The sequence below is a fragment of the Mobula hypostoma genome, chromosome 4, assembly GCF_963921235.1.
Source record: "Mobula hypostoma chromosome 4, sMobHyp1.1, whole genome shotgun sequence".
NCBI classification, from domain to species: domain Eukaryota; kingdom Metazoa; phylum Chordata; class Chondrichthyes; order Myliobatiformes; family Myliobatidae; genus Mobula; species Mobula hypostoma.
Window position 1 is genome coordinate 199,581,232 of NC_086100.1, and position 144,179 is coordinate 199,725,410.

Genomic DNA, 144,179 nt, shown 5'->3' on the forward strand with positions numbered 1-144,179 from the left:
GGCAGACGTGCACAAAATGGAAGAGATACAGGTGAAAGCAGCATTAATGGTGGAGGAAGGAAACACCTTTCTTTGAAAAAGCAGGACATCTCATGAAGTTTGGAAAGAAAAGCCTTATCCTAAGAGCAGATGCGGTGGAGATGAGGGAACGATGAGAAGGGGAGGGCATTTTCACAGTTGACAGGGTGGGAGGAGGTATAGTCCAGGTAGCTGTGAGAATCAGTGGATAGACTTTCTCCAGAGATAGAGACAAATCAAGAAAGGGGAGGGAGGTGTTGGAAATGGACCATGTAAATTTGAGGGCACAGTAGAAGTTGGAAACAAAGTAGGAGAAGTCGATGAGCCCAGCACGGGTGCAGGGGGCAGCACGAATGCAGTCGTCCATGTAGCATAGGAAGAGTTGGGGAGCGGTACTGGTGTCGGATTGGAAGATGGACTGTTCCACATAGCTGACAAAAAGACAGGCATCGAGGACATCTTCAAACGGTGATACCTTAAGAAGGCAGCATCCATCATTAAGGACTCTCAGCATCTGGGACAAGCCCTCCTCTCATTGCTACCATCAGGCAGGAGGTACAGGAACATGAAGACCTACACTCAATGTTTCAGGAACAGCTTCTTCCCCTCTGCCATCTGATTTCTGAACAGTCCATGAACCCATGAACACTACGTCACCATCTTGCTCTCTTTTGGCACAACTGTTTTGTTTATTAATGTAACTTAACGTAATACTTTTATGTGATGAGTGGTGTACCACGGGGATTGGTTCTGGGACATCTGTTGTTCTCTACTTATACAAACAACTTGAGCATATCGAGTCAACTCTGCCATTCCATCCTGACTGTTTCACTAATCCATTCAACCACGCTCTCCTGCCTTCTCCCTGTAACTTTTGACACCCTTACTGGTCGCCATGGTGGCACAGAAGTTAGCGTGATGGTATTACAGCTTGGGGTTCAGAGTTTCATGATGGCATCATTGTCAGGACTCACTGTACACCCTCCTGATGGGATGAGTGGGTTTCTCCCACAGTTAGACATACTGGGTGGGTGAGTTGGGAATTGTAAATTGTCCCGTGAGGTGGATAGGGTTAAATCAGGATTCTCGGGTATTACTAGGGTGACCCACCTCGACGAGCTGGAAGGGCCTATTCCATATTTTATATCAAAATTAATCTTTTGTACCTTGGCCCCAGAGGAAGGCTGTCTCATTCGGCTGTATCCATGTATGGTTTGAAAGACAATTATACTTGATTTGGTTTGAAATAAATAAAATAACCAAGAACCTGTGGATCTCCAGGCAAAATGCAGGGAAATAGGACAGGCTCAGATGGGAATCTTGTTCGGGATGGACAAGTTGGTCCGGAGGCTCTATAACAATATGATGCTGTGCAGATTTGGGGAATTAAGAAGGCAGCAGAGGTGAGTGAGGAGGACCTGGGGGAGAGCAATGGGACAGACCATTGCATATTTAGAGCCCACCTACCTTGTCGAGACCATTGGAAGAGCTGGGGGTGATGTCACCATTCAGGAAGTGATATGTATCAGTGGAAACAGCTGATTGGTGAGCAGCAAGGGTGGATTGTTCACTGAAATAAAGATAAAGGCAGGGATGTTACATTGTAACAGGCAGTGTTTATCGACAAAGAATCTTGCTGGTGGTTTCATTCTCTCCATTACTTTCAGTGCCACACACTCCTGAGTGTAGGAGAACAGGAGGATAGGTCAGATGAACACAGCTGAGTGATGGTATAGGAGAGAAGGGTTTAGATTTAGAAACATAGAAAACATAGAAAACATACAGCAAAATGCAGGCCCTTCGGCTCACAAAGCTGGGCCGTACATGTCCCTACCTTGGAACTACCTAGGCTTTACCCATAGCCCTCTCTTTTCTAAGCTCCATGTAGCCATCCAGGGGTCTTTTAAAAGATCCTATTGTTTCTGCCTCCACCGCCGCTGCCAGCAGCCTATTCCATGCATTCACCACTCTCTGCATAAAAAACTTACCCCTGACATCTTCTCTGTACCTACTTCCAAGCACCTTAAACCTGTGCCCTCTTGTGGCGGCCATTTCAGCCCTGGGAAAAAGCCTCTGACTATCTGCATCACTGAGAATGTTTCGGAGCAATGCGGGACATTTACAAGCCGAGTGGTTTGTGTCCAATCCAGGATGGAGTCAATATCCCTACAGGGAGTTTACTGGTGCTGCTAGGGTGGGTTTAAGCTTATTTGACAGGGTGGGGGCACACAGAGACTATGACCAGGAGGAGAGATGATACTGTCAAATATAAAAAGAAAATGAGGTCACTCTAGTGGGCAGATCACAGCTGATAATAATGCTCGGGGCGGACTGCAGGGCTAAAATGCTCTGAGTAAATGCAAGAAGACTGACTGGTCAGGCAGATGAACTGATAAACTGTGTCCAGGAGATATTTTTGAGTCTGTCTGAAGATGGTTCTACAGGAGATGCAGCCACACTTAAGCAGCTGTTGGGGAATATCCCTCAGCATGGGGATGCTGTGTCCATGAGGGAGTGTTATGGGATCAGATTCCATAACAATCACAGGAACAGTCTGGTGGGCTTAAAAGCAGAAGGGAAAGGTGGACAGGTGGGAGGAGATAACTGATCCTAAATCAGTAGAAGCTTCCTCCTGTGTCTGTGATTCCAATCACACTGTCTCACCGATCACACTCTGTCAGAAATAACATGTGGAATGTGGGTGAACTGAATTCCAGAGACACAGTGAATCAGTCTAAACCAAACTAAAACAGCAAAAGGCAGAGTGAGTGATGAACCAGCTGTTTCTGTCAGTGACCCGGCCAGTGACTAACTGCTTCAGACTCTCAGTGTGACCTCTGTTACTGTACCCTGGTTTTATAGATGTAACTGGGTCTTGGTTACACTGGCTGCTGAGGTGTCTAAAATGGCTTCTTTGTATGTTATATAAAATGGCTTTTCTGTAATAAAAACTGCGACGTAAGGAGTTCTCTCTCTCTGCTTGTTTGGGTTATATTATTGATAAGGAAGAAAAATTGATCCAATGAGTGTCCATGTTATTCTTTTTGTGAGTGATATTCTGTCTCATATGGCTGGGAACTGTGTGGCTTGGCGGGTTTTCGGGAGGAGAAGCGAAGAGGAAGGACGTGCTGGACGCGCTCTGGTCGACCACCGTGGTTGGTCCCAGGCGGCGGATCGAGGAGGTCGGAGGAGATCAAATGGTGGAAAAAAGACTCTGTTAATTGAGCTCCAACGGTTGTGCACGAAATGGTTGAACTCTGATAAGTTTGGCGCCTTTTACTTTCCTTTTATATTGTATCTCTATTAATTACATAGTTCCAGTAAGATCTATAAATTGTAATCTGTAAATCGTACATTGTGTACTGTCTGATATTTGAGGTGTGAGTTTGAACCAGGGTGCATTACACAGCAACTACGCGAAACGTGAGACACGGTTTGACGGGCGGATGAGTTTTCCCCGAGATAAACACGAGCCGATAGCCTGAGCGTTACATTTGTGGGGGCCATCGTCCGGGGTTGAATTCTGTGGAAGCTGTGTAAATAGTGCCAAGATTAAGTAGTGCGGATACGGACCAGGATAGGATTGTAAACTGGTGTGAGTTCAAGGACGTACCGATTAATCATGCGTGCGTGTTAAGTGGGGTGGATTTCCGCACTTCGGAAGAAGTTCTAGAGCGAGGTTTGAGTCTGATTAAAGCTATCGGCAAGGTAGAACTGATAGCTAGAAGGTGCAGTAAAGAAGTGGAATCCGGCTGGGTGTTGGATCGTATGAGTGCTGACGTCATGACGTTGGAACTGCCAGCGATGGTCAGTGTCCTGGGGGAGGCGGGGCCATGGGGCCTCCACACCCCCCCCCCCCAGGAGGACGAATGTGAGGAGACACCGGAGGAAGAGTTTGATGAGGCACTGGGGAGGTGCAGGTAGCCAGCGGTGGAGGGTTGAAGGAATTTGTGAGGAAATGAGTTCTGAGGGTAATGAGGGAGGAGGGGCAAGAGGGGTCAGAGTGGGAAGGATTGGTCAGACCTGTCCCCCAGCTAGAGGTGGGATCTCCGAGTTGGCAGCCGCCATTACCTCCCTGGTGAGAAGGACCGAGGGGCCCCTCCAGAAGCTGAGAATTTTCTCAGGAGCCACGCCTACCCCGGAAGGGCAGGACGATTATGAGACAAGGATGGAAAACACGTCCCAGTTGTTAGGGGAGCGGCCAGGCTCAGATGAGGAAAGAGACAGCAATTGGTGGAAAGTTTGCGGGGAGAGGCGGCTGGTGTCGTCCGGGGGCTGAAAGCTGAACAGCCCCCGGCTTCCCTGGCGGAGTATCTGGAAGCTTTGGAGGGTGCGTTTGGATTGAGGGGAGGTTCCTGGGAGCTTTTCAGGGAGTTTCAAAACATACGGCAGGGAAGAGGGGAAAAGCTCTCAGAATACATTTTTCGGCTGGAGATAATGGTTACTGGGTTGCTGCGCCAAGGGGTAGTGAAGGTGGAAGAGATGGCGAAGTTGAGGATGAATCAGATATCCAGGGGTTCCCTGGAGGAGGACAAGGTGGCATGGAGTCTCCGGCGGTCCTATAAAAGGAGCCCCCCTCCCCCTCCATCGTTCAGTCAGCTGATTAGAGAGATGCGGGAGGATTAGAGCGCGTTGGGCTGGAGAGAGGACTCTGTCCACCGGGGACGATTCTCAGCGGTACGGGAGGTGGTGGCAGAGTTGAGAACCGAGTGACCCAAGTGGGTAGGGGCCCCTCACATGAGTGGGTTGACAAGGAGAGCACCCCTTCAGGGGACGGGCCGCGCAGAGGGCTGAGAGTGGCGGGCATCCTGGGAGGAGAGGGGCGGCGGGTAGTGTGTGCTATAACTGTAGGAAAGAGGGGCATTTCCGGCGGGAATGTGAGCGGCAGGAGGTGTGCTACAGCTGTGGGGAAGAGGGACACTTCCGGAGGGATTGTGAGAGACAAGACGCTCCGTGGAGGGCAAGCCCCCCAGGTGACTAAGAAGGGAGAGGTGTCAGGAAACTTAGGAGAGACTCAGTGAGGGAACGGACTGGAGTCTCAGGAGGAACAGGTTCCCCGAAATCTACCATGGGACCCCTACAAGCCCAAGCCCTTATTCCGGACGGATTAGTGAGACCCCGTTCCAGCGTGTCCCTACGGATAGAGGGAATCTTTGCAAGGGCCATCCTGGACACCAGGTCACAGGTTACCTTATTGTACCGGTCGTTCTACAACAAATATCTAAAGCATTTGCCTGTAACCCTGTTTAATGCCCTGGATATTGGGCTGTAAGTGATGGTGATTACCTGTACGATGGCTACCTGTCAGTGAGACTGGAATTCTTGAGGGCGATGTGGGAGTGTCGGAAGCCCCTGACACGTTGGTGTTGGTTTGTCCGGACCCGGTGGAAACATGGCACTGCCCTTCTGGTGGGGACTGACTCCCCTCTGGTGCGACGGCTCCTGGGAGCCTGTAAGGAGAAGGCGGGGAAGAACTTTCTGGAGACTCTCTCGGTACACCCAGTGGTTTGAGCTGCGTTCGAGGAAGTGGGTGGCCACAGGGGGCTGGATCCTGAGTGCAAACGAGGGACGGTGTGGTGCACTCAGGCGAAGCCTAAAGTGGTACGGCCAGGGGAGGTGGCACTATTGATGGGGACCCCCAGATTCCCCGGAGTACCAGCGGGCAAGACCCTATTAGTAGACGCACCGGAAGATTTGAAAGGGTGTCCCAGTTCACAGCTGGGGTGCTTGTGAGACCTGAATTGCAGAGGCCCTCGGCTGTACAGGCACGGCGGATGGGGGTGATTGTAAGGAATACGACGGAGAGGGAGATCACCTTTCAGCGCGGGATGCCCCCCTCGCACTTGTTCCTGGTGACGGTGATGTCTAGCGCCCCCCGTGAGGCCCACTGCAGGAAAACGATTGGAGAACAGGGGGCGGCTGACCGAGGAGGCCTTTAATTATGAGGACGGGCTCCCCTGTGCCACCGGAGTGTAAGAGAAGGCTGGTGGAGAAGATGCTGAAACTAAGGGATGTCTTTTCTCAGGGAGAGTTTGATGTGGGTTGTTCCAAGAGCACTCGGCACACTATCCAGGTGACAAATGACACCCCGTTTAGAGAAAGGTCGCGGCGGCTGGCCCCGGCTGACGTGGAAGATGTACGGCAGCACTTGCGCCAGTTGAAAGACGCAGGGATTATCGCGGAGTCCCGGAGCCCCTATGTGGCCCCCAGAGTGGTGGCCAGGAAGAAAAATGGGAAGGTACGCATGTGTGTAGACTATAGGACCCTGAACCGCCGCACTGTCTCCGACCAGTATACGGTCCCGAGGGTTGAAGATGCCTTGGCCTGTTTGAGTGGGGCCCAGTGGTTTAGTGTATTGGATTTGCGGAGTGGGTATTACCTGATTCCGATGAATGGGGCCGATAAAGAGAAGACGGCATTCATCTATCCCCTGGGATTCTTTCAGTTCGATCGAATTCCCCAAGGCATATCGGGGGCCCCAGCCACCTTCCAGCGGCTCATGGAGCGGACAGTGGGGGACATGAACCTGCTGGAGGTATTGGTGTACTTGGACGACCTGATAATGTTTGGATCTACGTTGGAAGAACATGAGGAGCGGCTGCTGAAGGTGTTAAGCCGGCTGAAGGAGGAAGGGTTAAAACTTTCCCTGGACAAATGTCAGTTCTGCAAGACCTCTGTCGGCTATATCGGACACATAATCTCGCGAGATGGAGTGGCTACAGATCTGGCTAAGATAGACGCAGTGACCACTTGGCCAAGACCCCAGACGGTGAGCGCCCTGCGCTCGTTTTGGGGTTCTGATGTATTATCGGTGCTTCGTGAAAGGATACGCTAAAATGAGTCACCCATTGAACCAGCTTTTGTGCAGCTATCCCCCCGTGGGGAAGAAAAGGAAGGGAGACCAAGGGCAGGAGGATATCAGAACCTGTCAGAACCCTTTGGATCGAGGTGTGATACTCAACGTGAGGAGGCATTCCAATCGCTGACATAGGCCCCGGTGTTGGCTTTTGCTGATCCCCAGAAGCCGTATGTGCTACACACTGATGCCAGTCACGACGGTCTGGGGGCTGTCCTGTACCAGGAACAGGGAAACGGATTGAGGCCAGTGGTGTTTGTCAGCCGCAGTTTGTCGCCTTCTGACAGAAACTATCCCACTCACAAGTTGGAGTTCCTGGCGCTGAAATGGGCGGTGATGGACAAGTTGAGCGACTATCTATACGGGGCCAAGTTTGAGATGAGAACGGACAACAATCCTCTCACTTATATTCTGACCTCGGGGAAACTGGACGCTACAGGGCATCGGTGGTTGGCGGCCTTGTCTGCCTATGAGTTCAGCCCGAAGTACCGGCCGGGGAGCCGGAACGTCGGTGCAGATACTTTATCTCGTCGGGTGCATGAGGGATCGGGCACGGATGAGGGGTAGGAGAGTGTAAAAGTGAAGGCCTTGTGTCAATTTGTGAATGACGCTAAAGCTGGGGACCCAATGGGGCCGGATTGGGCAGTGGATCAATTGGGGGCTGATGATGACGCGCTACCCACTATTTACTGTAATTTTGACTGCTCTGAAGAACAAGCAGTTGCTGGAGGTGAGCCCCCAGGAAGTGGGGGCGGCTCAGCGTGATGACCCAGGCATTGGCACTATCTGGTACGTGGTTAAACAGGGGGATATGGCTCAGGCAGAGAAGGTGAAGCACGCCTCAGTGCCCCTATTACTGCAGGAGTGGCCTCGGTTGAAGCTGAAGAACCAAACCTTGTACCGGGTCACGTCGCCTCCGGACCACCCCCGGCGCTGGCAGCTGGTCATGCCTGAGAAGTATTGAAAGGCTGTGCTCCAGGCTCTACATGATGACTCCGGGCACTTGGGGGTAGAGAAGACCTATGGATTAGTCAAGGACCGGTTTTACTGGCCCCGGATGAGGGGGATTTTGAAGAATACTGTAAGACCTGTAGCCGTTGCGTCAGGAGGAAGACCCTGCCTGTGCAGGCGGCTCCGTTATCCCACTTGCAGAGTGCGGGACCCATGGACCTGGTGTGTATGGATTTCCTGTCTATTGAGCCGGACACCAGCAATACTGCGAATGTCTTAATCATCACGGATCACTACACTAGATATGCTCAGGCGTTTCCCACTAAGGACCAGAAAGCGACTACAGTGGCGAAGGTGTTATGGGAGAAGTATTTTGTACGTTATGGCCTCCCCCAGTGGATCCATAGTGATCAGGGACGGGAGTTCGAGAGCAGGCTTATACATGAATTACTGGGTATGCTTGGGGTTGAGAAATCCAGGACCACGCCCTATCACCCGCTGGGTGATCCTCAGCCCGAGAGGTTTAACCGGACCCTGTTGGACATGTTCGGGACTCTGGAGATCGGTCAGAAGAGTAAGTGGAGTCAGCACATCGGGCATTTGGTTCACTGTTACAATTGTACTTGCAATGACGCTACGGGGTACTCGCCTTATTATCTGATGTTCGGGCGGAAAGCGAGGTTGTCCGTTGACCTGTGTTTTGGGACTGAAGCGGGTGAAATACCTTCGAAGCCCTATCTGAATTACGTGTCCGATATGAGGAGGGAGTTGAAAAGGGCGTACGAGTTGGCTGAGGCAGCGGTCACCAAGCAGAATCAAGGGAATAAGAGGAGGTATGATCAGAAAGTGAAGTTCACCCAACATATGTCGGGAGACCGGGTCCTCATACAGAATTTAGGACTACCTGGTAAGCACAAGTTGGCGGATCGCTGGGCAGCCACCCCCTATGTGGTAGAGCGCCAGATGCCGAATCTCCCTGTTTACGGGTGAGACCAGAGGATGGGAGGGGGCCTATCATCGGAACCACCTATTGCCCCTGGGTCAAGGGGTGCAGGTAGACCAAGAGCCCGAATTCAAGTGTACGCCTAGTACGAGGACTCTGCGAGGGCGCGGGGCAAGAGACGGGGCTGGGCCCAGCCCTGGAAAGGAATACTAATTTGGAAGATGGTGATTCGGATGTGTGGTACCTGCTTCCATCCGTTAATTCCCCGGTACCGGGAGAAGAGGCTCCTGACCCTTCTCCCACTGAGATAGGTGAGAGGAGGGAGGGTGTTAGGGGGCAACCTGGGATGCAGCCTGGGATACAGCCTGACTTGGAGGGAGAGAGGGTGGAACCAGAACCCGAGACAGAGGGCTCCGAGTTGACGAGGGGTCTCAGTGAGGGAGCGGGCAAGGGTTCGACAGGTAGACCCGGGGTGTCTCCAGGGTTGTCTGAGCCGGAAGGGTCGCCAGAGGAGGTACGGAGGTCTCAGAGAAGTAGGAACCCCTCGGAGAGGTTGACCTATGTAGCTCCGGGAGAACAGGGTGTGATCTCTACCGCTCTGGGAAGTTATGTCACTGCTTTATGCACCTGGGTTGGGTTTTGTGTTTTGCAAGGAGGATTGGTGAACTTTAATGTCATGAGGACATGACTTTATTTGGTGGGAGGAGAGTGTAACTGAGTCTTGGTTACACTGGCTGCTGAGGTGTCTAAAATGGCTTCTTTGTATGTTATATAAAATGGCTTTTCTGTAATAATAACCGCGACGTAAGGAGTTCTCTCTCTCTGCTTGTTTGGGTTATATTATTGATAAGGGAGAAATGAACCAATGAGTGTCCATGTTATTCGTTTTGTGGGTGATATTCTGTCTCATATGGCTGGGGACCGTGTGGTTTGGCGGGTTTTCGGAAGGAGAACCGAAGAGGAAGGACGTGCTGGACGCGCTCTGGTCGACCACCGTGGTTGGTCCCAGTCGGAGGGTCGAGGAGGTCGGAGGGGATCGACTGGTGGAAAGAAGACCCCGTTCATTGAGCTCCAACGGTTGTGCACGAAATGGTTGAACTCTGATAAGTTTGGCACCTTTTACTTTCCTTTTATATTGTATCTCTATTAATTACATAGTTCAGTAAGATCTATAAATTGTGATCTGTAAATCGCACATTGTGTGCTGTCTGATATTTGATGTGTGAGCTTCAACCAGGGTGCATTACACAGCAACTACGCAAAACGTGAGACACGGTTTGACAGGCGGACGGGGTTTCCCCGGGATAAACACGAGCCGATAGTTTGAGCGTTACATAGAGAGATTCAGAGCTTTCACTTTCAAATCCTCACAGACCACATCCTTTGCTCTTCAGGGATGTGAGTGTTTGTAAGGAGTCAAACAGACCTTCAGTCCAACTTATTCGTGCTGATCAATAACTACCTGTCTGTACTGATCCCATTAACAGCAACCCTCCTCGAGACATCTCTGACTCCCCTCTCCCCACCCACCCACCTCTTTCTCGTGACTCAACACTCACCCACTTCTCTCCTCCCACACCCCACTCCCTACCCACCCCTCCCTCTCCCCCCACTTCCCACCCACCTCTCTCTCCCCACCCCATCCACTCTCCTCTCTTTCTCCACACTTTACACTCCCCACTACTCACCCAACCATCTCTCTCCCTACCCTCTTCTCCCTCTCCATTCCTGACCCACCCACCTCTCTCCGCACTCCTCACCCACCCACCTCTCTGTCCCCTCTCCCCACCTACTCACCTCTCTCCCCCCACTCCACACCTACCCACCTCTCTCTCCCCACTCCCCAATGACCTCATTCCCCATGAACTCTTCACTCTCTCCCTATTCCCCACCCACCCCCTTCTCTCTGCCCACATCAGACTCTCAGTGTGACCTCTGCTGATACTGCTGTTACTGTACCCTGGTTTACAGAGAGATTTAGAGCTTTTGCTCTCAAACTTTCCTTTTCAAAGAAATCATGTGACTGTACGGAGTCAAACAGGCACTCAGCCCAAAATATTCCTGCTGACCAGTAACTACCCAATGACCAGCCCAAATCCTATAGACATCTCTCACTCCCCACTCACTTCTGTCTTCCCACTCACCATCCACCCAACTCATTCCCCACACTCCCCACCCACACACCTCTCTCTCACCACTCCCCACACACACCTCTCTCTCCCCACTCCACACCTACTCTCCTCTCTCCCCACTCCCCACCCACCTACCTCTCTCTCCCCACTCCCCACCCACTCTCCTCTCTCCCCATCCACTCTCCTCTCTCTCCCCACTCCACACCCACTCTCTCCACTCCCCACCCACTCACCTCTCTCCCCACCCACTCTCCTCTCTTCCCACTCCTCACCCACTCTCCTCTCTCTCCCCACTTCCCACCCCACATCTCTCTCTCCCCACTCCCCACCCACTCTCCTCTCTCCCCACTCCCCACCCACCCCTCTCTCCCCACTCCCCACCCACTCTCCTCTCTCTCCCCTCCCCACCCACTCTCCTCTCTCTTCCCACTCCCCACTCACTCTCCTCTCTCCCCACTCCCTACCCACCCCTCTCCCCACTCCCCACCCACTCTCCTCTCTCTCCCCACTCCCCACCCACTCTCTCCACTCCCCACCCACTCTCTCCACTCCCCACCCACTCACCTCTCTCCCCACCCACTTTCCTCTCTTCCCACTCCTCACCCACTCTCCTCTCTCTCCCCCACTCCCCACCCCACATTTCTCTCTCCCCACTCCCCACCCACTCTCCTCTCTCCCCACTCCCCACCCACCCCTCTCTCCCCACTCCCCACCCACTCTCCTCTCTCTCCCCACTCCCCACCCACTCTCCTCTCTCCCCACTCCCCACCCACTCTCTCCACTCCCCACCCACTCACCTCTCTCCCCACCCACTCTCCTCTCTTCGCACTCCTCACCCACTCTCCTCTCTCTCCCCCCACTCCCCACCCCACATCTCTCTCTCCCCACTCCCCACCCACTCTCCTCTCTGCCCACCCACTCTCCTCTCTCTCCCCACTCCCCACCCACTCTCCTCTCTCTCCCCACTCCTCACCCACTCTCTCCACTCCCCACCCACTCTCCTCTCTTCCCACTCCTCACCCACTCTCCTCTCTCTCCCCACTCCCCACCCACTCTCCTCTCTCTCCACTCCCCACCCACCCCTCTCTCCCCACCCTGGGCCAACTCTGCTTCCTCCATCCACTCAGTGGGCATTTCTCTCCCCAGCCCACTCTCTACCCCCCCAACTCACCCATCCCTCTCGACCAGCCTCTGCCCCACTCCCATTACACACCACACCCCAGCCCTCTCTGACCATCTCTTTCTTACTCACTCCTTATCCCCGTCTCCCCACGTCTGTTCCCTGATTCAATCCTCTCCATCTCCAGCACTGACTGAGAGTCACTGACTTGAATCACAATCTTTGTTTTTCTCTCTGCAGATGCTGCCCGACCTGGTGAGTCTGAGCAGCAGTTTCCAATTTTACCTCAGATTTCCAGTGTCTGCAGTTTCCTGTTGAGCTGCCGTTAGCCGAAGGTTCGTGGTGTGGGACACACAGGTTGAAGTGATGCCACCAGAGAAATGAAGTCAGCTTTCTTCAGTCTGGAGAAATAATATTTGGTAGGAGGGTGAATTGAATTCCAGAGACAACAGTGAATCAGTCTAAACCAAACTGTAAAACAGCAAAAGGCAGAGAGAGTGATGAACCAGCTGCTTCTGTCAGTGACCCAGCCAGTGCTGAGCGGTAACTACCTGTCTGTACTGATCCCATTAACAGCACCCCTCCCCTAGACATCTCTGACTCCCCTCTCCCCACCCACCCACCTCTTTCTCGTGACTCAACACTCACCCACTTCTCTCTCCCTATTCCCCACACATCTAACTCTCTCCCCCCAGTCCCCAGCCACCAAACTCTCTCCCCATTTCACAACTACCCCTTTTCCCACTCCCACCTCACCCACCTCTGTTCCATTGTCCCACAGCCAACCCACCTCTCTCCCAGTCAGCCCACCCACCACTCTCCCATCCATCCACCCACCCAACTCTCTCTCTCCATCTCCACCCACCCACCTCATTCTCCCCACTCCCCACCCACCCACCACTCTCACCCACCCCCTACCCACCCACTTCTCTCTCCCCAGCCCCACTTTCCACTCACCTCACTCTACCCACATCCACAGCTCTCTCTCCACTCCCCACCCACCTCTCTCCCATCTTCCCACAACCAACCCACCTCTCTCTCCCCACTCCCCAACGACCCATCTCTCTCCCTCATTCCTCACACACCCTTCACTCTCTCCCTATTCCCCACCCACCCCTTCTCTCTGCCCATATCAGACTCTTAGTGTGACCTCTGCTGATACTGCTGTTACTGTACCCTGGTTTACAGAGAGATTCAGAGCTTTTACTCTCAAACCTTTCTTTTCAAAGAATTTGTGTGATTATTTGTATGGAGTCAAATAGACATTCCGCCCAACATATTCATGCTGACCGGTAACTACCTGTCTGTACTGATCCCAATGAACAGCCCAAATCCTATCAACATCTTGCACTCCTAACCCTCCACCCACACACACTCGTCTCTCCCCACTCCCCACCCACCCACTTCTCTCTCCCCATTACCAACCCAATCACCTCTCTCCGCACTCCCCACCCCCACTAATCACCCAACCATCTCTCTCTCTCTCTCCCTACCCTCCTCTCCCTCCCCATTCCTAACCAACCCACCTCCCTTCACACTCCCCACCCACCCACTTCTCTCACCCCACTACACACCTCCCTGTCCCCACTCACCACCCATCCACAATTCCTCCCCTCTTCCCACCCACACCTATAAAGGTAGTAGGGATAGTCCGGGTAATTATAGACCAGTGAGCCTTACGTCTGTGGTGGGAAAGCTGTTGGAAAAGATTCTTAGAGATAGGATCTATAGGCATTTAGAGAATCACGGTCTGATCAGGGACAGTCAGCATGGCTTTGTGAAGGGCAGATCGTGTCCAACAAGCCTGATAGAGTTCTTTGAGGAGGTGACCAGGTATATAGATGAGGGTAGTGCAGTGGATGTGATCTATATGGATTTTAGTAAGGCATTTGACAAGGCTCCACACGGTAGGCTTATTCAGAAAGTTAGAAAGCATGGGATCCGGGGAAGTTTGGCCAGGTGGATTCAGAATTGGCTTGCCTGTGGAAGGAAGAGGGTGGTGATGGAGGGAGTACATTCAGATTGGAGGATTGTGACTAGTGGTGTCCCACAAGGATCTGTTTTGGGACCTCTACTTTTCGTGATTTTTATTAACGACCTGGATGTGGGGGTAAAAGGGTGGGTTGGCAAGTTTGCAGATGACACAAAGGTTGGTTGTGTTGTAGATAGTTTAGAGGATTGTCAAAGATTGCAGAGAGACATTGATAGGATGCAGAAGTGGGCTGAGAAGTGGCAGATGGAGTTCAACCCGGAGAAGTGTGAGGTGGTACACTTTGGAAGGACAAACTCCAAGGCAGAGTACAAAGTAAATGGCAGGATACTTGGTAGTGTGGAGGAGCAGAGGGATCTCGGGGTACATGTCCACAGATTCCTGAAAGTTGCCTCACAGGTGGATAGGGTAGTTAAGAAAGCTTATGGGGTGTTAGCTTTCATAAGTCGATGGATAGAGTTTAAGAGTCGCGATGTAATGATGCGGCTCTATAAAACTCTGATTAGGCCACACTTGGAGTACTGTGTCCAATTCTGGTCACCTCACTATAGGAAGGATGTAGAAGCATTGGAAAGGGTACAGAGGAGATTTACCAGGATGCTGCCTGGTTTAGAAAGTATGCATTATGATCAGAGATTAAGGGAGCTAGGGCTTTACTCTTTGGAGAGAAGGAGGATGAGAGGAGACATGATAGAGGTGTACAAGATAATAAGAGGAATAGATAGAGTGGATAGCCAGCGCCTCTTCCCCAGGGCACCACTGCTCAATACAAGAGGACATGGCTTTAAGGTAAGGGGTGGGAAGTTCAAGGGGGATATTAGAGGAAGGTTTTTTACTCAGAGAGTGGTTGGTGCGTGGAATACACTGCCTGAGTCAGTGGTGGAGGCAGATACACTAGTGAAGTTTAAGAGACTACTAGACAGGTATATGGAGGAATCTAAGGTGGGGGCTTATATGGGAGGCAGGGTTTGAGGGTCAGCACAACATTGTGGGCCGAAGGGCCTGTACTGTGCTGTACTATTCTATGCTCTATGTTCTATGTTACCTCTCCCTACCCATGGACCTCTCTCCCTGCTGCCCACCCATCTCTCTCTCTCCTTCTCAACCCACCCACCACTCTCCCCTGTCCCCACTCCCCACACAAATCTCTCCCCACTCTACACACATCCACCTCTCTATCCCCTCTCCTCACCCATCTCTCTCTCTCCCCACTCCCCACTCCCCACCACCCACCTTACTCACCACTACCCACCTCATTCCCCACTCCCCACCCACCCACCTCTCTCTCCCCACTTCCCACCCACCTACATCTATCTCTCCTATCCCTCCCAACCACCTCTTTCCCCTTACCCCACCCCTCACTACCCACCCACCCATCATTCTCTCCCCACTCCTCATTCACCCATCCTTCTCTCTCCTCTCCCCACCCACCCACCCTCTCTGCCCACCCAAGACCAACTTCGCTTCGCCCGGCTACTCAGTACTCATTTCCTCCCCTCCACAATGTACCCGTAATGGGTTCGGCCATGTCTACGGCTTTTTGTGGACCTTTCCATTCTAAGGCTTTGGTGTTCCCATACCAAGCCATAATTCAACCAGTCAATATACTCTCCACCACAAATCAATGGAAGTGTGTCAAAGTTTTATATGACAGGCCGAAACTTCACAAACTTCTAAGAGAGTACTGAGAGAGAGCACGAGAAGAGAGCTACCTTTTCAATCAGGTCCTCTCTCAAGATCAACAAGGCAGAACTCCATGGCAGTGTCTCAGAGTTGGACTGAAACTCATCACTGAGCGGGATTCATAAGAGAGGGTGAATGAAAATAATTCAAGCACAAGCGGAGTGGCCATTGTTGTGAGTGGGTCAGTGTTCAGAATGGCTTTGGCTCATCGGGCTTGGATATGGTCAGCATCTGTTCAGTTGGAGGAGGCCATGTTAAGCATCATGGCCTCCTTCACCGTTGTGATGAGGCCACACTTAGGTTGGAGGACCAGCACTTTATATTCCATTTGGTTAGCCTCCAACCTGATGGCATGAACATCGATTTCTGAAACTTCCGGTAATGACCCCCAACCCCACCCTTCACCATTTCTCATCCCCTATTCCCTCTCTCACTTTATCTCCTTGCTCACCCATCACCCCCTTTTCTTTCTTCCATGGCCTTCAGTCTCTCTCACCTATCAACTTCCAAGCTCGTGACGTCATCCCTCCCCCTCCAAGTTTTGCCTATAATCTGGTGTTTCTCTCTCCCCTCCCCACCTTTCTAATCTACTCCTCAGCTTTTTCACTTCAGTCTTGCCGAATGGTTTTGGCCAGAAACGTCAACTGTACGCTTTTCCATAGATGCTGCTTGGCCGGCTGAGTTCCTCCAGCATTTTGTGTGTGTTGCATTCTGTTGAGTTTCTCCTTTTCTTCTTAATTGTTCATTCCTCGTCTGTTGGGACACAGTAGTGCTGAGAGAATGGCTCCAGAGACAGTGTTTTGTTCTGTGTGTGAGATATGGGAGACCTCCATTCTCACAGATAACCACATCTGCACCAGGTGCACTGAGCTGCAGCTCCTCAGAAAAGGCGTTGACAAACTGGAGCTGCAGTTTGATGACCTTCAGCTCATCGTTGTCATCATGGCTATCCCTCTAGGTCGAGGATAATGGTCTTCATTCTGAAGAAGTGGCCCACAGAGTGAAGACGCCCGTGCATGTGTTTGTTTAACGTGTACTTGGTGTTGCACTCCAAGAAGCACACCATACTTCACAAATCAACCCACTGATTCCATGGCATGGAAACCACGATGATTGGAGCTGATGGATTTGTTGCAGCCTTCCTCTGCCTTCACAGCCGTTGATTTCAAAGTAATTTTGTCCGCCTGTTCCACCGTTGAAGTCTTGGTTGGATTGTTCTTTGTCAGGGACCTCACCCTCGACCTTTCCACCATGGGTGACCCTACCAGGAGCATAGCTCCAGACAGCATCGCTCTCAGGATCACAGGACCACACAAGCTTCTCCACCACGACAAGGTGACAATCCACAGAGAAGTCAGCTCATACAGGAGAATGAGGAGGTGATAGGCAGGAGCTACAGGGAGGCAGGGACCCCTGAGTTGCAGGAAGCAGGTACCTGGGTGACTGTCAGGAGGGGGAGGGAAAATACACATTGTATTGAATGGAGAGGTGGGTAGGCAGAGGGGGTGGCTTGGCTCAGTTGGTAAAAAAGAAATGTCACATCATTGGAACGAGGTGACGTAGGGTCAGAAATGTTGAATCGCTGTGGGTAGAGTTAAGGAACTGACAGGGTAGAAAGACCCTCAAACAGTAGTAAAAATATGGTTTACACATTTCAATGTGAAGTACAAAATGCATGCTAATAATGCAATGTTATGATCGTCATTGGGGATTTCAATATGCAGGTAGATTGGGAAAATCAGATTGATTTAGGATCCCAAGAGGGGGAGTTTCTAGAGTACGTATGAGATGGCTTTTTAACCAGCTCATAGCTGAGCCCACTAGGAGATAAGCTGTTCTGGACTGGGTGTTGTGCAATGAACCAGGATTAGAAAGCTTAAGGCAAAGGAACCCTCAGGAGCCAGTGATAACAATATGACAGAAATCACCTTGCAATTCGAGAAGGAGAAGCTAATGGCAGATGTATCAGTATTACTGTGGAGTAAAGGGAATTACAGAGGCATGAGAGAGGATCTGGCCAAAATTGATCAGAAAAGGAACACTGGCAGGGTTGACGGCAGCGCAGCTGTTGTTGGAATTTTTGGGAGCAATTTGGAAGCTTCAGGATTCCTTCCCAAAGGGAAGAAATATTCCAAAGGCAGGATGACATAACCATGAATGACAATCTAAGTTAAAGCCAAAAACCAGTGGGAAGTTAGAGGACTGGGAAACTTTTAAAAGCCAACTTAAAGTAGTCACAAAGAAGGAAAAGATGGAATATGAAGGTAAGGTGGCTAATAATATTAAAGAAGATACCAAAAGTTTCTTCAGATATGTAAAGTGTAACAGAGAGGTAAGAGTAGATATCAGATTGCTGGAAAATGATACTGGAGAGAGAGCGGGACAAGAAAATGGTGAATGAACTGAAGAAGTATTTTGCATTTGTCTTCACTGTGGAAGACACGAGCAGTATGCTGGAAGTTCGAATGTGTCGGGGGCCGAAGTGTGTGATGTTGCCATTATTAGAGAGAAGATTCTTGGGAAACAGAAAAGTCTGAAGGTAGATACATGGAAACATAGAAAATAGGTGCAGGAGTAGGCCATTCAGTCCTTCGAGCCTGCACCGCCATTCAGGATGATCATGGCTGATCATCCACTCAGAACCCTGTACCAGCCTTCCCTCCATACCCACTGATCCCTTTAGCCACAAGAGCCATATCTAACTCCCTCTTAAATATAGCCAATGAACTGGCCTCAACTGTTTCCTGTGGCAGAGAATTCTACAGATTCACCACTCTTTGTGTGAAGAAGTTTTTCCTAATCTCGGTCCTAAAAAGCTTCCCCTTTATCCTCAAACTGTGACCCCTCGTTCTGGACTTCCCCAACATCGGGAACAATCTTCCTGCATCGAGCCTGTCCAATCCCTTTAGGATTTTATATGTTTCAATAAGATCCCCCCTCAATGTTCTAAATTCCATCGAGTATAAGCCTAGTCCATCCAGTCTTTCATCATATGAAAGTCCTGCCATCCCAGGAATCAATCTGCTGAACCTTCTTTGTACTCCCTCTATGGCAAGGATGTCTTTCCTCAGATTAGGGGACCAAAACTGCACACACCAAGGCCTTATACAACTGCAGTAGTACCTCCCTGCTCCTGTACTCGAATCCTCTTGCTATAAATGCCAGCATACCATTCGCCTTTTTCACCGCCTGCTGTACCTGCATGCCCACTTTCAATGACTGGTGTTTAATGACACCCAGGTCTCGTTGCACCTCCCCTTTTCCTAATCGGCCACCATTCAGATAATAATCTGTTTTCCTGTTCTTGCCACCAAAGTGTATAACCTCATATTTATCCACATTAAATTGCAGCTGCCATGAATTTGCCCACTCACCTAACCTATCCAAGTCACCCTGCATCCTCTTAGCATCCTCTTCACGGCTAACACTGCCGCCCAGCTTCGTGTCATCTGCAAACTTGGAGATGCTGCATTTAACTCCCTCATCCAAGTCATTAATATATATTGTAAACAACTGGACCAGATGGCATACACCCCAGGGTTCTGAAAGAGGAGACTGTAGAGATTGTGGAAGCATTGGTAGTGGGAACAGCTTCTTTCCCTCTCCATCAGATTTCTGAACGGTCCATGAATCAGGAACAGAATCAGAATCAGAATCAGGTTTATTATCAACGACATGTGTCCTGGAATTTGTAAACTTAGCAGCAGCAGTTCAATGCAATACATAATATACAAAAGTAATAAAATAAAATAAATTACAAATAATAATAATAATAATAAGTAAGTAAATTAATTGCGTGTGTGTGTGTGGCCTCCGTCGGTCGTGGTCGACCATGGGTACTGGGCCTCTGGTAGTCACTGGTTTGTGGCCTTTCCAAGGTGCAAGCCAGGGCAGAGTTGATGTGGAGATCCGTCTGTTGCACATGCATTGGGACCCCCGTCTCCATGCTGATGACAGGTCCAAAGGAACGACGAAAGTCGGTACAGTTTGGTGCCAGCAGCATCGCAGGAGTTGCCGTGCCGGTGCTGGGTACAGCAGTCAGCCACCCACGGGACTCCGACTCCGGATTTTTCCTCGGGGTTTACTCCGAAAGTCTTTCCCGTTAGCGGGTATAGCAGCAAGGCTGCGGAGGTTTCAAATCGGCGTTTTCCCTCTCTGAGGTGAGCCCCATCTGCCCGGAGCAACTGGTTTTAAGGCACCTGTGGCCCACCTTTGCCCCTTCTCCTGTCAGTGAGAACAGCTCTGCTGGGCATCAGAACTATGCTACACGTGAAGGCCAGGAGTTGGACTTGGTTGTCAGAGGCTGTTTGAGACGCACGCCATGAAGAGCAGTTGTTTAGCAGTGGGAGCTCGTCTCCACTACCACCTTTCGGCGATGACTGCCTTTGGAGCCAAGTAAATTAATATCAGTACAGGTATATTGAACAGATGAAAAATCATGCAAAAACAGAAATAACTGAAACATAGAAAACCTACAGCACAATACAAGCCCTTTGACCCAGAAAGCTGTGCCGAACATGTCCTTACCTTAGAAATATATATTAAAAAAGTGAGGTAGTGTTCACAGGTTCAATGTCCATTTAGGAATTTGATGGCAGAGGGGAAGAAGCTGTTCCAGAATCGCTGAGTGTGTGCCTTCAGGCTTCTGTACCTCCTACCTGATGGTAACGGTGAGAAAAGGGCATGGCCTGGGTGCTGGAGGTCCTTAATAATGGACGCTACTCCTTGAAGATGTCCTGGGTACTTTGTAGGCTAGTACCCAAGATGGAGCTGACTAAATTTACAACCCTCTGCAGCTCCTTTTGGTCCTGTGCAGTAGTCCCCCCCCCCCCACCCCCATAACAGACAGTGATGCAGCCTTACAGAATGCTCTCCACGGTACATTTACAGAAGTTTTTGATTGTATTTGTTGACATACCAAATCTCTTCAAATTCCTACTGAAGTATAGTTGCTGTTTTGCCTTCTTTATAGAATCATACATAACACTCAGCTATACTGGCTCGTATTTATGTAGGGGAAACCCCGCCTGCCGCCCACCTGGTCTCCGGGTTATGTCGGTTGCTGTACAACTGTCACCGGATTCAGCTTCAAACATCAATCATCAGCCAGCACACAATGTACGTTTTACCAATTACACTTTATAGATGTTACTAAGTCTATGAGATTAATAGAAGTTCCATACAAAAAAAGGAATGGAAAAGGCGCCAGACTTATCAAAGTTCAATTTCTTCGTGCACACGTTGGAGCTCGGGGACCTCTTCGGGACCACTCTGACCCCGTTGACTCGCAGCTCGAGATCACCCGGGGTGATCAGCCTGAGCTTTCCCTGTCCGTTCGTCGTCCTCACGGTCTCTCCTCCAACCCCCAGCCGAAACCCCCTGGTCCCCAGCCATATGATACAGCATGTCACCCCAAGAAAGAATAACATGGTCATCCATTGGTTCACTTACTCTGTTATCTGTTATAACCCAAGCAAAGTGAGAGCTGGAGACTTTATCATTAACATAACAAAGAAGCCATTTTAATTAACATATGCAGTAACATAACAGAAGAAACCCCTTACACATAGAAAACCTACAAAACCTACAGCACAATACAGGCCCTTCGGCCCACAAAGCTGTGCTGACCATGTCCTTATCTTAGAAGTTACCTAGGGTTACCCATAGCCCTCTATTTTTCTGAGCTCCACGTACCTGTCCAGGAGTTTCTTAAAAGACCCCATCGTATACACCTCCACCACTGTTGCTGGCAGCCCATTCCGTGCACTCACCACTCTCTGCGTAAAAAAGCTTACCCCTGACATCTCCTCTGTACCTACTTCCAAGCATCTTAAAACTGTGCCCTCTTGTGTTAGCCATTTCAGCCCTGGAAAAAAGCCTCTGACCATCCACACAATCAATGTCTCTCATCATCTTATACACCTCTATCAGGTCACCTCTCATCCTCCATCGCTCCAAGGCAAAAAGGTCGATTTCACTCAACCTATTCTCATAAGGCATGCTCCCCAATCCAGGCGACATCCTTGTAAATCTCCTCTGCACCCTTTCTATGGCTTCCACATCCTTCCTGTAGTGAGGGGACCAGAACTGAGCACAGTACTCCAAGTGGGGTCTGACCAGGGTCCTATATAGCTGCAACATTACCTCTCAGCTCTTAAACTCAATCCCACAATTGATGAAGGCCAATACACTGTATGCTTTCTTAACCACAGAGTCAACCTATGCAGCAGGTTTGTGTGTCCTGTGGACTCGAACCCCAAGATCCCTCTGATCCTCCACACTGCCAAGAGTCTTACCATTAATACTATATTCTGCCATATTTGACCTACCAAAATGAACCACCTCACACTTATCTGGGTTGAACTCTCTCTGCCACTTCTCAGCCCAGTTTTGCATCCTATCAAAAGGACCTGGGAGGAATACTGAATGGAAAGAATTGAGACGAAGAGAGTCGGGAGAGAGAAGGATAAAGGTGCCGTTAGAGGTCGGTATAGGATATGGAACCAGAATGAGATGGGCTCAGAGAGTTGCATGGGAGACAGTGTATGCCCATCTCAAAAAAGACACGCGCATCCCTCTTCCTTTTCTCTCTTCAGCTCAGATGGGAGAGATGTGGCTGCCCCCTCTAGTAGTCCAGCTACAGTACATCCATCCTTTTGACCCTTCACCTTACCCCAGTTCTAACCCCAGCCGTCCTCATCATATCCCCCACATCAAATTTTAATCAGTATTGTCTGGTCTGGCGTTCACGGCCTTTAGGAAGCCACTGTTCAGAGCTGCACTCCAAACTGAATCCACAATTTATACTCAGATTTGAAGACTGGTGGCCCAAGTAATTTGCTAAATGTAAATGTTTAAACAGAAAAAAAATCTCTCCAACTTCAGAGAAAGAAGTCTGAGAATCGGAGTGGGGGTGCGGAGGAAGCCACTTTTGAATTTTTCGGTTTTTTTCCATCGGCGTTCAGAGAGGCGGGACTGCGCAGGCGTGTGACATCGGGCAGTGAAGCGCGGAAGATTTAAAAGGAACAGAGCCTCATACAGCGGGCAGTGCAGTGAGCCAGGAGCAGAGTGAAGGCTTAAGGGCTTTGGCTCAACAGGCTTAGGCAGAAACGGGCGAGGCGAAGAGGGTTTGGTATTCATTTTTTGTTGTTATTTCAGGAGAGGGGCAGTATGAGTGTGAGGGCAGTTTGTTGGTGCCGGATATGGGAGGTCCTGGAGTTTCCAAGCCTCCCGGACGTCCACATCTGCGCCAGGTGCGCCGAGATGCAGCTCCTAAGGGACTGCGTTAGGGAACTGGAGCTGCAGCTCGATGACCTTCGTCTGGTCAGGCAGAGTGAGGAGTTGATAGAGAGGAGTTATAGGCAGGTGGTCACACCAGGGCCACAGTAGGCAGACCAGTGGGTCACGGTTAGGAGGGGGAAGGGGAAGAGTCAGGTAATAGAGAGTACCCCGGTGGCTGTGCCCCTTGACAATAGGTACTCCTGTTTGAGTTCTGTTGGGGGGGACAGCTTACCCGAGGGAAGCGACAGTGGCCGTGCCTCCGGCACAGAGTCCGGCCCTGTAGCTCAGGAGGGTAGGGAAAGGAAGAGGAGGGCAGTTGTGATAGGGGACTCGATAGTAAGGGGGTCAGATAGGCGATTCTGTGGACGCAGTCCAGAGACCCGGATGGTAGTTTGCCTCCCTGGTGCCAGGGTCCGGGATATTTCTGATCATGTCCAAGATATCCTGAAGTGGGAGGGTGAGGAGCCAGAGGTCGTGGTACATATAGGTACCAATGACATAGGTAGGAAAAGGGAAGAGGTCCTGAAAGGAGAATACAGGGAGTTAGGAAGGGAGTTGAGAAAAAGGACCGCAAAGGTAGTAATCTCGGGATTACTGCCTGTGCCACGCGACAGTGAGAGTAGGAATGCGATGAGGTGGAGGATAAATGCGTGGCTGAGCGATTGGAGCAGGGGGCAGGGATTCAAGTTTTTGGATCATTGGGACCTCTTTTGGCGCGGGTGTGACCTGTACAAAAAGGATGGGTTACACTTGAATCCTAGGGGGATCAATATCCTGGCAGGGAGATTTGCGAGGGCTACTGAGGTGACTTTAAACTAGAATGGTTGGGAGGTGGGAATCAAATTAAAGAGACTAGGAGAGAGGAGGTTAGTTCACAACAGGGGGATGGGAACCAGTGCAGAGAGACAGAGGGGTGTAAAATGAGGGTAGAAGCAAAAAGTACTAAGGAGAAAAGTAAAAGTGGCAGGCTGGCAAATCCAGGGCAAAAATCAAAAAGGGCCACTTTTCAACATAATTGTATAAGGGCTAAGAGTGTTGTAAAAGCAAGCCTGAAGGCTTTGTGTGTCAATGCAAGGAGCATTCGTAACAAGGTGGATAAATTAAAAGTGCAGATTGATATTAATGAATATGATATAGTTGGGATCACAGAGACATGGCTCCAGGGTGACTAAGGATGGGAGCTCAACATTCAGGGATATTCAATATTCAGGAGGGATAGACATGAAAGAAAAGGAGGTGGGGTAGCATTGCTGGTTAGAGAGGAGATTAATGCAATAGAAAGGAAGGACATTAGTTGGGAGGATGTGGAATTGATATGGGTAGAGCTGCATAACACTAAGGGGCAGAAAACACTGGTGGGAGTTGTGTACAGAACATCTAACAGTAGTAGTGAGGTTGGGGATGGCATTAAACAGGAAATTAGAAATGCGTGCAATCAAGGAACAGCAGTTATAATGGGTGACTTCAATCTACGTATAGATTAGGTGAACCAATTTGGTAAGGGTGCTGAGGAAGAGGATTTCTTGGAATGTATGCGGGATGGTTTTTTGAACCAACATGTTGAGGAACCAACTAGAGAGCAGGCTATTCTAGTCTGGGTATTGAGCAATGAGGAAGGGTTAATTAGCAATCTTGTCCTGAGAGGCCCCTTGGGTAAGAGTGACTATAACATGGTGGAATTCTTCATTAAGATGGAGAGTGACATAGTTAATTCAGAAACAAAGGTTCTGAACTTAAAGAAGGGTAACTTTGAAGGTATGAAACGTGAATTAGCTAAGATACACTGGCAAATGACACTTAAAGGGTTGACGGTGGATATGCAATGGCAAGCATTTAAAGATCGCATGGATGGACTACAACAATTGTTCATCCCAGTTTGGCAAACGAATAAATCAGGGAAGGCAGTGCACCTGTGGCTAACAAGGGAAATTAGGGATAGTATCAATTCCAAAGAAGAAGCATACAAATTAACCAGAGAAAGCGGCACACCTGAGGACTGGGAGAAATTCAGAGTTCAGCAGAGGAGGACAAAGGGCTTAATTAGGAAGGGGAAAAAAGATTATGAGAGAAAACGGGCAGGGAACATAAAAACTGACTGTAAAAGCTTTTATAGATATGTGAAAAAAAAGATTGGTTAAGACAAATCTAGGTCCCCTACAGACAGAAAAAGGTGAATTGATTATGGGGAGCAAGGACATGGCAGACCAATTGAATAACTACTTTGGTTCTGTCTTCACTGAGGAGGACATAAATAATCTTCCGGAAATAGTAGGGGACAGAAGGTCCAGTGAGATGGAGGAACTGAGGGAAATACATGTTAGTAGGCAAGTGGTGGTAGGGAAATTGAAGGGATTAAAGGCAGATAAATTCCCAGGGCCAGATGGTCTGCATCCCAGAATGTTTAAGGAAGTAGCCCAAGAAATAGTGGATGCATTAGCGATAACTTTTCAAAACTCTTTAGATTCTGGACTAGTTCCTGAGGATTGGAGGGTGGCTAATGTAACTCCACTTTTTAAAAAAGGAGGGAGAGAGAAACCGGGGAATTATAGACCGGTTAGCCTAACGTCGGTGGTGGGGAAACTGCTGGAGTCAGTTATCAAGGATGTGATAACAGCACATTTGGAAAGCGGTGAAATGATCGGACAAAGTCAGCATGGATTTGTGAAAGGAAAATCATGTCTGACGAATCTCATAGAATTTTTTGAGGATGTAACTAGTAGAGTGGATAGGGGAGAACCAGTGGATGTGGTATATTTGGATTTTCAAAAGGCTTTTGACAAGGTCCCACACAGGAGATTAGTGTGCAAACTTAAAGCACACGGTATTGGGGTATGGTATTGATGTGGATAGAGAATTGGTTGGCAGACAGGAAGCAAAGAGTGGGAATAAACGGGACCTTTTCAGAATGGCAGGCAGTGACTAGTGGGGTACCGCAAGGCTCAGTGCTGGGACCCCAGTTGTTTACAATATATATTAATGACTTAGATGAGGAATTAAATGCAGCATCTCCAAGTTTGCGGATGACAAGAAGCTGGGCGGCAGTGTTAGCTGTGAGGAGGATGCCAAGAGGATGCAGGGTGACTTGGATAGGTTAGGTGAGTGGGCAAATTCCTGGCAGATGCAATTTAATGTGCATAACTGTGAGGTTAATCCACTTTGGTGGCAAAAACAGGAAAACAGATTATTATCTGAATGGTGGCTGATTAGGAAAAGGGGAGGTGCATCGAGACCTAGGTGTCATTATACACCAGTCATTGAAGGTGGGCATACAGGTACAGCAGGCGGTGAATAAGGCGAATGGTATGCTGGCATTTATAGCGAGAGGATTCGAGTACGGGAGCAGGGAGGTACTACTGCAGTTGTACAAGGCATTGGTGAGACCACACCTAGAGTATTGTGTGCAGTTTTGGTCCCCTAATCTGAGGAAAGACATTCTTGCCAAAGAGGGAGTACAAAGAAGGTTCACCAGATTGATTCCTGGGATGGCATGACTTTCATATGATGAAAGACTGGATCAACTAGGCTTATATTCGGTGGAATTTAGAAGATTGAGGGGGGATCTTATTGAAACCTATAAAATCCTAAAGGGATTGGACAGGCTAGATGCAGGAAGATTGTTCCCGATATTGGGGAAGTCGAGAACGAGGGGTCACAGTTCGAGGATAAAGGGGAAGCCTTTTAGGACTGAGATTAGGAAAAACTTCTTCACACAGAGAGTGGTGAATCTGTGGAATTCTCTGCCACAGGAAACAGTTGAGGCCAGTTCATTGGCTATATTTAAGAGGGAGTTAGATATGGCCCTTGTGGCTAAAGGGATCAGGGGGTATGGAGGGAAGGCAGGTACAGGGTTCTGAGTTGGATGATCAGCCATGATCATACTGAATGGTGGTGCAGGCTCGAAGGGCCGAATGGCCTACTGCTGCACCGATTTTCTATGTTTCTATGTTTCAATATTCCTGGATTTCAGTGCTTTAAAAGAGATGAGGGGCGGGGAAGGGGAGGAGGTGTGGCATTACTGGTCAGGGATACTATTACAGCTACAGAAAGGGTGGGTAATGTAGCAGGATCCTCTTTTGAGTCAGTATGGGTGGAAGCCAGGAACAGGAAGGGAGCAGTTACTCTATTGGGGGTATTCTATAGGCCCCCTGGTAACAGCAGAGATACAGAGGAGCAGATTGGGAGGCAGATTTTGGAAAGGTGCAAAAATAACAGGGTTGTTATCATGGGTGACTTTAACTTCCCTAATATTGATTGGCACCTGATTAGTTCCAAGGGTTTAGATGGGGCAGAGTTTGTTAAGTGGGTCCAGGACGGATTCCTGTCACAGTATGTGGACAGGCCGACTAGGGGGAATGCCATACTAGATCTAGTACTAGGTAATGAACCGGGTCAGGTCACAGATCTCTCAGTGAGTGAGCATCTGGGGGACAGTGACCACCGCTCCCTGGCCTTTAGCATTATCATGGAAAAGGATAAAATCAGAGAGGACAGGAACATTTTTAATTGGGGAAGGGCAAATTATGAGGCTATAAGAGTAGAACTTGCAGGTGTGAATTGGGATGATGTTTTTGCAGGGAAATGTACTGTGCACATGTGGTCGATGTTTAGAGATCTATTGCCGGATGTTAGGGATAAATTTGTCCTGGTGAGGAAGATAAAGAATGGTAGGGTGAAGGAACCATGGGTGACAAGTGAGGTGGAAAATCTAGTCGGGTGGAAGAAAGCAGCATACATGAGGTTTAGGAAGCAAGGATCAGATGGGTCTTTTGAGGAATATAGGGAAGCAAGAAAGGAGCTTAAGAAGGGGCTGAGAAAAGCAAGAAGGGGGCATGAGAAGGCCTTGGCGAGTAGGGTAAAGGAAAACCCCAAGGCATTCTTCAATTATGCGATGAACAAAAGGATGACAGGAATGAAGGTAGGACCGATTAGAGATAAAGGTGGGAAGATGTGCCTAGAGGCTGTGGAAGTGAGCGAGGTCCTCAATGAATACTTCTCTTCGGTATTCACCAATGAGAGGGAACTTGATGATGGTGAGGACAATATAAGTGAGGTTGATGTTTTGGAACATGTTGATATTAAGGGAGAGGAGGTGTTGGAGTTGTTAAAATACATTAGGATGGATAAGTTCCCGGGGCCTGACGGAATATTCCCCAGGCTGCTCCACGAGGTGAGGGAAGAGATTGCTGAGCCTCTGGCTAGGATCTTTATGTCCTCGTTGTCCACGGGAATGGTACCGGAGGACTGGAGGAAGGCGAATGTTGTTCCCTTGTTCAAAAAATGTAGTAGCGATAGTCTGGGTAATTATAGACCAGTGAGCCTTCAATCTGTGGTGGGAAAGCTGCTGGAAAAGATTCTTAGAGATAGGATCTATAGGCATTTAGAGAATCATGGTCTGATCAGGGACAGTCAGCATAGCTTTATAAAGGGCAGATCGTGTCTAACAAGCCTGATAGAGTTCTTTGAGGTGGTGACCAGGCATATAGATGAGGGTAGTGCAGTGGATGTGATCTATATAGATTTTAGTAAGGCATTTGACAAGGTTCCACACGGTAGGATTATTCAGAATGTCAGAAGGCATGGGGTCCAGGGAAGTTTGGCCAGGTGGATTCAGAATTGGCTTGCCTGCAGAAGGCAGAGGGTGGTGGTGGAGGGGGTACATTCAGATTGGAGGATCGTGACTAGTGGTGTCCCACAAGGATCTGTTCTGGGACCTCTACTTTTCGTGATTTTTATCAATGACCCGGATGTGGGGGTAGAAGGGTGGGTTGGCAAGTTTGCAGACGACACAAAGGTTGGTGGTGTTGTAGATAGTGTAGAGGATTGTCGAAGATTGCAGAGAGACATTGATAGGATGCAGAAGTGGGCTTAGAAGTGGCAGATGAAGTTCAACCCGGAGAAGTGTGAGGTGGTACACTTTGGAAGGACAAACTCCAAGGCAGAGTACAAAGTAAATGGCAGGATACTTGGTAGTGTGGGGGAGCAAAGGGATCTGGGGGTACATGTTCACAAATCCCTGAAAGTTGCCTCACAGGTAGATAGGGTAGTTAAGAAAGCTTATGAGATGTTAGCTTTCATTAGTCGAGGGATAGACTTTAAGAGTCGCGGTGTAGTGATGCAGCTCTATAAAACTCTGGTTAGGCCACACTTGGAGTACTGTGTCCAATTCTGGTCACCTCACTATAGGAAGGATGTGGAAGCATTGGAAAGGGTACAGAGGAGATTTACCAGGATGCTGCCTAGTTTAGAAAGTATGAATTATGATCAGAGATTAAGGGAGCTAGGGCTTTACTCTTTGGAGAGAAGGAGGATGAGAGGAGACATGATAGACAAGATAATAAGAGGAATAGATAGAGTGGATAGCCAGCGCCTCTTCCCCAGGGCACCACTGCTCAGTACAAGAGGACATGGCTTTAAGGTAAGGGGTGGGAAGTTCAAGGGGGATATTAGAGGAAGGTTTTTTACTCAGAGAGTGGTTGGTGCGTGGAATGCACTGCCTGAGTCAGTGGTGGAGGCAGATACACTCGTGAAGTTTAAGAGACTACTAGACAGGTATATGGAGGCATTTAAGGTGGGGGGTTATATGGGAGGCAGGGTTTGAGGGTCGGCACAACACTGTGGGCCGAAGGACCCGTAATGTGTTGCACTATTCTATGTTCTATGTGGTACCAGTGCGGAACAAGCTGCCAACAGAAGTAGTGGAAGTGCTCCATGGTTTTTAGCCTCTGTTGAAGAACTTGGGTCACTCCTATTAGCCTGGAACCCATGCCATTTTATACTCCAGGTTCCTGATTCCAGATTGTTTATAATTTCCAGTACACACGTGTAGATGAGAATGAAATAATTGTTACTCCAGTGCAAAAACCACAATAAATATAAATTCACAAAGTGCCTTATACAGTACACATAGATTGATTGTATGTCCGTAAAGTGATGTGAGGCACAGGGGTGTCTGTAAATAAAGTGATCGACAGGAAATGATAAAGTTGTGGTGGTTGGAGGTGTGGAGGGATGGGTCAGTGGGTGGAGGTGTTGATCAGGCTCTCTGCTTGGGGAAGGTCACTGTTTTTGAGTCTGGTGGTCCTGGTGTGGATGCTATGTAGCCTCCTCCCTAATTGGAGTGGGACAAACAGTCCATGGGCAGGGTGGGAGGGACCCTTCATAATGTTACTGGCCCTTTTCTGGCACCTTTCTGTATATTTGCTCTTTAAGGTGGGGGGTAGGTTGGTGCTGGTGATACACTGGACAGTGTTGACTACCTGTGGTAGAGTCTCCGTTTCCATCGCAGTGTGGTTTCCACGCCACACGGTGATGCAGCTTGTTAGGATGTTCTCTACCACACATCTGTAAAAGGTCATGTGATTATTCAAGGTGTCAAAGGTTACCAGGAGAAGGCAGAAGAATGGAGTTGAGAGGGACAGTGAATCACTCATAACCAAATGGAGGAGCAGACTCGATGGAACGAATGGCCGAATTCTGTTCCTGTCTGTTACAGTTCCAAAATCAAGCAAAGACGATTGAACAGACAGTGCCTGGGATGGGATGGGTCGCTAATGATGTTACAAGAACGTCATAGCCATTGAGAGTTGTAGATTGTCTCCATTTCATTCACATTGCCAGTCGAGACCCTTCGACATCCTGCTTAGGGCTTGGATGTCAACTCTAACCAGGTTTTATGTGGGTAGCAGCCACTGACACAGCCCAGAATCCTTCTCCATGAACTATTTCAAAATGTAAATCACAAGCAGTAATGGGTTTTGTGTTGAGGAGAACGTGATGTACTCAGACAGGAGCCTGCACAGCACGAACCACTGGCCCTCGGCAGGAGACTGCTCCAGAGATATGGTTTCCAAACTGACACAACGACTGGCTCAACAAACAGAGAATAGAACTATGTTACTGAAAGCAGGCATCAGGTAATCTTCAGCTCAGATGTTGTACAGCATTGTGACAGAGATCAAAAGAGGTTCCAGTCTGGGTGTTTGATCATTCAGCTGCACCAAACATTGTCAGCAACATATTTCTTCGGTATTTATGTATCGAGAGTATTTATGTATTTACAATATGTGTTCAGGAAAAAGAAGCGAAAGAAATTCCTCCTCATCTGGTCTAAATGGCTGTGCCCTCTGGTCCTAGACTTCCCCACTAGAGGAAACATCCACTTCACATCCACTCTATGAAGGATTCAATTGGTTTCAGTGAGATCCCCTCATTCTTCTAAACTCCAGTGAGTACAAGGCCCAGAGCTATCAAATTATTCTCAAACATTAACCCTTTCATACCGAGATAATTCTTGTGAACCATTCAATTTCTTTAGTATACACATCACCGAGGTCCTCAGTTGGTCTGTACATACCGGCTGTGGGTGAAAAAAAACATAACAGTGCCTCTTTCACCTGAGACAGTTCAGCATGAGTCCCCAAGTCCAAAGGTCTTTCTACAGGGGCACAGTTGAGAGCATCCTGACTGGCTGCATCACCACCTGGTATGGGAACTGTACTTCCCTCAATCGCAGGACTCTGCAGAGAGTGGTGCGGACAGCCCAGCGCATCAGTAGATGTGATCTTCCCACTATTCCGGACATTTACAGAGACAGGTGTGAAAAAAGGCCTGAAGGATCACTGGGGACCCGAGTCACCCCAAGCACAAACTGTTCCAGCTGTTACCCTCCGGAAAATGGCAGTGCAGCATAAAAGCCAAGATCAACAGGCTCCAGACAGCTTCTTCCACCAGGCCATCAGACTGATTAATTCACACTGACACAATTGTATTTCTAAACTTTATTGACTTCTGTTGTATATCTTACTGTACATACTATTAACATAGAAACATAGAAAATAGGTGCAGGAGTACGCCATTCAGCCCTTCGAGCCTGCACCGCCATTTATTATGATCATGGCTGATCATCCAACTCAGAACCCTGCCCCAGCCTTCCCTCCATACCTCCTGACCCCTGTAGCCACAAGGGCCATATCTAACTCCCTCTTAAATATAGCCAATGAACTGGCCTCAACAGTTTGCTGTGGCAGAGAATTCCACAGATTCACCACTCTCTGTGTGAAGAAGTTTTTCCTAATCTCGGTCCTAAAAGGCTTCCCCTCTATCCTCAAACTGTGACCATTCATTACAAATTACTATAATTTGCTCACTGTACATTCAGACAGAGATGTAACATAAAGATTTTTACTCCTCATGTATGTAAAGGATGTAAGAAATAAATCGAATCAAAGCCAATCCAATCTAAATTAATCCTCTTGCCTCCAATGGCAACACATCCTTTCTTCGATCAGGGGCCCAAAACCTACTGTCAATCTCCAAGTGCGGTCTGAGCAAAGAAGGGTGTGGACCAGCACAGGTACATGGGTTTAGTACTGATGGGTAATCAGTATGAAACACCAGCACTGATGAGATGGACTGAAGGACTGAGTACAGGGGTTTCTGCACAAACATTGATATGGCACTGTGATGTACAGTCAATGCAGATGCAAGAGTGGACAGAAAGCAGCACACACACAATGCTGGAGGAGCTCAGCAGGCCAGTCAGCATCACTGGAAAAGAGTAATCAGGCAACCTTTCAAAATGAGTCCCTTCATCAGTACTGGAAAAAAAACCTGAGAAGTTCTTTTAACAGTCCTGAAGAAGGGTTGCAGCAAAGACATCCCATGTCAAAGTGAGCAGGGTAGAATAATCTGCAATGGTTAAAAACAAAGAACACAGAACAGTACAGGCCCTTCGGCCCACAATCCTGTGCAGACCCTTTGATCTCTCTGAGATCAATCTAACCCTTCCCTCCTACATAGCCCTCCATTTTCTATCATCTGTGTGTCTATCTTATAGTCTCCTAAATGTCCCCAAAGGTACTGCCTCAATCCCCCACCCCTCCTGCCAACACGTTTCACACACCCACCACCCTGTGTGTAGAAAAAAACTACCTCTACCCCTCTCCGGGAACGTGTTCCACACATCCAACACTTCGTGTGTAGAAGAACTCTACCTCTACCACCCCCCCCCCATACTTTCCTCCAATCACCTTAAAATCATGCCCCCTCATTCTGGACATTGCCTCCCTGGGAGGGAAAAAGGCTCTGGCTGTCTCCTCAATCTGTGCCTCTTATCCTCTCGTACACCTCTATCAAGTCATCTCTCATTTTCCTTCACTCCAAAGATAAAGGCCCCAAGCTCACTCTACGTATCCTCATTAGACACGCTCTCCAGCCAGACACATCCTGGAGGATGAGGGGAGATTTGATTCAGGTACACACAACTATGAGGGCTACAGATGGGGTAAATGCAAGCAAGCTTTTTACACTCAGGTTGTGTGAGACTAGAACCGGGGTGGTGAGTTAAGGGTGAAGGGCAAAATGTTTAAAGGGTACATGAGGGGGACAGAGGGAGGTGAGAGAGTGGAATGAGAAGTGCTGGGTGTGGGTTTGATTTTAATATTTAAGGAAAATTTGGACAGAGGGGATGGAAGGGATGTGGAGGGCTATGGTCCAGATACCGGTCAATTGCCAAGGCAGATTAACAGTTCAACACAGACTGGATGGGCCGAAGAGCCTGTTTCTGTGCTGTAGTGATCCATGACTACATGTAATACGATGTGGTGTTCATGGATTTCAGCAAGGCATTTGATAAGCTACCCCATTCAAGGCTTACTGAGAAAGTAAGGAGGCATGGGATCCAAGGGGACCCTGCCTTGTGGATCCAGAACTGGCTTGCCCACAGAAGGCAAAGTGTGGCTGAGGACAGGTCATATTCTGCTGATGATACAGAGGTTAGGGGTGTTGTGGACAGTGTGGAGGGCTGTCAGAGGTTAAAGCGGGACATCGATAGGATACGAATCTGATCTTAAGTCCCAGGATCAGATGGGGAATGCCAACAAGGACTGGAGGAGGGAGTGGAGATTTCCCGGGATAGTCCGGGTTCAGGAGAGTTTGTCACTGGTGGAGAGTGGGAGTTGGGGTTGTCCTCAGTTAGGGAGTGACACAAGGACTGGAGGAGGGAGTGGAGTTTTCCCAGGATAGTCCGGGTTCGGTAGAGTTTGTTCACTGGTGGAGAGTGGGAGTCAGGATTGTCCTCAGATAGGGAGCCACACAATCCGACAATACAGAAACAGACCTTTGACCCATTTGGCCCATGCAAACCAAGATTCCCATTTCCCAGACAACAATCCCAGTGGGATCATCAACCATCACTGGCACACCAGGGGTTAAGTGTGCAGACGGTCTCAGATTCAGCCCAATCCAAGGAGTACAGTCCTGCCTCTGGGGTCCCATCTTCAGTAATTCTGAGGTCCCACATCCAGGAGCCCATCTCTGGAAGGGCCAGTGTGCCACCTCTGGGATTCCACCTCCAGTATCCTATCTCTAGCGGACCCAGACTCCCATCTCCATGGCACGGGATACCCTCCTCCACTGAGACTACACAGAGCACCAGAGATCAAATGAAGGAAGCACAATCATCCTTCCTTTCATGTGTTCTCATGTGTTTTGTGTACTACTGTGCTTTTCACCCTGCTTCGGGGAAACGCAGTCTCCTTTCTATATTCATTTTATGAGTTATATACTTTAATGTATGTAGTTAAATAACAATAAACTTCACTTGACTTGACTTGACAAACCATCCTGAGAGTGAGGGAGGAGCAAATGTGGAGATGTTCCCTCCAGCAGGGACAGTCATTTCAGACATAACTGTACGGGAACTTCTCCCTCAGGATCTCTCAGCCCTAGAGGCTGGTGAAGACCTGGGGGTGGGGCAGGCGAGGAGAGTCTCAGACAGGCAGAAGATCAGCTTTGAACAACTGGAGGATTGAGGACTGTGGGGACTGTCATACTGAAGATGGGACAGTCTCAGACAGGCAGAAGATCAGTTTTGAACAATTGGAGGATTGAGGACTGTGGGGACTGTCATACTGAAGATAGGGTCTGTGGCTCATTGAATGGTGGGTCAGGTTAGAGGGATCGAATGGCCAACCTACCATTCTGGCTGTGCCCACTGCAAGTGAGGACACCGCTGATGTCCTTGTAAATATCCTGGAACTCACCCAGCTTGCCCTCAATCTCAGCTGCCTTGTCGAGCACTCGCTGGGACAGCTCGGTCTTGCTCCCCTTGCTCAAATCGATCATCTCCGTGGCCAGGGAGTAGACGTCCCAGGCCACACAGGCTGAGGACAGGGCCAGCCGAGCCACTTGGGCGCTGCCTGATACCAGTCTGGGCGTGCCACGCAGCAGGGTCTGCAGGCGGCTGGCACCCTCCAGGAGACGGCCACCCTGCAGGCTGCTGGCCATGGCTGACACCTCTGTGGCCAGCCGCTGCAGGCTGGACATCTGGGCCAGGGACTGGCTGGCCAGAACACTGCTCACAAGCACATAGCCGTTGTGCCCCACAGAGATGGGCCGAATGCCCAACCGTTTGGCCAGGCCGACGGCGATCTCCTCCTGGCTAAAGCCGGCTAGGCGCTGGATGGCCCTGGAGGCTACCCCAAAGCAGTCCATCAGCTCCCAGCTACTGCTGTTGTATCGTTCCAGGATCTCATCCATTTTCTGCTGGTGGCCCCTGTTGAGCAGGGTCTCGGTCACGCTGGCAGAGGAGGCAGTGAGTCCCCCGACCATGGCGGCCCCCGTCAGGAGGAGGGAGGTGCCGCCTGTGAAGGGCGCGGTCAGCAGTCCTGCTAGCAGCATGCCCCCTCCCAGCGCGCTGGTGCCAGTGCCCACGGCTGAGGCAACGCTGGCTCTGTGGTGAACCTTGTCAATGCTGGCCGCCACCTCCCGCAGCTCCTGCACACTTCGCTCGATCTGTTTCTCCAACATGGGGAAGATGATGCAGAATCGCTCCAGGTCCGCGTAGCTCTTTTCCACCTCGGTCGAGGCCAGTTCATCCTTTGGGCTCCTGAGGGATCCAGACATGGATTAGTGGACACTACAGCTCAGGAATTGACACTTCTCCCCCAATATTGTGCAAGATAACTAAATCACTAATCAAATGCCAAGAAAACCTTTCTGCCTACACAATGTCCTTTATCCCCCCTTTCTCAGAACATTCACATGCCTGTCTATGAGTCTCCTGAACACCTCTTACATATCTGTCTCCACCACCACAACCCCCAGTAGCACATTCCAGTCACCCACCACTCTCTGTAGAAAGCTTGCCCCTCACATCTTGTTAGAACTTTCCCCCTCTGGTATTTGACGTTTCAACCTAGGAAAAAGATTCTCTCTGTCTACTCTATCTCTGTCTCTCATAATCTTACAAACCTCTATCAGATCTCTCCTCAGCCTCTGTTGCTGCAGAGAAAACAACCCAAGTTTGCCCAACCTTTTGCTGTAGCACCTGCCCTCTAAACCAGGCAGCATCCTGGTAAATCTCTTCTGCACCCTCTCCAAAGGCTCGACATCCTTCCTCTAATGGGGCCCCCAGAACTGAATGCTGTACTCCAGACGCAGCCTAACTGGAGCTTTAGAAAGCTGCAACTTCCCGGGTCTTGAATTCATTTGCTTGACGAGTAAAGACCAGCATGCCGTTTGCCTTCTTAAACACCCTGTCAATCTGTGTAGCCACTTTCAGGGAGGTATGAACTTGGACTCCAAGATGCCTCTGCTCATCAACACCAGTAAGGTTCCTGCCCTGAACAGGGTAATGTCCCTTTAAATTTGACTGACCAAGGTAGAACATTTCACATTTGTCCAGGTTAATCTCCATCTGCCATTTCTCTGCCCATATCTCCAGCTGATCTATATCCCTTTGTATTCATTGCCAGTTCTCTATGCCATCCATAGCACCACCAATCTTCAAATCATCTGCAAACTTACTAAGCCAGCCATCTACATTTTCACCCTGGTTACTGTATATTTAAGCGGATACACACATAAACACCTTCAGCCCACCCACCAGTGAAGAAAGAATATGTGGGAACGTAAGTCTGTCTAGGGCGGGAAGGAATGCTATGTACGATCAGCAGGGATCTGGAGATGACACACATGAATAGCTGGTCTGTTCCGGCTTGACGGCGATATGACCAGAAGACACAGGAGCAGAATTAGGCCATTCAGCCCATCGAATCTGCTCCGCCATTCCATCATGGCTGATCCCGGATCCCACTCCACCCCACACACCTGCCTTCTCGCCATATCATTTGATGCTCTGACCAATCAGGAAACAATCAATTTCCGCCTTAAAAATATACACACGGACTTGGCCTCCACTACAGTCTGTGGCAGAGTATTCTACAGTTTCATTACTCTCCAGCTAAAAAAATTCATCCTTACCTCTGTTCGAAAGGGTCACCCCTCAATTTTGAGGCTGTCCCCTCTAGTTCTGGATACCCCCACCACAGGAAACATCCTCTCCACATCCACCCTATCTCATCCTGTCAACGTTTAGTAGGTTTCAGTGAGATACCCACACATTCTTCTAAATTCCAGGAAGTACAGGCCCAAAGCTACTCATATGTTAACCTCTTCATTCCCAGAGTCATCCTTGTGAACCTCCTCTGGACTCTCTCCAATGACAACACATCCTTTCTGAGTTATGGGGCCCAAAACTGTTGACAATACTGTACTCAAAGTGCAGTCTGACTAGTGTCTTATTAAGACTGAGCATTATCTCCTTGCTCTTATATCCTATTCCGCTTGAAATAAATGCAAACATTGCATTGTGTTCTTTACCACAGACTCAACCTGTAAATTATCCTTCTTGCCATATCGTTTGATACTCTGACCGATCAGGAAACAATCAAATTCCGCCGTAAATATAATCACAGACTTGGCCTCTGATATGGTGAGGTAGAGGAGGAGAAGATGGCGGCGCGACACAGCACGCACGGCCGCTCTGGAATGATACCTGTATTTGTTAAGTAGGGTACCGTGCACAATCCTGATTTGATGGAGACAGATGTGAGAAGCACGGAGGAACATCTGGAGAAAATTCTGAAATGCCCGCTTTGCTGCCGCTGCTACTGTGCGATCGAGAATCTCCGGAGGGGAAGGCCCCAAATCCTCGGCTTTGCCTATAGCTTGGCGGCCGGGGCCGGGGTCGAAGCGCTCGGTAGAGATGATGCTCGGTTCTTGGTGTCGGAGGGCTGGTCGGAGGCTCGAAGTTTTCGGACAGACTCCAGAGTCGGCTGTGGTTGAGTGCTTCCAGGGTGCTGCATCGGCAAGTTTGCGGCACTGGAGGTTCATGGCAGGGAGAGTTTTTCTTCCTTCTACCGTCTGCGTGAGATGATGGGACTTTCGAGAGACTTTGAGACTTTTTTTTACCATGCCCATGGTCTGTTCTTTATCAAATTATGGTATTGCTTTGCACTGTTGTAACTATTTGTTATGATTATGTGGTTTTTGTCAGTTTTTCAGTCTTGGTCTGTCTTGTGTTTCTGTGATATCATAATGCAAGAATTTTGTATCATTTCTTAATGCACGCATTACTAAATGACAATAAAAGAGGACTGTGTGTCCTCATAATCTAATCTAAAATATCTAAAACCTTCTGGGGGTATTACATGAGGACTCCTAAATCCCTCTGCACCTCTGATATTTGAACCCTCTCCCCATTCAGATAATAGTCCGCACTCTGTTCCTTTTACAAAAACACAATATCTTACATTTCCCAACTCTGTATTCCAACTGCCACCTTTTTGCCCATTCTTCCAATTTGTCCAAGTCCTGCTGCAATCGCATTGCTTCCTAAACACTACCTACCCCTCCACGTATCTTCATATCCAGAAACCTTGCCACAAAGCCATCAATTCTATCATCTAAATCATTGACAAACAATGTGAAAAGTAGTGGTCCCAATACTGATCCCTGAGGAACACCACTAGTCACCAACAGCCAACCAGAAAAGACCTCTTTTATTCCCATTTGCTTCCTCCTGCCTGTCAGCCATTCCGCTATCCATGCCAGTATATTTCTTGATTTTATCTTGTTAAGCAGCCTCATGTGTGGTACCTCATCAAACACCTTCTGAAAATCCAAGTTAATGACATCCACTGCCTCTCCTTTGTCCACACTGCTTGTTACTTCCTCAAAGAACACGACAGATTTGTCTTGACAGAAACCATGATAACTTTGACTTATTTTATCATTAGCCTCCAAGTACCTCGAAACTTCATTGTTAATAATAGACTCCAACACTTTCCCAACCATTGAGGTTGTGCTAACTGGCCAATAACTTCCCTTCTTTTGCCTTCCTCCCTTCTTAAAGAGTGGAGTGACATTTGCAATCTTCTCGTCCTCCGGGACTATGCCAGAATCAAGTGATTCTTGAAAGATCGTGACCAATGCATCCGTTATCTCTTCAGCAACCTCTGTCAGGACTGTGGGATGTAGTCCATCAGGCCCAGGTGACTTATCCACCTTAAGATCTTTGAGTTTGTCTAGCACTTTTTCCTTTGAAATAGCGATACAGGTACATGAGAAATATGTTACTCCCTCTCAAATTGCTGTATGAATTCAATCATATGATGATTACTGCCTCCTCAGGGTTCCTTTACATTAAGCTCCCTTATAAGATCTGGGTTAATAGAGAACACCCAATCTAAGATAGCCTTTCCCCAAGTAGACTCAAGCACAAACTGCTCTAAAAACTATCTCATAGGCATTCAACAAATTCCCTCTCTTGCGATCTGACACCAAGCAGGTTCCCCAATCCCCTTGCCTTTTGAAGTCCCCCATTACAATTGTGTTTGCAATCACAACCTCACATCTTGGCTACTGTTTGGAGGCCTATATATATATATATGAGTGCCAATATGGTTTTTCATCCTTGCAGCTTCTTAACTCTACCCACGAAGATTCAACATTCTCAGACCCTATGTTCCCTCATTTTAAAGCTGTAATTCCATCTCTTACCAACGGATCTACACCACCACCAATGCCTTCCTGCCTGTTGTTTTGATCCAAAGTATACCCTTTGATGTTAAGCTCTCAACTACGGCCTTCTTTCAGCCACGACTCAGTGATGCCGACAATGTCATACCAGCCAGTCTCTCATTGCACCACAAGTTTGTCCACCTTATTCCGAATGCTAAGCACATTTAAATACAGCACCTTCAGTCCTGCAATCTTCGCCCTTTTGAATTTTGCCTCTGTGATACAATTTAACTCTTTGCTCTGTCTGCATTTGTACCCAATCACTGGCTTGTCCTTCCTTTCGTTCATGTTACATCCATCATCTACTTGTAAACCTGCAGGCTCATCCTCAACTCAATCATACTGGTTCATATCCCCCACCATATTAGTTTAAACTACTCCCAATGGCTCTAACAAACCTACTCGCAAGAATATTTGTTCCCCTCGGGTTCAAATGCACCCCCACTTTTTGTACGGGTCCCACCTGCCCAAGAAGAGGTCCCAATTATCCAAAAATCTGAATCCCTGCCCCCTTCTCCAATTCTTCAGCCACACATTTATCCATCACTTCATTCTATTCCTACACTCACTGCTGCATAGCACAGGCAGCAGTCCTGAGATTACTACCCTTGAGGTCCTGCTTCTCAGCTTCCTTCCTAACTTCCTGAATTCTGTTTTCAGGACGTCCTCCCTTTTTCTACCTATGTCGTTGGTACCAATATGTACCCTGACTTCTGGTCGCTCACCCTCCCTTTTTAGGCTATTGTGGGCGCGTCCATAAATGCCCATAAATCCCGAAGAACCCTGTGCTCCACCCACGTACTGGCCAATTAACCCACCAATCCTGTGTGCTGTTGGGATGTGGCAGAAAACCAGAGCACCCGTGGAAACGCACGCAGTCACACGGAGAACGTGAAAACTCCACACAGACAGTGGCAAGGCTTGGTGTCAAAGTCAGGTCTCTGCCTTTTCCAGCTTCCCCATTGGTCACATTGTGGCCCTGAGCGAAGAGCAGGGCCCCCACCCGGGGGCAAGGTGAGGTGTTGAGCACATGTTGGAAGGAGGATGCCGATGTTCTGGGCTGTATGACCCACTCAGTGGAAGGGGAGGGGCGGGTGGTCGGAGGAACAGGGATTGTGTCCTGACTTGGACAGGCGTACCTGATCAAAACTACTCCATCTTCAGCCTCACCTGTGGAACAAAGGAGAGACACTTCAACATGAGCTCAGTTCCCAGACTCGAGTCCACACCCTTCACCTGTCCTACCACCAACTACCCCTCAGGTCACACCTGATCCCTCAACACCACAACTTTAGTCAAGAAAGCACAGCAGGGTCTGTACTACGTGAGGAGACCGAGGTGAGTGGGTATAGGACCCCCACTACTTCCATTCTAACCAATTTTTACAGGAGCACCATTGCTAGTGTCGCGGCCAGCTACATCGCTGGTACGGGAATTGCAGGCCATCTGACCCCAAGTCCCTACAAAGGATTGTGAGGACAGCTGAGAGGATCATTGGGGTCTCTCTTCCACCATCTGAGATATTTATCAGGAGCTCTGTGTATGCAGGACCCTTAGCATTGTCAATAACCCCTCCCATCCCTCCAACAATCTCTTCCCCCCTCAACCATCAGGCAGGAGGTTCTGTAGCATTAGGACAAGGACTGTCAGGATGGGAAACAGCTTCCCCCAGACTGTGAGACTGCTGAATTCCCTGTCACCACACAGGTGTCACAACATTTGCAGTGCCAATAGTGTTATATTGTTTACTTTTTAACTTGTAGTGTATATACACGGTACTATTTGTTAATTTATTTATGGTACTATTACTCTATGTGTTGTGTGTGAGTTATACGTCCTGCGTTGTCGCCTTTGGTCCAGAGGAACGCTGACTCGTTTGGCGGTGTACATATGTACAGTTGAATGACAATAAACTGAACTTGAACTTGAGGTCATGGGATCCTGAGGTTAGGAGCTGTTTCTGAACAATTTGTGGAATTTATTGCCGCTGGCAGCTGTGGACTCCAGGTCTTTGGGTATATTTGAGGCAGAGCTTGATGGGTTCTTGACTGGACACGGTGTCAATAGTTACAGGGAAAAGGCCAGGGAGTGGGGCTGAGGAGGGAAACATGGATCAACTATGATTGAATTTTGACTTGATGGCCCAATTAGCCTAATACTGCTCCTGTGTCTTATGGTTTAGTCTGATGGCCAAAATGCTCAATTTTGGTTTCGTTGGACCACAGAATCTCTAGCAAACTCTAGCTGAGATTTCGTGTGAGTTTTTTCTATAGTGGCTTTCCCTTTACCGCTCTCCCATAAAACTGCGTCTCGTGATGCCCCTGGGCAGTCTCTCCCATCTCAGCCACCGCAGCTTGTAACTCCTCCCCAGTTGTCACAGGTCTCTTGGTGGCCTCCCTCACTAGTCCCCTTCTTGCACGGTCACTCAGTTTTTGAGGATGCCTGCTCGAGGAAGATTAACAGCTGTGCCATATTCTTTCTATTTCTTGATGATTGACTTAACTATACTCCAAGGGATATTCAGAGACTGGGAAGTCTTTTTGTATCCATGTCCTGACTTGTGCTTTTCAATAACTTTTCTGTGGAGTTGCTTGAAGTGTTCTTTTGTCTTCATGGTGTAGTTTTTGCCAGGATACTGACTCCCAGCAGTTGCACCTTCCAGATATAGGTGTAGTTTTACTACAATCAATTGAAACACCTCGATTGTACACAGGTCTCCAAAAACAAATCTCCATTTAGCTAATTATGTGACTTCTAAAACCAATTGGCTGCACCAGTGATGATTTGGTATGTCATGTAAAGGGGGTGAATACTTATGCAATCAATTATTTTGTGTTTTATATTTGTAATTAACTTAGATCACCTTGTCGAGATCTGTTTTCACTTTGACACGAAAGTCTCTTTCTGTTGATCAATGTCAAAAAGCCTATTTAAATCCATTGTCATTCAATGTTGTAAAACAATAAAACATGAAAACTTCTGGGGGGGGTGGGGTGAATATTTTTATAGGTACTGTAAATGCTGGGATGGAGATTAGTGTGGAGGGATGAATGGAAAAGGGAGCGATCCCTGCAGAGAGTGGAGAGAGAGAGACGGTGGGAGGGAGGTAAAGATATGTTTAATGGGAGGATCCCTTTGGAGGTGGCGGAAGTTATGGCGGATGCATTGGATGTGGAGGCTTGGGGGATGGTAGGTAATGACAAGAGGATTTCTGTCATTCTTGTTATTGTCCATAAAGATGACAATGTCATCTACACAAGTCCACGTGTGCACAGCTCTAATGAAACATTCATGGCAGTATCACAAGCACAGAGCAGCAGATAAACAGCATTCACACAAAAAGCATATCAGTTCAATGTGAAAGAATACAAGTCGTATGACAGTGTTTAAGAGAATCTTTTCACTACAGCTTGGTACATCAGACAATAACAAAACAATTACGATTGCAAAATTAGAACACAATATCAGAAAGCTCATCTGACTAAGAGGATAGAACTGTCCCATCAGACTGAAAGCCTGCATCCAACTCCATGTCCAAGTTCAGAGTGGCCACACGAGTACAGTCCATATGGTGGCAAAGGGAAGGCATCACAGCCTGGTACGGCAACTGCTCTTCCCGAGAAGGCAAGGGACAGCAGAGAGTTGTGGACACAGCTCAGTATGTCACGGGGACCAGTCTCCCCTCCATCGACTCTGTCTATGCTTCTCGCTGCCGCAGTCAAGTGGACAGCGTAATTCAAGACCCCACGCCCCCTGGACATTCTCTCTTCGCCTCCCTCCTATTAGAGCCTGAAAGCACGTACTGTTCCACCAGGCTCGAGGACAGCTCCTACCCTGCTGCATAAGACCATTGAATGACTCCCTAGTACAGTGAGATGTGTTTCTTTATTGAGATAGTCCCTTCAGCCCATCGAGCCACACTGCCCAGTAATCTCTGCCTGATCACTGGACAATTTACAATGACCAATGAACCTAGGGAGCACGATGTCTTTGGACTGTGGGAGGAAATTGGAGCGCCCGGAGGAAACCCACAGGGTCACGGGGAGAACATACAAACTCCTTACACACAGTGGCATGAATGGAAACATTGACTATTTACTCTGTTCTATAGATGCTGCCTGGTCTGCTGAGTTCCTTTAGCATTTTGTGTGTTGCTTGGAGTATTGTGTTCAGTTCTCGTCACCTCATGATGGGAGGATGTAGAAGCTTCAGAGAGGGTGCTGAGGAGATTTACCAGGATGCTGCCTGGACCAGAGAGCGTGCCTTATCAGGAAAGGTTGAGTGAGCTAGGGCTTTCCTCTTTGGAGCGACGGAGGATGAGATATGACTTGATAGAGGTGCATAAGATTACAAGAAGCATAGACAAGAGTCAGGAACAGGGGAGATTTTCTCAGGGCTGCAATGGCTAACACCAGAAGACATCCATTCAAGCTGAGTAAAGGAATCTTCAGAGGAGATGTCAGAGGTAGATTATTTCCAGAGAATGCCTGATTGTGGTAGAGGTTGATAGAATAGGAACATCTAAGAGACTCTTAGATAGTCACAGCCTCAAAACTGAGGGGCAGCCTTTTACAGCAGGGGTAAGGAGGATTTTTTTAGCCAGAGCGTAGTGAATCTGTGGAACGCTCTGCCACAAACTGTGGTGCAGCCAAGTACATGAGTATATTTAAGGCAGAAATTTATGGTTTCCTAATCGGTCGGGGCATCAAAGGATATGGCAAGAAGGCATATGGTGTATGGGGTTGAGTGGGATCTGGGATCAGCCATGATGGAATGGCAGAGCAGACTCAATGGGCTGAATGGCCTAATTCTGTTCCTATGTCTCATAAGACCATAAGACAAAGGAGCAGAAGTAGGCCATTCGGCCCATCGAGTCTGCTCCGCCATTTTATCATGAGCTGATCCATTTCATCCTATTTAGTCCCACTGCCCCGCCTTCTCACCATAACCTTTGATGCCCTGGCTACTCAGATATCTATCAATCTCTGCCTTAAATAAACCCAATGACTTGGCCTCCACTGCTGCCTCTGGCAACAAATTCCATAGATTCACCACCCTCTGATTAAAAAAATTTCTTCGCATTTCTTGTTATGTAACCCTGGCGTTCATTGTCCGTCTGAGAGAAAACTGCCGCGAGTGAAGCTGTTTTCTAAATCTCGATCGCTCTCTAAATTAAAGGGGTAGCTCTTTTTACACTCAGCTCTGATGCTTATTATCGAACTGAGAGAAAATTGCATCGAAGCGCTGTTTACAAAATCTTGAACGCAGACATGACAGAAAGGTAACTCTTTCATTATGCACTCCATCTTGCTGATTGGTCGTTCCGCAAATCAGAGAATCTGCCACGAAATTATTGCCTCGATAGCCCTCCTGAATAAAAGGTATCTATTTTTTTACACTCAGCCCTGATGTTTATTGTTCCACTGAAAGAAAACTGCCGCGAAGCTCTGCTTTCTCATCTCGATCGCCCTCCTGAATAACAGGTATCTCTTTTCACTCAGGTTGAAGTCGATTCTCCGACTGAGGAAACTGCCGTGAAGCTCTGCTTTTGAAGTCTGGGAGCGGACCTGAGTGAAAGCAGCTCTTTTGTACACACTGCCTCTTGCTGATCGGTCACTCCTGAACCAGAGAAATGTCCGTGAAACTCCCGCCTTCTACATCTCCATCGCCTCCTGATTAAAAGGGAGCGATTTTTACACACCATACGACGTTGTTTGTCTAACTAAGAGAAAACTGTCGCGAAGATTGGAGGTGTAATAGACAGTGAGGAAGGTTTTCAAAGCTTGCAGAGGGACTTGGGCCAGCTGGAAAAATGGGCTGAAAAATGGCAGATGGAGTTTAATACAGACAAGTGTGAGGTATTGCACGTTGGAAGGACAAACCAAGGTAGAACATACAGGGTTAATGGTAAGGCACTGAGGAGGGCAGTAGAACAGAGGGATTTGGGAATACAGATACAAAATTCCCTAAAAGTGGCGTAATAGGGTCGTATAGAGAGCTTTTGGTACATTGGCCTTTATTAATCAAAGTATTGAGTATAAGAGCTGGAATGTTATGATGAGGTTGTATAAGGCATTGGTGAGGCCGAATCTGGAGATTTGTGTTCAGTTTTGGTCACCAAATTACAGGAAGGATATAAATAAGGTTGAAAGAGTGCAGAGAAGGTTTACAAGGATGTTGCCGGGACTTGAGAAACTCAGTTACAGAGAAAGGTTGAATAGGTTAGGACTTTATTCCCTGGAGCGTAGAAGAATGAGGGGAGATTTGATAGAGGTATATAAAATTATGATGGGTATAGATAGAGTGAATGCAAGCAGGCTTTTTCCACTGAGGCAAGGGGAGAAAAAAACTAGAGGACATGGGTTAAGGGTGAGGGGGGAAAAGTTTAAAGGGAATATTAGGGGGGGCTTCTTCACACAGAGACTGATGGGAGTATGGAATGAGCTGCCAGACGAGGTGGTAAATGCGGGTTCTTTTTAACATTTAAGAATAAATTGGACAGATACATGGATGGGAGGTGTATGGAGGGATATGGTCCATGTGCAGGTCAGTGGGACTAGGCAGAAAATGGTTCGGCATAGCCAAGAAAGGCCAAAAGGCCTGTTTCTGTGCTGTAGTTTCTATGATTTCAATGATTTCTATGATAATGTCAGAGGTGGGGGTGGGCAGCTCAGGCGTGACAATCTCACACTGCCTGATCTCTTCCTCTCTAACTGTGACCCAACACAATCTGACCCTCTGGACGTAGTGTTCCCTATCTGAACACTGGTCACCAGCCGTGACCGAGCTGAGGACAAATCTCTCTTCCCTCTCACACAAAGAAAGTGCCCCTTTTAATAACCTTTAAGGCCCTTTCAAAGCAGAACATGATTATCACCACATTACTTTTCCAGTCCCTCAGTGGTACCAACTGCACCTCCTTATCACTTACAGTCTTCAAGTGAGTTACAATAATTGAGGGAAATGGAGAGAACAGGCCTGTAAGGAGGGAAACATTATTCATCATCTCATCTCGGAGATGTGCACTCATGCACATCTCCAGCTCATTCTAACATTCCAAACCAACATCGTTTCATCATCGATCTTCCATTTTGTTCTGACAGATAACATGGAAGAATCACAATTGAATCTTTCCTTACACATGTGAGTTATGGGGAATTTGGGCAAACTTGGTCTGTTTTCTCTGAAGTGTTGCAGGCTGAGAGGAGATCTGATAGACATTTATAAAATTGAGAGGCATAGCTGGACAGACAGTGAGAATCAAATTCCCAGGGTAGAAATATTCTTTACTAAAATATGTTCGTTTAAAATGAGGGAGTAAAATTTAAAGAAGCTTGATGACCATGAAGGAATTAAAACACAGAAGAAAGCAGTTAACCCAAATGAATGGAAATAGGCAACCCAATTGTCTTTGTTCTTGCCATGCAATTGAAGGAATAGAGGCTGCCATTTTGTGAAGCTGCTCTGTGACCTCCATTCTGTGAGATGTTTTGTGAACTGGTTTTGCTCAGGAATAGTTCTATCATTGTGTTTGAAGACCATAAGACATAGGAGCAGGATTAGGCCATTCGACTCATCTAGTCTGCTCCATCATTCCATCATGTCTGATTTATTATCCCTCTCAACCCTGTTCTCCTGCCTTCTCCCATAACCTCTGATACCTTGACTAATTAAGAACCTATTAAACTCTGCCTTAAATATACCCAACAACCTGGTCTGCACAGCCGTCTCTGGCAATGAATTCCACAGATTCACTACCCTCTGGCTAATTTTTTTCATATCTCATGTTCTAAATGAACGCCCCTCAATTCTGAGGCTGCACCCTCTGATCCTAAACTTCCCAACTATAGGAAACATCCTTTCCATATGCACTCCATCAAACCTTTCAATATTTGAGATCCCCCCTCATTCTTCTAAACTACAGCGAGTACAAGCCAGAGCCATCAAATACTCTTCATGTGTTAACCCTTTCTTCTGGGATCATTCTTGTGAACCTTCTCTGGACTCTCTCCATTGCCAGCACATCTATTCTCAGATAAGACGATAAGATACAGAGATAAGGAGTCATGGAGAAGTACAGCACAGAAAAAGGACCTTCAGCCCATCTAGTTCATGCTGTAACCCATTTGAACTGTGTACTCCCAAAGACCTGCACTGGGACCATAGCCCTCCATATCCCCACCATCCCTTCTTCTCTGAAATGTTGAAATCAAACGCACATGGACCACTTGCACTGGCAGCTCATTCCATACTCTCACAACCCTATGTGTGAGGAAGTTTCCCCTCACGTTGTCATGGTCCAGTCCGTGAAGTCTGTATTCCAGTTCACGGTCCAGTCCATAGTTCCTTATTCCAGGGCTTCTGGTTTTCCCCAGTTTCTGTTGTAGGCACATGATTCTCGTTTTGGGGCTGAGACATAAATATCTCTGCAAACCAGGGATTCCCTGCTGGACAGTTCTGTTCCCCTCCCTGTCTTTTCCCCCCTCGCCTGACTCTCTGCCTGCTCACCTAGCCTGGATACCCTGCCTGTATCACTGAAGTTTTACCGCCGGAGCAAGACCGGAGCCTCGTTAGGTCAAGATAAGGAATTGCTTTTCATTGTGTGGAACTGTCTCTCTGTGTCCACGCCTTCGCTAGGTAGGTCCAGCCATTTGCCGCTACCTAGTGTTGGAAACTGTCTCTGTGTCCTCGCCTTCGCTAGCTGGGTCTGGCTGTTTGTCTCCACCTTGTGTTGGGATCTGTCTCTTCATGTTCAGTGTTTTGTGTATGAGTCCTGGCCCTACGTCCTGTTCCCAAGGAGGGGTCCCGGCTCTGCGTTCCATGCTCCCATCCCTTCTAGTCCAAGGCTCTGTGCTCCCATCTCTTCTAGTCCAAGGCTCCGTGCTGCTGAATGCCCTCATCCAGTCCGTGCCTAGTTCAGTCCTATCTGAGTCCTGTCCATGTGCCTTTACCAGTCCTTGCGTCTCGCCCCACCCAGGAGTTCCTCACCCAAGCCATGTCCAGTCCTGTAGCCTCATCTGGTCCTCGCCTAGCTCTGGAGTCTGAGCCTGAGTCAAGTCCTAGGTTCTGGGTCCTTGTCCAGTTTCTGGCTCGGAGTCCATACCCAAGCCTCGAAGTACCCAAGCCTCAAGCCCCCAAGCCTCAAGCCTCAAGCCTCAAGCCTCAAGCCTCAAGCCCCAAGACCCCAAGACTCCAAGACCCCAAGACTCCAAGACCCCAAGACCCCAAGACCCCAAGACCCCAAGACCCCAAGACCCCAAGCCTCAAGCCTCAAGCCTCAAGCCTCAAGCCTCAAGCCTCAAGACCCCAAGACCCCAAGCCTGTCTCCAGGCCTCAAGCCTCAAGATCCCAGCCTCCAAAGTCCTGCAGTTATGTCATGTCCTTGCCTGGTTCTGGGGCCCGAGCCTCAGGCAAGACCCAGGCTCCTAGTTCATAGTTCCTTGTCCGGTTTCCCTGTCTTATCCATGTCCTAGCCCAAGTCCGCGTTCCTGTCCCTGGCTCCAGGTCTGTATCCTGTCACGTCCATACTCTAGTCAAGTCTTGTTCCTTGTACTTCAGTGTCTGTGTCTTGCATTTGGGTCCATTCCCAATACCCCATTGTGACACATGTTCCCCTTAAACTTCTCATCTTTCACCCTTAAGCCATGACCTCTGGTTGTAGTCCCACCAAACATCAGTGGAAAATGCCTGCTTGCATTTACCCTGTCTATACCGCGCATAATTTTGTGTACCTCTATCAAATCTCCTCTCAATCCTCTATGTTCAAAAGAATACAGTCTGAACCTATTCAGTCCTTTCTTATAACTCAGGTTCTCCAGATCCAGCAACATCCATATAAAATTTATCTGCACTCTTTCAGCTTTGCTTACATCTTTCCTCCAGGTAGGTGACCGAAACTGCACACAATACTCCAAAATAGGCCTTGCCAACATCTTATACAACTTCAACATAACATCCCATCTCCTGTTCTCAATACATTGATTTATAAAAGCCAATGTGCCAAAAACTTTTGTTTCAACTTTTGTGACACCATTTTCAACTAATTATGGACCTGTATTCCCAGATCCCTTTGTTCTACCACACGCCTCAGTGCCCGATCATTTACTGTGTAAGACCTACCCTGGTTGGTCCTACAGAAGTATAACACTTTGCACTTGTCTGCATTAAATTCCATTTGCCATTTTTCCAGCTGGTCCAGATCCCTCTGCACCCTCCATCTTGGTGTCATCTGCAAATTTGCTGATCCAGTTAACTACATTCTCATCTAGATCAGTGATCTAGATAACAAACAGCAAAGGACCCAGCACAATCCCTGCAGCACTCCACTAGCCACAGGCCTCCAATCAGAGACGCAACAATCTACGACCACTCTCTGGCTTCTCCAACAAAAGCCAATGTCTAATCCAATTTAATATCGGGTGCAGAGCATTCTGAAAGGAGAGGGTGATCATCCAGAAGTCTTGGTACACGTTGGTACCAATGACAGAGGTAAAAAAAAGGAGGAGGTCCTGAAGAGAGAATTCGGGGAGTTAGGTAGGAAGCTGAAAAGCAGGATCTCCAGGGTAGTAATCTCAGGATTGCTGCCTGTGCCACGTGCTAGCGAGCGCAAGAATAGCATGATCAGGCATATTAATGTGTGGCTGAGAGACTCACTGGGGCCTCTTCTGCGGGTGGTAAGATCTGTACAAAAAGGATGGGTTACACCTGAACCCGAAGGTGCAATATCCTAACAGGCAGGTTTAATGGAGCTGTTAAGGAGGGTTTAAACTAATTTGGCAGGGGGATAGGAACTGGAGTGATAGGGCTGAGGAAGGGGAAAACAGAAATAAATCAAAGATAGCGTGCAACAGAGATGATAGAAAAAACGGGCAGGAGATGAGTCATAATCACAGCCAGTGGGATGAGTTACAGGACAATAGAGGCATGGTGCAGTTAAAACAGAAAGCAACAAATACTGGACTGAAAGGGTTACACAGCATAAGTAATAAAATAGGCGATTTTGAAATTCAGCCACAGATTGGCAAGTATGACGTTGTGGCCATCTCTGAAACTTGGCTAAAGGACGGCTGCCATTGGGAGCTGAATGTCCAAGGATATACGGAGTATCGGAAAAATGGGTCAGTAGGCAGAGGGGGTGGTGTGGCCCTGTGTATGAGAAATAATATTAAATCATCAGAAAGGGATGACATAGGATTGGAAGGTGTAGAGTCTCTATGGGTTGAGTTGAGAAATGGCAAAGGTAAAAAGACCCTAATGGCAGTTGTACACAGGCAGCCGGGATGTGGATTACAAATTACGCAGGAGATAGAAAAGGCATGTCAGAAAGGCAATGTCATGATAATTGTTGGAGACTTTAACATGAAAGTGGATTGGGAGGACCAGGTCAGTACTGGACCTCAAGAGAGAGAACTTGTAGAATGTCTAAGGGATGGCTTTTTAGAACAGGTTGTTGTTGAGCCCACTATGGGGATCAGCTGTGCTGGATTGGGTGTTGTGCAATGATCTGGAGGTGATAAGAGAGCTTAAGGTTAAGAAACCCTTCAGGAACAGTGATCACAATATGACTGAGTTCACTTTGAAATTTGAGAAGGAGAAACTAAATAGCAATGTGTCGGTATTTCAGTGGAATAAATGAAGTTATGGCATGAGAGGGGAACTGGCCGAATTTGACTGGAAAGGGACACTGGCAGGAAGGACAGCAGAGCAACAATGGCAAAAGTTTCTGCAAAAAATGAGGGAAGTGAAAACCAGATATATTCCAAATAAGAAGAAATTTTCGAATGAAAGAAGGACACTACCATGGCTGACAAGTGAAGCCAGAGCCAAAGTGAAAACAAAAGAGAGGGCTTAGAAGGAAGCCAATACAGTATAGGAAGATAGAGGATTGAGAAGTTTTTAAAAACTTGCAGAAGGAAAGCAGAGCAGACCCGATGGGCCGAATGGCCAACTTCTGCTCCTTTGTCTTATGGTCTTGTCTTATGAAAAGTAAGAAAGTCATTAGGAAGGAAAAGATGAATTATGAAAGGAAGCTGGCGATTAACATCAAAAAAGATACGAAAAGCTTTTTTAAGTGGAATTGAAAATACATTTGGACTAAGATGTTAACTGTCCTGTGCTATCACCAGTGGGATCATCAGTTATTCTGCCACCTGTCTTCAGGAGTTTTGGCCCGCTTATGATCAAGACTCCCTCGAGGTGGTGGGCCAGCAGTGCTAAAGCACCACCTCCCACCAGTGAGCTTAAAAACTTGGCATCTGCCTCTATCAGAGTTGTTGGTCGCTTCCATCCAACAGAGTGTCTGCTCTTCAGGTGTCTATGCAACTATTGAAGGGTTTGCAAAAGAAGGATACATCGTCTGGCTATCTGCCCCTCTGGACATACTTGGTGCACACCCATGCTGATCCTGTCTCAGCTGCCTCAGCTACAGCCTGCTGGTTGACTTGATCTCTCTTCTAGTGAAGCCAAGGTCACGCAGCCACTTCTGGAAAGTGAATGCAATAAAGCCACGGCAACCTACTTGGAATGGATAGCATGAGACCCTCCACCCTCTGTCTCTGCACTCTGATCTTAACTCTGCATATTTGGTTAACTTGCGCTCATGGGCTTCATCGATGTTGTCTTCCCAGAGGACTGTGAGTTCACCAATAACCACTTCTCTACTGGTGTCAGACCATACGATTATATCTGGACGCAATGTGGTGAACGCTATTTGCTCCAGGAAGCTGCCTTGCCCATCCAGATCGGCTTTGACACACCAATCATTGGCTGAAGAAAGTATGCTTGATCGTGGGCTTGCCCTGTACACCCTTGACTTAGAGATCTTCTTTCACAAATGACTTGCAATGTTCTGTGCAGCATGGGGCATGAGATAAGTTGTGCTGCAGTACTCTCTGCTCAACCGCTTCTGTTACAACTTTGAGAACGTTGTTATGTCTCCAAGTGTACATGCCACTGGAAAGATTGACTCTGCATGCACTCAAAATATGTTGAGTATATAAAGGGTAAAAGAGAGTCGAGGGTAGATATAGGACCAATAGAAAATGACGCTGGAGATATTGTAATGAGAGATGCAGAGATGGTAGAAGAACTGAATGCGTATTTTGCATCAGTCTTCACAGTGGAAGACATCTGTAGTACACCGGACAAAGATAGGTGGAGGAGCGGGTAGTGTTGAGGAAACGGAGAGCCTGCAGAGAGACTTGGATAGTTTAGTGGAATGGGCAAAAAAGTGGCAAATGAAACACAATGTTGGAAACTGTATGGTCATGCACTTTGGTGGAAGAAACAAACAGGCAGACTATTATTTAGATGGGGAGAGAATGCAAAATGCAGAGATGCAAAGGAACTTGGGAGTCCTTGTGCAGGATACCCTCAGAGTAAACTCCAGGTTGAGTTGGTGATGAAGAAGGTGAATGCAATGTTGGCATTCATTTCTAGAGGTACAGAATATAAGAGCAGGGATGTGATGTTGAGGCTTTATAAGGCACTCGTGAGACCACACTTGGAATATTGTGTGCAGTTTTGGGCTCCTTATTTTAGAAAGGATATACTGACATTGGAGAGGGTTCAGAGAAGGTTCAGGAGAATGATTCCAGGAATGAAAGGGTTACCGTATCAGGAATGTCTGGCAGCTCTTGGGCTATATTCCCTGGAGTTCAGGAGAATGAGGGGGGATCTCATAGATCGCACTTTCAGTTTGTATGCCGACTGTATTTTTCTCAACGTCACCTCGTGGGTTTACGTTGTCCTTAGATTGATTATCTGTTGTGTCTAATTGTTTGTCTTTCTATTCGCCCAGGTTTTTCCCTTCGTTTTGCAGTTGGGGTCATGTGGATTGTTAAACTCTTTGTTCTTATCACTTTTATTCAATTGGGGATAAATTGCGTATTTAGCACAGCATTGTCAATGTCCGGAATTCCTACATGCGCCAGGGTGTATTTCAGAGGCAGGGAAACGTCTCTCTGCTGGGTCACTGTGGTTTCTTGTCAGGTCAAACTCAGACCCAGTTCTCTCTATGTATCGTCAGTGATTTCTGTCCATCGACATTCTGTATAGAGTGCTTGAGCTCCTGTTCGGTTTTCTGGTTAATTTCTGTGATAAATCTTTAGTTCTGTTTGAATTGCGGAAGTCTCTGTGGTTTCTGCACATGAATTGGCTAGTGATCCTGACAAGGGGATTGTCAATCCACAGCTGTGTGTGAGTTGGCAAATGCCGTACAATCCACATAAATGTCAGGTGTCACATTTTAGGAAATCGAACCAAGACTGGCCTTGAGCAGTGAATTGTAGAGCCCTGCGGAGTTGAATTGGAGTGCAAGTGCATGGTTTGCAGACAATGGCATCACAGAAAGACAGGACAGTGGGGGTGTGTGGCCCCCTGGCCTTCACTGAGTGGAGGAGTTCTGTTGCAGTTATACAAGGCATTGGTGAGGCTGCATTGGGACTATTGTGCACAGTTTTAGTCACCCTGTATAGGAAAGATGGTATTACACTAGAAAACGTACAGAAAAGATTTACCAGGACGTTGCCAAAATCTGGGGGCCTGAGTTACAAGGAGAGGTTGTATAGACAAGGACTTTATTTTCAGGGATGTAGGCCATTGAGAGGTGACCTGAATGAGGTAAATGAGATCAGAAGGGACGTAGACAGGGGAAAGCACATGTTTTCCCAAGGGAGGGAGTCTGTGGTGGCCAGTGCTATCATGTTTGCTGTTGTGTGCTGGGGCAGCAGGCTGAGGGTAGCAGACACCAACAAAATCAACAAGCTTATTCGAAAGGCCAGTGATGTTGTGGGGATGGAACTGGACTCTCTCACGGTGGTGTCTGAAAAGAGGATGCTGTCTAGGTTGCGTGCCATCTTGGACAATGTCTCCCATGGATAATGTACTGGGTGGGCACATGAGTACATTCAGCCAGAGACTCATTCCACCGAGATGCAACACAGAGCGTCATAGGAAGTCATTCCTGCCTGTGGCCATCAAACCTTACAACTCCTCCCTTGGAGGGTCAGACACCCTGAGCCGATAGGCTGGTCCTGGACTTATTTCATAATTTACTGACATAATTTACATATTACTATTTAATTATTTATGGTTCTATTACTATTTATTATTTATGGTGCAACTGTAACGAAAACCAATTTCCCCGTGGGATCAATAAAGTATGACTATGACTATAACTATTTAAAACACTCGGCCAGCGCAGTCGGCATGGATCAGATGGGCCAAACGGCCTCTCTCCATGCTGGATGTCACCAGAGACTCTGGAAGATCAATGCGGCAGAACATAGTGACAACAACTTCAGGGAGCTGGGACAGATGCATCTCTGACATTTTTAACTACACCATCAGGAAGAAATTCTCCAACATTTCTCTCCACTTACCACTGGGGGTTGGCGAGGTTTGCACGGTGGGAACTTGACGAGTCCCCAAAGATCTCTGAAGAGCTGGAACTAGTCTCGGATGATCTGTGGCAATGAAGATTCTCTGGTTCAGTGACGATTCACACACACGCAGACACAGACACAGACAGACACAATGAGAGACATGCACAGAAAGAGAGAGAGTGACAGAGACACACACACAAATGACAAGACCCACAGACATGTCACACACTCACAGACACACACCCAAAGACACGCACACATAAACACCGAGAGACACAAAGAGAGAACACAGCCATACACACAGACTCACACACAAACACAGACACACACAGACAGACAATATCTACAACACACACCCCCCACACACAGACAATACCCTACCACACAGACACACACATACAGACAATACTGTATGACATACACACAAATACAGACACACAGACCCACAGACACACAATACACAAACACAGTGAGTGACAGACAGACAGACACACACACACACACACACACACAATACTCACGACAAACAAGAGAAAAGCAGCAGATGCTGGAAATCTGACCAGCACACACAATGCTGGAGGAACTCAACAAGTCAGGCAGCATTTATGGAGAAAGGATTCGATTTTTTTGGGCCAAGACCCTTCAGCAGGACTGGAGAACAAAGATGAGGAGTCAGAGTTAAAAGCTGGGGGGAGTGGAGAGGGGAGACAGAAACACAAGGTGATGGTTGAAACCGGGAGGGGGAGGGACCCTCACACACACTCAGTTCTGTCCCTCCCAGCAGCAGATTCCACCAGCTCCCCCGTCAATCCCCTTCATGCTCTCAGTCTCCGGTGAGCTGCAGCCTCACGGATTCGCCCTTCCCTGATGGGACAACTCTCCCATTCCGAGCTTCGGTCGAGCAACCCATCCCCAGTGTGTGACAGAGACAGGCTCCTCCTTCCTGGGCCGAGAACTCCACACGTGTGGCCCCACCGGTGCTGGGGGGAGGAGGTCTGTACACGAAGAGCTCCCACCCAGCTGGGACTTGGGGGTAGGGGCTTGGGAAAGTGGAGGGTGGTGGGGTAGGGGGAGAACCAGTGGACAGGGAAAGGAGGTCTGGAGGAAGGGGGAGGGGAGGGTATGGAAAGAGTGCAGAAAAGATCAGAATCAGAATCAGGTTTATTATCACCGGAATGTGACATGAAATTTGTTAACTGAGCAGCAGCAGTTCATTGCAAAACATAATATAGAAGAGAAAAAAAACAAAGTAAATCAATTACAGTTTACGTATATTGAATAGATTTTTTAAAATAACATGCAAAAACAGAAATACTGTATATTAAAAAAGTGAGGTCGTGTCCAAAGATTGAATGTCCATTTAGGAATCAGATGGCAGAGGGGAAGAAGCTGTTCCTGAATCACTGAGTGTGTGCCTTCAGGCTTCTGTATCTCCTACCTGATGGTATCAGTGAGAAAAGGGTATTCCCTGGGTGCTGGAGGTCCTTAATAATGGACTCTGCCTTTGTGAGACACCACTCCCTGAAGATGTCCTGGGTACTTTGTAGGCTAGTACCCAAGATGGAGCTGTCCAGATTTACAACCCTCTGCAGCTTCTTTCGGTCCTGTGCAGTAGACACCCCCCCCAACCATACCATACCGGGTGCAGCCTGTCAGATGCTCTCCACGATACATCATTAAAAGTTTTTGAATCTATTTGTTGACATGCAAAATCTCTTCAAACTCCTAATGAAGTATAGCCACTGTCTTGCCTTCTTTATAACTACATCGATATGTTGGGATCAGGTTAGATCCTCAGTGATCCTGACACCCAGGAACTTGAAGCTGCTCACTCTCTCCACTTCTGATCCCTCTATGAGGATTGGTGTGTGTTCCTTCATCTTACCCTTCCTGAAGTCCACAATCAGCTCTTCCGTCTTACTGAGGTTCAGTTCCAGGTTGTTGCTGCCACACCATGCACTAGTTGGCATACGTCACTCCTGTGTGCCCTCTCCTCACCACCTGAGATACTACCAACGATGGTTGTATCATCAGCAAATTTATAGATAATATTTGAGCCATGCTTAGCCACACAGTCGTGAGTGTAGAGAGAGTAGAGCAGTGGGCTAAGCACACACCCCGGAGGTGCACCAGTGCTGATCGTCAGCGAGGAGGAGATGTTATCACCAATCCACACAGATTGTGGTCTCCCCGTTATGAAGTCGAGGATCCAATTGCAGAATGATGTAGAGAGGCCCAGGTTCTGTAACTTCTTAATTAGGATTGTGCGAATGATCGTATTAAATTATGAGCTATAGTGGATGAACAGCATGATGTAGGTGTTTGTGTTATCCAGGTGGTCTAAAGCTGTGTGAAGAGCCAATGAGATTGCATCTACTGTTGGCCTATTGTGGCGATAGGCAAATTGCAGTGGGTCCAGGTCCTTGCTGAGGCAGGAGTTCAGTCTAGTCCTGACCAACCTCTCAGAGCATTTCATCACTGTCGATGTGAGTGCTACTGGGTGATAGTCATTAAGACAGCCCACATTATTCTTCTTAGGCACTGACATAATTGTTACCTTTTGAAGTGGGTACTTCTCCCCATAACAGTGAGAGGTTGAAAATGTCCTTGAATACTCCTGCCAGTTGGTTGGCACAGGTTTTCAGAACCTTACCAGGTATTCCATCAGGACCTTCCGCCTTGCGAGGGCTCACTCTCTTTAAAGACAGTCTAACATCAGCCTCTGAGACAGAGATCACTGGGTTATCAGGGGCAGCAGGGATCTTCACAGCTGTAGTTGTGTTCTCCCTTTCAAAGTGTGCATAGAAGGCGTTAAGTTCATCTGGTAGTGAAGCATCACTGCCATTCATGCTATTGGGTTTTGCTTTGTAGGAAGTAATGTCTTGCAAACCCTTCCAGAGTTGCCGTGCATCCGATGTTGCCTCCAACCTCATCCAAAATTGTCGCTTCGCCTTTGAAATAACTCTGCACAAATCATACCTGGTTTTCTGGTACAGGCCTGGGTTGCCAGACTTGAATGCCACAGATCCAGCCTTCAGCAGACGACGTACCTCCTGGTTCATCCATGACTTTTGGTTTGGGAATGTACAGTAAGTCTTTGTGGGCACACACTCATCCACACAGGTTTTAATGAAGTTGGTAACAACTGCAGCATACTCATCTGGATTCAAAGATGAATCCCTGAATACAGTCCAGTCCACCGATTCAAAGCAGTCCTGTAGGTGATCCTGTGCTTCCCTTGTCCATACCTTCCTGGTCCTCACTACTGGTGCTACAGTCTTCAGTCTCTGGCTATACTCGGGGAGTAGAAGTACAGCCAGGTGATCAGACTTCCCGAAGTGAGGGCGTGGAATCGCACAGCAGGCATTCTTGATGGTGGTGTAGCAATGGTCCAGTGTGTTGTTTCCTCTGGTTTTGCAAGTGATCTGTTGATGGTATTTCCTTAGTGATTTTTTTCAGACTGGCCTGGTTAAAATCCCCCAAAACGATGGTGAAGGCGTTAGGGCGCGCTGTTTCGTGCATGTTGATCCCATTGCTCAGATCATCTAAAGCCTGATTGATATTGCCTGAGATTGAATGTAAACTGCTACCAAATGATCCTAGAGAACTCCCTTGGTAGGGAAAAAGGACGGCACTTTACTGCTAGATATTCCAGGTCTGGTGAGCAGAATTGTGACAGCACTGATATATTTGTGCACCAAGAAGAGCTGACCCTGAGGCATACTCCTCCACCTCTGCTTTTGAGAGACTCTGTAGATCTATCCTGACGGTGCATAGTAAACCCGTAGATCTGAATCACTGCATCCGGTACGGAAGGGGTTAACCAGGATTCCCTGACACAAAGGACACACGCGGTCCTCACGTCCCTCTGATTCAGCACCCTGGCTCTGAGATCATCGATTTTATTCACCAGAGACTGCACGTTCGCCAGCAAGATCGTCGGTATACGGAGTTTAAATCCCCGTTTCCTCAAACGCACTTGTAACCCGGCTCTGCACTTGCGCTTCCTCCGTGGTGTCCTACGTGGGCACTTCTGATCACAATCGGTGTTGTTTCCATCGGTTTTGAGCAGCGATAGTTCCTTTAAACACATCGAGACATCTTTGTCGACTGTACTGTCCTTGGAAGCAGTTGTGTTTTTTAGCTGTACCGTATCAGGCTGAAACGGGAATATTTAATCGTATCCATTGAGAATTCGCCGAGAAGCCCCGGAAGATTTACCAGGATGTTGCCTGCACCAGGGACCAGGGGGCCTGAGTTACAAGGGGAGGTTGTGTGGAAAGGATTTTATTTCTGGAACGTAGGTAATTGAGGGGAGACCTGAATGAAGTAAATGAATCAGAAGGGACATAGACAGGGAATGCACATACTTTCCTGTCGGAGGGAGTGTTTAAAACAAAAAGACACAGGTTTGAGATCAGAGGGGAGAGATTTAAAAGGGTCATCGGGTCAGCTTCTTCACACAGAGAGTGTCGAATATTTGGAATGAGCTGCCAGATACAGTAGTTGAGACGGGCACTTCAGCAACATTTAAAAGCCATCTAGATATGTACATGTATTGGAGAGGTTCAGAGGGCTATGGGCCAAGTACAGGCAGATGAGACCAGCACAGTCAGCATGGATCAGATGGGCCGAACGGCCTTTCTCCCTGCTGGATTTCGCCAGTGACTCTGGAAGATCAATGGACGGTAGAACATAGTGACAACAACTTCAGGGAGCTGGGACAGATGTGTCTCTGACACTTTTTACTACACCATCAGGAAGGAATTCTCCAAGATTTCTCGTCCACTTACCGCTGGTAGTTGGTGAGGTTCGCACGGTGGGAACGTGACGAGTCCCCAAAGATTGCCGAGGAGCAGGAACTGGTCTCGGATGATCTGTGGCAATGAAGATTCTCTGGTTCAGTGATGATTCTCTCTCTCACACACACACACACACACACACACACACACAGAAACACATAAGAACATAAGAAATAGGGGCAGGAGTCGGCCATCTGGCCCGTCAAGCCTGCTCCGCCATCCAATAAGATCCCGGCTGATCTGACCACGGACTCATCTCCACCCACCTGCCTTTTCCCCATAACCCGTTATTTCCCTACTATGCAAAAATCAATCCAACCTTGTCTTAAATATATTTACTGAGGTAGCCGCCACTGCTTCATTTGGCAGAGGGACTCGGACACAAACACAGATAGAGCGAGACAGACAGACAGACAGACAGACACACACACACACACACACACACACACACACACACACACACAGACAATACTCACGACAAACAAGAGAAAAACAGCAGATGCTGGAAATCTGACCAGCACACACAATGCTGGAGGAACTCAACAAGTCAGGCAGCATTTATGGAGAAAGGATTCGATTTTTTTGGGCCAAGACCCTTCAGCAGGACTGGAGAACAAAGATGAGGAGTCAGAGTTAAAAGCTGGGGGGAGTGGAGAGGGGAGACAGAAACACAAGGTGATGGTTGAAACCGGGAGGAGAAGGGACCCTCACACACACTCAGTTCTGTCCCTCCCAGCAGCAGATTCCACCAGCTCCCCCGTCAATCCCCTTCATGCTCTCGGTCTCCGGTGAGCTGCAGCCTCACCGATTCGCCCTTCCCTGATGGGACAACTCTCCCATTCCGAGCTTCGGTCGAGCGACCCATTCCCAGTGTGTGACAGAGACAGGCTCCTCCTTCCTGGGCCGAGAACTCCACACGTGTGGCCCCACCGGTGCTGGGGAGAGGAGGTCTGTACACGAAGAGCTCCCACCCAGCTAGGACTTGGGGGTAGGGGCTTGGGAAAGTGGAGGGTGGTTGGGTAGGGGGAGAACCAGTGGACAGGGAAAGGAGGTCTGGAGGAAGGGGGAGGGGAGGGTATGGAAAGAGTGCGGAAAAGATCAGAATCAGAATCAGGTTTATTATCACCGGAATGTGACATGAAATTTGTTAACTGAGCAGCAGCAGTTCATTGCAAAACATAATATAGAAGAGAAAAAAAACAAAGTAAATCAATTACAGTTTACGTATATTGAATAGATTTTTTAAAAAAACATGCAAAAACAGAAATACTGTATATTAAAAAAGTGAGGTCGTGTCCAAAGATTCAATGTCCATTTAGGAATCGGATGGCAGAGGGGAAGAAGCTGTTCCTGAATCGCTGAGTGTGTGTCTTCAGGGTTCTGTATCTCCTACCTGATGGTAACAGTGAGAAAAGGGCATGGCCTGGGTGCTGGAGGTCCTTAATAATGGACGCTGCCTTTGTGAGACACTGCTTCGTAAAGATGTCCTGGGTACTTTGTAGGCTAGTAGCCAAGATGGAGCTGTCCAGATTTACAACCCTCTGCAGCTTCTTTCGGTCCTGTGCAGTAGACCCCCCCCCCAACCATACCATACCGGGTGCAGCCTGTCAGATGCTCTCCACGATACATCATTAAAAGTTTTTGAATCTATTTGTTGACATGCAAAATCTCTTCAAACTCCTAATGAAGTATAGCCACTGTCTTGCCTTCTTTATAACTACAAACCCCATTTCCAGAAAAGTTCGGATATTTTCCAAAATGCAATAAAAACAAAAGTCTGTGATATGTTAATTCACATGAACCTTTATTTAACTGACAAAAGTACAAAGAAAAGATTTTCAATAGTTTTACTGACCAACTTAATTGTATTTTGTAAACATACACAAATTTAGAATGTGATGGCTGCAACACCCTCAACAAAAGTTGGGACAGAGTTAAAATAAGATTGAAAAGTGCACAGAATATTCAAGTAACACCGGTTTGGAAGAGTTCACATTAAGCAGGTTAATTGGTAGCAGGTGAGGTATCATGACTGGGTATAAAAGTAGCGTCCATCAAAGGCTCAGTCTTTGCAAGCAAGGATGGGTCGTGGCTCACCCCCTTGTGCCAAAATTTGCGAGAGAATTGTTAGTCAGTTCAAAAGGAACATTTCTTAACGCAAGATTGCAGAGAATTTAGGTCTTTCAACAACTACAATACATAATATTGTGAAAAGATTCAGAGAATTCAGAGACATCTCAGTGCGTAAAGGGCAAGGTCGGAAATCACTGTTGAATGCGCGTGATCTTCGAGCCCTCAGGTGGCACTGCCTAAGAAACCATCATGCTACTGTGACAATTATAGCCACCTGGGCTCGGGAGTACTTCGGAAAACCACTGTCACTCAACACAGTCCGTCGCTGCATCCAGAAATGCAACTTGAAACTGTATTACGCAAGGAGGAAGCCATACATCAACTCTATGCAGAAATGCCGGCGAGTTCTCTGGGCCCGAGCTCATCTCAGGTGGACCGAAAGACTGTGGAACCGTGTGCTGTGGTCAGATGAGCCCACATTTCAGCTAGTTTTCGGAAAAAAGGGGCGTCGAGTTCTCCGTGCCAAAGATGAAAACGACCATCCAGATTGTTACCAGCAAAAGGTGCAAAAGCCAGCATCTGTGATGGTATGGGGGTGCATCAGTGCCCACGGCATTGGTGAGTTGCATGTATGTGAAGGTACCATTGACTCTGAGGCGTATATTAGGATTTTAGAGAGACATATGTTGCCATTAAGGCAACGTCTCTTCCCGGGACGTCCATGCTTATCTCAGCAGGACAATGCCAGACCACATTCTGCACGGGCTACAACAGCATGGCTTTGTAGACACAGAGTTTGTGTGCTTGACTGGCCTGCTGCCAGTCCAGATCTATTTCCTATCTTTCATCATGAAGTGGAGAATCAGACATCGGAGACCACGGACTGTTGAGCAGCTGAAGTCTTATATCAAGAAAGAATGGACAAAATTTCCAATTGCAAATCTACTACAATTAGTATCCTCAGTTCCAAAATGATTAAAAAGTGTTATTAAAGGAAAAGATGATGTAACACAATGGTAAATATGCCTCTGTCCCAACTTTTGTTGAGGGTGTTGCAGCCATCAAATTCTAAATTTGTGTATGTTTACAAAATACAATTAAGTTGGTCGGTAAAACTATTGAAAATCTTTTCTTTGTACTTTTGTCAGTTAAATAAAGGTTCATGTGAATTAACATATCACAGATTTTTGTTTTTATTGCATTTTGGAAAATATCCCAACTTTTCTGGAAATGGGGTTTGTACATCGATATGTTGGGATCAGGTTAGATCCTCAGATCTTGAACCCAGAAACTTGAAACTGCTCACTCTCTCCACTTCTGATCCCTCTATGAGGATTGGGCTAAGCACACACACCTGAGGTGCACCAGTGCTGATCGTCAGCGAGGAGGATACGTTATCACCAATCCACACAGATTCTGGTCTTCCAGTTAGGAAGTCAAGGATCCAATTGCAGAAGGATGTGGAGAGGCCCAGGTTCTGTAACTTCTCAATCAGGATTGTGGGAATGATGGTATTAAATTATGAGCTATAGTCAACGAACAGCATCCTGATGTAGGTTTTTGTGTTATCCAGGTGGTCTAAAGCTGTGTGAAGAGCCAATGAGATTGCATCTACTGTTGGCCTATTGTGGCGATAGACAAATTGCAGTGGGTCCAGGTCCTTGCTGAGGCAAAAGTTCAGTCTAGTCATGACCAACCTCTCAGAGCATTTCATCACTGTCGATGTGAGTGCTAACGGGTGATAGTCATTAAGACAGCCCACATTATTCTTCTTAGGCACTGATATAATTGTTGCCTTTTTTAAGAAAGTGGGAACTTCTGCCTGTAGCAGTGAGAGGTTGAAAATGTCCTTGAATACTCCTGCCAGTTGGTTGGCACAGGTTTTCAGAACCTTACCAGGTACTCCATCAGGACCTACTGCCTTGCGAGGGATCACTCTCTTTAAAGACAGCCTAACATCAGCCTCTAAGCCAGAGATCACTGGGTCATTAGGTGCAGCAGAGTTTTTCACAGCCGTAATTGTGTTCTCCCTTTCAAAGTGTGCAGTGAAGGCGTTGAGTTCATCTGGTAGTGAAGCATCGCTGCCATTGATGTTATTGGGTTTTGCTTTGTAGGAAGTAATGTCTTGCAAACCCTTCCAGAGTTGCCTTGCATCCGATGTTGCCTCCCATCTCGTTTGAGGTTCTCTTCACCATTGATGTAGCCCTCCATAAATCGTACCTGGTTTTCTGGTACAGGCCTGGGTCACAACTTGAATGCCACAGATCTGGCCTTCAGCAGATGACACACCTCCTGGTTCATCCACGGCTTTTGGTTTGGGAATGTACAGTAAGTCTTTGTGGGTACACTCTCATCCACACAGGTTTGAATGAAGTCGATAACAACTGCAGCATACTCATCCAGATTCAAAGCTGAATCCTGAATACAGTCTAGTCCACTGGATCAAAGCAGTCCGGTAGGTGCTCCTGTGCTTCTCTTGTCAAATACCTTCTTGTTGCTCAAGTCAAGTCACTTTTTATTGTCATTTTGACCATAACTGCTGGTGCAGTGCACAGTAAAAATGATACAACATTTTTCAGGACCATGGTGCTACATGAAACAATACAAAAACTACACTGAACTACGTCAAACAACACAAAAACTACACTAGGCTACAGACCTATCCAGGACTGCATAAAGTGCACAAAACAGTGCAGGCATTACAATAAATAATAAACAAGACAATAGGCAGAGTAGAGGGCAGTAAGTTGGTTTCAGTCCAAGATCTGGGTATTGAGGAGTCTGATGGCTTGGGGGAAGAAACTGTTACATACTCTGGTCCTGAGAGCCCGAATGCTTCGGTGCCTTTTTCCAGATGGCAAGAGGAAGAAGAGTTGGAACATAGAACATAGAATAGTACAGCACAGTACAGGCCCTTCAGCCCACAATGTTGTGCCGACCCTCAAACCCTGCCTCCCATATAAGCCGCCACCTTAAAATCCTCCATACACCTGTCTAGTGGTCTCTTAAACTTCACTAGTGTTGAACTTCCCACCCCTTACCTTAAAGCCATGTCCTCCTGTATTGAGCAGTGGTGCCCTGGGGAAGAGGCGCTGGCTATCCACTCTATCTATTCCTCTTATTATCTTGTACACCTCTATCAGGTCTCCTCTCATCCTCCTTCTCTCCAAAGAGTAAAGCCCTAGCCCCCTTAATCTCTGATCATACTGCATACTTTCTAAACCAGGCAGCATCCTGGTAAATCTCCTCTGTACCCTTTCCAATGCTTCCACATCCTTCCACATCCTTCCTATAGTGAGGTGACCAGAACTGGACACAGTACTCCAAGTCTGGCCTAACCAGAGTTTTATAGAGCTGCATCATCACATCGCGCCTCTTAAACACTATTCCTCGACTTATGAAAGCCAACACCCCATAAGCTTTCTTAACTACCCTATCCACCTGTGAGGCAACTTTCAAGGTCTGTGGATATCTACCCCCAGATCCCTCTGCTCCTCCACACTACCAAGTATCCTGCCATTTACTTTGTACTCTGCCTTGGAGTTTGTCCATCCAAAGTGTACCACCTCATACTTCACCGGGTTGAACTCCATCTGCCACTTCTCAGCCCACTTCTGCATCCTATCAATGTCTCTCTGCGATCTTTGACAATCCTCTACACTATCTACAACACCACCAACATTTGTGTCATCTGCAAACTTGCCAACCCACCCTTCTACCCCCACATCCAGGTCGTTAATAAAAATCATGAAAAGTAGAGGTCCCAGAACAGATCCTTGTGGGATACCACTAGTCACAATCCTCCAATCTGAATGTACTCCCTCCACCACCACCCTCTGCCTTTTGCAGGCAAGCCAATTCTGAATCCACCTGGCCAAACTTCCCTGGATCCCATGCCTTCTAAATTTCTGAATAAGCCTACCGTGTGGAACCTTGTCAAATGCCTTACTAAAATCCATATAGATCACATCCACTGCGCTACCCTCATCTATATGCCTGGTCACCTCCTCAAAGAACTCTGTCAGGCTTGTTAGACATGATCTGCCTTTCACAAAGCCATGTTGACTGTCCCTGATCAGGCCATGATTTTCTAAATGCCTATAGATGCTATCTCTAAGACTCTTTTCCAACAGCTTTCCCACCACAGACATAAGGCTCACTGGTCTATAATTACTCGGACTATCCCTACTACCTTTTTGAACAAGGGGACAACATTTGCCTTCCTCCAATCCTCCGGTACCATTCCCGTAGACAACGAGGACATAAAGATCCTAGCCAGAGGCTCAGCAATCTCCTGTCTCGCCTCGTGGAGCAGCCTGGGGAATATTCCGTCAGGCCCCGCGGACTTATCTATCCTAATGTATTTTAACAACTGCAACACCTCCTCTCCCTTAATATTAACATGCTCCAGAATATCAACCTCACTCATATTGTCCTCACCATCATCAAGTTCCCTCTCATTGGCGAATACCGAAGAGAGGTATTCATTGAGGACCTTGCTCACTTCCACAGCATCCAGGCACATCTTCCCACCTTTATCTCTAATCGGTCCTATCTTCACTCCTGTCATCCCTTTTTTCTTCACATAATTGAAGAATGCCTTGGGGTTTTCCTTTACCCTACTCGCTAAGGCCTTCTCATGCCCCCTTCTTGCTCTTCTCAGCCCCTTCTTAAGCTCCTTTCTTGCTTCCCGATATTCCTCAATAGACCCATCTGATCCTTGCTTCCTAAACCTCATGTATGCTGCCTTCTTCCACCTGACTAGATTTTCCACCTCACTTGTCACCCATGGTTCCTTCACCCTACCATTCTTTATCTTCCTCACCGGGACAAATTTATCCCTTACATCCCGCAAGAGATCTCTAAACATCGACCACATGTCCATAGTACATTTCCCTGCAAAAACATCATCCCAATTCACACCCACAAGTTCTAGCCTTATAGCCTCATAATTTGCCTTTCCCCAATTAAAAATTTTCCTGTCCTCTTTGATTCTATCCTTTTCCATGATAATTATAAAGGCCAGAGAGTGGTGGTCACTGTCCCCCAGATGCTCACCCACTGAGAGATCTGTGACCTGACCCGGTTCATTACCTAGTACTAGATCTAGTATGGCATTCCCCCTGGTCAGCCTGTCCACATACTGTGACAGGAATCCATCCTGGACACACTTAACAAACTCTGCCCCATCTAAACCCTTGGAACTAATCAGTTGCCAATCAATATTAGGGAAGTTAAAGTCACCCATGATAACAACCCTGTTATTTTTGTACCTTTCCAAAATCTGCCTCCCAATCTGCTCCTCGGTGTCTCTGCACTACCAGGGGGCCTAAAGAATACCCCCAATACAGTAACCGCTCACTTCTTGTTCCTGACTTCCACCCATATTGACTCAAAAGAGGATCCTGCTACATTACCCACCCTTTCTGTAGCTGTAATAGTATCCCTGACCAGTAATGCCACCCCTCCTCCCCTTTTTCCGCCCTCTCTATCCCTTTTAAAGCACTGAAATCCAGGAATATTGAGAATCCATTCCTGCCCTGGTGCCAGCCAAGTCTCTGTAATGGCCACTACATCATAATTCCATGTATGTATCCAAGCTCTCAGTTCATCACCTTTGCTCCTGATGCTTCTTGCATTGAGGTACACACATTTCAGCCCTTCTATCTTACTGTCTTTACACCGTTTATTCTGCTTCTCTTTTCTCAAAGCCTCTCTGTATGTTAGATCTGGCTTTACTCCATACACTTCTTTCACTGCTCTATTGCTCCAGGTCCCATCCCCCTCGCAAATTAGTTTAAACCCTCTCGAACCATGCTAGCAAACCTTCCTGCAAGGATATTGCTCCCCCTCGAGTTCAGGTGCAACCCATCCAATCTGTACAGGTCCCACCTTCTCCAGAAGAGATCCCAATGATCTAAAAATCTAAAACCCTGCTCCCTGCACCAACTCCTCAGCCACGCATTCAACTGCCATCTCCTCCAATTCTTACCATCACTGTCACATAGCACTGGCAGCAATCCTGAGAACACCACCCTTGAGGTTCTGTTCTTCAGCCTTCTGCCTAGTTCCCAAAACTCACACTTCAGGACCTCATCCCTCTTCCTGCCTATGTCGTTGGTCCCAACATGTATCATGACTTCTGGTTGCTTTCCCTCTCGTACCAGGATGTCGTGCACCCAGTCAGAGACATCCCGGACCCTGGCACCCAGGAGGCAACAAACCATGGGGGTGTCCTTCTCACGTCCACAAAATCTCCTGTCTGCTCCCCTGACTATAGAGTCTCCAATGACAACAGCTCTCCTCTTCTCCGTCCCATCCTTCTGCACCACAGGGTCAGACTCAGTGCCGGAGGCCCTGCCACCATGGCTCACACCTGGTCGGTCACCCCCGCTAACAGTATCCAGGACGGTGAACTTATTATTCAGGGGAATGGCTACAGGGGTGCTCTGCACTACCTGTCTGCTCACCTTCGCTTTCCCCCATCTGACTGTCACCCAACGACCTGCTTCCGACAGCCTATGTGTGACTACCTTCCTGTAGCTCTCATCTATGACTGCCTCATTCTCCCTTATGAGTCGACGGTCATCCAGCTGCTGCTCCAGATTCCTTACACGGTCTTCCAGATCGCCCAGCCGTATGCACTTCTGGCAGGTGTGACTCTGCGGGAGAGGGGCGTTCCCCCAACACTGCCACATCTCACATAAGAGGCACATCACCGTCTCAGGAGACATTGTAAAAATTAACAGCGAGCTAGCTCGTCCTCCGCCTCTTCTCGTCGAAGCCTCTGGAGTCAAAGCCTCAAAGCTCCACTACTTCACTGGCCCACTCACGCACTTGTATGAGGGGTGTGTGGGGTCCTTCATAATGCTGTTTGCTTTGCGGATGCAGCGTGTGGTGTAAATGTCTGTAATGGCGGGAAGACAGACCCCGATGATCTTCTCAGCTGACCTTACTTTCCGCTGCCAGGTCTTGCGATCCGAGATGGTGCAATTTCCGAACCAGGCCGTGATGCAGCTGCTCAGGATGCTCTCAATACAACCTCTGTAGAATGTGGTGAGGATTGGGGGTGGGAGATGGACTTTTCTCAGCCTTCACAGAAAGTAGAGACGCTGCTAGGCGTTCTTTGCTACGGAGCTGGTGTTGAGGGACCAGGTGAGATTCTCCACCAGACGAACACCAAGAAATTTGGTGCTCATAACGATCTCTGCGGAGGAGTCGTCGATGTTCAGTGGAGAGTGGTCGCTTCGTGTCCTCCTGAAGTACTGGTGCTACAGTCTTCAGTCTCTGCCTATTCTCAGGGTTCGCTCCCGAATACGCTTTCCATCCGTGCCGGGTTGAGTGTTGAGCTCGCAACTCAACCTCGTAAAATAAAGCAAAATACTGCGAAATGTCTGTGTGAGGAGAGGCGCCCCACACAGTCTCTCGTACCACACCTTGTAAGGCATGAAAATAGCCAACGCTGTCCTCTCAGGCCTGAGTTGACATCATCATCATCATATACTCAGGGAGCAGAAGTACAGCCAGGTGATGATCAGACTTCCCGAAGTGAGGGCGTGGAACAGCACGGTAGGCATTCTTGATGGTGGTGTAGCAATGGTCCAGTGCGGCGTTTCCTCTGGAATTGAAAGTGATTTGCTTAGTGATTTTTTTCAGGCTGGCCTGGTTAAAATCCCCCATAACGATGGTGAAGGCGTTAGGGCGCGCTGTTTCATGCATGTTGATCCCATTGCTCAGATCATCTAAAGCCTGATTGACATTGACCTGAGGTGGAATGTAAACTGCTACCAAAATGATCCTAGAGATCTCCTGTGGTAGGTAAAAAGGACGGCACTTTACTGCTAGATATTCCAGGTCTGGTGAGCAGAATTGTGACAGCACTGATATATTTGTGCACCAAGAAGACCTGATCATGAAGCATACTCCTCTACTTCTACTTTTGAGAGACTCTGTAGATCTATCCTGACGGTGCATAGTAAACCCGTAGATCTGAATCACTGCATCCGGTACGGAAGGGGTTAACCAGGATTCCCTGACACAAAGGACACACGCGGTCCTCACGTCCCTCTGATTCAGCACCCTGGCTCTGAGATCATCGATTTTATTCACCAGAGACTGCACGTTTGCCAGCAAGATCGTTGGTATACGGAGTTTAAATCCCCGTTTCCTCAAACGCACTTGTAACCCGGCTCTGCACTTGCGCTTCCTCCGTGGTGTCCTACATGGGCGCTTCTGATCACAATCGGTGTTGTTTCCATCAGTTTTGAGCAGCGATAGTTCCTTTAAACACATCGAGACATCTTTGTTGACTGTACTGTCCTTGGAAGCAGTTGTGTTTTTTAGCTGTACCGTATCAGGCTGAAACGGGAATATTTAATCGTATCCATCGAGTGTTCGCCATGACGCCCCGGAAGATTTACCAGGATGTTGCCTGCACCAGGGACCAGGGGGCCTGAGTTACAAGGAGAGGTTGTGTGGAAAGGATTTTATTTCTGGAACGTAGGGAATTGAGGGGTGACCTGAATGAAGTAAATGAATCAGAACGGACACAGACAGGGTGAAAGCACATATATTCCTGTGGGAGGAAGTGTTTAAAACAAAAAGGGCACAGGTTTGAGATCAGAGGGGAGAGATTTAAAAGGGTCAGTGGGTCAGCTTCTTCACACAGAGAGTGTTGAATATTTGGAATGAGCTGCCAGATACAGTAGTTGAGCCGGGCACTTCAGCAACATTTAAAAGCCATCTAGATATGTACATGGATTGGAGAGGTTCAGAGGGCTATGGGCCAAGTACAGGCAGATGAGACCAGCACAGTCAGCATGGATCAGATGGGCCGAATGGCCTTTCTCCCTGCTGGATTTCGCCAGTGACTCTGGAAGGTCAATGGACTGCGGAACATAGTGACAACAACTTCAGGGAGCTGGGACAGATATGTTACGTACCCTGTAACGGGTTATAGAAGCAGCAGAAATGGAAAACACCTTTAGTCTGGTATTGCTTTTAACTAATGCTATTTTTATTACTAACTACATAATACAGTGGGCACGTGGCCAAGTGGTTAAGGCATTGGACTAGCGACCTGATGGTCGTGAGTTCGAGCCCCAGCCAAGGCAACGTGTTGTGTCCTTGAGCAAGGCACTTAATCACACATTGCTCTGTGACGACTCTGGTGCCAAGCTGTATGGGTCCTAGTGCCCTTCTCTTGGGCAACATCGGTCGCATGGAGAGGGGAGACTTGCAGCATGGGCAACTGCTGATCTTCCATACAACCTTGGCCAGGCCTGCGCCCTGCAGATCCATGGTCTCGCAAGACTAACGGATGCCTTTAATTAATTTAACATATATATAACCAGCTAAATCAAACAGGTTAGCAGTGTTATGTGTATATATGTATGCAAATCTAACTCCCAAACTATTGAGCTTGGGAGAAACAAGGCTTAGAGTCTTGAGATGGTAAAGTATGAAAGTTCAGTTCATCCATGGAATAGGTGATAAGATATTTGTAATCCAGGGTAAATGTCGAGAGAAGGCAATTACATCGATATTCCACAGATTCCACAACAGCAATACAAAATAACAATAGTAGTAGGATTTATCTCCGAAGTTGTTCCACTCCACACATGAAATATCACCGACAGTGATCTTCAACGAATAGCCTTTCAACACAAGTGGTACCACACCCGAATTCAGCTCCAGGTCATCCCAAAGTGGTGGCCACAGGATACTCCAACAGAATTCACGTATGGATTATCACCAACAGTAGCTTATCACTGAGGTACCACCCTCAAGTTGTAAAACTACCAACCCAGGCATGGATTATCACACACAGGTAGTTTCAACACAAGGTTACCCCAAACACACAACGTGATAGCCATTTATCCAGTTCCACGACATACGAAATAACTCCAACAGTGATTTGCCACAGGGGTGCCTTTTTTCAGTGAACTACCACACCCAAACAAGGGTAACACACAAGTGGTATTCACAAAGGTACTCCCCTCACCAGAGAACCCACTGCTGTTGATTAACTACGTGACAGTCACACTTTCATATTCGAATAGAACTCAAACTCACCCTTACGGGCTACAGAGCAGAGAGTCCAAACAGTGACCTCTTTGTCACTAGGTTTCTTCTGTTTCAAACTTTCCTCTCCCCTCTGCAAACTTCTAGTTGCAGAAAACTTGTGAGAGTCATTTATCAATACTCAGGATCGATCTCACCTTACCCGTTTTGGGCTACTGAAAGTTTAAACCAGGACCTCACTCACTGGTGTCTTTTATTGATCGAATCCATCTTGACTTATACTAATTTACACCCTACATCCAGACTACTGTTTGGGGGCCTGTAGATAACTCCCATTAGGGTCTTTCTACCCTTACAATTTCTCAGTTCTATCCAGTTCCAGCTCAAGAAGGGATCGTACAGTATGGCCAAGTGAAATAGGAACTGATGTGGGAGGTGAGGGGAGTAATGAATTAAAAGTATTGTATGTGAATGCACGGAGTATAAGAAATAAAGTGCATCAGCTTGAGGCTCAGTTGGAAATTGGTAAGTATGATGTTGTGGGAATAACAGAGACATGGCTTCAAGTGGACAGGGCCTAGGAAATGAATATTCAAGGGTATACGTCCCATCGAAAGGACAGACTGATGGGCAGAGGGGGTGGGGTGGCTCTGTTGGTGAGGAATGATATTCAGTCCCTTGCGAGGGGGGACATAGAATCAGGAGACGTAGAGTCAGTATGGATAGAACTGAGAAATTCTCAGGGTAGAAAGACCCTAATGGGAGTTATCTACAGGCCCCCAAACAGTAGTCTGGATGTGGGGTGTAAGTTGAATCAAGAGTTAAAATTGGCATGTCGCAAAGGTAATGCTACAGGTGTTATGGGGAACTTCAACATGCAGGTAAACTGGAGGAATCAGGTTGGTACTGGACCCCAAGAAAGGGAGTTTGTGGAGACCCTCCGAGATGGATTCTTAGAACAGCTTGTACTGGAGCCTACCAGAGAGAACGCAATTCTAGATTTAGTGTTGTGCAATGAACCAGATTTGATCAGGGACCTCGAGGTAAAGGAGCCATTAGGAGGTAGTGACCATAATATGATAAGTTTTAATCTACAATTTGAGAGGGAGAAGGGAAACTCGCAAGTGTCAGTATTACAGTTGAACAAAGGGAACTATGGTGCTATGAGGGAGGAGCTGGCCAAAGTTGAATGGAACAATACCCTAGCAGGGATGACAGTGGAACAGCAATGGCAAGTGTTTCCGGGAATAATGCGGAAGGTGCAGGATCAGTTCATTCCAAAGAAGAAGAAAGATCCCCAGGGGAGTAAGGGGAGGCCGTGGCTGACAAGGGAAGTAATCGACAGTATAAAAATAAAAGAGAAGAATTATAACATAGCAAAGACGAGTGGGAAGCTGGAGGATTGGGAAACTTTTAAAGAGCAACAGAAGGTAACTAAAAAGGCAATACATGGAGAAAAAATAAGGTATGAAGGTAAACTAGCCAAGAATATAAAGGAGGATAGTAAAAGGTTCCTTAGGTATGTGAAAAGGAAAAAAATAGTTAAGACCAAAATAGGGCCCTTGAAGACAGAAGCAGGTGAATTTATTATGGGGAACAAGGGAATGGCAGACGACTTGAACAGGTACTTTGTATCTGTCTTCACTAGGGAAGACACAAACAATCTCCCAGATGTAATAGTGGCCAAAGGACCTAGAGTAATGGATGAATTGAAGGAAATTTATATTAGACAGGAATTGGTGTTGGATAGGCTGTTGGGTCTGAAGGCTGATAAGTCCCCAGGACCTAATGGTCTGCATCCCAGGGTACTTAAGGAGGTGGCTTTAGAAATCGTGGACGCATTGGTAATCATTTTCCAATGTTCTATAGATTCAGGATCAGTTCCTGTGGATTGGATGGTGGCTAATGTTGTCCCTCTCTTCAAGAAGGGAGGAAGAGAGAACACAGGGAATTATAGACCGGTTAGCCTGACATCGGTGGTGGGAAAGATGCTGGAGTCAATTATAAAAGATGAAATTATGACACATTTGGATGCAGTAACAGGATCGGTCCAAGTCAGCATGGATTTACGAAGGGGAAATAGTGCTTGACTAATCTTCTGGAATTTTTTGAGGATGTAACTATGAAAATGGACAAGGGAGAGCCAGTGGATGTAGTGTACCTGGACTTTCAGAAAGCCTTTGATAAAGTCCCACATAGGAGATTAGTGGGCAAGATTAGGGCACATGGTATTGGGGGCAGAGCACTGACATGGATTGAAAATTGGCTGGCTGACAGAAAACAAAGAGTAGCGATTAACGGGTCCCTTTCGGAATGGCAGGTGGTGACCAGTGGGGTACCACAGGGTTCAGTGCTGGGACCGCAGCTATTTACAATATACATTAATGATTTAGATGAAGGGATTAAAAGTAACATTAGCAAATTTGCCGATGACACAAAGCTGGGTGGCAGTGTGAAATGTGAGGAGGATGTTATAAGAATGCAGGGTGACTTGGACAGGCTGGGTGAGTGGGCAGATGCATGGCAGATGCAGTTTAATGTGGATAAATGTGAGGTTATCCACTTTGGTGGTAAGAACGGAAAGGCAGATTATTATCTAAATGGAGTCAAGTTAGGAAAAGGGGAAGCACAACCAGATCTAGGTGTTCTTGTACATCAGTCACTGAAAGCAAGCATGCAAGTACAGCAGGCAGTGAAGAAAGCTAATGGCATGTTGGCCTTCATAACAAGGGGAATTGAGTATAAGAGCAAAGAGGTCCTTCTGCAGCTGTACAGGGCCCTGGTGAGACCACACCTGGAGTACTGTGTGCAGTTTTGGTCTCCAAATTTGAGGAAGGACATTCTTGCTATTGAGGGAGTGCAGCATAGGTTCACAAGGTTAATTCCCGGGATGGCGGGACTGTCATATGTTGAAAGATTGGAGCGACTAGGCTTGTATACTCTGGAATTTAGAAGGCTGAGTTAATCTTATTTAAACATATAAGATTATTAAGGGATTGGACACGCTGGAGGCAGGAAGCATGTTCCCGCTGATGGGTGAGTCCAGAACCGGAGGCCACAGGGGTAGGCCATTTAGAACGGATTTGAGGAAAAACTTTTTCACCCAGAGAGTGGTGGATATATGGAATGCTCTGCCCCAGAAGGCAGTGGAGGCCAAGTCTCTGGATGTTTTCAAAAAAGAGATGGATAGAGCTCTTAAAGATAGTTGAATCAAAGGTTATGGAGATACGGCAGGAACTGGATACTGATAGTGGATGATCAGCCATGATCACAGTGAATGGCGGTGCTGGCTCAAAGGGACGAATGGCCTACTCCTGCACCTATTGTCTATTGTCTATTGACTCTTGACTGTGTCTTTCTGTGTGTTCTGGTATATTCAAAACAAGCTGCAGAGAAACCATATCATGGATTGTCCATCAAATAACTCCACCTCTCTCTCTCTCTGTCTCTCAGCAGAAATCCCAAAAGTTAGTCTTAGTTCTCTCTTGTGCCTTAAAGTGACAGTCCACAGCAAAAAGGAACCCCAGGGGTTCATAACAGATGTGTCTCTGACATTTTTAGCTACACCATCAGGAAGGATTTCTCCAAGATTTCTCGTCCACTTACCGCTGGTAGTTGGTGAGGTTCGCACGGTGGGAACGTGACGAGTCCCCAAAGATTGCCGAGGAGCAGGAACTGGTCTCGGATGATCTGTGGCAATGAAGATTCTCTGGTTCAGTGATGATTCTCTCTCTCTCACACACACACACACACACACACACACACACACAAAGAAAAAGAGAGAGAGAGATACACACATAAGAACATAAGAAATAGGGGCAGGAGTCGGCCATCCGGCCCGTCGAGCCTGCTCCGTCATTCAATAAGATCCCGGCTGATCTGGCCATGGACTCATCTCCACCCAACTGCCTTTTCCCCATAACCCGTTATTTCTCTTCTATGCAAAAATCAATCCAACCTTGTCTTAAATATATTTACTGAAGTAGCCTCCACTGCTTCATTGGGCAGAGGGACTCGGACACAAACACAGAGAGAGCGAGACAGACACACACACACACGCACACGTGTTGGGAAAGTTGGGGGGGGAAGAACCAATGGCCGGGGGGAGGAGGTCTGGAGGACGGGGGGGGGGGGTGGTGTCCAGAGGACAGTGGGGATGTACAGAGGACTGGGGGGGGGGATGGTTAGGGATGTCTGGAATATGGTGGGGGGGATGTACAATGGACTGGGGTATGGGTAGGAATGTCTGGAACGGAGGGAGGTGTCCAGAGCAAAGTGGGATGGTATAGAGGACTGGGGGATGGGTAGGGATGTCTGGAGGAAGGGGGAGTGGGTGTCTAGAGGAATGGGGGATGGGTAGGGATGTCTGGAGGAAGGGGAAATGGGTGTCCGGAGGACTGGGGGATGGGTAGGGATGTCTGGAGGAAGGGGGAATGGGTGTCCGGAGGACTGGGGGATGGGTAGGGATGTCTGGAGGAAGGGGGAGTGGGTGTCTGGAGGACTGGGGGATGGGTAGGGATGTCTGGAGGAAGGGGAAATGGGTGTCCGGAGGACTGGGGGATGGGTAGGGATGTCTGGAGGAAGGGGGAATGGGTGTCCGGAGGACTGGGGGATGGGTAGGGATGTCTGGAGGAAGGGGGAGTGGGTGTCTAGAGGACTGGGGGATGGGTAGGGATGTCTGGAGGAAGGGGGAGTGGGTGTCTAGAGGACTGGGGGATGGATATGGATGTCTTCAGGAAGGGGGATTGGGTGTCTGGAGGACTGGAGGATGGGTAGGGATGTCTGGAGGAAGGGGTAGGGGTGCTGAGGAAGAGGGAGGGAGGGTTGTTTTGTGGACCAGGGGGTGGTCGACCTGGCAGCTTATATACCAGAGCAGTTGGTGCCCCATTGTTTCAGAGATTTGTTGGTTACTGGTGTTGAAGAGATGAGTGCCTCAGAGAAGAGCGATATCTGCAGAGTTCTCCAGCCCCAGGGACGGGGAGTGTGTGTGTGGTGGGGGGTGAGGTGGAATGAAAGAGTCCACTGGTGGATAATGCCCTCCTGCAGAGTGAGGAGCGGAGGTCCCATCCCAGACTGGAACCACCACGGTCATTGTCCACTTACCACTGGGTGCAGGGCAGGAGCTTTTCACCAGAAGGGTGATCCCCACTGTGGGAATGTGGCGAGTCCCCGGACATCTCCGGGGACCTGGAACTGGTCTCGGACCATCTGTGGCTATGAAAATTCCGTGACTGAAGGAAGATTCACATGAACACACGGACACCCACACACTCAGCTGAGTTATAGGGAAAGGTGGAATAGGTTCGGACTCCATTCCCTGGAGTGCAGGAGACTGAGAGGAGATTTGATAGAGGTATACAAAGTGATGAGGGGTGTAGATAGGGTAAATACAAGCAGACTTTACCCACTGAGTTCAGGTGAGGTCATGGGTTAAGGGTGAAAGGTGAGAAGTTTACGGGGGAACATGAGGCAGAACTTCTTCACTCAGAGGGTTGGGAGAGTGTGGAATGAGGTGCCAGCACAAGTGGTGCTTGCCAGCTCAGTTTCAATGTCTAAGGGAAGTTTGGATAGGTACACGGTTGGTCGGGGTATGGAGGGCTATGGTCAGTGGGAGTAGGCAGATTAATGGTTCCGTACTGTCTGGATGGGCTGTAGGGCCTGTTTCCGTGTGTTCATGACTATCTCTCTCTCTCTCTCTGACACTGACACTGACACTGACACACACACACACACACTTGGCAGCGCAGTAGATATGGCAATTGCGCTTGTGAATTTGCACGTGTGAGCTGATTATTATTTAATCGTGATAGTATTTAACTCCATTCTTGTCGTCGGAGTGCTTGTCGAGACTTGGACAGAGCATAGCAACGCTTCCCTGCTGTTTTACATTTGGCCTTCCCTGAGCTACTGGACTTTCGAAATCAACTGACTGAAGACCAGCGGTATTTGTTTCATGATTAGATGTTCTTTTCAGCTGCAGTGTAGGCTTCGTTTTCCTTTTGAGAGTATTAGTCAACAGCCCTGTTTGGTATAGCGTTTATTGTTTAATTTTCCTGTTTTGTATCAAAGTCTGTGAACTTCGACCTGCTTCAATGTCTCTCACTCCACACTTGGGCCATAACTGAACTGTGGTGACAGTTATCGGAACCAAGTTTCCCAGACCTTCTCGCTCCCACCGAGCTGGAATACCCAGCCCCACATCTAAACCCTCCACCTACAACATAGTCATAGTCATACTTTATTGATCCCGGGGGAAATTGGTTTTCGTTACAGTTGCACCATAAATAACTTAAAAGTAATAAAACCATAAATAGTTAAATAGTAATATGTAAATTATGCCAGTAAATTATGAAATAAGTCCAGGACCAGCCTATTGGCTCAGGGTGTCTGACCCTCCAAGGGAGGAGTTGTGAAGTTTGATGGCCACAGGCAGGAGTGACTTCCTGTGACGCTCTGTGCTGCATCTCGGTGGAATGAGTCTCTGGCTGAATGTACTCCTGTGCCCACCCAGTACATTATTTAGTGGATGGGAGATATTGTCCAAGATGGCATGCAACTTGGACAGCATCCTCTTTTCAGACACCACCGTCAGAGAGTCCAGTTCCATCCCCACAACATCACTGGCCTTACGAGTGAGTTTGTTAACCCTGGCACTGACTCTTCCCCATCCCACCACCCTCCGCCACCAACTCTCCTCCCCCACCCTACTGAGCACACATCCAGTGACCATCGACACCCACCAACCTGCACCCACTGACTCTCTCCACCCCACCGACCATCCACCCGCACCCAGCGACCCTACACCCGCTCCCGATCCTGACCCGTGTCCTTGGGGCTCCGCGTGATCCGCTCCCTCGGTAAGTCCATGTGGCGGGGAGCAGCTGTGTGTTTGGCGGTGAGAAGACCCTTCCCCTCACCCGGAGCACGGCGCAGGGAATTCCACGGGTTGGGCAGTGTCTGTAGGGAAGAGGCAGAGTCAATGGCTGGTGAGGGGTCTCACTGTGAGAGAGCTGACACCACCTTCCACTGTGATCCGGACACAGGAACCCCCACCTTCCACTGTGATCCGGACACAGGAACCCCCACCTTCCACTGTGATCTGGACACAGGACCCCTTACCCCACCTTCCACTGTGATCCGGACACAGGACCCCTCACCCCACCTTCCACTGTGATCCGGACACAGGACCCCTCACCCCACCTTCCACTGTGATCCGGACACAGGAACCCCCACCCACCTTCCACTGTGATCCGGACACAGGACCCCTCCCCCATCCACCCACCTTCCACTGTGATCCGGACACAGGACCCCCCCCCCACCCACCTTCCACTGTGATCCGGACACAGGACACCCACCGCGACCGAACCCACACGAAGGCCATCCCCGAGCAGAGGAGCGGCCCATCGCTCCACCTCCCTCGACCCCTGGTCATGCGGGACCGGTCCCGGACAGCCGCGTCGGACGGCAGCATGTCCCAAAGGACGCGAGGGCTCAGGGCGCGGTACAGAGGCTCACCGACAGACTCTTGCTTCCAATGTGTGGACATGCGAGATGAGCTCGTTCTGAAAGGGTGCGGAGGAGGGCTTTGACCGCTAGGACTGATGGCCTGGCAATGTTCCGGGTACCGCTGCACAAGGAACGTAGACACCATGGGCGTGTTCCCGGGCAGGCAGGCAGGCACCGGAACAGATAATGTAATGACAGTAATAGCTTTAATTAGAGAGCACTTTTCACGCAGATGAAGTAGTTCTAAGTGTTTTACAGTGGGATAAAAGCAGGGGTGCGGTGCTGCCGGAGCTCATCAGAGCGCCGTTCCGGCACCTCTGTTTAAAAAAAAGTCAAAATGAACAAGCGGGGAATTTAACAGCGGCCGCATATTAAATAGAGGGAATTTTACGGAAGCGGGGGTTGGGGACACGGGGTGGTGGCTGGTTGGGAAAGTCACCTCTAAATCAAAAGGAACTGTCTGAATGTGCCTCTCAATTAGAACAACAAATTTTCAATGTAGGCCGTGTTCTGGGCACCAGGTGGGTAGCTAGCTCGTTTCGAACAGTTTCAGCAGTGGCAAAATTATGAAGCACTGTGTTTTCATTTTGAAAAAGCAATGAAGGATGAAACAAGATCTGGAAGTGAAGAAAAACCTATGAAGGTCTGTTGAAAAGACTCTCTTCAGAACAGTTTTTATTGGGCTTAGCTCTAATGTATGACACATTGCATGAACTTGGTTTACTGTCAGAGTATTTACAGAAACGCACTATCATTGTTTATACGGACAAACTGATCCAACGGAGCATAAGATCACTGCAAGGACTGAAAGAGTAACCTGGTACAAAAACCCTAGAAGCTCAAGAGGCAGTTGAAAAGGGGAGGTTTGGAGAAATTACCTTAACAAGCAACAACAAAATTGTCTCCATTAATTATCTACAGTTTCTTACTAGTCAAAAATAACTTGCAGTACCGTATGTTCACGGCAACATCATTGAAAGGTTCTCCAACTTCTAAGCCTCTAAACCTCAAAGTATGTGTAAATCCTTGCTAAATTAAGTAAGTGTGTGTCCTTGATAAAGATAACTGGCCTGCTGAAATACCGCCTGATGATGGAGAAGCTGCAATATCATCTCTCTGTAAGAGGTTTAAATGTAACTGTCTCAGGGACATGTTTCATTGAGATGTTTATTTTATATGTTTTTCTCAAATTCATGATTATTTTATCTCCTTAAAATATTTTATGTAAGGTTTATTTAATGTAGAGTGGAACGGGTCACGTGGCCAGAGTTTAACGAAAGCATGACTGTGGCATTATGGGTCAGAACCAACGTGGAAGCAGAGAAAGACCCACGACCCTAAAGTAATCTTATACTGCATGTGGTCCAAGAGGTACACACGGTAATTGGTTTTCTGAATTTGTTTTATATAATGTTGTTGAGGTGTCTTTATATGAACAGTGTGATACGTTTTAGTGACTTATTTGATTTCAGTACACTTCTGATGTGCTAAGGTGTTTGGGCTTGTTTATCGGCAAACACGAGCTTGAGAGACTTTAAAAGAATCAGGGATGTATGTTTCAAACTTTATATCCTTTATTTTCTTGTAGTTTTCACGGTGTCTACTGAAGAGAGAGGGAAATAAAAATAAATCTTCAAGGACATCTGTATGTTGCATGGGCATTAGTTCATTGGACTGGTGCAGTTACATTAAGCTTTCTTCTTCCTTGTTTATTCAGTCCTCATTTATTGTCATTTAGAAATGATACAATGTTCCTCCAGAATGATATCACAAGAAAAACACAGGAGAAACGAAGACTAAAACTGACAAAATCACATAATTATAACATATAGTTACAACAGTGCAAAGCAATACCATAAAGAGCAGACCATGGGCAGGGTAAAAAAAAGTCTCAAAGTCTCGATAGCCTCATCATCTCACGCAGACAGTAGAAGGGACAGTAGACTCTCCCTGCCATGAACCTCCAGCGCCGCAGACTTGCTGATGCAGCACCCTGGAAGCACCCGACCACAGCCGACTCTTGAGTCCGTCCGAAAACTTCGAGCCTCCGACCAGCCCTACGACACCGAGCACTGAGCACCATCTCTGCCGAGTGTTTCGACCCCGTCCCGGCCACCGAGCAACAAGCAAAGCCGAGGACTCGGGGCCTTCCCCTCCGGAAATTCTGGATCACACAGTAGCAGCGGCAGTGAAGCAGGCATTTCAGAAGTTTCACCAGATGTTCCTCCGTGCTCTCACGTCCATCTCCATCAAATCAGGATTGTGCACGGCACCTACTTAACAAATACGATATCATTTGGAGCGCCCGCCTCTAGATGGCTTTTAAATGTTGCTGAAGTGCCCGTCCCAACTACTGTATCTGGCAGCTCATTCCAAATATTCGACACTCTCTGTGTGAAGAAGCTGACCCGATGACCCTTTTAAATCTCTCCCCTCTGATCTCAAACCTGTGCCCTTTTTGTTTTAAACACTCCCTCCGACAGGAAAGTATGTGCATTCCCTGTCTATGTCCCTTCTGATTCATTTACTTCATTCAGGTCTCCCCTCAATTACCTACGTTCCAGAAATAAAATCCTTTCCACACAACCTCCCCTTGTAACTCAGGCCCCCTGGTCCCTGGTGCAGGCAACATCCTGGTAAATCTTCCGGGGCGTCTCGGCGAACTCTCAATGGATACGATTAAATATTCCCGTTTCAGCCTGATACGGTACAGCTAAAAAACACAACTGCTTCCAAGGACAGTACAGTCAACAAAGATGTCTCGATGTGTTTAAAAGAACTATCGCTGCTCAAAACTGATGGAAACAACACCGATTGTGATCAGAAGCGCCCACGGAGGAAGCGCAAGTGCAGAGCCGGGTTACAAGTGCGTTTGAGGAAACGGGGATTTAAACTCCGTATACCGACGATCTTGCTGGCGAACGTGCAGTCTCTGGTGAATAAAATCGATGATCTAAGAGCCAGGGTGCTGAATCAGAGGGACGTGAGGACCGCGTGTGTCCTTTGTGTCAGGGAATCCTGGTTAACCCCTTCCGTACCGGATGCAGTGATTCAGATCTACGGGTTTACTATGCACCGTCAGGATAGATCTACAGAGTCTCTCAAAAGCAGAGGTGGAGGAGTATGCCTCAGGGTCAACTCTTCTTGGTGCACAAATTTATCAGTGCTGTCCCAATTCTGCTCACCAGACCTGGAATATCTAGCAGTAAAGTGCCGTCCTTTTTCCCTACCAAGGGAGTTCTCTAGGATCATTTTGGTAGCAGTTTACATTCCACCTCAGGTCAATGTCAATCAGGCTTTAGATGATCTGAGCAATGGGATCAACATGCACGAAACAGCGCGCCCTAACGCCTTCACCATCGTTTTGGGGGATTTTAACCAGGCCAGTCTGAAAAAAATCACTAAGCAATTACCATCAACAGATCACTTGCAAAACCAGAGGAAACAACACACTGGACCATTGTTACACCACCATCAAGAATGCCTACCGTTCTATTCCACGTCCTCACTTCGGGAAGTCTGATCACCTGGCTGTACTTCTACTCCCTGAGTATATCAGAGACTGAAGACTGCAGCACCAGCAGTGAGGACCAGGAAGGTTTGGACAAGGGAAGCACAGGATCACCTACAGGACTGCTTTGAATCGGTGGACTGGACTGTATTCAGGGATTCATCTTTGAATCTGGATGAGTATGCTGCAGTTGTCACTGACTTCATTGAAACCTGTGTGGATGAGTGTACCTACAAAGACTTAGTGTACATTCCCAAACCAAAAGCTGCGGATGAACCAGGAGGTACGTCATCTGCTGAAGGCCAGATCTGTGACATTCAAGTCGTGACCCAGGCCTGTACCAGAAAACCAGGTATGATTTGTGGAGGGCTATTTCAAAGGTGAAGAGACAATTTTGGATGAGCATGGAGGCAACATTGGATGCACGGCAACTCTGGCAGTGTTTGCAAGATATTACTTCCTACAAAGCAAAACCCAATAGTATGAATGGCAGTGATGCTTCGCTACCAGATGAACTTAACGCCTTCTATGCACACTTTGAAAGGGAGAACACAACTACAGCTGTGAAAATCCCTGCTGCACCTGATGACCCTGTGATCTCTGTCTCAGAGGCTGATGTTAGACTGTCTTTAAAGAGAGTGAACCCTCGCAAGGCGGAAGGTCCCGATGGAATACCTGGTAAGGCTCTGAAAACCTGTGCCAACCAACTGGCAGCATTATTCAAAGACATTTTCAACATCTCACTGCTATGGGCAGAAGTTCCCACTTACTTCAAAAGGTAACAATTATATCAGTGCCTAAGAAGAATAACGTGGGCTGCCTTAATGACTATCATCCGGTAGCACTCACATCGACAGTGATGAAATGGTCTGAGAGGTTGCTCATGACTAGACTGAACTCCTGCCTCAGCAAGGACCTGAACCCATTGCAATTTGCCTATCGCCACAATAGGCCAACAGTAGATGCAATCTCAATGGCTCTTCACACAGCTTTAGACCACCTGGATAACACAAACACCTACATCATGCTGTTCATCGACTGTAGTTCAGAATTTAATACGATCATTCCCACAATCCTGATTGAGAAGTTACAAAACCTGGGCCTCTCTACCTCATTCTGCAATTGGATCCTATCTGGAAGACCACAATCTGTGTAGATTGATGAGAACATCTCCTCGCTGACGATCAGCACTGGTGCACCTCCGGGGTGTGTGCTTAGCCCACTGCTCTACTCTCTCTACACTCACGACTGTGTGGCTAAGCATGGCTCAAATATTATCTATAAATTTGCTGATGATACAACCATCGTTGGTAGTATCTCAGGTGGTGAGGAGAGGGCACACAGGAGTGACGTATGCCAACTAGTGCATGGTGTGGCAGCAACAACCTGGAACTGAACCTCAGTAAGACGGAAGAGCTGATTGTGGACTTCAGGAAGGGTAAGATGAAGGAACACACACCAATCCTCATAGAGGGATCAGAAGTGGAGAGAGTGAGCAGCTTCAAGTTCCTGGGTGTCAGGATCACTGAGGATCTAACCTGATCCCAACATATCGATGTACGTAGTTATAAAGAAGGCAAGACAGTGGCTATACTTCATTAGGAGTTTGAAGAGATTTTGCATGTCAACAAATACATCCAAAAACTTTTATAGATGTATTGTGGGGAGCATCTGACAGGCTGCATCACTGTATGGTATGGGGTGGTGGTGGCGGAGGGGGGGGGGGGTCTACTGCACAGGACCGAAAGAAGCTGCAGAGGGTTGTAAATCTGGACAGCTCCATCTTGGCTACTAGCCTACAAAGTACCCAGGACATCTTTAGGAAGCAGTGTCTCACAAAGGCAGCGTCCATTATTAAGGACCTCCAGCACCCAGGGCATGCCCTTTTCTCACCGTTACCATCAGGTAGGAAGTACAGAAGCCTGAAGGCACACACTCAGTGATTCAGGAACAGCTTCTTCCCCTCTGCCATCCGATTCCTAAATGGACATTGAATCTTTGGACACGACCTCACTTTTTTAATATACAGTATTTCTGTTTTTGCATGTTTTTTAAAAAAATCTATTCAATATACGTAAACTGTAATTGATTTACTTTGTTTTTTTTCTCTTCTATATTATGTTTTGCAATGAACTGCTGCTGCTCAGTTAACAAATTTCATGTCACATTCCGGTGATAATAAACCTGATTCTGATTCTGATCTTTTCTGCACTCTTTCCATACCCTCCCCTCCCCCTTCCTCCAGACCTCCTTTCCCTGTCCACTGGTTCTCCCCCTACCCCACCACCCTCCACTTTCCCAAGCCCCTACCCCCAAGTCCCAGCTGGGTGGGAGCTCTTCGTGTACAGACCTCCTCTCCCCAGCACCGGTGGGGCCACACGTGTGGAGTTCTCGGCCCAGGAAGGAGGAGCCTGTCTCTGTCACACACTGGGGATGGGTCGCTCGACCGAAGCTCGGAATGGGAGAGTTGTCCCATCAGGGAAGGGCGAATCGGTGAGGCTGCAGCTCACCGGAGACCGAGAGCATGAAGGGGATTGACGGGGGAGCTGGTGGAATCTGCTGCTGGGAGGGACAGAACTGAGTGTGTGTGAGGGTCCCTCCTCCTCCCAGTTTCAACCATCACCTTGTGTTTCTGTCTCCCCTCTCCACTCCCCCCAGCTTTTAACTCTGACTCCTCATCTTTGTTCTCCAGTCCTGCTGAAGGGTCTCGGCCCAAAAAAATCAAATCCTTTCTCCATAAATGCTGCCTGACCTGCTGAGTTCCTCCAGCATTTTGTGTGCTGGTCAGATTTCCAGCATCTGCTGCTTTTCTCTTGTTTGTCGTGAGTATTGTGTGTGTGTGTGTGTGTGTGTGTGTGTGTGTGTGTGTGTCTGTCTGTCTGTATGTATGTGTTGTTGAGTATTGTCTGTTTGTGTGTCTGTGTGCACGTGTCTAGGAGTTGAGGATGCCATCGTCTACCTGTGTCTACGCCCACCTGGACAAGCCAGCGAGCACTGTGAGGGTCATGTTTTTTGACTTTTCCAGTGCGTTCAACACCATCCGCCCTGCTCTGTTGGGGGAGAAACTGACAGCGATGCAGGTGGATGCTTCCCTGGTATCATGGATTCTTGACTACCTGACTGGCAGACCACAGTACATGTGCTTGCAACACTGTGTGTCCGACAGAGTGATCAGCAGCACTGGGGCTCCACAGGGGACTGTCTTGTCTCCCTTTCTCTTCACCATCTACACCTCGGACTTCAACTACTGCACAGAGTCTTGTCATCTTCAGAAGTTTTCGGATGACTCTGCCATAGTTGGATGCATCAGCAAGGGCGATGAGGCTGAGTACAGGGCTACGGTAGGAAACTGTGTCACATGGTGTGAGCAGAATTATCTGCAGCTTAATGTGAAAAAGACTAAGGAGCTGGTGGTAGACCTGAGGAGAGCTAAGGTACCGGTGACCCCGGGGGTCATCCAGGGGGTCAGTGTGGAAATGGTGGAGGGTTACAAATACCTGGGGATACGAATTGACAATAAACTGGACTGGTCAAAGAACACTGAGGCTGTCTACAAGAAGGGTCAGAGCCGTCTCTATTTCCTGAGGAGACTGAGGCCCTTTAACATCTGCTGGATGCTGCTGAGAATGTTCTACGCGTCTGTGGTGGCCAGTGCTATCGTGTTTGCTGTTGTGTGCTGGGGCAGCAGGCTGAGGGTAGCAGACACCAACAGAATCAACAAACTTATTCGTAAGGCCAGTGATGTTGTGGGGATGGAACTGGACTCTCTGATGGTGGTGTCTGAAAAGAGGATGCTGTCCAAGTTGCATGTCATCTTGGTCAATGTCTCCCATCCACTACATAATGTACTGGGTGGGCACAGGAGTACATTCAGCCAGAGACTCATTCCTCCGAGATGCAGCACAGAGCGTCACAGGAAGTCACTCCTGCACTGATATATTTGTGCACCAAGAAGACCTGATCATGAAGCATACTCCTCTACTTCTACTTTTGAGAGACTCTGTAGATCTATCCTGACGGTGCATAGTAAACCCGTAGATCTGAATCACTGCATCCGGTACGGAAGGGGTTAACCAGGATTCCCTGACACAAAGGACACACGCGGTCCTCACGTCCCTCTGATTCAGCACCCTGGCTCTGAGATCATCGATTTTATTCACCAGAGACTGCACGTTTGCCAGCAAGATCGTCGGTATACGGAGTTTAAATCCCCGTTTCCTCAAACGCACTTGTAACCCGGCTCTGCACTTGCGCTTCCTCCGTGGTGTCCTACATGGGCGCTTCTGATCACAATCGGTGTTGTTTCCATCAGTTTTGAGCAGCGATAGTTCCTTTAAACACATCGAGACATCTTTGTTGACTGTACTGTCCTTGGAAGCAGTTGTGTTTTTTAGCTGTACCGTATCAGGCTGAAACGGGAATATTTAATCGTATCCATCGAGTGTTCGCCATGACGCCCCGGAAGATTTACCAGGATGTTGCCTGCACCAGGGACCAGGGGGCCTGAGTTACAAGGAGAGGTTGTGTGGAAAGGATTTTATTTCTGGAACGTAGGGAATTGAGGGGTGACCTGAATGAAGTAAATGAATCAGAACGGACACAGACAGGGTGAAAGCACATATATTCCTGTGGGAGGAAGTGTTTAAAACAAAAAGGGCACAGGTTTGAGATCAGAGGGGAGAGATTTAAAAGGGTCAGTGGGTCAGCTTCTTCAGACAGAGAGTGTTGAATATTTGGAATGAGCTGCCAGATACAGTAGTTGAGCCGGGCACTTCAGCAACATTTAAAAGCCATCTAGATATGTACATGGATTGGAGAGGTTCAGAGGGCTATGGGCCAAGTACAGGCAGATGAGACCAGCACAGTCAGCATGGATCAGATGGGCCGAATGGCCTTTCTCCCTGCTGGATTTCGCCAGTGACTCTGGAAGGTCAATGGACTGCGGAACATAGTGACAACAACTTCAGGGAGCTGGGACAGATATGTTACGTACCCTGTAACGGGTTATAGAAGCAGCAGAAATGGAAAACACCTTTAGTCTGGTATTGCTTTTAACTAATGCTATTTTTATTACTAACTACATAATACAGTGGGCACGTGGCCAAGTGGTTAAGGCATTGGACTAGCGACCTGATGGTCGTGAGTTCGAGCCCCAGCCAAGGCAACGTGTTGTGTCCTTGAGCAAGGCACTTAATCACACATTGCTCTGTGACGACTCTGGTGCCAAGCTGTATGGGTCCTAGTGCCCTTCTCTTGGGCAACATCGGTCGCATGGAGAGGGGAGACTTGCAGCATGGGCAACTGCTGATCTTCCATACAACCTTGGCCAGGCCTGCGCCCTGCAGATCCATGGTCTCGCAAGACTAACGGATGCCTTTAATTAATTTAACATATATATAACCAGCTAAATCAAACAGGTTAGCAGTGTTATGTGTATATATGTATGCAAATCTAACTCCCAAACTATTGAGCTTGGGAGAAACAAGGCTTAGAGTCTTGAGATGGTAAAGTATGAAAGTTCAGTTCATCCATGGAATAGGTGATAAGATATTTGTAATCCAGGGTAAATGTCGAGAGAAGGCAATTACATCGATATTCCACAGATTCCACAACAGCAATACAAAATAACAATAGTAGTAGGATTTATCTCCGAAGTTGTTCCACTCCACACACGAAATATCACCGACAGTGATCTTCAACGAATAGCCTTTCAACACAAGTGGTACCACACCCGAATTCAGCTCCAGGTCATCCCAAAGTGGTGGCCACAGGATACTCCAACAGAATTCACGTATGGATTATCACCAACAGTAGCTTATCACTGAGGTACCACCCTCAAGTTGTAAAACTACCAACCCAGGCATGGATTATCACACACAGGTAGTTTCAACACAAGGTTACCCCAAACACACAACGTGATAGCCATTTATCCAGTTCCACGACATACGAAATAACTCCAACAGTGATTTGCCACAGGGGTGCCTTTTTTCAGTGAACTACCACACCCAAACAAGGGTAACACACAAGTGGTATTCACAAAGGTACTCCCCTCACCAGAGAACCCACTGCTGTTGATTAACTACGTGACAGTCACACTTTCATATTCGAATAGAACTCAAACTCACCCTTACGGGCTACAGAGCAGAGAGTCCAAACAGTGACCTCTTTGTCACTAGGTTTCTTCTGTTTCAAACTTTCCTCTCCCCTCTGCAAACTTCTAGTTGCAGAAAACTTGTGAGAGTCATTTATCAATACTCAGGATCGATCTCACCTTACCCGTTTTGGGCTACTGAAAGTTTAAACCAGGACCTCACTCACTGGTGTCTTTTATTGATCGAATCCATCTTGACTTATACTAATTTACACCCTACATCCAGACTACTGTTTGGGGGCCTGTAGATAACTCCCATTAGGGTCTTTCTACCCTTACAATTTCTCAGTTCTATCCAGTTCCAGCTCAAGAAGGGATCGTACAGTATGGCCAAGTGAAATAGGAACTGATGTGGGAGGTGAGGGGAGTAATGAATTAAAAGTATTGTATGTGAATGCACGGAGTATAAGAAATAAAGTGCATCAGCTTGAGGCTCAGTTGGAAATTGGTAAGTATGATGTTGTGGGAATAACAGAGACATGGCTTCAAGTGGACAGGGCCTAGGAAATGAATATTCAAGGGTATACGTCCCATCGAAAGGACAGACTGATGGGCAGAGGGGGTGGGGTGGCTCTGTTGGTGAGGAATGATATTCAGTCCCTTGCGAGGGGGGACATAGAATCAGGAGACGTAGAGTCAGTATGGATAGAACTGAGAAATTCTCAGGGTAGAAAGACCCTAATGGGAGTTATCTACAGGCCCCCAAACAGTAGTCTGGATGTGGGGTGTAAGTTGAATCAAGAGTTAAAATTGGCATGTCGCAAAGGTAATGCTACAGGTGTTATGGGGAACTTCAACATGCAGGTAAACTGGAGGAATCAGGTTGGTACTGGACCCCAAGAAAGGGAGTTTGTGGAGACCCTCCGAGATGGATTCTTAGAACAGCTTGTACTGGAGCCTACCAGAGAGAACGCAATTCTAGATTTAGTGTTGTGCAATGAACCAGATTTGATCAGGGACCTCGAGGTAAAGGAGCCATTAGGAGGTAGTGACCATAATATGATAAGTTTTAATCTACAATTTGAGAGGGAGAAGGGAAACTCGCAAGTGTCAGTATTACAGTTGAACAAAGGGAACTATGGTGCTATGAGGGAGGAGCTGGCCAAAGTTGAATGGAACAATACCCTAGCAGGGATGACAGTGGAACAGCAATGGCAAGTGTTTCCGGGAATAATGCGGAAGGTGCAGGATCAGTTCATTCCAAAGAAGAAGAAAGATCCCCAGGGGAGTAAGGGGAGGCCGTGGCTGACAAGGGAAGTAATCGACAGTATAAAAATAAAAGAGAAGAATTATAACATAGCAAAGACGAGTGGGAAGCTGGAGGATTGGGAAACTTTTAAAGAGCAACAGAAGGTAACTAAAAAGGCAATACATGGAGAAAAAATAAGGTATGAAGGTAAACTAGCCAAGAATATAAAGGAGGATAGTAAAAGGTTCCTTAGGTATGTGAAAAGGAAAAAAATAGTTAAGACCAAAATAGGGCCCTTGAAGACAGAAGCAGGTGAATTTATTATGGGGAACAAGGGAATGGCAGACGACTTGAACAGGTACTTTGTATCTGTCTTCACTAGGGAAGACACAAACAATCTCCCAGATGTAATAGTGGCCAAAGGACCTAGAGTAATGGATGAATTGAAGGAAATTTATATTAGACAGGAATTGGTGTTGGATAGGCTGTTGGGTCTGAAGGCTGATAAGTCCCCAGGACCTAATGGTCTGCATCCCAGGGTACTTAAGGAGGTGGCTTTAGAAATCGTGGACGCATTGGTAATCATTTTCCAATGTTCTATAGATTCAGGATCAGTTCCTGTGGATTGGATGGTGGCTAATGTTGTCCCTCTCTTCAAGAAGGGAGGAAGAGAGAACACAGGGAATTATAGACCGGTTAGCCTGACATCGGTGGTGGGAAAGATGCTGGAGTCAATTATAAAAGATGAAATTATGACACATTTGGATGCAGTAACAGGATCGGTCCAAGTCAGCATGGATTTACGAAGGGGAAATAGTGCTTGACTAATCTTCTGGAATTTTTTGAGGATGTAACTATGAAAATGGACAAGGGAGAGCCAGTGGATGTAGTGTACCTGGACTTTCAGAAAGCCTTTGATAAAGTCCCACATAGGAGATTAGTGGGCAAAATTAGGGCACATGGTATTGGGGGCAGAGCACTGACATGGATTGAAAATTGGCTGGCTGACAGAAAACAAAGAGTAGCGATTAACGGGTCCCTTTCGGAATGGCAGGTGGTGACCAGTGGGGTACCACAGGGTTCAGTGCTGGGACCGCAGCTATTTACAATATACATTAATGATTTAGATGAAGGGATTAAAAGTAACATTAGCAAATTTGCCGATGACACAAAGCTGGGTGGCAGTGTGAAATGTGAGGAGGATGTTATAAGAATGCAGGGTGACTTGGACAGGCTGGGTGAGTGGGCAGATGCATGGCAGATGCAGTTTAATGTGGATAAATGTGAGGTTATCCACTTTGGTGGTAAGAACGGAAAGGCAGATTATTATCTAAATGGAGTCAAGTTAGGAAAAGGGGAAGCACAACCAGATCTAGGTGTTCTTGTACATCAGTCACTGAAAGCAAGCATGCAAGTACAGCAGGCAGTGAAGAAAGCTAATGGCATGTTGGCCTTCATAACAAGGGGAATTGAGTATAAGAGCAAAGAGGTCCTTCTGCAGCTGTACAGGGCCCTGGTGAGACCACACCTGGAGTACTGTGTGCAGTTTTGGTCTCCAAATTTGAGGAAGGACATTCTTGCTATTGAGGGAGTGCAGCATAGGTTCACAAGGTTAATTCCCGGGATGGCGGGACTGTCATATGTTGAAAGATTGGAGCGACTAGGCTTGTATACTCTGGAATTTAGAAGGCTGAGTTAATCTTATTTAAACATATAAGATTATTAAGGGATTGGACACGCTGGAGGCAGGAAGCATGTTCCCGCTGATGGGTGAGTCCAGAACCGGAGGCCACAGGGGTAGGCCATTTAGAACGGATTTGAGGAAAAACTTTTTCACCCAGAGAGTGGTGGATATATGGAATGCTCTGCCCCAGAAGGCAGTGGAGGCCAAGTCTCTGGATGTTTTCAAAAAAGAGATGGATAGAGCTCTTAAAGATAGTTGAATCAAAGGTTATGGAGATACGGCAGGAACTGGATACTGATAGTGGATGATCAGCCATGATCACAGTGAATGGCGGTGCTGGCTCAAAGGGACGAATGGCCTACTCCTGCACCTATTGTCTATTGTCTATTGACTCTTGACTGTGTCTTTCTGTGTGTTCTGGTATATTCAAAACAAGCTGCAGAGAAACCATATCATGGATTGTCCATCAAATAACTCCACCTCTCTCTCTCTCTGTCTCTCAGCAGAAATCCCAAAAGTTAGTCTTAGTTCTCTCTTGTGCCTTAAAGTGACAGTCCACAGCAAAAAGGAACCCCAGGGGTTCATAACAGATGTGTCTCTGACATTTTTAGCTACACCATCAGGAAGGATTTCTCCAAGATTTCTCGTCCACTTACCGCTGGTAGTTGGTGAGGTTCGCACGGTGGGAACGTGACGAGTCCCCAAAGATTGCCGAGGAGCAGGAACTGGTCTCGGATGATCTGTGGCAATGAAGATTCTCTGGTTCAGTGATGATTCTCTCTCTCTCACACACACACACACACACACACACACACACACAAAGAAAAAGAGAGAGAGAGATACACACATAAGAACATAAGAAATAGGGGCAGGAGTCGGCCATCCGGCCCGTCGAGCCTGCTCCGTCATTCAATAAGATCCCGGCTGATCTGGCCATGGACTCATCTCCACCCAACTGCCTTTTCCCCATAACCCGTTATTTCTCTTCTATGCAAAAATCAATCCAACCTTGTCTTAAATATATTTACTGAAGTAGCCTCCACTGCTTCATTGGGCAGAGGGACTCGGACACAAACACAGAGAGAGCGAGACAGACACACACACACACGCACACGTGTTGGGAAAGTTGGGGGGGGAAGAACCAATGGCCGGGGGGAGGAGGTCTGGAGGACGGGGGGGGGGGGGTGGTGTCCAGAGGACAGTGGGGATGTACAGAGGACTGGGGGGGGGGATGGTTAGGGATGTCTGGAATATGGTGGGGGGGATGTACAATGGACTGGGGTATGGGTAGGAATGTCTGGAACGGAGGGAGGTGTCCAGAGCAAAGTGGGATGGTATAGAGGACTGGGGGATGGGTAGGGATGTCTGGAGGAAGGGGGAGTGGGTGTCTAGAGGAATGGGGGATGGGTAGGGATGTCTGGAGGAAGGGGAAATGGGTGTCCGGAGGACTGGGGGATGGGTAGGGATGTCTGGAGGAAGGGGGAATGGGTGTCCGGAGGACTGGGGGATGGGTAGGGATGTCTGGAGGAAGGGGGAGTGGGTGTCTGGAGGACTGGGGGATGGGTAGGGATGTCTGGAGGAAGGGGAAATGGGTGTCCGGAGGACTGGGGGATGGGTAGGGATGTCTGGAGGAAGGGGGAATGGGTGTCCGGAGGACTGGGGGATGGGTAGGGATGTCTGGAGGAAGGGGGAGTGGGTGTCTAGAGGACTGGGGGATGGGTAGGGATGTCTGGAGGAAGGGGGAGTGGGTGTCTAGAGGACTGGGGGATGGATATGGATGTCTTCAGGAAGGGGGATTGGGTGTCTGGAGGACTGGAGGATGGGTAGGGATGTCTGGAGGAAGGGGTAGGGGTGCTGAGGAAGAGGGAGGGAGGGTTGTTTTGTGGACCAGGGGGTGGTCGACCTGGCAGCTTATATACCAGAGCAGTTGGTGCCCCATTGTTTCAGAGATTTGTTGGTTACTGGTGTTGAAGAGATGAGTGCCTCAGAGAAGAGCGATATCTGCAGAGTTCTCCAGCCCCAGGGACGGGGAGTGTGTGTGTGGTGGGGGGTGAGGTGGAATGAAAGAGTCCACTGGTGGATAATGCCCTCCTGCAGAGTGAGGAGCGGAGGTCCCATCCCAGACTGGAACCACCACGGTCATTGTCCACTTACCACTGGGTGCAGGGCAGGAGCTTTTCACCAGAAGGGTGATCCCCACTGTGGGAATGTGGCGAGTCCCCGGACATCTCCGGGGACCTGGAACTGGTCTCGGACCATCTGTGGCTATGAAAATTCCGTGACTGAAGGAAGATTCACATGAACACACGGACACCCACACACTCAGCTGAGTTATAGGGAAAGGTGGAATAGGTTCGGACTCCATTCCCTGGAGTGCAGGAGACTGAGAGGAGATTTGATAGAGGTATACAAAGTGATGAGGGGTGTAGATAGGGTAAATACAAGCAGACTTTACCCACTGAGTTCAGGTGAGGTCATGGGTTAAGGGTGAAAGGTGAGAAGTTTACGGGGGAACATGAGGCAGAACTTCTTCACTCAGAGGGTTGGGAGAGTGTGGAATGAGGTGCCAGCACAAGTGGTGCTTGCCAGCTCAGTTTCAATGTCTAAGGGAAGTTTGGATAGGTACACGGTTGGTCGGGGTATGGAGGGCTATGGTCAGTGGGAGTAGGCAGATTAATGGTTCCGTACTGTCTGGATGGGCTGTAGGGCCTGTTTCCGTGTGTTCATGACTATCTCTCTCTCTCTCTCTGACACTGACACTGACACTGACACACACACACACACACTTGGCAGCGCAGTAGATATGGCAATTGCGCTTGTGAATTTGCACGTGTGAGCTGATTATTATTTAATCGTGATAGTATTTAACTCCATTCTTGTCGTCGGAGTGCTTGTCGAGACTTGGACAGAGCATAGCAACGCTTCCCTGCTGTTTTACATTTGGCCTTCCCTGAGCTACTGGACTTTCGAAATCAACTGACTGAAGACCAGCGGTATTTGTTTCATGATTAGATGTTCTTTTCAGCTGCAGTGTAGGCTTCGTTTTCCTTTTGAGAGTATTAGTCAACAGCCCTGTTTGGTATAGCGTTTATTGTTTAATTTTCCTGTTTTGTATCAAAGTCTGTGAACTTCGACCTGCTTCAATGTCTCTCACTCCACACTTGGGCCATAACTGAACTGTGGTGACAGTTATCGGAACCAAGTTTCCCAGACCTTCTCGCTCCCACCGAGCTGGAATACCCAGCCCCACATCTAAACCCTCCACCTACAACATAGTCATAGTCATACTTTATTGATCCCGGGGGAAATTGGTTTTCGTTACAGTTGCACCATAAATAACTTAAAAGTAATAAAACCATAAATAGTTAAATAGTAATATGTAAATTATGCCAGTAAATTATGAAATAAGTCCAGGACCAGCCTATTGGCTCAGGGTGTCTGACCCTCCAAGGGAGGAGTTGTGAAGTTTGATGGCCACAGGCAGGAGTGACTTCCTGTGACGCTCTGTGCTGCATCTCGGTGGAATGAGTCTCTGGCTGAATGTACTCCTGTGCCCACCCAGTACATTATTTAGTGGATGGGAGATATTGTCCAAGATGGCATGCAACTTGGACAGCATCCTCTTTTCAGACACCACCGTCAGAGAGTCCAGTTCCATCCCCACAACATCACTGGCCTTACGAGTGAGTTTGTTAACCCTGGCACTGACTCTTCCCCATCCCACCACCCTCCGCCACCAACTCTCCTCCCCCACCCTACTGAGCACACATCCAGTGACCATCGACACCCACCAACCTGCACCCACTGACTCTCTCCACCCCACCGACCATCCACCCGCACCCAGCGACCCTACACCCGCTCCCGATCCTGACCCGTGTCCTTGGGGCTCCGCGTGATCCGCTCCCTCGGTAAGTCCATGTGGCGGGGAGCAGCTGTGTGTTTGGCGGTGAGAAGACCCTTCCCCTCACCCGGAGCACGGCGCAGGGAATTCCACGGGTTGGGCAGTGTCTGTAGGGAAGAGGCAGAGTCAATGGCTGGTGAGGGGTCTCACTGTGAGAGAGCTGACACCACCTTCCACTGTGATCCGGACACAGGAACCCCCACCTTCCACTGTGATCCGGACACAGGAACCCCCACCTTCCACTGTGATCTGGACACAGGACCCCTTACCCCACCTTCCACTGTGATCCGGACACAGGACCCCTCACCCCACCTTCCACTGTGATCCGGACACAGGACCCCTCACCCCACCTTCCACTGTGATCCGGACACAGGAACCCCCACCCACCTTCCACTGTGATCCGGACACAGGACCCCTCCCCCATCCACCCACCTTCCACTGTGATCCGGACACAGGACCCCCCCCCCACCCACCTTCCACTGTGATCCGGACACAGGACACCCACCGCGACCGAACCCACACGAAGGCCATCCCCGAGCAGAGGAGCGGCCCATCGCTCCACCTCCCTCGACCCCTGGTCATGCGGGACCGGTCCCGGACAGCCGCGTCGGACGGCAGCATGTCCCAAAGGACGCGAGGGCTCAGGGCGCGGTACAGAGGCTCACCGACAGACTCTTGCTTCCAATGTGTGGACATGCGAGATGAGCTCGTTCTGAAAGGGTGCGGAGGAGGGCTTTGACCGCTAGGACTGATGGCCTGGCAATGTTCCGGGTACCGCTGCACAAGGAACGTAGACACCATGGGCGTGTTCCCGGGCAGGCAGGCAGGCACCGGAACAGATAATGTAATGACAGTAATAGCTTTAATTAGAGAGCACTTTTCACGCAGATGAAGTAGTTCTAAGTGTTTTACAGTGGGATAAAAGCAGGGGTGCGGTGCTGCCGGAGCTCATCAGAGCGCCGTTCCGGCACCTCTGTTTAAAAAAAAGTCAAAATGAACAAGCGGGGAATTTAACAGCGGCCGCATATTAAATAGAGGGAATTTTACGGAAGCGGGGGTTGGGGACACGGGGTGGTGGCTGGTTGGGAAAGTCACCTCTAAATCAAAAGGAACTGTCTGAATGTGCCTCTCAATTAGAACAACAAATTTTCAATGTAGGCCGTGTTCTGGGCACCAGGTGGGTAGCTAGCTCGTTTCGAACAGTTTCAGCAGTGGCAAAATTATGAAGCACTGTGTTTTCATTTTGAAAAAGCAATGAAGGATGAAACAAGATCTGGAAGTGAAGAAAAACCTATGAAGGTCTGTTGAAAAGACTCTCTTCAGAACAGTTTTTATTGGGCTTAGCTCTAATGTATGACACATTGCATGAACTTGGTTTACTGTCAGAGTATTTACAGAAACGCACTATCATTGTTTATACGGACAAACTGATCCAACGGAGCATAAGATCACTGCAAGGACTGAAAGAGTAACCTGGTACAAAAACCCTAGAAGCTCAAGAGGCAGTTGAAAAGGGGAGGTTTGGAGAAATTACCTTAACAAGCAACAACAAAATTGTCTCCATTAATTATCTACAGTTTCTTACTAGTCAAAAATAACTTGCAGTACCGTATGTTCACGGCAACATCATTGAAAGGTTCTCCAACTTCTAAGCCTCTAAACCTCAAAGTATGTGTAAATCCTTGCTAAATTAAGTAAGTGTGTGTCCTTGATAAAGATAACTGGCCTGCTGAAATACCGCCTGATGATGGAGAAGCTGCAATATCATCTCTCTGTAAGAGGTTTAAATGTAACTGTCTCAGGGACATGTTTCATTGAGATGTTTATTTTATATGTTTTTCTCAAATTCATGATTATTTTATCTCCTTAAAATATTTTATGTAAGGTTTATTTAATGTAGAGTGGAACGGGTCACGTGGCCAGAGTTTAACGAAAGCATGACTGTGGCATTATGGGTCAGAACCAACGTGGAAGCAGAGAAAGACCCACGACCCTAAAGTAATCTTATACTGCATGTGGTCCAAGAGGTACACACGGTAATTGGTTTTCTGAATTTGTTTTATATAATGTTGTTGAGGTGTCTTTATATGAACAGTGTGATACGTTTTAGTGACTTATTTGATTTCAGTACACTTCTGATGTGCTAAGGTGTTTGGGCTTGTTTATCGGCAAACACGAGCTTGAGAGACTTTAAAAGAATCAGGGATGTATGTTTCAAACTTTATATCCTTTATTTTCTTGTAGTTTTCACGGTGTCTACTGAAGAGAGAGGGAAATAAAAATAAATCTTCAAGGACATCTGTATGTTGCATGGGCATTAGTTCATTGGACTGGTGCAGTTACATTAAGCTTTCTTCTTCCTTGTTTATTCAGTCCTCATTTATTGTCATTTAGAAATGATACAATGTTCCTCCAGAATGATATCACAAGAAAAACACAGGAGAAACGAAGACTAAAACTGACAAAATCACATAATTATAACATATAGTTACAACAGTGCAAAGCAATACCATAAAGAGCAGACCATGGGCAGGGTAAAAAAAAGTCTCAAAGTCTCGATAGCCTCATCATCTCACGCAGACAGTAGAAGGGACAGTAGACTCTCCCTGCCATGAACCTCCAGCGCCGCAGACTTGCTGATGCAGCACCCTGGAAGCACCCGACCACAGCCGACTCTTGAGTCCGTCCGAAAACTTCGAGCCTCCGACCAGCCCTACGACACCGAGCACTGAGCACCATCTCTGCCGAGTGTTTCGACCCCGTCCCGGCCACCGAGCAACAAGCAAAGCCGAGGACTCGGGGCCTTCCCCTCCGGAAATTCTGGATCACACAGTAGCAGCGGCAGTGAAGCAGGCATTTCAGAAGTTTCACCAGATGTTCCTCCGTGCTCTCACGTCCATCTCCATCAAATCAGGATTGTGCACGGCACCTACTTAACAAATACGATATCATTTGGAGCGCCCGCCTCTAGATGGCTTTTAAATGTTGCTGAAGTGCCCGTCCCAACTACTGTATCTGGCAGCTCATTCCAAATATTCGACACTCTCTGTGTGAAGAAGCTGACCCGATGACCCTTTTAAATCTCTCCCCTCTGATCTCAAACCTGTGCCCTTTTTGTTTTAAACACTCCCTCCGACAGGAAAGTATGTGCATTCCCTGTCTATGTCCCTTCTGATTCATTTACTTCATTCAGGTCTCCCCTCAATTACCTACGTTCCAGAAATAAAATCCTTTCCACACAACCTCCCCTTGTAACTCAGGCCCCCTGGTCCCTGGTGCAGGCAACATCCTGGTAAATCTTCCGGGGCGTCTCGGCGAACTCTCAATGGATACGATTAAATATTCCCGTTTCAGCCTGATACGGTACAGCTAAAAAACACAACTGCTTCCAAGGACAGTACAGTCAACAAAGATGTCTCGATGTGTTTAAAAGAACTATCGCTGCTCAAAACTGATGGAAACAACACCGATTGTGATCAGAAGCGCCCACGGAGGAAGCGCAAGTGCAGAGCCGGGTTACAAGTGCGTTTGAGGAAACGGGGATTTAAACTCCGTATACCGACGATCTTGCTGGCGAACGTGCAGTCTCTGGTGAATAAAATCGATGATCTAAGAGCCAGGGTGCTGAATCAGAGGGACGTGAGGACCGCGTGTGTCCTTTGTGTCAGGGAATCCTGGTTAACCCCTTCCGTACCGGATGCAGTGATTCAGATCTACGGGTTTACTATGCACCGTCAGGATAGATCTACAGAGTCTCTCAAAAGCAGAGGTGGAGGAGTATGCCTCAGGGTCAACTCTTCTTGGTGCACAAATTTATCAGTGCTGTCCCAATTCTGCTCACCAGACCTGGAATATCTAGCAGTAAAGTGCCGTCCTTTTTCCCTACCAAGGGAGTTCTCTAGGATCATTTTGGTAGCAGTTTACATTCCACCTCAGGTCAATGTCAATCAGGCTTTAGATGATCTGAGCAATGGGATCAACATGCACGAAACAGCGCGCCCTAACGCCTTCACCATCGTTTTGGGGGATTTTAACCAGGCCAGTCTGAAAAAAATCACTAAGCAATTACCATCAACAGATCACTTGCAAAACCAGAGGAAACAACACACTGGACCATTGTTACACCACCATCAAGAATGCCTACCGTTCTATTCCACGTCCTCACTTCGGGAAGTCTGATCACCTGGCTGTACTTCTACTCCCTGAGTATATCAGAGACTGAAGACTGCAGCACCAGCAGTGAGGACCAGGAAGGTTTGGACAAGGGAAGCACAGGATCACCTACAGGACTGCTTTGAATCGGTGGACTGGACTGTATTCAGGGATTCATCTTTGAATCTGGATGAGTATGCTGCAGTTGTCACTGACTTCATTGAAACCTGTGTGGATGAGTGTACCTACAAAGACTTAGTGTACATTCCCAAACCAAAAGCTGCGGATGAACCAGGAGGTACGTCATCTGCTGAAGGCCAGATCTGTGACATTCAAGTCGTGACCCAGGCCTGTACCAGAAAACCAGGTATGATTTGTGGAGGGCTATTTCAAAGGTGAAGAGACAATTTTGGATGAGCATGGAGGCAACATTGGATGCACGGCAACTCTGGCAGTGTTTGCAAGATATTACTTCCTACAAAGCAAAACCCAATAGTATGAATGGCAGTGATGCTTCGCTACCAGATGAACTTAACGCCTTCTATGCACACTTTGAAAGGGAGAACACAACTACAGCTGTGAAAATCCCTGCTGCACCTGATGACCCTGTGATCTCTGTCTCAGAGGCTGATGTTAGACTGTCTTTAAAGAGAGTGAACCCTCGCAAGGCGGAAGGTCCCGATGGAATACCTGGTAAGGCTCTGAAAACCTGTGCCAACCAACTGGCAGCATTATTCAAAGACATTTTCAACATCTCACTGCTATGGGCAGAAGTTCCCACTTACTTCAAAAGGTAACAATTATATCAGTGCCTAAGAAGAATAATGTGGGCTGCCTTAATGACTATCATCCGGTAGCACTCACATCGACAGTGATGAAATGGTCTGAGAGGTTGCTCATGACTAGACTGAACTCCTGCCTCAGCAAGGACCTGAACCCATTGCAATTTGCCTATCGCCACAATAGGCCAACAGTAGATGCAATCTCAATGGCTCTTCACACAGCTTTAGACCACCTGGATAACACAAACACCTACATCATGCTGTTCATCGACTGTAGTTCAGAATTTAATACGATCATTCCCACAATCCTGATTGAGAAGTTACAAAACCTGGGCCTCTCTACCTCATTCTGCAATTGGATCCTATCTGGAAGACCACAATCTGTGTAGATTGATGAGAACATCTCCTCGCTGACGATCAGCACTGGTGCACCTCCGGGGTGTGTGCTTAGCCCACTGCTCTACTCTCTCTACACTCACGACTGTGTGGCTAAGCATGGCTCAAATATTATCTATAAATTTGCTGATGATACAACCATCGTTGGTAGTATCTCAGGTGGTGAGGAGAGGGCACACAGGAGTGACGTATGCCAACTAGTGCATGGTGTGGCAGCAACAACCTGGAACTGAACCTCAGTAAGACGGAAGAGCTGATTGTGGACTTCAGGAAGGGTAAGATGAAGGAACACACACCAATCCTCATAGAGGGATCAGAAGTGGAGAGAGTGAGCAGCTTCAAGTTCCTGGGTGTCAGGATCACTGAGGATCTAACCTGATCCCAACATATCGATGTACGTAGTTATAAAGAAGGCAAGACAGTGGCTATACTTCATTAGGAGTTTGAAGAGATTTTGCATGTCAACAAATACATCCAAAAACTTTTATAGATGTATTGTGGGGAGCATCTGACAGGCTGCATCACTGTATGGTATGGGGTGGTGGTGGCGGAGGGGGGGGGGGGGTCTACTGCACAGGACCGAAAGAAGCTGCAGAGGGTTGTAAATCTGGACAGCTCCATCTTGGCTACTAGCCTACAAAGTACCCAGGACATCTTTAGGAAGCAGTGTCTCACAAAGGCAGCGTCCATTATTAAGGACCTCCAGCACCCAGGGCATGCCCTTTTCTCACCGTTACCATCAGGTAGGAAGTACAGAAGCCTGAAGGCACACACTCAGTGATTCAGGAACAGCTTCTTCCCCTCTGCCATCCGATTCCTAAATGGACATTGAATCTTTGGACACGACCTCACTTTTTTAATATACAGTATTTCTGTTTTTGCATGTTTTTTAAAAAAATCTATTCAATATACGTAAACTGTAATTGATTTACTTTGTTTTTTTTCTCTTCTATATTATGTTTTGCAATGAACTGCTGCTGCTCAGTTAACAAATTTCATGTCACATTCCGGTGATAATAAACCTGATTCTGATTCTGATCTTTTCTGCACTCTTTCCATACCCTCCCCTCCCCCTTCCTCCAGACCTCCTTTCCCTGTCCACTGGTTCTCCCCCTACCCCACCACCCTCCACTTTCCCAAGCCCCTACCCCCAAGTCCCAGCTGGGTGGGAGCTCTTCGTGTACAGACCTCCTCTCCCCAGCACCGGTGGGGCCACACGTGTGGAGTTCTCGGCCCAGGAAGGAGGAGCCTGTCTCTGTCACACACTGGGGATGGGTCGCTCGACCGAAGCTCGGAATGGGAGAGTTGTCCCATCAGGGAAGGGCGAATCGGTGAGGCTGCAGCTCACCGGAGACCGAGAGCATGAAGGGGATTGACGGGGGAGCTGGTGGAATCTGCTGCTGGGAGGGACAGAACTGAGTGTGTGTGAGGGTCCCTCCTCCTCCCAGTTTCAACCATCACCTTGTGTTTCTGTCTCCCCTCTCCACTCCCCCCAGCTTTTAACTCTGACTCCTCATCTTTGTTCTCCAGTCCTGCTGAAGGGTCTCGGCCCAAAAAAATCAAATCCTTTCTCCATAAATGCTGCCTGACCTGCTGAGTTCCTCCAGCATTTTGTGTGCTGGTCAGATTTCCAGCATCTGCTGCTTTTCTCTTGTTTGTCGTGAGTATTGTGTGTGTGTGTGTGTGTGTGTGTGTGTGTGTGTGTGTGTCTGTCTGTCTGTATGTATGTGTTGTTGAGTATTGTCTGTTTGTGTGTCTGTGTGCACGTGTCTAGGAGTTGAGGATGCCATCGTCTACCTGTGTCTACGCCCACCTGGACAAGCCAGCGAGCACTGTGAGGGTCATGTTTTTTGACTTTTCCAGTGCGTTCAACACCATCCGCCCTGCTCTGTTGGGGGAGAAACTGACAGCGATGCAGGTGGATGCTTCCCTGGTATCATGGATTCTTGACTACCTGACTGGCAGACCACAGTACATGTGCTTGCAACACTGTGTGTCCGACAGAGTGATCAGCAGCACTGGGGCTCCACAGGGGACTGTCTTGTCTCCCTTTCTCTTCACCATCTACACCTCGGACTTCAACTACTGCACAGAGTCTTGTCATCTTCAGAAGTTTTCGGATGACTCTGCCATAGTTGGATGCATCAGCAAGGGCGATGAGGCTGAGTACAGGGCTACGGTAGGAAACTGTGTCACATGGTGTGAGCAGAATTATCTGCAGCTTAATGTGAAAAAGACTAAGGAGCTGGTGGTAGACCTGAGGAGAGCTAAGGTACCGGTGACCCCGGGGGTCATCCAGGGGGTCAGTGTGGAAATGGTGGAGGGTTACAAATACCTGGGGATACGAATTGACAATAAACTGGACTGGTCAAAGAACACTGAGGCTGTCTACAAGAAGGGTCAGAGCCGTCTCTATTTCCTGAGGAGACTGAGGCCCTTTAACATCTGCTGGATGCTGCTGAGAATGTTCTACGCGTCTGTGGTGGCCAGTGCTATCGTGTTTGCTGTTGTGTGCTGGGGCAGCAGGCTGAGGGTAGCAGACACCAACAGAATCAACAAACTTATTCGTAAGGCCAGTGATGTTGTGGGGATGGAACTGGACTCTCTGATGGTGGTGTCTGAAAAGAGGATGCTGTCCAAGTTGCATGTCATCTTGGTCAATGTCTCCCATCCACTACATAATGTACTGGGTGGGCACAGGAGTACATTCAGCCAGAGACTCATTCCTCCGAGATGCAGCACAGAGCGTCATAGGAAGTCATTCCAGCCTGTGGCCATCAAACTTTACAACTCCTCCCTTGGAGGGTCAGACACCCTAAGCCAATAGGCTGGTCCTGGACTTATTTCATAATTTACTGGCATAATTTACATATTACTATTTAACTATTTGTTACTATTTTCTATTACTATTTCTATTACTATTTATTATCTATGGTGCAACTGTAACGAAAACCAATTTCCCCCGGGAGCAATAAAGTATGAGTATGACTATGTGTGTATGTCTGTGTGTTCTCTCTGTTTATGTGTGTGTATCTGTGAGTGTGTGACTGTGTCTGTGGGTCTCGTCATTTGTGTGTGTGTCTGTCACTCTCTGTGCATGTCTCTCACTCTGTTTGTGTATGTGTGTATCTGTGTGCACATGTCAGTGTGTGTGTGTGTATGTCTGTGTGGACTGTGTGTGTGTGTGTGGGTGTGTGTGTTGTAGATTATTGTCTGTCTCTTGGTGTGTTTATGTGTGTGTCTGTGTTTGTGTGTGTGAGACTGTATATGTGTGTGTGAGTCTGTGTGTATGGCTGTGTGTTCTCTCTGTTTATGTGTCTCGGTGTTTATGTGTGTGTGTCTTTGGGTGTGTGTCTGTGAGTGTGCGACTGTGTCTGTGGGTCTCGTCACTCATTTGTGTGTGTGTCTCTCTCACTCTCACTTTCTGTGCATGTCTCTTACTGTGTTTGTCATTGTGTGTGTCTGTGTATGTGTGTGAGAGAATCGTCACTGAACCAGAGTATCTTCATTGCCACAGATCATCCAAGACCAGTTCTAGCTCCTCGGAGATGTTTGGGGACTTGTCACGTTCCCACCGTGGAAACCTCGCCAACTCCCAGCAGTAAGTGGACGAGAAATCTTGGAGAATTCCTTCCTGATGGTGTAGTTAAAAATGTCAGAGACCCATCTGTCCCAGCTCCCTGAAGTTGTTGTCACTATGTTCTGCCGTCCATTGATCTTCCAGAGTCTCTGGTGACATCCAGCATGGAGAGAGGCCGTTCAGCCCATCTGATCCATGCTGACTGCGCTGGCCGAGTGTCTTAAGTACTCCCTCCCTTGGGAAAACATGTGTTTTCCCCTGTCTACGTCCCTTCTGATCTCATTTACCTCATTCAGGTCACCCCTCAATGGCCTACATTCCTGAAAATAAAGTCCTTGTCTACACAACCTCTCCTTCTAACTCAGGCCCCCAGATCCAGGCACCGTCCTGGTAAATCTTTTCCGTACGTTTTCTAGTGTAATACCATCTTTCCTATACAGGGTGACTAAAACTGTGCACAATAGTCCCAATGCAGCCTCACCAATGCCTTGTATAACTGCAACAGAACTCCTCCACTCAGTGAAGGCCAGGGGGCCACACACCCCCACTGTCCTGTCTTTCTGTGATGCCATTGTCTGCAAACCATGCACTTGCACTCCAATTCAACTCCGCAGGGCTCTACAATTCACTGCTCAAGGCCAGTCTTGGTTTGATTTCCTAAAATGTGACACCTGACATTTATGTGGATTGTACGGCATTTGCCAACTCACACACAGCTGTGGATTGACAATCCCCTTGTCAGGATCACTAGCCAATTCATGTGCAGAAACCACAGAGACTTCCGCAATTCAAACAGAACTAAAGATTTATCACAGAAATTAACCAGAAAACCGAACAGGAGCTCAAGCACTCTATACAGAATGTCGATGAACAGAAATCACTGACGATACATAGAGAGAACTGGGTCTGAGTTTGACCTGACAAGAAACCACAGTGACCCAGCAGAGAGACGTTTCCCTGCCTCTGAAATACACCCTGGCGCATGTAGGAATTCCGGACATTGACAATGCTGTGCTAATTACGCAATTTATCCCCGATTGAATAAAACTGATAAGAACAAAGAGTTTAACAATCCACATGACCCCAACCGCAAAACAAAGTGAAAAACCAGGGCGAGTGGAATGACAAACAATTAGACACAACAAGTAAACAATCCAAGGACAACGTAAACCCACGAGGTGACGTTGAGAAAAATACAGTCGGCATACAAACTGAAAATGAGATCTATGAGATCCCCCCTCATTCTCTTGAACTCCAGGGAATACAGCCCAAGAGCTGCCAGACATTCCTGATACAGTAACCCTTTCATTCCTGGAATCATTCTCCTGAACCTTCTCCGAACCCTCTCCAATGTCAGTATATCCTATCTAAAATAAGGAGCCCAAAGCTATTCCAAGTGTGGTATCACATCCCTGCTCTTATATTCTGTAACTCTAGAAAGGAATGCCAACATTGCATTCACCTTCTTCATCACTGACTCTACCTGGAGGTTACCTTTAGGGTATCCTGCACAAGGACTCCCAAGTCCCTTTGCATCTCTGCATTTTGAATTCTCTCCCCATTTAAATAATAGTCTGCCCGTTTATTTCTTCCACCAAAGGCTCTCACAGCTAATGGTACGAGCTAACAGTTTAAAAAGTTCGTCTGTTTGGTGAGGTAAGTGGGTGAGTAGGCTTATTTTTCCTGTTTCATTCCTGTAGAATTAGATAGCATGCCTGCAGGGTTAGTGCTTTGTTCAGGGTGTCAGATGTGGGAATCCTGGGAGACCTCCAGCCTCCCTGATGGCCACATCTGTGCCAGGTGCACCGAGATGCAGCTCCTCAGAGACCGTGTTAGGGATCTGGAGCTGCAGCTTGATGACCTACTGCTTATCAGGGAAAGTGAAGAGGTGATAGACAGGAGCTACAGGGAGGTAGTCATCCCTAGGCTACAGGGGTCAGAAAACTGGGTCACTGTCAAGAGAGGGAAGGGAAATGCCCGGATAGTGGAGAGCACCCCTGTGGCTGTCCCCCTCAGCAACAAATATCTTGTTCTGGATGCTGCTGAGGGGGATGACCTGACAGGGGACGCCCACAGTGACCGGGTCTCTGGCACAGAGCCTGGCGCTGTTGTGCAGGAGAGAAGGAGGGAGAAGAGAAATGCAGTAGTCGTAGGGGATTCCATAGTCAGGGGAATGGACAGGAGATTCTGTGAGCCTGATAGAGATACCCACATGCTGTGTTGCCTCCCAGGTGCCAGGGTACGGGATGTCTCGGATCGGGTCCTGAATATTCTAAAGGGGGAGGGTGAGCAGCCAGTTGTCTTGGTACATGTTGGTACCAATGACATAGATAGGACAAAGGAGGAGGTCCTGAAGAGAGATTTCTGGGAGTTAGGAAGGAAGCTGAGAAGCAGGACATCCAGGGTAGTAATCTCGGGATTGCTACCTGTGCCACGTGCTAGCGAGGGCAAGAATAGTAGGATCAGGCAGATGAATGCGTGGCTGAGAGACTGGTGCAGGGGGCAGGGCTTCAGATTCTTGGATAATTGGGATCTCTTCTGGGGGAAGTATGACCTGTTCAAAAAGGACAGGTTACACCTGAACCCGAAGGGGACCAATATCCTGGCGGGAAAGTTTAATAGAGCTGTTAGGGAGGGTTTAAACTAATTTGTCAGGGGGATGGGAACCAGAATGATAGAGCGGAGGAAGGGGAAAACAGAAATAAATCTAAGATAGTGAGCAGTAAAGATGTCAGGAAAGACAGGCAGGTGATGGGGCAAATTTGTAGCCATTGGGATGAGTTGCAGTGCAATAAAGTTGCAGTGAAATCAAAGCAAAAAGTATCAAATACTGGTCTTAAGGTGTTGTACTTAAATGCACGCAGCATAAGGAATATGGTGGATGATCTTGTGGTACAGCTACAGATTGGCAGGTATGGATATTGTAGCTATCACTGAGACCTGACTAAAGCATCCATGTCTCTGGGAGCTGAACGTCCAAGGATACACGGTGTATCGGAAGGATAGGAAGGTAGGCAGAGGGGGAGGCGTGGCTTTGTTGGTAAGAAATGACATTAAATTATTAGAAAGAGGTGATATAGGATCGGAAGGTGCAGAATCTTTATGGGTTGAGCTAAGAAACCACAGGGGTAAAAGGACCCTGATGGCAGTTATATACAGGCCTCCAAACAGCTGCAGTGATGTGGACTACAAATTACAACAGGAAATAGAAAAGGCTTGTCAGAAGGGCAGTGTTATGATAAATGTGGGGGATTTTAACATGCGAGTGGATTGGGAAAATCAGGTCAGCACTGGATCTCAAGAGAGAGAATTTGTAGAATGTCTGCGAGATGGCTTTTTAGAACAGCTTGTTATTGAGCCCACTAGGGGATCGGCTGTACTGGATTGGGTATTGTGTAATGAACTGGAGGTGATTAGAGACATTGAGGTGAAAGAACCCTTAGGAGTCAGTGATCATAACATGATTGAGTTCACTGAATTTTGGAAAAGAGAAGCCGAAATCTGATGTGTCGGTATTTCAGTGGAGTAAAGGAAATTTCAGTGGCATGAGAGAGGAACTGGCCAAAGTTGACTGGAAAGGAACACTGGTGGGAAAGACGGCAGAGCAGCAGTGGCTGGGGTTTATGCGAGAAGTGAGAAATGTGCAAGACAGGTATATTCCAAAAAGGAAGAAATTTTCGAGTGGAAAAAGGATGCAACCGTGTTTGACAAGAGAAGTAAAAGCCAAAGTTAAAGCAAAGGAGAGGGCATACAAGGAAGCAAAAATTAGTGGGAAGACAGAGGATTGGGAAGTTTTTAAAGCCTTACAAAAGGAAACTAAGAAGGTCATTAAGAGGGAAAAGATTAACTATGAAAGGAAGCTAGCAAATAATATCAAAGAGGATACGAAAAGCTTTTTCAAGTATATAAAGAGTAAAAGACAGGTGAGAGTAGATATAGGACCAATAGAAAATGATACGGGAGAAATTGTAGTGGGAGATAAGGAGATGGCAGAAGAACTGTATGAGTAGTTTGCATCAGTCTTCACTGAGGAAGACATCAGCAGTATACCGGACACTCAAGGGTGGCAGGGAAGAGAAGTGTGCGCTGTCACAATTACGACAGAGAAAGTAATCAGGAAGCTGAATAGGCTAAAGGTAGATAAATCTCCTGGACCAGATGGAATGCATTCTCGTGTTCTGAAGGAAGTAGCTGTGGAAATTGCGGAGGCATTAGCAATGACCTTTCAAAAGTCGATAGATTCTGGCATGGTTCCGGAAGACTGGAAGATTGCAAATGTCACTCCGCTATTTAAGAAGGGGGCAAGGAAGCAAAAAGGAAATTATAGACCTGTTAGCTTGACATCGGTGGTTGGGAAGTTGTTGGAGTCGATTGTCAAGGATGAGATTACAGAGTACCTGGAGGCATATGACAAGATAGGCAGAACTCAGCATGGATTCCTTAAAGGAAAATCCTGCCTGACAAACCTATTACAGTTTTTGAGGACATTACCAGTAGGCTAGACAAGGGAGATGCAGTGGATGTTGTATATTTGGATTTTCAGAAGGCCTTTGACAAGGTGCCACACATGAGGCTGCTTAACAAGATCAGAGCCCATGGAATTACGGGAAAGCTACATACGTGGATAGAGCAGTGGCTGATTGGCAGGAAACAGAGAGTGGGAATAAAGGGATCCTATTCTGGTTGGCTGCCGGTTACCAGTGGTATTCCACAGGGGTCCGTGTTGGGGCCGCTTCTTTTCACATTGTACATCAATGATTTAGATTATGGAATAGAGGACTTTGAAGTTTGCTGACGATACGAAGATAGGTGGAGGGGCCGGTAGTGCTGAGGAAACGGAGAGTCTGCAGAGAGACTTGGATAGATTGGAAGAATGGGCAGAGAAGTGGCAAATGAAGTATAATGTTGGAAAGTGTATGGTTATGCACTTTGACAGAAAAAATAAACGGGCAGACTATTATTTAAATCGGGAAAGAATTCAAAGTTCTGAGATGCAAGGGGACTTGGGAGTCCTCGTACAGGATACCCTTAAGGTTAACCTCCAGGTTGAGTCGGTAGTGAAGAAGGTGAATGCAATGTTGGCATTCATTTCTAGAGGAATAGAGTATAGGAGCAGGGGTGTAATGTTGAGGCTCTATAAGGTGCTGGTGAGACCTCACTTGGAGTACTGTGGGCAGTTTTGGTCTCCTTATTTAAGAAAGGAGGTGCTGACTTTGGAGAGGGTGCAGAGAAGATTCACGAGAATGATTCCGGGAATGAGAGGGTTAACATATGAGGAACGTTTGTCCGCTTTTGGACTGTATTCCTTGGAGTTTAGAAGAATGAGGGGAGACCTCATAGAAACATTTCGAATGTTGAAAGGCATGGACAGAGTGGATGAAGCAAAGTTGTTTCTCATGGTGGGGGAGTCTAGTACGAGAGGGCATGACTTAAGGATTGAAGGGCACCCATTCAGAACAGAAATGCGAAGAAATTTTTTTAGTCAGAGGGTGATGAATCTATGGAATTTGTTGCCACAGGCAGCAGTGGAGGCCAAGTCATTGGGTGTATTTAAGGCAGAGATTGATAGGTATCTGAGTAGCCAGGGCATCAAAGGTTATGGTGAGAAGGCAGGGGAGTGGGACTAAATGGGAGAATGGATCAACTCATGGTAGAATGGCGGAGCAGACTCGATGGGCCAAATGGCCGACTTCTGCTCCTTTGTCTTATGGTCTTATGGTCTGTCACATCTGGCTGCGGTACCACAGATCAGCAGATGACACCAGGACAAGAGTTGCTTCAGGCCCCTGAACACATATTACACCTGACCCTTTGCAGAAATTATTGTGAAACTTCTCATCAGTGGCATTTGGTAAGTAGGTAATTACTTTTAAATTGGTAAAATACATGATTATCGTCTTTTTCGTTACTTGCTTGATATTTATATTTTATGATAATCAGTGAGTGCAACTGTGCAATACTTTGTCATATTATTAAATTAAGTATTATAGTCATAGTCATACTTTATTGATCCCGGGGGAAATTGGTTTTCGTTACAGTTGCACCATAAATAATAAATAGTAATAGAACCATAAATAGTTAAATAGTAATATGTAAATTATGCCAGTAAATTATGAAATAAGTCCAGGACCAGCCTATTGGCTCAGGGTGTCTGACCCTCCAAGGGAGGAGTTGTGAAGTTTGATGGCCACAGGCAGGAGTGACTTCCTATGACGTTCTGTGTTGCATCTCGGTGGAATGAGTCTCTGGCTGAATGTACTCCTGTGCCCACCCAGTACATTATGTAGTGGATGGGAGACATTGTCCAAGATGGCATGCAACTTAGACAGCATCCTCTTTTCAGACACCACCATGACAGAGTCCAGTTCCATCCCCACAACATCACTGGCCTTAGGAATGAGTTTGTTGATTCTGTTGGTGTCTGCTACCCGCAGCCTGCTGCCCCAGCACACAACAGTAAACATGATAGCACTGGCCACCACAGACTCGTAGAACATCCTCAGCATCGTCCGGTAGATGTTAAAGGACCTCAGTCTCCTCAGGAAATAGAGACGACTCTGACCCTTCTTGTAGACAGCCTCGGTGTTCTTTAACCTCATTATATGATTTATTGTACCAGTTATACACTGCAGTGATAGGCTATAATCTTGTTAATGTCTTAACTATCACTATATTTCTGTGGAGCTCTGGAATTCATATATTTCTTTCATCTTGGTTTAGTGCTTGACATTATAAGAAGCCCTATTCATATATATGTCAGACCCAATTTATGTACCTGCTCATTACATGAATGGGGCAAGGAAGTTGCCCAGTACATGAAATGAGCAGGTACACAAATTGGGTGTGACATATATATAGAGGGGATATAGGAAATGGCAAGCATTTTGTCAGCTCCGGCACCTAAAAAATTAGCACTGCACCCCTGGATAAAAGTACAAATATAAACTGCAAACAAGAGAAAATCTGCACGGAAGGGGTCACGACTTTCATCCGGAAGGGCATGGAGGATATTGTCCCCCATAAATCAATTCAACCCAACCATCAAGCACCCGAGCTACACACTTTCTGAGCTATTTCTACTTAAAGCAGAGCTTATCCGAACAAAGCAACCAAGGCAGATGCCTCTTCTTTCGGCCTGGGGGGGGGGGGGGGGCGGTGTGGTCATGTGATTCTGCAGTGGTGTATGGAAACGGGTGGAATATGCATCAAGAGCACTCCTACTGATCAGTGTTACGCCCAAATCGAAAAGGGAGACACTGGCTCTCGACTGGGCATGCGAACGCTTCAGCTGCTACTTGATCCACACTAAATTCTAACTTGAAACAGATCACAAGCTCAAAACACTTGGATGACTTACTTCCATGTCTGCAAAGATCCAGAATGCGGCTTATGCAATACTGTTATGACATTGAACGTGTCCCCGGCAAATCTTTCATAACACCAGACACTCTGTCAAGGATGCCATTCAAATGTGAAGATACCTGAATCTGTCCAAGTCCTCTAAAGCCCCTCAACTTCCTCAAAATTGCCTGTATCTCTACCTATCTTTGTATCATCTGCAAACATGGCCACAAAGCCATCAATTCCTTCATCCAAATCATTAGCGTACAATGTAAGAAGAAGTGGTCCCAACACAGACCCCTGTGGAACACCAATATTCATCAGCAGACAACAAAAAAGGCTCCATTTATTCCCACCCTTAGCCTCCTGCCAATCAGCCAATGCTCTATCCATACTAGAATCTTTCCTGTAATATCATGAGCACTGAACTTGTTAAACAGCCGTATATGTGGCACCTTGTCAAAGCCCTTCTGAAAATCCAAGTACACAGCATCAAATGATTCTCCTTTGTCTATCCTGCATTTCAAGATTATCTTTCTTTTTCAATCTTTTTATTAATTTCATAAAATGAAAACATAACAAAGCAAAAATACAACTAGTAGGAGATACATTGTTACAGTTAAAATGAGTAATTGTAAAGCCATAAAGTATAAATTGACGAAGATCCCAATCGTGTAGAATAACAATGAGTAATATAAAGCAAAAAAACTGAAGAAAAATCATGAAAAAGAAAAAAAAATAACCCCCACCCCAAAAAAAACTAAACTAAACAGAATTAGTAAACTAAACTAAAAGACTTGGGCAATACTAACAACTTGAAAATGGGAAAAATGAAAACCTTAGTGTCAACGACCCCATTCCTCTCAACCAACAGTACAGAGAGATAAAACAAGTTTGGAAATAGTCAAATTACATCAAATGAAAATGCTGATGTAAATAGAGGGATGGCTCAAGCGAAGCGGCCAGTGGAAAGCGGCCAGTGCGTGAGTGGGCCAGTGAAGGAGTGGAGCTTTGAAGCTTTGACTCGAGAGATTCTGGCAGTTTTGGCAGTTAGTCTGTGCAATCAAGTCAATCAAGATTTGAATAGATCAGCAGAAAGCCGTTGATTTTCAATCAAGATCTTCGACGAGAAGAGACGGAGGACAAGCTAGTTCGCAGTTAGTCTTTACAATGCCTCCTGAGACGGTGATGTGCCTCTCATGTGAGATGTGGCAGTCTTGGGGGAATGCCCCTCTCCCACAGAGTCACATCTGCCAGAAGTGCATACGGCTGGGCGATCTGGAAGACCATGTAAGGAATCTGGAGCAGCAGCTGGATGACCTTCGACTCATAAGGGAGAATGAGGCAGTCATAGATGAGAGCTACAGGCAGGTAGTCACACCGAGGCTGTCGGAAGCAGGTCGTTGGGTGACAGTCAGATGGGGGAAAGCGAAGGTGAGCAGACAGGTAGTGCAGAGCACCCCTGTAGCCATTCCCCTGAATAATAAGTTCACTGTCCTGGATACTGTTGGCGGGGACAACCGACCAGGTGTGAGCCACGGTGGCAGGGCCTCTGGCACTGAGTCTGACCCTGTGGTGCAGAAGGGTGGGACTGAGAAGAGGAGATCTGTCGTCATTGGAGACTCTATAGTCAGGGGAGCAGACAGGAGATTTTGTGGACGTGAGAAGGATACCCACATGGTTTGTTGCCTCCCGGGTGCCAGGGTCCGGGATGTCTCTGACTGGGTGCACGACATCCTGGTACGAGAGGGAAAGCAACCAGAAGTCGTGATACATGTTGGGACCAACGACATAGGCAGGAAGAGGGATGAGGTCCTGAAGTGTGAGTTTTGGGAACTAGGCAGAAGACTGAAGAACAGGACCTCAAGGGTGACGTTCTCAGGGTTGCTGCCAGTGCTACGTGACAGTGATGGTAAGAATTGGAGGAGATGGCAGTTGAATGCGTGGCTGAGGAGTTGGTGCAGGGAGCAGGGTTTTAGGTTTTTAGATCATTGGGATCTCTTCTGGAGAAGGTGGGACCTGTACAGATCGGATGGGTTGCACCTGAACTCGAGGGGGAGCAATATCCTTGCAGGAAGGTTTGCTAGCATGGTTCGAGAGGGTTTAAACTAATTTGCGAGGGGGATGGGACCCAGAGCGATAGAGCAGTGAAAGAAGTGCATGGAGTAAAGCCAGATCTAACATACAGAGAGGCTTTGAGGAAAGAGAAGCAGAATAAACGGTGTAAAGACAGTAAGATAGAAGGGCTGAAATGTGTGTACCTCAATGCAAGAAGCATCAGGAGCAAAGGTGATGAACTGAGAGCTTGGATACATACATGGAATTATGATGTAGTGGCCATTACAGAGACTTGGCTGGCACCAGGGCAGGAATGGATTCTCAATATTCCTGGATTTCAGTGCTTTAAAAAGGATAGAGAGGGTGGAAAAAGGGGAGGAGGGGTGGCATTACTGGTCAGGGATACGATTACAGCTACAGAAAGGGTGGGTAATGTAGCAGGATCCTCTTTTGAGTCAATAATGGGTGGAAGTCAGGAACTGGAAGGGAGCAGTTACTCTACTGGGGGTATTCTATAGGCCCCCTGGTAGCAGCAGAGGTACAGAGGAGCAGATTGGGAGGCAGATTTTGGAAAGGTGCAAAAAAAACAGGGTTGTTATCATGGGTGACTTTAACTTCCCTAATATTGACTGGCACCTGATTAGTTCTAAGGGTTTAGATGGGGCAGAATTTGTTAAGTGTGTCCAGGATGGATTCCTGTCGCAAAATGTGGACAGGCCGACCAGGGGGAATGCCATACTAGATCTAGTACTAGGTAATGAACCGGGTCAGGTCACAGATCTCTCAGTGGGTGAGCATCTGGGGGACAGTGACCACCGCTCTCTGGCCTTTATAATTATCATGGAAAAGGATAGAATCAAAGAGGACAGGAAAATTTTTAATTGGGGAAAGGCAAATTATGAGGCTATAAGGCGAGAACTTGTGGGTGTGAATTGGGATGATGTTTTTGCAGGGAAATGTACTATGGACATGTGGTCGATGTTTAGAGATCTCTTGCAGGATGTTAGGGATAAATTTGTCTTGGTGAGGAAGATAAAGAATGGTAGGGTGAAGGAACCATGGGTGACAAGTGAGGTGGAAAATCTAGTCAGGAGGAAGAAGGCAGCATACATGAGGTTTAGGAAGCAAGGATCAGATGGGTCTATTGAGGAATATAGGGAAGCAAGAAAGGAGCTTAAGAAGGGGCTGAGAAGAGCAAGAAGGGGGTATGAGAAGGCCTTGGCGAGTAGGGTAAAGGAAAACCCCAAGGCATTCTTCAATTATGTGAAGAAAAAAAGGATGACAGGAGTGAAGGTAGAACCGATTAGAGATAAAGGTGGGAGGATGTGCCAGGAGGCTGTGGAAGTGAGCGAGGTCCTCAATGAATACTTCTCTTCGGTATTCACCAATGAGAGGGAACTTGATGATGGTGAGGACAATATGAGTGAGGTTGATGTTCTGGAGCATGTTGATATTAAGGGAGAGGAGTTGTTGGGAGTTGTTAAAATACATTAAGACAGATAAGTCCCCGGGGCCTGACGGAATATTCCCCAGGCTGCTCCATGAGGCGAGAGAAGAGATTGCTGAGCCTCTGGCTAGGATCTTTATGTCCTCGATGTCCATGGGAATGGTACTGGAGGATTGGAGGAAGGCGAATGTTGTTCCCTTGTTCAAAAAAGGTAGTAGGGATAGTCCGGGTAATTATAGACGAGTGAGCCTTACGTCTGTTGTGGGAAAGCTGTTGGAAAATATTCTTAGAGATAGGATCTATGGGCATTTAGAGAATTATGGTCTGATCAGGGACAGTCAGTATGGCTTTGTGAAAGGCAGATCATGTCTAACAAGCCTGATAGAGTTATTTGAGGAGGTGACCAGGCATATAGATGAGGGTAGTGCAGTGGATGTGATCTATATGGATTTTAGTAAGGCATTTGACAAGGTTCCACATGGTAGGCTTATTCAGAAAGTCAGAAGGCTTGGGATCCAGGGAAGTTTGGCCAGGTGGATTCAGAATTGGCTTGCCTACAGAAGGCAGAGGGTGGTGGTGGAGGGAGTACATTCAGATTGGAGGATTGTGACTAGTGGTGTCCCACAAGGATCTGTTCTGGGACCTCTACTTTTCGTGATTTTTACTAATGACCTGGATGTGGGGGTAGAAGGGTGGGTTGGCAAGTTTGCAGACGCCACAAATGTTGGTGGTGTTGTAGATAGTGTAGAGGATTGTCAAAGATTACAGAGAGACATTGATAGGATGCAGAAGTGGGCTGAGAAGTGGCAGATGGAGTTCAACCCGGAGAAGTGTGAGGTGGTACACTTTGGAAGGACAAACTCCAAGGCAGAGTACAAAGTAAATGGCAGGATACTTGGTAGTGTGGAGGAGCAGAGGGATCTCGGGGTACGTGTCCACAGATCCCTGAAAGTTGCCTCACAGGTGGATAGGGTAGTTAAGAAAGCTTATGGGGTTTTAGCTTTCATAAGTCGAGGGATAGAGTTTAAGAGTCGCGATGTAATGATGCAGCTCTATAAAACTCTGATTAGGCCACACTTGGAGTATTGTGTCCAGTTCTGGTCACCTCACTATAGGAAGGATTTGGAAGCATTGGAAAGGGTACAGAGGAGATTTACCAGGATGCTGCCTGGTTTAGAAAGTATGCATTATGATCAGAGATTAAGGGAGCTAGGGCTTTACTCTTTGGAGAGAAGGAGGATGAGAGGAGACATGATAGAGGTGTATAAGATAATAAGAGGAATAGATAGTGTGGATAGCCAGCGCCTCTTCCCCAGGGCACCACTGCTCAATACAAGAGGACATGGCTTTAAGGTAAGGGGTGGGAAGTTCAAGGGGGATATTAGAGGAAGGTTTTTTACTCAGAGAGTGGTTGGTGCGTGGAATGCACTGCCTGAGTCAGTGGTGGAGGCAGATACACTAGTGAAGTTTAAGAGACTGCTAGACAGGTATGTGGAGGAATCTAAGGTGAGGGCTTATATGGGAGGCAGGGTTTGAGGGTCGGCACAACATTGTGGGCTGAAGGGCCTGTACTGTGCTGTACTATTCTATGTTCTATATTCTATGAATGAATGGCCTCCAAGTTTTTTCAAATCTAATAGAAGGGTCATAAACCGCACTTCTAATTTTTTCCAAATTCAAACATACCATAGTTTGTGAAAACCAATGAAATACAGTAGGAGGGTTAATCTCTTTCCAATGCAGCAAAATGGATCTTCTAGCCATTAGAGTAAGAAATGCAATCATCCTACGTGCTGAAGAGGTTAAATAATTTGAATCTATCATTAGTAATCCAAAAATAGCAGTAATTGGATGGGGTTGTAAGTCTATATTCACAACCGTGGAAATAATGTCAAAAATATCTTTCCAATATTTTTCCAACAAAGGACATGACCAAAACATGTGAATTAAAGAAGCTATCTCGCAATGACATCTATCACATATTGGATTAATATAAGAATAATAACGAGATAGTTTATCTTTGGACATATGAGTCCTGTGCACAACTTTAAACTGTATCAACACATGTTTGGCACATATAGAGGATAAATTAACCAACTGAAGAATTTTTCCCATTTTTCAGTCGGTATAATAATCTTAAGTTCTCTTTCCCAGTCAGCTTTAATTTTATTGGAAACATCAGGGCATAAATTCATAATTATATTATATATAATTGCTACAACACTTTTCTGTGAGAGATTTAAATCTAAAATTTTTTCCTAAGTGTCCATTAGATATGGGTGTGGAAAATTAGGAGAAACAGTAATTAACAAGTTTCTAATCTGTAGATATCTAAAAAAGTGAGATCTGGGTTAGTTATATTTATTAGAAAGTTGATCAAAAGACATGAAACAATTATCCAGAAATAAATCACGAAAACGAATTATACCTTTGGTTTTCCAATCAGAGTAAGCTTGATCCATAGTGGAGGGTTGAAAAAGGAAATTAGATATAATAGGACTTGCTAAAATAAATTGATTAAACCCAAAAAATCTTGGAGATTGAAACCATATACGTAAAGTGTGCTTGACTATTGGATTATTCATTTGTTTACACAGTTTGGAAGAAGTAAAAGGAAGGGAAGTTCCTGAAACCGAACCCAGTTTCTGTAAGTACCTTTTACCTAACCTAGGATTTTTGTTCTGCCATATTTTTGAGTCTACGTTATCGAAAAAAGATATTGGGATAAAAATTGGAACCGATTGAAATACATATAAAAATTTGGGCAAAATGATCATCTTAATAGCATTAATCCGACCAATCAAAGACAAAGAGATTTGTGACCATTTAGTAAACAAAAGTTTAATCTGATCAATTAAGGGTAAGAAATTAGCTTTAAATAAATCTTTATACTTTTTCGTAATTGTTATCCCTGAATATATAAATGAATCAGTAACCAATTTTAATGGTAAATATCCATAAATAGGTACCTGCTTATTTAGGGGGAGTAATTAGGGGTATATAGGGTGTCAGGGAGGGGTAGCACCTCTGGTGGGGGAACATGTCGTGTCCTTTTCAGGGCGGTTAGTCCACCTTTGGTCCCCACCTGGCACTCAGCTCTCACCTGTGGCTCCCCGTAGCTGTTTGCATGCGACAGCGGCCACACCCCGGGCAACGGCTTCGACAAGCTGGCTAAACCGGGTGAGGGTAGCCGACGGGTCTCAAACCCTCGGTGAGATAGGGAGTTGTCTATCCCAGCATGTGAAGACAAACTCCGCCGGATTGAGCGGACGAGACCAATGGAAGGTCCAATGGTCAAGAAGGCGGTCTCTGCAAGCGTCGTGGAACGTGTAGAGCAGGACAAGACACAGAAGATGTCCTGGTCATCCACTGCACCTGGTCCCATCTCCAGCCGTCTAGACTCTGTCTTGCCACTGGATCCAGATGGGAATTGGGAAGAGAGAGTGAGGCTGACGCTGCGCAACTCTCCCTCACTTAAATCCAAATCACGCGCTAGTCTCGACACCATCATTATGGTGTCGAGGTCCTCATCGACGCCAATGATGGACGAACAACAACAACAATTCACTCTTATTAAGGTTCAATTTATAACCAGAAAAATTACTAAATTGAGCCAACAGACCTAGAGTAGCAGGAATTGACTTCTCTGGATTGGAGATGTATAACAACAAATCATCTGCATATAATGATAATTTATGTATTTTGTTTCCGCGGGTAATACCAAAACTGTTGGGTGAGTCACGGATAGCAATTGCTAAAGGTTCAAGGGCGATATTGAAAAGTAAAGGACTGAGAGGACATCCTTGCCTAGTACCACGAAAAAGACGAAAAAAAGGAGATCTATGATTATTAGTACAAACCGAGTCTACTGGGGAGTAATATAACAATTTAATCCAAGCTGCAAATGTCAGACTAAAATTGAATTTCTCAAGGACATTAAGTAAATAAGGCCATTCGACTCTGTCAAAGGCTTTCTCAGCATCCAATGAGATAATACATTCCGGGGTAGTAAGTGAGGGGGTATAAACAATATTCATTAACCTCCTAGTATTAAAAGATGAATAACGATTTTTAATAAATCCGGTTTGATCCATAGATATAATTTGAGGTAATACCTTCTCTAACCTAGTTGGTAGAATTTTTGAAAAAATTTTTGAATCTACATTCAAAAGAGATATCGGTCTATATGATGCACAATCAGTAGGATCTGTATTCTTTTTAAGAATTAAAGAGTTAGAAGCTTCATAAAACGATTGTGGTAATTTACCTAAACTGATTGCTTCCTTGAATATTCTAGACAATTTCGGAGAAAGAATGGAGGAAAAAAATTTTAAAAAGATGAAGCCACACTCAGGTTGGAGGAACAACACCTTATATTCCGTCTGGGTAGCCTCCAACCTGATGGCATGAACATTGACTTCTCTAACTTCCGCTAGGCCCCACCTCCCCCTCGTACCCCATCTGTTACTCATTTTTATGTACACATTCTTTCTCTCACTCTCCTTTTTCTCCCTCTGTCCCTCTGAATATACCTCTTGCCCATCCTCTGGGTCACCCCGCCCCCCCGTCTTTCCTCCCGGACCTCCTGTCCCATGATCCTCTCGTATCCCCTTTTGCCTATCACCTGTCCAGCTCTCGGCTCTATCCCTCCCCCTCCTGTCTTCTCCTATCATTTTGCATCTCCCCCCCCCTCCAGCTTTCAAATCCCTTACTCACTCTTCCTTCAGTTAGTCCTGACGAAGGGTCTCGGCCTGAAACGTCGACTGCGCCTCTTCCTATAGATGCTGCTTGGCCTGCTGCGTTCACCAGCAACTTTGATGTATGTTGCTTCTAGTTCTCATTAATTGATTTTCAATCAAGGATGTTAATAATAAGCTATGTTCCAATTGGAGTTCAACTCTGTGTTTGTATAGCTCCTTATTGGGGGAAATAGCATATTTTTTATCAACTTCTTTAATTTTATCAACCAACATAAGTATTTCATTCTTAACACGTCTTTTCAAACCAGCCGAATAGGAAATAATCTGACCACGGATATAAGCTTTAAAAGCGTCCCAAACAGTTCCATTGGAAACTTCTTCCGTAGTATTAGTTGAAAAGAAGAAATCAATCTGATCCTTTATAAACTTGACAAAATCCGAGTCTTGAAGCAAAATAGGGTTAAATCGCCATTGTCTATTAGTAGAAGAAGTATCCATTAACTTGATAGAAAGTTTCATTGGAGCATGATCTGAAATGGCGATAATGTCATAATTACAATCAATTACAGAAGGGATTAATCGAGAGTCAATAAAAAAATAGTCAATTCAGGAATAAGGACGATGAACATGTGAAAAAAAAGAGAATTCTTTGTCATTTGGATGTAGAAATCTCCAAATTTCTGAGATCCCAGAATCAAACATAAAAGAGTTAATAAGAGTAGCCGACTTATTCGGTAAAGCCGGACTACCTATGGATCTGTCCAACATGGGATTCAAACGTAAATTAAAGTCACCGCCCATTATCAACATATACTCGTTTAAGTTAGGAAAGGAAGTGAATAGGTGTTTAAAAAATTCAGGATAATCCACATTCGGAGTGTAGACATTAACCATAGCAAGCTTTTTATTGAAAAGTACCCCAGTGATTAATAAAAATCTGCCATTAGGATCTGAGATAATATCTTGATGAGTAAATGTAATTGAGGGATCTATAAAAATTGAAATGCCTTTAATTTTGGCTTGAGCGTTGGAGTGGTATTGTTGTTTTCTCCAAAACTTAAAGAAGCGTTGATTATCCTCTTTCCTTACATGAGTTTCTTGTGCAAAAATAATATGAGCATTCAGTCTTTGGAATATTTTGAAAATCTTTTTCCGTTTTATTGGATGGTTTAAACCATTTGTATTCTAAGAGACAAAATTAATAATGTGAGCCATAATTTAAGATTAACCCTTTGGTAAGTAAAGGGTTAACCCTAATGTAAACTCATGAAATCGGAAGAGGAATACATGATCAGAGAGGAACCGGAAATCTCGACACTGCGGACATCTTTGTAGTCCTAAATCAGCCCAACAGAAAAAATTAAAAAAGGAAAAAAAGACTAGCCCACCCACCAACCCCAAGAACCCCGAACTAAGCCAAGGGAGGCTGAAGAAAGCACTAACTAACACTAACTCTAACCCTATTTCTGCAGGAGGCAACTCCAAAGATATATGTTATATAGATGACCCCCTGGAAACCGATATATGTAAGAAATAAACACTATAATAAAATAATCTACATAATATAATTACTAAAATATATTTAAAAATTAGTATCAATACGTATGATTAGTTATTATAAATGAGTAAGTAAAATATCGTTTCCAAAAAAGAAAAGGGATTATGGGAAGAAGAAACATAAGAACGTGGCGTCCCAATAAGAACAAAGGAGATTATGTAAAAAGGAAGACCAGTCGCCATTTTAATTATACGGAAACCAAAAATAAAAAAAACATATAACTAAAACTGATCATCAGATCAAATCGTTAGTAATAATAACGAAAAATAAAAAGTTAAAGAAAAAATTAACTAAAAGAAAATGATGTTATTCACAAGAAATAAGTATTCTATATAGATTATAGAATAATAACTATAGTAGTAAGCACAATACACAAATCTTGAGCTTATGAAAAACTTTCATCGTACGGTGGTAAAAGGTTTGTTTTAAGAAAAACACTAGAAAAAAAGCTGGTGCAGAAAGCACCAGGCATTAATTAAAGAAGGGTATCTGTGTCAGATGAGTAGTTATCATCCAAAAAGCTTCGAGCGGCGGTTATGGAATGGAAGACACGACGAGATCCATCAGAGAGAGAAATTCTGAGACGTGCAGGGTATAAAAGTGCCGGTTTGAGGTTCTTTTGATAACATTCCAACATTAGAGGTTTAATCGCTCCTTCATCACTTCGGGACTATAATCTTGAACTATCCTGAAGGAATGCTGGTGATATTTGATCATCCCTTGTCGACGAGCAGCCTGGAGAAGCTGTTCTTTAACATTAACATAATGGAAACGAAGAATAACTGGTCTGGGTTTGGATACAGCCGATGCCGACTTTATCCACGGTATACGATGAGCACGATCAAGTCATGGAGGGTCGTTGGGAAAAACTGAACTGAACGTATCCTTTAAAAGTTGAGCAAAGAATATTGCAGGGTCTCCAGCCACAACGTCCTCGGGTAAGCCAATTAGGCGTAAGTTTTGTCTTCTCGATCGATTTTCAAGATCGATAACTTTGGATTTAAGGTGTTGCAGTTGTTTAGTAGTCGAAGCTAAATTCTTCTCTAAGTTCTCAACTTTTGAATCTGTCTTCTGAGACTTACTGTCCAGTTCAGAAATTTTACCTCCATGTTTTTGAACTTCGCGATCCAGAGATTTCAGAGATTCCGTGATTGATTTTAAATCTTCATTAAGGCTTTGGCGATGTTGTTCAAGTTGAGCAGATAAACTTTTGGATAATTTTTGCCGATGTTCCTCGAGCTTTACCTCCAGACACTTCATTATAACCTTGTAAGTTGATCCCGTTTGTTTGGAATCACCTTTCTTTGTTCCTCCATTCCCGTCAGAGTCTTTCCCATCTTTGGCTTTGGATCTCGTATTTATTTCTTTGAACTCCAAAATTGCAATTTATGAAGAAATCAGTAAAATCGATGAATCAGTAAGATAGAATAAATCTTCTGGTGTGGATAAAATTAATTAGATCGAGGAGATCATAGGTTAAAAAAGATAACGGGAATGGAGCGAAGCCAGAGACGACCTCACTCCATGAGCGCTCCCTGCAGAATCCCATTTCAAGATTATCTTATGCAAAGGCACGGCCTTTGTCCCCTTTCCAATGCCCTTAATGATGTTTACTTCTCCAGAGTCTGTCTCCGCACCAAATTCCAAAACGTTCTTTAATATCAGTGACTGGAAAGCTCCAGTATCTCTCCATATTCTAACTGGGACTGGGTTTGACCCCTCCTTCACAGACACAAACCCTTCTGAAGTACACCTCTCGAGTCCTTCCTGAACTCGGTTCGACCCCCTTTTCTTCAGTGTATTTTAGCCGTCTGAACACAGCCAGTTGGGGTTTTCTCTTTCTCCTTTCCTTTCCCCCTTTTCGTAGCAAAACAATTCGACGCCACATGGCCAGGTTTTCAACAAGAGTAACACTTAAAACTGGGAAATTTTTCCCCCGACCGTTTCCCTTCCTCCTTACTTTTATCACTAATCCCCGGTTTACTCTCTGGTTTAGCCGGTGGATTATCTCTACTCCCTTGTGGGTTACTCTTAGTGGGGAAAAATTTTACTTTATGAGTTAGGGCATATTTGTCTGCTAACTTAGCAGTTTCTGACAGTGTCGCCGCCCTTTTTCATCTAAGGGCGTCCTTATCTCAGCCGAGACGCAGTTTTTAAACTCTTCAATCAACATTAACTCTCTTATGTTGCCAACACTCTCAACCGCCCCTTTTGAAGCACACCACCGATCAAAGTATACCCGTTTCTCATGGGCAAACTCCCCATATGTTTGGTTCCAGGACTTCCTCAAACTTTGAAACCTTTGTCTGTACACCTCTGGGACTAACTCATAAGCCTTAAACACAGCATCCTTCACTTTTTTATAATCCTTTGCGTCTTCGAGAGACAGGGCTGCATATGCTTGCTGAGCCTTTCCCTTAGCCGCACTTTGTAATAACACTGCCCATTGCTCCTGCGGCCACTCCCGATTACGGGCCACTTTCTCGAAATGTAGGAAATACCTATCAATTTTGGCTTCATCAAATGGAGGTACTAACTTGATTTCTCGACTGACACTAAACCCCTCCTCACGGTTCACCATCTGAGCGTTCTGTTGCCATCTCTCCCTTTCAAATGCTCTCTGTCTCTCTGCCTCTTCTCTGTTTCTCTGCCTCTCTAACCTCATGGATCCTCTGTTTTTCTGCGGCCTCAGCCTCGAGCTGTAGTAATTCCAATTTCAGTTTCAACTGAGCTTCAGCCTCAGCATGTACCTTACCTTCAGCAAATAACTCTAATGCCTCCTTCTCAAACGTTCCCTTAGCTACAGAATGCTGGGCTATTATCATCTGCATCTGAACTTTCCTCATTTTAGTGGTCACCCTTAGTTTTAACCTTTGAGCAATTCCCAACAGCAAATCTCTCTTAGCATCCTCCAACGCCTCAGGGGTTGGTTCTGCCAAAAACTTATTAACTTCAAAATCCATTTCTGCTGATATTCCACACAACCAAATCAAAGGAAGTTTTCCCATTCAATTCAAAGCACCCTCCCGACCAATTTGTTCATATCGCAGATGCAGGCCCCAATTTTGTCATGTACCCCGTGACAGGGATAAAGAAACCAGCAGAAATGGAAACCACTTTGGAGTCTCGTATTGCCATAAACTACTAATATTTATTAGTAACACACATCAAAGTTGCTGGTGAACGCAGCAGGCCAGGCAGCATCTCTAGGAAGAGGTACAGTCGACGTTTCAGGCCGAGACCCTTCGTCAGGACTAACTGAAGGAAGAGTGAGTAAGAGATTTGAAAGTTGGAGGGGCAGGGGGAGATCCAAAATGATAGGAGAAGACAGGAGGGGGAGGGATGGAGCCAAGAGCTGGACAGGTGATTGGCAAAAGGGATATAAGAGGATCATGGGACAGGAGGCCCAGGGAGAAAGATGGGGGGGGGGGGGGGACAACCCAGAGGATGGGCAAGGGATATAGTCAGAGGGACAGAGGGAGAAAAAGAGTGAGAGAAAGAATGTGTGTATAAAAATAAATAACGGATGGAGTACGAGGGGGAGGTGGGGCATTAGCGGAAGTTAGGGAAGTCGATGTTCATGCCATCAGGTTAGAGACTACCCAGATGGAATATAAGGTGTTGTTCCTCCAACCTGAGTGTGGCTTCATCTTTACAGTAGAGGAGGCCGCGGATAGACATGTCAGAATGGGAATGGGATGTGGAATTAAAATGTGTGGCCACTGGGAGATCCTGCTTTCTCTGGCGGACAGAGCGTAGATGTTCAGCAAAGCGGTCTCCCAGTCTGCGTCGAGTCTCGCCAATATATAGAAGGCCCCATCGGGAGCACCGGACGCAGTATATCACCCCAGCTGACTCACAGGTGAAGTGTCGCCTCACCTGGAAGGACTGTCTGGGGCCCTGAATGGTGGTAAGGGAGGAAGTGTAAGGGCATGTGTAGCACTTGTTCCACTTACACGGATAAGTGCCAGGAGGGAGTTCAGTGGGGAGGAATGGGGGGGACGAATGGACAAGGGAGTCGCGTAGGGAGTGATCTCTGCGGAAAGCAGAGGTGGGGGGAGGGAAAGATGTGCTTAGGTATGGGATCCCATTGGAGGTGGTGGAAGTTACGGAGAATAATATGTTGGACCCAGAGACTGGTGGGGTGGTAGGTGAGGACCGGGGAACCCTATTCCTAGTGGGGTGGCGGGAGGATGGAGTGAGAGCAGGTGTACGTGAAATGGGGGAGATGCGTTTGAGAGCAGAGTTGATAGTGGAGGAAGGGAAGCCCCTTTCTTTAAAAAAGGAGGACGTCTCCCTCGTCCTAGAATGAAAATCCTCATCCTGAGAGCAGATGCGGCGGAGACGGAGGAATTGCGAGAAGGGGATGGCGTTTTTGCAAGAGACAGGGTGAGAAGAGGAATAGTCCAGATAGCTGTGAGAGTGAGTAGGCTTATAGTAGACATCAGTGGATAAGCTGTCTCCAGAGACAGAGACAGAAAGATCTAGAAAGGGGAGGGAGGTGTCGGAAATGGACCAGGTAAACTTGAGGGCAGGGTGAAAGTCGGAGGCAATGTTAATAAAGTCAACGAGCTCAGCATGCGTGCAGGAAGCAGCGCCAATGCAGTCGTCGATGTAGCGAAGGAAAAGTGGGGGACAGATACCAGAATAGGCACGGAATATAGATTGTTCCACAAACCCAACAAAAAGGCAGGCATAGCTGGGACCCATACGGGTGCCCATAGCTATACCTTTAGTTTGGAGGAAGTGGGAGGAGCCAAAGGAGAAATTATTAAAAAGTGAGGACTAATTCTGCTAGACGGAGCAGAGTGGTGGTAGAGGGGAACTGATTGGGTCTGATTGAATCCAGGTAACTTCCGCCACCTCCAATGGGATCCCACCACCAAGCACATCTTTCCCTCCCCCCCCCGCTTTCCGCAGGGACCGCTCCCTACGCGACTCCCTTGTCCATTCGTCCCTCCCATCCCTCCCCACTGATCTCCCTCCTGGCACTTATCCTTGTAAGCGGAACAAGTGCTACACATGCCCTTACACTTCCTCCCTTACCACCATTCAGGGCCCCAGACAGTCCTTCCAGGTGAGGCAACACTTCACCTGTGAGTCGGCTGGGGTGATATACTGCGTCCGGTGCTCCCGATGTGGCCTTCTATATATTGGCGAGACGCGACGCAGACTGGGAGACCGCTTTGCTGAACACCTATGCTCTGTTCGCCAGAGAAAGCAGGATCTCCCAGTGGCCACACATTTTAATTCCACATCCTATTCCCATTCTGACATGTCTATCCACGGCCTCCTCTACTGTAAAGATGAAGCCACACTCAGGTTGGAGGAACAACACCTTATATTCCGTCTGGGTAGCCTCCAACCTGATGGCATGAACATCGACTTCTCTAACTTCCGCTAATGCCCCACCTCCCCCTCGTACTCCATCTGTTATTTATTTTTATACACACATTCTTTCTCTCACTCTGCTTTTTCTCCCTCTGTCCCTCTGACTATACCCCTTGCTCATCCTCTGGTTCACCCCCCCCTCTTGTCTTTCTCCCCGGACCTCCTGTCCCATGATCCTCTCGTATCCCTTTTGCCTATCACCTGTCCAGCTCTTGGCTCTATCCCTCCCCCTCCTGTCTTCTCCTATCATTTTGGATCTCCCCCTGCCCCTCCCACTTTCAAATCTCTTACTAACTCTTCCTTCAGTTAGTCCTGACGAAGGGTCTCGACCTGAAACGTCGACTGTACCTCTTCCTGGAGATGCTGCCAGGCCTGCTGCGTTCACCAGCAACTTTGATGTGTGTTGCTTGGAAGTCCAGCATCTACAGAATTCCTGTTGTTTGCATATTTATTAGTAACTACGCAATACAGTAATATAAATGTAGATTAATCAAACAGGTTAGCAATGATTATATATAAAAGTAAGTGTGGAATATATATGTATGAAAAAACCAAGCTTTAAGTCTAGGGGTAAAAAGATACAGTCTTACGATGTTGAGTAAAGTTCAGTTCGTGGTATTTAGTTGAATAGTGATGGAGAGAGAGAGAGATTTGAGTCTTCAGGTGAGCTGACGCCGTCGATCTTCTCCTCGTCCTCCAAAATCCTTTACAAGTCACTGACTGTGACTTTAACCAGGGGGACCAGTCTTTTGTGGTGGAGCTATCACCTAGGCGAGGGTGGACACATAGACAACATCCCACCAGTCAACCCCTTCTCCTTCAAACTGGAATAGCAATTTGGATCGATCCGCCTGATCGATCCTCCAAAACCCACTTTCTCTGCGGGCACAGCAATGCTCATTCAGTGTCCAGAACATGTGTCCTGAGGTCTGTATCATCTGACCTCCCATTCATCTCACCAGGCTGAGCATCACCTGTCACTCAAAGAGTCCCTCCTTCCTTTGTCTGTAAAGAAGTGCACAAGCAGGCAGCAAGTCCTTGAAAGTAACATCAACAATCTGCCTTTGGTCACCATAGCAACCTTCGAGCTGCTCGGTGCTGTCTCCAACTCCAAACGCAGTAGAAATCCAAAGTTACTTCCAATGCCTTAAAGTGACAGTCCAACCGTTAATCTTGGTCTTTCTCTCTCCTTTCCAAACAAACCATCAATGATGAATGTCTCTCTCTGTCTCTCTTCAAACAGGTAATAGGGGCATTCCTGGATCCCCTCACACATTTGACTGGTCTTTCAGAGGTCTTTGGGGTAGTATCAAGTGAAGTCATTCAGGGGAACCAGTAGATGTGATGTATTTGGATTTTCAGAAGGTTATTGAGAAGGTCTCTCACTGGAGATTGGTGAACATGTTTAGAGCACATGGAGTTGGGAAGAGAAGATGAGAGCACTTGGAATTGGGAGAGGTTTCCAGCATGGACTGAACATTGGTTAATGTAGAGAAAGGAAATGGTAGGAAGGAATGGGTCCTTCTCACATGACTGGTCTGTGAACCGTGGGGTGTTTCAGACAGGGATCAGTGCTTGGGCCCCAGTTATTCACAGTCTGTTATTTGTCTGAGGAGACCAAAAGTAAAATTTCTAAGTTTACTGAAATGGGAAAGTGAGTAGAGATGAGGGATAAAGAGGTTGCAAGGGGATAAAGACAATCAGTGAGAGGACAACAGCGGGGCAGATGGAGCTAGTGTAGAAAATGGGGAGAGAAACATCAATACTGACCATTGTTTAAATGCTGAGGGACTGGGGAATGTTCATGTTCACAGGGACCTGGGTGACCTTGTACACCGGTCACTGGCAGCCAACATGCACAGACAGCAGGCAGGTAAGATGGAAACATTGGCCTTTAATGCAAGGGGATTTGAGGAATGATGACCCACTGTGACTATAGAGAGTCTCAGTGTGACTGCACCCAGGGTTCTGGGGAAAGGGTTAGTGTCCTTGTCTGTAAAAGATGTACCCGGCACAGGGGGAGAGCATCAAAGCTTCACCTGATCGGTTCCTGGGACGGCAGCTCTGACATATGAGGACAGACTGAGTCGACTGGCCACGGACTCCTGGCAGTTTGGAAGAATGAGGCAGGACCTGGGGGATGTAAAATCCTGAGGGGCTTCACAGGGTAGAGACAAGGAGGATGGTCTCTGTGACGGAGGGGTCCAGAGTGAGAGGGCAGACTAAGGGGGAGGCCATCAGGGACTGAAGTGAGGATAGACATCTTCACTGGGGATGATGAATCATTGGGATTCTCCACCCTGGAGCTGTAGAGAGAGGCTCAGGGACTGGCTGGGCTCAACACAAGATCAACAGATTTCTGGGAATGACAGGGATCAGGGATATTGGGATAAGGGTGGGAAATAGTGTTGATGTTGAACAAAGGGACATGGAAATAGAAACCCATCATTAATAGTGGCGTCACAGGTAGACAGGGTCATAAAGAAAGTATTTGGTGCATTGTCCTTCAGAAATCAGGACCCTGAGTACAGGAGTTGAGATTTGGAAGTTGGACAACACTTTGGAGAGACCTAATTTGGAGTATTGTGTACAATTCTGGGCATCTCCCCACTGGAAAGATATTAATAAGCTTGAAAGAGAGCAGAGACAATTTACAAGAACGTTGCTGTGACTTGAGGACCTGAGTTATGGGGAAAGGGTGAGTAGGTGAGGACTTTATTGACCATGAACGTAGGAGAATGAGAGGTGTACACAATTGAGGTGCATGCCAGCAGGCTTTCCCCTCAGGTTGGGTGAGATTCGTTCATAGAATTTTGGCGAAAGGTAAAATATTTAAGGGAAACATGAGGGAGAACTTTTTCACTCAGAAGGTGGTGCAAGTGTGGAACAAGCTGCCAGTGAAAGTGGTAGGTGTGGATTTGATTATAAAATTTGAGGTTAGTTTGCATAGCTACATGAACAGGAGGGGTTTGGAGGGATTTGTTTCAGTTGCAGGTAGATCAGCCAGGGAGGAGATTGAGTCAGCATGGACTGGATGGGCCAAAGGGTTTGTTTCTGTGCTATTGTGCTCGATGTAGAAGACCAACCATGTCGTTGATGAACAACAGTATAGACTTGATGGGCTGAACAGCCTGCTGCTGTCTGATATATCTTCAGAATCTCTTCGAGCATCACACTTTCTGACTGTCCCCCAATCCTCCTCTACCTTCTGAAATGGTTTTTAATTACTTCCCTCCTCACCCTATCCCTCAATCCTGCCTTACCCCATCCCTCAATCCTGCCTTACCCCATCCCTCAGTCCTGCCTTACCCATCACGCAATCTCTCCTCAGCCCATCCCTCAATCACACCTCACCCTATCCCTCAATCCTACTCTACCTTCTGAAATGGTTTTTAAATCACTTCCCTTCTCACTCTGTCCCTCAATCCCTCCTCATGCTATCCCTGAATCCCACCTCACTCTACTCCTCACCCTCTCCCTTAATTTCCCCACCCTATCCTTCAATCCATCCTCACAATATCTCTCTTCCCCTCGTCAACCTATACAGTATGTCAGTCCCTCTTTGGAGTTCCCCTGATCCCATCACTCAAAGCACCTCAATTCCAACACTAGATCCTCATTTCCCACCCTCCACCCTCACATTTAGTCTCTACCCTCTTGATACCTGTTACCTTTCTCCAGAAATACTTCTCATTGATCCCTGATCTGATTCATCAATTATTCCCTGATTTGATAAACTATCAATCAAAAACATTCCTTCTGCTCTGCTGATCCTTTTGATGATTTGTGATTGGATTTGGATTTGAACGCTCTGTGATTTACTCTGCCCAATCCTTCCGAGACAGACAGTTTCCTTCATCTGTCTCTCACTGAGTAACGATATTTAAAGCGACATTACCAAGACTGAATGGTTGTATTATACGTCTTGTTCATTTCTTCCCTCACCACATCCCAGCCAATGTTCCAGCTTCCATCGATCTTTGCAGGCTTTGCTCCATATTCATCAGCAAACTGCTGATTGAAAGTGCAGAAAACCTTCTTCCAATATGATGCTGCCTGTGCGGAAATTTCCCGTTGGAAAATCCAGGATTTGTAGTAATCATTGACTGTTTGATAGTCCTTGTAGGGATGCCATTCCCAATTTGTGTCTTTATTTTTGAATTGTTTATCACCTGCGACTAAAGCTGTGCAGATATCCATTACAAGACATTCACTGTCTGTCCATCGATATCCGTTGAGCCCTTGAGGTCTGTGCTGTTTACAGGAGTGTTGTGAGTGTACCGGGGTCTCTGAGTCACAGAAAACCCCACAGAGAGGACATTTCTTTGTACAATTGAATAACCCTTTGAACAACTCCTCCCTGGGTTTAATGGATAATTCTTCAATCTTTGCTTCGACATCCCAGCCTTTTACCTCACGGAGGAGATCCTGCTCCACCTCTTCAATACATGGCAGAATGGCTTCTGCACATTTCTTGCCATCACTATCACCATGAAACAGAACGAGTTTCATCTCATCTTTGGGCATCGAGATTCTTGTGTTTAACTCATCAACAAACGTGTTTAGGAAGTTCTGAGCATTTCCAGCAAAGTTCTGATTCACTGCATCCTGAACAATGTCCTTAGCTTGCCCAGTGATCTCGGTGAGGATTTCTTTAACCAGATGGGTAAATGTGCTCTCTCCATCATGTTCTGTCTTGCAGTGTCTAATAACTTGCTGATGGAGCCAGTCTTTGGAGAAATTCTCAAAGTCGGTAATGTACTGGAGATATTTATCAAATTGATGTGTTTGTTTCAGGTGGACCAGGAGGGCCACAGTGAAGTTGTTGCGGAGACTGTACTTTCGTTCAGGGTCATGGTTTTTCATATCGTCCACGATTTTCACACTGAGACTCTTGAGGGTGGCGTCTTGGAGAGCTGGCAAGAAACAATATTGTGCAAATCGATCTGCTTGTCTCTGGTTCTCATCCTGCTCTGTGTAAATAGCTTTGAAAAGATCAAAGTATTGACTTCTCATGTTTTCCAGTTTTCTCCGTGGGTCGTGTTTGTGAATGAACCTCTTGTGCATCTCCTGGAATTTTGGTGCAGCATAACCACACAGGTGAAGTTTAAACTCAGCCTTGAAAACCTCAGTCATTGAAATGTATTGATGTGAAATATTGTCAACTTTTTTCTCTATGATTTTAAAAAGTTCAATGGAATATTTTTTGTCATAATCCATGTCCTTGTTTGTGATGGCAGTGATCCAATGTCTGCATTCATCCTCGATGGGCTTTGTAATCATTGCTGCTTGATCGAGATCTGATTTCAATCCGAATGGAATGAATTTACCTGCACCCCATCTCCAATATGACACGTTGATGTGTTTCTCTTCAATCTGAAAGTACTGGGTCCCCAGTTTACAGAGATTTTCACGTTTCAGTCTTTCATTAATGACTCTCCCTTGAGATTTTGTTTCCTCTCTGAGAAGATCTTCAATCTCCTGTTTGATGTGTCTTTCTCTACAGGGCTGATACTCCAGCTGAGAGAGTGTACTTTTCCACATTCCTCCAAATTCAGTTTGCAATTCCTGTTCACCCAACACCCGATTTGCTGCTTTACACTTCGGTAAAAGCTCCTTGACCTGTTCTCCAATCTTCTGAAAGTTATTACAAATATCATCCACTCCCTGCAGTCCCACCCGTCTATTCACGGCATCTCTACATCTCTGCATTGAATCGTGCTGAAGTCGGCTGCATAAACTGGAGATGCTGAGCTTAAATTCCTCTCTGTAATTCTCCATCAGATGCACGTTATCAGCCCCACTTTCATACAGAGCTTGTAGTTTATCCAGAGTGTCACCCCCCCTTTTGTTCATCTCTGTCCTGATCTCCCTCTCCAGATTATGGAGCAGTTCGGTGAGATCTCCTCTGGCATTGCTGATTCTGTTTTCAGCCTCATTTCCCCAGGAGTGACTGAATTTGTGGAGTTCCCACTCCCAGTCCTTGTACTTCATGGAGAGGTGGTTGTAAGCCTCTGCGACCAGACTGTTCTGGAAGCTGAAAATGAAATTTTCATGTTTCACCTGCTCCCAAAGCCCAGCCATCCATTTGATAAAGTCCGGGATAGTGAAAGCTCTTTGGCTTTTGCTCTGTTGGAGTAGACACTGAATTAGGTTGTTCTTCAGTTGGGAGACGTGTTCACTGTAGCCGGTGTTGACTGCAGCCATTGGGGGTGTACCATGCCACAGACCAGGGATGTACCAGTTGTCCTTGTCAGCATCATAGTCCATCACATCACGGAACGTTACTCGGTCCACCTTCTCCAGCTTTGCTGCAGCCGCTGTCATCTTATCCAGCTGTTCCAGGAGTTTCTGACGGCCTCTCAGATTCTGATCGTGCGCACTCACATCGCCGACGTTCTGGTGCACAAATATGCACTTTGGCCCTTTTCCTGTCTCCTTCATGCGGATTAAGGAATGAACAACAATCTGTAAAATATCCTTCATCTCTGACAGATTTTCCATCCCGATGTTTACCAATGTTAAGTTGCTTAATCCAACCACGAACGTTGCCAGCTCATTGTCGTGCTCGTAGCTGTCTGTCAGTGTTGCGAGTTCTGGGGCTTTCAGCCCCTCTGTGTCAATGACCAGGATGAACTCACAGCCCAGCTCCTCGACCAGGCTCCCTGTGACTTTGATCAACTGCATGTAGGCCCCTCGAGTACATCGGCCGCTGCTCACAGCGAACCGCAAACAGAACATTGTGTTGAGGAGTGTGGACTTGCCCGTGCTCTGAACTCCAATCACCGTCAGCACAAACACTTGGCAAGCTCTTCCCACTTTGTTGGCCACTTCTGTGAGTACGGAAGTGATCCATGGAACGGGAACGTTGGAAACATCTCCATCGATGAGTTCCAATGGGAACCCTTCGAGCAACAGTTCAGCAGCAACACCTGGGAACTGCGACACCTTTGGGTGGATCTGTGTCCTTCGGGTGACGTTGTGTCGTGTCACTGAAAGTTCATAAACCTGGCCAAGTTCCCTCATGAAATGCTCGAGTCCCAGGGAACTATCAGACATCTTCTGATCCAACTCCTTCAATTCCTTCACCTTCTGCTTTGAGTCTTTGTACAGTTCTTTATATTTTCTACACAATCCTGCCATAATTTCCCATGATTTACTGTCCAGCTCCAGCTTCAGCCACCGTAGGGAAATGGCTCTGTCAACCCCACCATGACGGGTGAGGTGTTCAATGAACAGCCACATCTCTTCCGACAGACTCTGTCTGAGCTGAGCTTCCCGGATTCTGTTCTTCTCCCGGTCCAGTTCCTGGTTATACACTTCTGTGGTTCTGTCCCCACGGAGTTTCATCCGAGATTTCTCTTTTTCAACTTTAGACAACCCTTGCCAGGGCTCTCCATGAAAGGGCAACACTCTCCTTTTATACCCAGTAATGCCTCCTGAGTCAAGTCTGTCCAGTATTTTGGTCAGTTCCTTGGCTCGTTGTATTTCAGGTTGACATTCATCGACCTCAATCCCACTTTTCATCGCAATGTCAGCCATTTGCTCCAGGCTCAGCAAGGTCTGGTCCCTGTCCCTCATTAGAATTACTTGTTTGATCTGAGAACGGAGCTTTTCCACAAGTTTAGCTTCATTTACATTTGCCCGAACAATCCATTGTTAATGTTCTAACTTTAGATCTTTGAACAGTTTCTTTACCTGATCACGAGTTTTGTGTTTCTGATTGATGTGGGTGTTGACTATGAGAAAGCATTTTGCTGGTGACTGTGTGAGAGAGGTGAGGAATTCTCTTTCCTTCTCACCGAGAACGTCAATGAAAATAAAGAGAGCAGCAGATACTTTTGCCAGAAACCGAGCGTTTCTCTGGAAGATTTCAGCATCACCTCGGAGGTTAATGAATGCAACAGCCTCTGGGGAAAATATCCATGTTACTCTTCCCAGAAGGGAGATACCAGCTGATCTCAGCCATTCCATCGGATATCCTGCGGGGCACATTCCCACATTCCATCTCGGAGTGCAGGAAGATGTTCTGCTGCAGCTGTGCCTGACTCAGGGTGAGATTGAGGATTCGGGATTTGGACACTGTGCACCTTCCCAGTCTGAGGAAGGACACCATTGGCATGGCTGCTGTCACGATGGGCACCTCCACAATGGGGCTGCTGTCTGTAGGAGAATGTGGGCACCATGTTTTAACAATGGGCCTCATGGCCCAGAGGAGAAGGGTGGCACCAGACCCTTCTGTGGGTCCCCTCACCTTGTCCACGGGGTGACTGTGTGTGTCTGGCATCAGAAAGGGTAATGCAAACTGGCACAGAGACATCTTCAGCATCAGTTCCTGCTGGAGAAAGTGGTCAGCACAGAGGAAAATGGCAGCAATGATATCCAGAGGATTGATTCCACGATCCCCTGGTGCTGTAACTTCAAAGAAATCACCAAAGTCTTCATGGTTATTGCTTTTACCTTTGGAGGACAGATCAGGTGGCCATTCAGGATTCCTCACCAGTGAATTGGCTGAGAGGATCCTTTGGAGAAATCACCAGGGAAGGTCTTCTTCACGAGTTGGATTGCTGTCCTCCAGTTTATCCTGGGACACCTCCTGCACAGTCTGAAGAGACAGTTTGTGAGGATAAAGGTTCTGTAATCCCAAATCCTTTACAATTCGTGGGAGTCTGAGATTTTCAGGCATCTTGTTCTTTTTCTTATTTTTCTTTGAAGGATTTATCGTTTTGACTCGATTACTGTCCAGGATATTTGCTGTGCCTGATGTCCTATTGAAACACACAGTTCCTGTTCCAGGATCACAGGACTGAATGGTTCCGTGCCTCTGGCTGGTGATCCTCTGTCAGGTCTCGTTGTCCTGGCACCATGTGTACTGAGTACAGTCAGTAGGTGATAACCATGGCAACCTGGAATTGGTCACAGAATTCTAGCCGGTCTTGGTGACACCACACCAGGAGGACTGGGTACAAACTTGTTGTCCTTTGTAAATGAACGATGCACTTTCTCTTGAGGGAGTGTAATGAAGATTCTGCAGATTTCTTTCCCTGGGTTGGCTTGAGAGAATCGTTGAAATACTCAGCATGTCAGGCAGCATCTGTGGAGAGAGAAACAGGGTTAGTGTATATCAGGTCTATGTGTTGGTGAGTCTGTCATATCAGGAGAAGTTGATTTGACCATCCCTCTGTTCACTGGGGGTTAGAAGGCTGAGTTGTGATCTCACTTAAATGAGTACAGAGTTTAACATTGCTAGATACAAGGAGGATGTTCCCACTGGCTAATGAATCTAGGACCAGGGCACAGGCCGACTGTAAGGGGTGGGCTGTTCGTGACCATGATGGGGTAAACGTCCAAGTCTCCACACAAATAGAACATCGAACCAGAACATTACAGCAAAGTGCAGGCCCTTCAGGACCCAATGTTGTACCAACCTTTTATCCTGTCTGAGATCAACCTAACCATCCCCGCCAGCCCAGCTGTATCAAAGAGGTATACTTGTTACTGAGGGACTGCTGACTCACCTTATTTCTCCTGGTGGTCACCCATCTACAGTCTGAACCTGCACGCTGGATGTGACCACCTCACCAACACTTTCATCCTAATGTTATCTATCCTTTCATTTTTCAAATGTTCCTCTTTCTGAACATCAACGTGTTCCAGCATCTAAGCCTGATTTACACTGTCCTCACAAATACCAAGGTCCCTCTCACTGGTGAACACTGAAACATAGTGTTCATTGAGGACTTCACTAACTCCTCTGTCTCCAGGCACATGTTTCCTCTTCTATCCCTGACCGGTCTAATTGCTACGTAGTTGTGCACAGACACAACAAATTGGTGACGAGCATGAACCTGAATGTTAGAAAATATCAGCAACTGCACCGACAGTTACGATGCGATTACGGGATGAGACAGCAAGAGAAAAGAATTAAACAGTACGGGGCGGTCACAGTCCCTAACAAAGGCATAAGAAACAGGTCATTGTACACAGGGAAAGATCTGCTGAACTTAAAGAAAATTAACATGGCAATGGCTTCAGTCGGGGAAGTTGATGAATTTGGTAGCGCCGAAGAAGGATGGGAGTTTCATATTGAGAGGATTAAACTGTATTGTAACACTAACAACATGGAGAAACAAAAGAAATGTCAGGGGTAAGTTTTTTACGCAGAGAGTTGTGAGTGCGTGGAATGGGCTGCTGACAACGGTGGTGGAGGCGGATATGATAGGGTCTTTTAAGAGACTCTTGGATAGCTACATGGAGGTTAGAAAAATAGAGGGCTATGGGTAACCCAAGGTAAATTCTCAGATAAGGACATGTTCAGCACAGCTTTGTAGGCTTTCGATGTTTCTATGATTCTATTAGGCAAGGGTTAAATTGGGGGATGCTGCCTGGCATGGCTCAAGGTGCCAGAGGGACCTATTCTGTGCTGTATCTCAGTGAATTTACTGTGAATGCCCACAAAAAAACAAATCTCAGGGTTGTATGTGATTATGTATCTGTACTCTCATAAAAAATTCACTTTGAACTTTAACTTTGGCTGAAAAATGCAAATATCAGTCCACTCTTTAAAAAGGAGGGAGGCAGAAGAAAGAATATAAAAGGATATTAAAGGCCAGTTAGTCTGAATTCATTGGTTGGAAAGATGTTGGAGTCTATTTTTAAGGATAAGTTTTTGGAATATTTGGAAGCACATGAGTTCAAAGTCAGCAAGGTTTCTTCAAGGGAAAATCTTACCTGACAAATCTTGGGGAATTCTGAGGAAATAACAAGCAGGATAGACAAAGGGGAATCAGTTGATGTTGTGTATTCGGATTTTCAGAAGGCCTTTGAGAAGGCGACACATATGAGGCTGCTTAACAAGCTATGAGCCCATGATGTCACGGGAAAGATACTAGGATAGAGGGGAAGCCTTTTAGGACCGAGATTAGGAAAAACTTCTTCACACAGAGAGTGGTGAATCTGTGGAATTCTCTGCCACAGCAAACTGTTGAGGCCAGTTCATTGGCTATGTTTAAGAGGGAGTTAGATATGGCCCTTGTGGCTACAGGGGTCAGGGGGTATGGAGGGAAGGCTGGGTTCTGAGTTGGATGATCAGCCATGATCATAATGAATGGCGGTGCAGGCTCAAAGGGTCGAATGGCCTACTCCTGCACCTATTTTCTATGTTTCTATGTTTCTATGAGGCTGCTTAACAAGCTATGAGCCCATGATGTCACGGGAAAGATACTAGCATGGATAAAGCAGTGGCTGATTGGCTGGAGGCAAAGAGTGGGAATAAATAGAATTTTTTGAGGATGTAACTAGTAGAGTGGATAGGGGAGAACCAGTGGATGTGGTATATTTGGATTTTCAAAAGGCTTTTGACAAGGTCCCACACAGGAGATTAGTGTGCAAACTTAAAGCACACGGTATTGGGGGTAAGGTATTGGTGTGGGTGGAGAATTGGTTAGCAGACAGGAAGCAAAGAGTGGGAATAAACGGGACCTTTTCAGAATGGCAGGCGGTGACTAGTGGGGTACCGCAAGGCTCAGTGCTGGGACCCCAGTTGTTTACAATATATATTAATGACTTGGATGAGGGAATTAAATGCGGCATCTCTAAGTTTGCGGATGACACGAAGCTGGGTGGCAGTGTTAGCAGTGAGGAGGATGCTAAGAGGATGCAGGGTGACTTGGATAGGTTGGGTGAGTGGGCAAACTCATGGCAGATGCAATTTAATGTGGATAAATGTGAAGTTATCCACTTTGGTGGCAAAAATAGGAAAACAGATTATTATCTGAATGGTGGCCGATTAGGAAAAGGGGAGGTGCAACGAGACCTGGGTGTCATTATACACCAGTCATTGAAAGTGGGCATGCAGGTACAGCAGGCGGTGAAAAAGGCGAATGGTATGCTGGCATTTATAGCGAGAGGATTCGAGTACAGGAGCAGGGAGGTACTACTGCAGTTGTACAAGGCCTTGGTGAGACCACACCTGGAGTATTGTGTGCAGTTTTGGTCCCCTAATCTGAGGAAAGACATCTTTGCCATAAAGGGAGTACAAAGAAGGTTCAGCAGATTGATTCCTGGGATGGCAGGTCTTTCATATGAAGAAAGACTGGATGAACTGGGCTTGTACTCGTTGGAATTTAGAAGATTGAGGGGGGATCTGATTGAAACGTATAAGATCCTAAAGGGATTGGACAGGCTAGATGCGGGAAGATTGTTCCCGATGTTGGGGAGGTCCAGAACGAGGGGTCACAGTTTGAGGATAGAGGGGAAGCCTTTTAGGACCGAGATTAGGAAAAACTTCTTCACACAGAGAGTGGTGAATCTGTGGAATTCTCTGCCACAGGAAACTGTTGAGGCCAGTTCATTGGCTATGTTTAAGAGGGAGTTAGATATGGCCCTTGTGGCTACAGGGGTCAGGGGGTATGGAGGGAAGGCTGGGTTCTGAGTTGGATGATCAGCCATGATCATAATGAATGGCGGTGCAGGCTCGAAGGGCCGAATGGCCTACTCCTGCACCTATTTTCTATGTTTCTATGTTTCTATGAGGCTGCTTAACAAGTTATGAGCCCATGATGTCACGGGAAAGATACTAGCATGGATAAAGCAGTGGCTGATTGGCTGGAGGCAAAGAGTGGGAATAAATGGAGCCTTTTCTGGTTGGATGCGAGTAACGTGTAGTGTCCCGTGGTTACGGGTATTGGGACGACTTCTTTCCACGTTATATGTCAACGGTGTATGATGGAATTGATGGTTTTATGGCCAAGTTTGCAGATGATACGAAGATAGGTGGAGGTGCAAATAGTGTCGTGGATGTAGGGAGTCTGCAGAAGGACTTAGATACATTGGAGAATGGGCAAGAAGTAATAGTTGGAATATAATTTGGGGAAGTGTATGGTCATGCACTTTGGTAGAAAGAGTAAAGGCATGGCACAAACATGAGTACATCTGCACAGGCTGGAAATCTAAGGTGACACATGCAAAATGCTGGAGGAACTCAGCAACCCAGGCAGCATCTATGGAAAGGAATAAGCAGTCGACATTTCAGGATGAGAACCTTCATGAGGACTGACGAAAAGGTTGAGGTTTGAGTAAGAAGGTGGGGGAAGAGGAGGGAGATGGTAGGTGATAGGTGAAATGGAGAGGGGGAGGAAGTTGTTTGGTAAAGTGATAAAGGGCTGGAGGAGGAGGAATCTGATAGGAGATTGAAGAGAGGGAAGGAGGAAGAGCACCAGAAGGAGGTGATGGGCAGGTAAGGAAAATTGTGTGAGAAGGAAACAGGACTGGGGAATGGTGAATAGGTGGGTAAAACTTCGATAACTCGATCTTCATGCCATCTTGTTGGTGGCTAACCAGATGGAACATAAGATGTTGTTCCTCCAACCTAAGTGTGGCCTGATCACTGCAGTAGAGAAGGCCATGGACTGACATATTGGAATGGGCATAGGAAGTAGAATTGAAATGGGTGGATACCAGGAGATTCCGCTTTTTCTGGTGGATGGATTGTTGGTGTTTGGCGAAGTGGTCTCCAAGTATCTATGTTGGGTCTCACTGGCATACAGGAAGCCACGCCAGGAGCACTGGATACGGTAGATACGGTAAAGACTCACAGATTATGGTGCCTCACCCAGAGGAACTGTTTGAGGCCCTGAATGGTAGTGAGGGAGAAGGCGTAGGGGTAGGTGTAGCACTTTTGTACTTGCAAGGATACAGTAAGAACCAAGAGAGAGATCAGTGAGGAGGGATGAGTCAACAGGGGAGTTGCATCAGGAAAGTGGAAAGTGGAGCCGGGGGGAGGTGGTGGAGATGTGTTTGGTGGTGGGAATTATGGAGAATTATGTGCTGGACATGGAGGCTGGTGGAGTGGTAGGAGAGAACAAGAGGACCCCATCCCTGGTTGGGTGGTGGAAAGTTGGAGTGAGGGCATACGTGCATGAAATGGAAGAGATGTGGGTGAAGGCAGCATTAATGGTGGAGGAAGAAAACCCCTTGCTTTAAAAAAGCAGGACATCTCATTAGGGTTGGAAAGAAAAGCCTTATGCTAAGAGCAGATGCGGTGGAGATGGAGGAACTATGAGAAGGGATAGCATTTTCACAGTTGACAGGGTGGGAGGAGGTATACTCCAGGTAGCTGTGAGAATCAGTGGATAGACTTTCTCCAGAGATAGAGACAAATCAAGAAAGGGGAGGGAGGTGTTGGAAATGGACCATGTAAATTTGAGGGCACAGTAGAAGTTGGAAACAAAGTTGGAGAAGTCGATGAGCCCAGCACGGGTGCAGGGAGCAGCATGAATGCAGTCATCCATGTAGCATAGGAAGAGTTGGGGAGCGGTCCTGGTGTCGGATTGGAAGATGGATTATTCCACATAGCTACAAAAAGGCAGGCATCGAGAACATCTTCAAACGGCGATACCTTAAGAAGGCAGCATCCATCATTAAGAATCCTCAGCATCTGGGACAAGCCTTCCTCTCATTGCTACCATCAGGCAGGAGGTACAGGAACCTGATGACCTGCACTCAATGATTCAGGAACAGCTTCTTCTCCTCTGCCATCAGATTTCTGAACAGTCCATGAACCCATGGACACTACGTCACGATCTTGCTCTCTTTTGGCACAACTGCTTTGTTTATTAATGTAACTTAACGTAATACTTTTATGTGATGAATGGTGTACCACGGGGATTGGTTCTGGGACATTGGTTGTTCTCTACTTACACAAACAACTTGAGCATAAGACCAGAATTAGGCCATTCAGCCTATCAAGTCAACTCTGCCATTCCATCCTGACTGTTTCACTAATCCATTCAACCACGCTCTCCTGCCTTCTCCCCATAACTTTTCACACTCTTACTGGTTGCCATGGTGGCACAGAAGTTAGCGTGATGGTATTACAGCTTGGGGTTCAGAGTTTCATGATGGCATCATTGTCAGGACTCACTGTACACCCTCCTCATGGGATGAGTGGGTTTCTCCCACAGTTAGACATACTGGGTAGGGGAGTTGGGAATTGTAAATTGTTCCGTGAGGTGGATAGGGTTAAATCAGGGTTCTCGGGTATTACTAGAGTGACCCACCTCAACGAGCTGGAAGGGCCTATACCGGGCTGTATATCAAAATTAATCTTTTGTACCTTGGCCTCAGAGGAAGGCTGTCTCATTCGGCTGTATCTATGTATGGTTTGAAAGACAATTACACTTGATTTGATTTGAAATAAATAAAATAACCAAGAACCTGTGGATCTCCGGGCAAAATGCAGGGAAATCGGACTGGCTCAGATGGGAATCTTGTTCCGGATGGACAAGTTGGTCCGGAGGCTCCATAACAATATGATGCTGTGCAGATTCGGGGAATTAAGAAGGCAGCAGAGGTGAGTGAGGAGGACCTGGGGGAGAGCAGTGGGACAGACCATTGCATATTTAGAGCCCACCTACCTTGTCAAGACCATTGGAAGAGCTGGAGGTGATATCACCATTCAGGAAGTGATGTGTGTCAGTGGAAACAGCTGATTGGTGAGTAGCAAGGGTGGGTTGTTCACTGAAATAAAGATAAAGGCAGGGATGTTACATTGTAACAGGCAGCGTTTATCGACGAAGAATCTTGCTGGTGTAATCAATACACTCAATGAATGTGAGATGTATGTTCTCTGTCCAGGAGGAAGACAGGGCCCAGTGCTTGGAAACCAAAGAGAATTCCAGTGTCCCAGGTGACTACCAGTGCAGGAAGTGTGTCCAACTTCAGCTCCTGACTGAATACGTTGGACCTCCTGATCTGTGGATGTACTAGCGTGGAGGACATGGTGGATAGTGTGTCTACGGGAGCCTCGGTTCAGTGCAGAGAGCAGTAAACTCCGCAGATCATCGAGCTGAGTTCAGTGCAGAGACAAGTAGACCCTGTGGATCATTGATCTGAGTTCAGTGCAGAGACGAGTAGACCCTGTGGATCATTGATCTGAGTTCAGTGCAGAGACGAGTAGACCCTGTGGATCATTGATCTGAGTTCAGTGCAGAGACGAGTAGACCCTGTGGATCATTGATCTGAGTTCAGTGCAGAGACAAGTAGACCCTGTGGATCATTGATCTGAGTTCAGTGCAGAGACGAGTAGACCCTGTGGATCATTGAGCTGAACCAGCCCGTCTCTCGTCTCTGGCCTGGACACCCTGACCTTTTCGATTTGGTCCGTACATGGAACGTCAGGTGCAAATGGGAGAAGGTCCTGCTGCATGAAGTTAGGGAGTTAGGGAGCAGATTACTGATCAGGAATGGGAAGGTTTCACTCACTCCATTATGTTCAGTGCCACACACTCCTGAGTGTCAGAGAACAGGAGGATAGGTCAGATGAACAGAGCTGAAGTGATGGTACAGGAGAGAGGGGTTTAGATTTCTGCGTCACTGAGAATGTTTCGGAGCAGTGGTTTCTGCCCAATCCAGGATGGAGCCAGTATCCCTACAGGGAGTTTTCTGGTGCTGTTGGGGTGGGTTTAAGCTTATCTGCCAGGGTGGTGGCACACAGAGACTATGACCAGGAGGGGAGGGGATATACTGTCAAATATAGAAAGAAAACAAAGTCACTCTAGTGGGCAGATCAGAGCTGGTTTAATAAAGCTCGGGGCGGACTGCAGGGCTAAAATGCATCTGAGTAAATGCAAGGAGACTCACCAGTCAGGCAGATGAACTTAGCACATTGGTCAGCACTAGGAACATGATATTGCTGCCATCACAGAGATGGGAC

At 47.0% G+C, this 144,179-nt stretch overlaps 2 protein-coding genes across 2 annotated transcripts; both read right to left on the reverse strand.

The window, feature by feature from the left end:
* Positions 1-31,754: 31,754 nt before the first annotated feature.
* On the reverse strand, positions 31,755-96,067 carry LOC134345882 (apolipoprotein L6-like). Its single transcript, XM_063047202.1, has 8 exons — positions 96,032-96,067; positions 92,816-92,899; positions 78,940-79,075; positions 75,725-75,808; positions 60,014-60,097; positions 55,218-55,301; positions 40,977-41,007; positions 31,755-35,860 (listed from the first exon to the last, which is right to left on the reverse strand). Exons 3-8 carry the CDS (start codon positions 78,983-78,985, stop codon positions 34,924-34,926), a joined length of 1,266 nt encoding a protein of 421 aa, XP_062903272.1. The 5' UTR covers positions 78,986-79,075; positions 92,816-92,899; positions 96,032-96,067; the 3' UTR covers positions 31,755-34,923.
* Positions 96,068-131,127: 35,060 nt separating this feature from the next.
* Positions 131,128-136,151, reverse strand: LOC134345028 (up-regulator of cell proliferation-like). Its single transcript, XM_063045161.1, is given in 2 exon segments — positions 131,128-135,379; positions 135,381-136,151. Coding segments are annotated over 2 exon segments (4,791 nt in total). The 3' UTR covers positions 131,128-131,359.
* Between the last annotated feature and the right edge of the window lie 8,028 nt (positions 136,152-144,179).

What these genes read in the sequence shown, in the direction of transcription:
- LOC134345882 (XM_063047202.1), bottom strand. Translation starts at nt 78,985, where the DNA reads ATGGACTTACCGAGGGAGCGGATCACGCGGAGCCCCAAGGACACGG. An exon ending in GCGGAGCCCCAAGGACACGG is followed by an intron (nt 75,809 to 78,939) that starts GTCAGGATCGGG and finishes TCATTGCCACAG; the next exon opens with ATCATCCGAGACCAGTTCCT. An exon ending in GATGGAGTAGTTTTGATCAG is followed by an intron (nt 35,861 to 40,976) that starts GTACGCCTGTCC and finishes TGGATCCCTCAG; the next exon opens with GAGCCCAAAGGATGAACTGG.